At 54.7% G+C, this 130,733-nt stretch overlaps 4 protein-coding genes and 2 non-coding genes across 12 annotated transcripts; 4 read left to right on the top strand and 2 right to left on the bottom strand.

Annotated features, from left to right (window-relative positions):
* The first annotated feature begins 56,696 nt into the window (after nt 1-56,696).
* On the top strand, nt 56,697-60,428 carry LRRN2 (leucine rich repeat neuronal 2). The gene has a single exon (XM_075174269.1). It carries the CDS (start codon nt 56,724-56,726, stop codon nt 58,866-58,868), a length of 2,145 nt encoding a protein of 714 aa, XP_075030370.1. The 5' UTR covers nt 56,697-56,723; the 3' UTR covers nt 58,869-60,428.
* Nucleotides 60,429-69,988: 9,560 nt separating this feature from the next.
* MDM4 (MDM4 regulator of p53) lies at nt 69,989-95,162 on the bottom strand. Of its 5 annotated transcripts, XM_075174272.1 has the most exons (12): nt 94,970-95,162; nt 90,908-90,985; nt 88,887-88,993; nt 86,056-86,130; nt 84,483-84,616; nt 83,968-84,017; nt 80,987-81,048; nt 80,126-80,222; nt 78,584-78,744; nt 77,907-78,041; nt 77,100-77,180; nt 69,989-75,354 (listed from the first exon to the last, which is right to left on the bottom strand). In XM_075174272.1, the coding sequence occupies exons 3-12, from the start codon at nt 88,959-88,961 to the stop codon at nt 74,800-74,802; spliced, it is 1,425 nt and encodes a 474-aa protein (XP_075030373.1). In that variant the 5' UTR covers nt 88,962-88,993; nt 90,908-90,985; nt 94,970-95,162; the 3' UTR covers nt 69,989-74,799. The 5 variants fall into 5 exon arrangements, with proteins under 5 accessions (XP_075030373.1, XP_075030371.1, XP_075030372.1 ...); XM_075174270.1 differs by lacking the exon at nt 90,908-90,985; XM_075174271.1 differs by lacking the exon at nt 94,970-95,162 and having other exon boundaries at nt 90,904-93,403.
* Nucleotides 95,163-95,577: 415 nt separating this feature from the next.
* Nucleotides 95,578-95,650, top strand: TRNAK-UUU (transfer RNA lysine (anticodon UUU)). Its single transcript has one exon. It is a non-coding gene; the product is annotated as a tRNA-Lys (tRNA).
* A 180-nt stretch (nt 95,651-95,830) lies between these two features.
* TRNAK-UUU (transfer RNA lysine (anticodon UUU)) lies at nt 95,831-95,903 on the bottom strand. Its single transcript has one exon. It is a non-coding gene; the product is annotated as a tRNA-Lys (tRNA).
* Nucleotides 95,904-100,211: 4,308 nt separating this feature from the next.
* PIK3C2B (phosphatidylinositol-4-phosphate 3-kinase catalytic subunit type 2 beta) lies at nt 100,212-122,064 on the top strand. Its single transcript, XM_075173946.1, has 33 exons — nt 100,212-100,433; nt 105,915-107,004; nt 108,729-108,829; nt 108,985-109,139; nt 109,298-109,418; nt 111,669-111,780; nt 111,888-111,967; nt 112,048-112,111; nt 112,352-112,498; nt 112,802-112,835; nt 113,172-113,367; nt 114,329-114,451; nt 115,332-115,499; nt 115,682-115,793; nt 115,868-116,010; nt 116,620-116,808; nt 116,949-117,042; nt 117,237-117,331; nt 117,409-117,589; nt 117,708-117,815; nt 117,902-117,994; nt 118,117-118,246; nt 118,526-118,662; nt 118,790-118,959; nt 119,134-119,290; nt 119,385-119,494; nt 119,619-119,820; nt 119,953-120,077; nt 120,155-120,272; nt 120,482-120,563; nt 120,661-120,767; nt 120,852-120,980; nt 121,058-122,064. Exons 2-33 carry the CDS (start codon nt 106,093-106,095, stop codon nt 121,244-121,246), a joined length of 4,884 nt encoding a protein of 1,627 aa, XP_075030047.1. The 5' UTR covers nt 100,212-100,433; nt 105,915-106,092; the 3' UTR covers nt 121,247-122,064.
* Nucleotides 122,065-122,722: 658 nt separating this feature from the next.
* Nucleotides 122,723-130,476, top strand: PPP1R15B (protein phosphatase 1 regulatory subunit 15B). 3 transcript variants are annotated; one of them, XR_012677374.1, is made up of 3 exons: nt 122,733-124,513; nt 127,475-127,890; nt 129,756-130,476. XR_012677374.1 is itself a non-coding variant. In XM_075174363.1 (2 exons), the coding sequence occupies exons 1-2, from the start codon at nt 122,945-122,947 to the stop codon at nt 127,685-127,687; spliced, it is 1,782 nt and encodes a 593-aa protein (XP_075030464.1). In that variant the 5' UTR covers nt 122,723-122,944; the 3' UTR covers nt 127,688-130,476. The 3 variants fall into 3 exon arrangements, 1 of the variants encoding a protein (XP_075030464.1); XR_012677373.1 differs by having other exon boundaries at nt 127,475-128,931; XM_075174363.1 differs by having other exon boundaries at nt 122,723-124,513; nt 127,475-130,476.
* The last annotated feature ends 257 nt before the right edge of the window (nt 130,477-130,733 follow it).

Raw genomic sequence — 130,733 nt, 5'->3', positions numbered from 1 at the left:
TTATCTGGTAAGTTTGCTGGGGCAGTCAGAAACAGCTGATTAGCACCAGGAGAGAGCTGTCACCTCACCAGAGAAATTACAAGGAACACAAGAGATAAGCAAGGACCCTGGGTACACAAGATAACACAGGTCTCTGTTTCACTGCACTCGCCCTGCCTAGGTAGCACAGATGTGAGCAGACACCCTCACATGGGAACATCAGCATGTTCACCAGAACCTGAAGATATGTATTTATCCTGACAGATGAATACATAAGATTCAGTGGAAGAAGCAATGTCAGTCAGCAATGCTTTCTCCTCCACAAATTACAAGAGACAGGGAAGTCTAAAAATAATACCCCTTTAAACTCCCTAGGAGGCACCTAGGTGAGACCCTTAGCTACATCAGAGGTGACTACCCACCTCAGAGGCACTCCAGGGAGCCCCGACACCCCAGGTCAGACCTCCTGCACGAGGAAAGAGCAACTGGATTTTACTTGCTGAGCGTGGTGGACCTGCTGGCACCCCCAAAAGCTGAGGAACCGTGGGGACACCTCCGTTTGTGCCCAGTAGACCTGGTGCATACAGCACCCAGTGCTGGATGAAGCCCTCTCCAGAGGGGGCAAGACTTAGTGCCTGCATGCCATGTGCTGATTCATTTGTGCTGCAGGGAGATACGGAGCTTGACTGATCCATGGCTTCGGCTGCTGCAGCAAATTCTAAACCCGAGGACCACAAGACAAATCTGAGGCTCTCAGGCTGTAGAGTTTTGTGGCTGTAGTTAATGCGCTTCCCTATCCGCGTGCAAGAATGGCTCAGACAAAGGCATAGAAATGACAAATTACACACGCTCTTGCAATTATGGTCACAACACGTAGGATGTATTTTTGACCTGGCAGCTCTAGCAAGGCCCCCTTTGAACGCATAAAAGTCTTTCTCTTTGTTTATTATGCGACATGCCTGATGACACCACACACATCAGAGTGGCTAATTGCCTGGAGTATTCCAATGGGTGCTACTCGGCCGATCATAAACTGTCGGTGAAGGAAAATTACTGATAAACACACTATCTTGCCTCATCGTATAAATAATTGGTAGTATTATGAATGCATGAGCCAGCACAATTAGGACCTGAAGGTTGTGCCATATGTCACAGCAAAGCTAATTTCTCCTAGATTTGCAATGAGGCTTATTACTCAATGTCACAAGCTTGTTTAGAAGTGGATCCTGGCTTGATGTAAATCTGTATAACTATGTTAGAGAATGATTTATGCCAGGTGATGAACTAGTCCATAATGTCCATATGGGTCTATAACCATCCATATGGACACAGATACGGACATTCTGCACAAAACCACTACTGTGCCTGTTGCAGTTACGATTCAAGATAATAAAAAAGGCTAATGATGTGTTATATGCCCATCAAAAGTCCCAGGCTAGCAGGACAGTAAAATTTTCCAATTGCTACAGGCCTTAAGTAGACAAAATAATGTTCATTTTGTCTTGTAGATTGGTTGAAGCTGAATTAGTGAGCGAGATTAACTTAATAAATACAACACTCCAACACTGGAAATGTCACATACTGACAGCAGATATGGACACCTTAAGGTTAGAACAGGCATTGCAAAGCATGGCTTTACTGCGCAGGAAATGTGTGGCAGAGCAAGAGACCCAAATCCAGACCTCCCAAAAGCTACTCCAGTGCCTGGACCAGCTTTTCACCAGTGCTGCAAACCACTCATCTCCAGGAGGTGGGAGGGGGCATACGAGCGAGGGGGAGGATGGCAGGAGATGACTCAGCCTCCTCCATACTTCAGCAGAGACACAGCATGAGCAAGCAGAGGATGTTGTGCCTACCTGCGCGTTTGCAGCCTCCTCAGAGGAAATCCTGGGGAGCGCAGGATGCCAAGAACGAGCACACACACACACTGATTCAAGTGTAAACCTCCAGAAATCCCAGGGCTCAGACTATATGGAGTAGGTTCAAGACAGGTTTACAGTAAACTCTAAGCACAGAGAGCCTGATAGGGACGGGGCACGTCTGTATGGTGTAGATCAGCAAGCAAAGGAGCTGTGCTGGGCTTGATCTACTCGGGGATCCCACCACTCAGCTGTGATGCTCCCATCCCTGCTGCTCACAGGGCTTTGCAAGACTCTCGGACCTGGTTATCCTCCACCCATCCGACAGCAGCCTCCCACCCGGCAGGGGAGCAGAGCATCACTGACAGGTTTGTATGGCAGGAATTTTAATCTCAAGCCCGAGGACTACTTGCTTTAGCCAACAAGGCAGCCCTCCCCGGTCAGCGACTGCCCTGGGCAGCAGCAAGAGCAGGAGGACCACAGAGGTCATCCTGTCCCTTGCTCTAGACTCAGCAAGGGGCTGTCAGCCTCTGCCGAGGCTGCAGAAAGCCATGCCAGGGACTGTTCCCCGCACCCTTACAGAGGCAGGGCCTGGCTCACGGCTTCTGGAGCAGGACACTTGCCAAATTTCATCGGAGACACAAAATGGAATCTGGAGTATTCCTGAGGATGGATCTTCCTACAGGAGCGAGCTTATTAAAATAGTAGCAGCCCACCTACTTTGCTGGCAGCCTTTTCGCGCACGCAGCGCTCCAGACATCCCCACGGTGGGCTCTGCCCAGCATCATTCTCCAGCCCCTCTCGAGCCCAGGGGAGCATTTGTGCTCACCCCAGGTCTGACCGCTGGAGGTGATGAACAGAGGGGTGCCTGTTACAGCTGATTTATCACATCGCATTGTGTCTTGAGATTCTTGATGGCTCGCAGGCTGTGCCATAGAAACAGGGCTCTTTTCCTGCCTCTTCTAAAGCCATGTGAACCACCAAGAGGACCGGATAGCTTATTTTATTCAGAACAGGATAGCAGAGCTAATAAGCACCAGCAAAGCAAGCATTAATAAGGTACTATAAATATCAGTGTCCCTCTCAGAAGCAGCGAGGGGGGCTCAGCTTTCAGTTATATGCCTTGCAGCAAACCTAAGGCTTGAACCTACACAGAAATCCCCTCTGATCAGTTATGGGCTCACATTATCCACAGCACTAGCTCTTTTAATTTGACATTTTCCTCCAGCTTTCTCAGCCTGATTCAAACTCCAGCCACCGAAAGAGAGAATTTACATTTCCAATTCATAGGCAATACAGTCCATTAGGTTTAACAAGTGAATGAACTTCACATGTAACCTACAGCAAGCATCAGCTCTGTGGCTATTCATTTTAACTGATTACCTCGGTTGCTATATCTAGGAGCCCCTGGCGTGGCCATGGCAACTGGTTTTGCTTAAATGCAGCTGAACAGTGAAGTTAATTTTAGATTAGGTGAGGAGGAAGCTGGTGCACCGAGGGAAGCTCAGTGCTAGATTTCTCTTCTCCGCTTCTCTAATGGAAATGACTCTGCCTGCCGGGTCCTTTGCAGTTGGCTCTACCCGTGCAGTCATGCACCAGGCTCCCAGCGCTTGCACATCCCCGCTGGGGGTGCCAGGCTTCAGGCATCCCTGCACCAGACCAACCACATGCAAGTTCATTAGTCATCCACAAGCCCCCCAAGCCACCAGCATGTCTGCTTAGACTCTGCTGGTGGGATCCCTCTCCCGCAGCCCTCTTCAGAGCTGCTCCGCTCAGCTTCGTATACAGTCAGTGGAGAAAAGCAGATGGTGTTGTTTCTCACATCCCAGGGTAGGTCTCTAACCCAGGTGGGCTGCTTGCCCTCTCCCTTCCACTACTGCATGTATCACCGAGATGATTTCCTCTTGGTATATTACAATGGTGTCAAAAATGCCTTTAAAAACCCAGGCCTGGGGATAGTCATATCCCCGCTCAGTACGCTCGTCTATATATATTGATGTGAATATTCATACCTTAGCCAGAAAAACCCATAAATAAGCTAGAAGTGACCTTAAACATAATTAGTACTTTGGACCTAAGAGGTATATTTTGGTTGTTCTCATGAGAATGTGAAGTAGGTGGTAAATGGGCATTTCTTTGAAGCAAACCTGCTTATTACTCAGGTCCTTCCTCCAGGACTGCGGGAAGCAAGCAGTGCAAGGCAGCTGCAGCGCCCAGTTTCCCAAGTCTTATTCCAGCCAACGCTCATCCTGGAAAGCTTTCTAGGGCCAGGTTAGCAGGGCTTCCTTTGCTCTTTTGGGTTTTCTGCCTTCTTCACTGCCTGCTCCTGTGATGTTTCTGGCTCCCTGTGCTCACCCAGACTGTGCCACCCAAGGAGCCCCCGTTCAACACTGGGACCCTGTGGCATACACATCTCTTCCCTGCCAGCTTGGGCTGCTCCTTTCATCATTTCAGCTATTTTACCCCAGCTGGAGCTTAACCACCTTTTACACGTAACCTGAAGGAAGGGAGCTACTGCAGGCACCAGACTGCGTTCAATCCCAGCACAGCAGCATGCTCTGAACTCGGACACCACCCGATACACGTGGGCACCCGCTCCACAGCCTGGCTTACTGATAAAGAGCAAGTTAACTCCCCGGCAAGCACACTGCAAATCCACAGGTGGGCAAATGGGTCAAACAGACCTGCCTCAACCCAGTGGCATGCAGTGTATAGCTAAACATGCAATACGTGCATACATATAGTCATGTGGTAGCATTTTTGTTGTATGTCCATATGCTGTATGCAAACCATCACTGACTATTAATACATATATACATATGCTCGCATAAGAAAGCAATACTGAAATAAAAACAAGACCAAAGCATGCCTTGCTTTGGCTCCAAACTGTTGCCTAGCATAAAAAAATATGCCTGCCTACATTTAAAATGTATGCTTACTTATAAAATTTTGTATTTACTTGGGCTTCAGCTCTGCTAGTTCACTGCAACCCCGAGTCCCTCCAATGCCCATTGCCCACCATGGCCGTGCTGCCCAGCTCGGCCCAAGGGTGCTGGGGGCTTTGGTTTTGGTGCACAGCCTTTCCCAGCTCCAGGGCTCTGGGCTGAACCAAGCCCTGGTTCTCGCTGCTTGCACAAGGCTTGGTGCTAAGATGAACACGTTACATTTATTTATTTCTTTTTGGTTTCTATGCAGGCCTCTATCCATCCAACCCAGGACTTCAGAAGAGACAAAAATAACCAAGGTCTCTCTAGCAATTCCAGCTAATGCCAAAAACTAGGAGAAGAAAAGCATTAGCTGCTACAGTCTTTTCCAGGAGACAGTTAAAAAAACTTTATACAAAGAAACCGATTGAGATTGATTAACCAACATTGTGATTTGTAATTTTGCTTAATGCTATTAAAGAAAAGCATTGACCATTTGTTCAAGAGAAAGACTGGCGGGGCGCCAAGTTTTTGCATAATGAATTCAGAGGATTAATCCTATTAGTCTTCCTCCCTTCCCCCAGCCCCTTAACTTCTCTGAAGATGAATCGCAGAAGCAAAAACCAACCAAACAGCCAGATATTGGCTGAGCTGCATCTGATATCTCCGAGACCTTTGTGCTTGCCCTGCAAGATAGCAGAATGACTCAGAGGAGCAGCAGTAGGTGAGGAGAACAATGGTGATGTTATCAGAGAGGCTGGGAGACTGTTTCAAAGCCTCCAGCAGCTGAAATACGCAGAACAATAGAAAAGAAAAAGAAAAAAAAATGTGTGGTTGAGGAGTAGGCACAGGGATATTATTAGCAAGTTACAAGCGGCATGTGTGAGGGGGGCTGCGTGGGAGAGGGGCTGCACCCCATTGCACGACACGGTAGCACCCTTGATGGCTCACACGTCGCTGTGGTCCAGGGGTTCAGCCTCATTGCAGAGGGGCACCTGCAGCCCAGTGCCTTCTGTGAGGGGTGTCATTGTCCAGAGGTCACCCTACCCCCCGAGTCAGGCGTGCAAGTACTAACGACAGGGGATGGGCAAGAGGAGGGCTGGAGGGCCACCTTGGCCCTTCTCACCTGACCCCCACCTCCAAGATACCAGCATGGAGCAGGGTGCGACAGCCCCAGCTCCCCCCATACCTCCACAGGCTGGGATGGTAACGGCTCTGGACAGGAGACCTTTCTGCTGCCACCAAGCCAGCAGTGGCCCAGAGCTGCTGCTGGGGGACAAGCCTGGAGAGCCCCCGAGCAGTGCCCAGGGGTGCCCCCCTCCCACTCACAGGGCAGGCGTGCTCAGAGCTGCTGCCGCCCTGGTCCTGCAGCAATTTCACATCAACTCCCATCTTAGAGCCATCAGAAAGGCTAAACTAATTTTCTGAGCTTCCCCTCCCTTATCTTTAAGCATCATGTTGGGGAGGAAATCACTCTTCCACAACCCAGTTCCCTGGTCCTCTAGCTACATGTAAAGCATTGCTAATGCACTTTCCCCGGGAGCCGAGGAGGATATTAGCTGCTTTCCTTTGGTGCAGCATGTCACCTATAGACAACATCACGTTAGCTTCACGTCATTACATGTGACAAACCTCTGCATTAGGAGCCATAAATATTTATATAGCATGAACGCAGACAACAGAGCCGACACCTCGCACTGCGAAGGGATTCAAGCGTGGAAGATTATTTACAACTTCTTCAGTAACACTTGAGTGTCACCCGTTCAGTGCCTCCCTCCCCGCTCTGCGTTATTCCTTCCAGGAAAGGAGGAATATACATCTCCAGGCACTGAGGGTTTTGCCTGTGACATTTCTCAGCTAGAACTGACTGTACAGTCTTTCTCCACCGAGGACATCCCACGCAGTCAGCCACCAGCTCTAACCAAGTGATCAAAGAGAGCTGAGGAAAGCAGGGCTACCCACTACAGAGACACACAGCGAAACCCAGCCGCACCAGTGCGCTGCCAGGCAGGCATTGATTTGCTGGCTGGGTTTAACCACCATGATAATCCGCTCATTGCTTCCCTTTCCTTAGGAGCCTCTCAATACCAGACCTGATGACACCAAACTCCGCCAGTCAGTACTTTCCATTTTGGGGAGGGTTCAGCAGGTTAAATCATTTCAGCAGTACCTGATGGCTGCCGTGCCCTCCCAAACCCAGCGACTCCCTACAAGCTGGTCACTCGTGAGATGAACGCTTTGGGAGCTGCTCCTCCCCAAAAGCTCCTGCTTGCCCATGGGCAATGGCACCACACCCCTTCCTCCCACCCAAAAAGCTTCCTTCCTTACCTTGTCACACATGCCCACGGGGCAGCCCAGGATCACCCCCGCACCTCCTTAGTCTTCTGCAGGAGCTGGGAGCAAGTAACACTAAGAGATTCTGGTTGCAGCCGTATCTCCTAGCAGCCATGGCCACCTCAGCTGGCACCAAGGCTTTCCCATCAGCTATGGCACACTCCAGAGGAGGGACATGCCACCCAAACACATCACCAGTGCTCATCAAGGCTCTGCAGGTCCAGCAGCAACACCAGGGGAAGCAGCCCCTCCCCTTTAGCAGTTTTATTTGCAGAGCAGCTCTTACACAGGTGCTCAGTGTCTTGAATTTCCAACACTTTTCAGGTGTTGGACATCAATCTTGATGAAAGCAGCCAACTGCCAAGTGTCTCCTTTGTGAGCTCGTTGACGAGCACTCAGACTTTGTGTTCTTTGCCATTAATAGTTTACTAATGAATTTCTTGGCACATGTGTTTGAGCAAACAGCCAAATTCAAAGCAACTTTTAGAGATATTTCCAGAAAGTGCATTCAGAACTCACTACCACAAGCGTTCAAAGAGCCATCCTGCTGTGGAGCAGAGTCACGGGGGGAATAACTGATCCAGAGCTCACCGAGGCAGTTCATACTGAAAATCTCCTGTCTGCTGCTTGTGCATTAGCCACCGTTTGAGCAGCTGGTGCAGAAGCTATTCCACGATTGATTTTTAAAAGAAGATCTGGCCAGGAAACTCATAAGCTGCTCACAAGCAAGTTTCAAGCCAAGATTTGTCCAGACAATTATTTTCTGGGAGGCATTTACTCAGTTCTAGCCTTGCCCTAACAAATCCGATACGGTGCCCATGCCATTCCAGCCCAAAAAGGCTGTTGCAGTCACCAGCCTGTGCTCCAGCATCACACTGTGAAATTCCTGCATCTTACGCTTATGGTTTGTGACTGAACTGGAGCATCTCCCCGAACCTCCTGCACGGAGAGGAGCGGAGGGAATGTGGGACACCTCATGGGCCCCGTCCACGAGTCCAGAGCTGCCCGGACACCCCGGCGCAGCGTTGCACACGCGGGGTTGTCTCCTCGCAAGCAGTGCTCTGCCGAGTTAGCTCTCATTAATCCTCATACACTGCCAGTTGACCGCAACATTAAATTAGCATCTGGTTAAGCATGCACAGGAGCTGCAGGAGATCCATCAGCGGGAATGAGTCTCCGGTGGCCATAGATCAGCTGCAGAGTACTGGGGACACCGGCTGAGCAGGGAGGACCCACCACTGCAGCAAGGACATCCACGGGGCAATGCCTGGCTGCCCCTCCACGGGGGACATGCAGGAGTGTGGCAGGGGGTCCCAATGCTGGTGGGACCTCACAGGCACCCAGCAGTCATGTGCCCAAGTTTCCCAGAGGGTTGAGAGGAATCGAGCAGCTTAGTCCCACTGGAGGTACAGGGCTCAAGGAGGACCTGCCACCCCACATCTTACAGGGGTGGCTCCCCAGGGTGGTGACAGCCAGGAGCCACTCGAGGTGGGACAATCCTGTGAAAGGCAGAATGAGATGGACCTGAGATAGTCCTGATAAGTCCTACGTGTGTCACCTGCCAGGATATTTAGCAGTGACCAAGCCACGGATGACCCACAGCAACGCACTAGTCCAGGCAGTGGTCACTGCAAGGGGAAGACCAGACTGTGCCCTTGTCTACGCTCCTGCTCCAGAAACCTGCCCTGGACAGGTCTACAGAACCATACATTCAACCAGAAACCCCATCAGATCCACCTCTGCAGCTGCAGGGCAGGGGGGCACCTGGATGCTGCTGGCAGCTAATGCGCAGCACTGATATTCATTGGGGTTTCTGGTTGCAAAAGAAACACCCTAGAAAATTGTTCCTGTCTTGTTTCCTCAAAATGTTTTGTAACGATGCTTGCAAGCCATAAAATTTTCACTACTATGACGGTTTTGCCCTCTCATTTCAAGCAGTGTGTCTCTAAGAATTAGCTGCCTGAATACCTAAAGACAGTCTGTGCTATGAGAGGCTTATGAATGCATGGCAGGGCATCCTTTGGGTGCTCTGGGCTCCTGCAGGCTGCTGCCCAAAGTCTGCACCCAGGGCCTCTCAGCTGCTTCCCAGGATTATACAGGAGCAAACATCAGGCCCTTCCCTCCAACCTTCCCAGCTTCTTCATGACGAAACCTGAAGCCGCAGCCTTGGCTTCTAGCGATGGCAGGTTTCAACATTTGCTTTCTGGAAGAATTTGCACTGGGACTTTAGCAGGAGCGGTGCAAACCCGGCTGGGATCCTGCAGAAGGAGCGCTCCCCACCGCAGGCAGCCTGGGCTGGCTGACGTCCTCCAGCCTGCACGGCTCGGCATTGATCTGCTGTGTCCTTTTGTCCCAGCTCCCGCTCATCCCCCCGGCACGGGAGGGCAGAGCACTGGGGGGACGATGGTTTGCGGTGCCCGGGGAGCCCTTGACACCGGTCCATCCTGCCACCAAGCCGTGGCGGCTGCCGAGGCATCTGGGGAAGCGAGCGAGCAGTCAGCATGTTAAGCAATGAACATTGTGTCTTATGCCTGCCTGAAGGCTATTTACACAGTTCCAATTGATTTGTTGTAACCTGTAATTATTTTAGTTGATTTTTTTTTATTTCATGCTCTGTTTGTTTTCACTCTCAGGGAGATGAACAATATTTCTCACTGCTGAAGTGATGCTCAATAGGCTGGGGTGGGCGGGGGTCTAGCAGAACAGCAGATCACAGAAATGATGGTCACTCACATGCTTTCCAGCCACCCCGCGAGCAACGGCTGCTCACTCCCCTGCCCTTCAAGCGGGGTAGCAGAAGCGTGGCTTCAATAGCTAGCCTGATTCCTTCCTCCTATTTATCTCACACCTATTTTTATTCTGTTGATTTTTTATTTTTCTCCTTTCTTCCACGACACCCTTACAACAATAACATGGCATCTTTGCGTGGGAAACCAGTGCTTTCTGCCCGTACCAGAAAAGAGATCATGTAAAGCCAGTACAGCCCAGAGCAAGCCCCACACTCTGGAGGATGGAGGCTGAATGCATCCTCACGAGCAGTCCCAGTTGTTTATTGTTCAAGCTCCATTAGCTGCTAGAGACAATTCTGTGCTCGCACAGCCCGTGCTGGAGCCGTTCGCTCTCACCTGAGAGCTGTGGGGAAATCCTGGCCGGGACTGATCTTCTCGTGCTGGTTTGGGGATAGGTAAACATCAGATTTATTCATTTCCCTGATCCATTTAGTGGGTCACCTTTCTCATTTACCTCGCCTTTTACCTCTTGGTTTCCTGGGAATGCTCTGCTGGTATTGCAAAGGAAAGGAATTATTATTCAGAAAAGAAGTAGGAGAGATGCTATAAATGTAAAGTGCAAGAGCAACCCTTAATCATCCTCATCATTAGTTAATTGCCGTAGCCTGAGTCCATTCCAAGGAGAACACAGAGTGTTAAATATAGATGTAGAAATTGGATCTATTTTTGTGATTTTGTGCTCTCTTTGAAACGGATTCTGCCTGCTGCTCTTCTAAGGATGTCAACACCGGGGACTGTCAGAAGAGCGTCAGCCTCGCAGTCAGTGGGACGTGGGCTCCTACCCAGAGCGTTTGGGAATCTGTTTAGCTAGAGCGATGTCTGACAAACGAATGCAATTAGGATCCTGCTACATTTTGCACTTGGCTTTTGGGGAAAACCTCTTAAATACCTGGTTCCACCAGTGTCTTGTCCAAAGTCACATCAGGAAATCGGTGGCAGAGCTAGGAGCCGAGTCAAGATCAGCTGAATCCTGCCCAATGCTTCAACCATGAGGCAGTTGGTTTCCTCCACACAAGGAACCGTTTGCATCTACCTCTTGGGCCTTAGACTAGCAGAAGCCCTTGCTCTCCCCATTGCATGCTTCCCATTTCCAGAGTCCTTTTTTTCTCCTGTGGTACCTTTGTTCCGTGTCCTCTCTGCATTTTCTCTCTCCCTCCCTCCTTCCTCCCATTCAATCCACTCCACTAAACATTTCCTTCTCAATTAGGGTCGTGGCACCCATGGAGAGCAGCTGGCCATGGAGCAGAGAAGGTTTGAAACACGTGGAGTGGCTCTGTCCTCAATTACCTGTCCAGACATTTCTCCAGTCCAGCACTCGTAAAAACGCTTTGCAGTTAACTCCTCCTTTGCAGGGGGCTTTGCAGCAGCGCTGAGGATGGAGCAAGATGCTTTTGCTCCAGTCCAGGCGCAAGGCGGGGGAGAGCAGAGACCCGTGCCACCCTCCAGCCGCCCAGATTAGAGGAGGCTGCCGGAGCTAAATCCCTTGGCAGCGCTGGCCGCGGGGACGGTGGCTCCGAGAGATAAAGCCCCAGTTAATGCTTTTTCCCATGGCTGGCAGGGAGGCGGATGCCAGGCTCCCCGCGTCTCATCGCCTTAGAGATGGCAGCGTTACCCTTCCCTTGCCATCCTGCTCGGCTCTGAGCCTTGGATGCTTCGGCATTTGGCCACATTCGGGGACAGAGTTGGGACAGAACAGCAAGCGCTGCCTGCTTCTCAGTGTAAGGGAGTGGGGAGACGTGCCTGTCCCTGGGTGGGACCCTCTGCGGGGTCCTTGGGGCCCAGGGTGGGTGCGCGAGTCCCCGAGCATCCAGACATGCCCCAGCGCTGTTTGAACCCGTGTGCTCATCCCGGTTATAAAGCACGTGTGACCGATGCGTGTCCACATGGCACTGCCTGCACGTCACAGCGGGTGACACAGGCCACGATCACACTGCGGCGTAGCTGGAGCCAGGGGACGTGCGCGCTTTGTCCCCGTGCAAACGTGCTGCCGAGCGGGACTGTCTGGGTGAGCATGAGTGTGCAATTGTGGGGGGGCGTCTGAGCATGTCCAAGCACGCGTGTCCTTGAGCAGAGGCTCGGGAAAGGAGGATTAAATGCCAAGTGCTCTGCGGAGCTCTGCTGAGGGCTAATGCCTGATGTATTGAACCTGCTGGCCTGTTGACAGATACCTGGGCTTAGGGGCTTTTCTGCTCTCTAGCAACACTCGTACAGCGTCTCATTACTAAAAATTTTGCTGCGCTGAGCTTAATTGTGTTCCGGGGCTGAGACCGCAGGGCCGCTGTGTGTGCACGTGTGTGCTCCTGTGTGCCTGCTGCCCGTGCAGTCGAGTCTGCACACACGTGTTCATGCGTGTGCAGTCAGGTGCATCTCCCTGGTGCGGGTGTGTGCACACCTGGGTGCTGGAGACTGCCGATGCTGCTCCTGGGGCATATAGTTACATCATATATGTGTGTGGTTCACCCTCTGCAAGGCCCTCGTGTATGTGTGTGGCCCAAATGAAGGAGAATTAGGGGCTTGATTACCTACCTATCTCCTGGTCCACAGGACTGGTACGAATGTGACCCCCCGGCAGACATTCAGGCTGAGCTTCAGCAGCAGAGGCTGGGGCTGATCTCCAACCTGGGGGCTGATCTCCAACCTGATCTCCAACCCTGGGGCCCCCGTTGTCCTCCCTGCTCCTCTGTCCAGGGGCTGTGCATCACTTCAAGCCACCCGTAAGAGCAGCCGTTCCACCCACGTGTCATAATTTCGCCGGGTCCCCCTGCAGCAGGGGCTGTGTCAGCGCATGCTCTTGCAGCCCATCTCCAAAGGGCAGCTACCCATTCCAGGAGGATATTTTCTGCTTTTTATGGTACGGATTAACGGATTCACTTGGGTTTGGTTCCTCTGCTCTGCACCCTTCTTGATCCCAGGTGTTGGGGAAAGGTGATTTTCTCCAGCGTTGTCCTTCACCCTGCCATCTCCACCAGCAAAGCAGGAGAGGAAGAGGCAGAGGAGCTCCCACAGGGCTGGGGGAAGCAGAGACGAGGAGCAAGCATGGCATTGCCACCAGCAGCACCTCACCAAGATGTGGGGCTGCGGTCGCTCCATCCCCTCTCAGCTAGCCGTTCCCCACTGTAATCCATGTGTTCCCTTTTTTTAGGAGACAGGGGCTCCGTCACCTGCAGGCAGGAGCCGTGCCGTCCCTCTGCTTCTCTCAGCTGGATCTGGTCCTTCGCAGAAAGGAGGGGAACCGTCCCCACACCTCCTGGCAAAGCCTCGGTCCCTTCGTTTGGATGCCGATGCTCCCAGAAAAACGTCTGGCAGCGGGGGGGAGGTTGGGCAGAGGATCTCGAAGGGGATAGAAAGGGAAAGTCAAAACTTAATAAGACATTAAGACAACAGATTCATTAAAAAGTCATTAGTCTCTGTCAGGAGTGGCTTTAATTAACAAATGCCAGGAACTGCAGTACTGTCTTGTTGCTGCCACTGTGCCTCAACAGTATTGTGACCACCTGAATGCTGCTAATTAAATGCCATTTAAAGCTCCCCCAAACCTGGCAGCAAATTTTCAACACTCTGCCAATTTTTCTCCGCAGCCTCCAAATTCACCTCGTTTGTCATTGTCCTCCCCACGCGGGGGGTGGCGTTTCTTGGAAAACCTTCCCTCCCCTCCTCCCCTCCCAAGAAGTGCTTTGTAAAGGTTGTTTCCATCTTCCAGTCATTTAGCCAAATCCCACACTTCTGTATTTTTTAAGCTGTGGGAGCATTGACACTGCTGTGTGGCAACTTGGAGAGCTGAGCTTTCTATGAAACATGGACCTGCCGGCTCCTGGACAAGGTCTAGTTGAAGATGTGCCTGCTCATTGCAGGGAGGTTGGACTAGATGACCTTTAAAGGTCCCTTCCAACCCAAACCATTCTATGATTCTAGGAAGGTGTTCCTCATCTAAGGCTCCTTCAGCATCATCAGCTCATACCCATACCCATCCTTAGCAAGGGAAGGTCCTCGTTCCTCCTCCCACCCGTGGGTGACAGCTCCAGCTGGGACCCTTGCTCCTGTGCATGCCCCAACACCAGGCAGCCCAGAGCCTGCAGATGCTCCTTGGCCATCTCAAGGCATCTGTTGATAAGGGATGGGGTTGCTGCTTGGGGCGAAGCTCTGTCAGCTTAATTTATTCCTCTGCATTGCACTTTTACAGAGGCTTCACTCTCAGAGCCGCATCAGTGGAAAATAAACCGAGGTGCCCGTCTGCCAGCCGCCCCCCACCCCAGCGCCTTTTGTAGACGGGCTCTGAGTGCAGCTGCTTCCATTTCGAGCAGAGGCCCCGGGGGGCTGTCAGCCGTGGGCAGGGGAAGTCCAGTCAAGCTGATAACCTGAAATAGCTGAGCGGGTCACCATCTGGAGCAGCACGGCTCGCCCAGGAATACCCAGGAAAACAAAAGCTGCTCGAAGCAATAAAAGAAGGGCAGCAAAGCCCTTTGGAGATGGGGTCAAAGCAGGAGAACTTGTGTCCAAGAGCTAGGGAAGGGGGTCTGCATCCAGATGTCCTCTCCTCCCTTTCCCTGTAACCAGCTGCATGCAAACCCCAGCTCTCCTCTCCCTCTTGTCCCTGGGAAGCTCTGGGGCTGGGGAGAAGGAAGGCGTCGCCATGGCCCTTTCTTGGCTTCTCATCGTCCGGTGAGACCGGTGCTGGTCTGACCGTGAGCCGCCTCGCAGGAGATATGGGGCCCCTTTGAGCAAAGCACTGCTCAGGCTCCCAGCTCTACCAGCTTGGAGTTTGTACCCAGAACATTTCCATTTATAAGTACAAGAGCTCCTCCTAAACCACCTGGAGCTCCTTGGCTCTGGCCACCTTTCCCTCGCTCGCTCCCTCCCATCATTTCCTCCCTGTTCCGTCTGTTCCTTGAGTAATGGGATTTCTTTGTACAATTTCAGGAGCCTTAATACTTCATACTGACCTCTATTGGCAAAAGCAAATCAAATCAAATCAATTTAACCACAGGCTCCTGATTTCCTTGAGCTTTTCTTTGCTCGTATTGTCCTTAACGTTTCCCGTGATTCTTTGATCCAGCAATCAAAGGGATCCCTTTAGCTGCACACACACTCGGGGACGTCGGCAAACACGCGATCCATAAAACATACAGCATCCTTTGGGATTTACATAACAGTGACACTGAAGGCATCAAAAAGAATCGGTTATTACTTAGGAGCAATTACGGCAATGGCTCCTATAGCGGGGGAGGAGGCTGGCAGCTGACAGCGGGTGACACGGGCTGGTAAACACTCGGGTCTCTCCCAGCTCTAGAAGTGACACTCGTTCTGTTTTACACCTCGCCAAGAACTTCCCAGCTACCGGCAACTCCAAACCTCCCCACGGTCCCCTTGTTTTCCACAGCTTGAGTGACAGCAGATTTGCAGAGAGACATCTGGAACGAGCTCGGCTCCGCATCAAGCATCTTTAATTTCTGCGAGCGCCGTCAGCCCGGCGCTGAGCCCCAGAGGCAGAGGACACCGACCGAGTCTTTGTGAAGGGGCTTGCAGCTGGATGCGGCTCAAAGCGTGTGCGATGCTCTGATGCTCCAGCAAGGGAGCGAGGGAGGTGGCGTGAAATACCATAAATCAGAGTATCATTCAATCACCTCTCTTGGATTTGGGAAATGGCTTTGGAAAGCGTTCCTAGCAGACAGCCATCCAGCAGCAACTCGGGCCCCGCAGGCAAATCTAGGGCCCAATCCAAATCTATCCAGACATCAAAATTAACTAGTTAAAGAAGCCTAAACCTGTATTGCATGTGCCAGCTTTAGCAACGTGGCCTCGTGGTGCCAGAGAGTTGTAGATCTGTGGGAGATTTGGGGCTACAGGGTATCTGAGAAGGCAAATGGCAAATAAACCAGTCAAAACTCAACATTTTTTGTTAGAGTTCACGCCTCTGAACTCTTTTCTTTGGTAAAGATCTCCTTTCCAGAGCTAGGCAGGTGACTTACAAACATGCCTTTAATTTTATGCCTTATCTTCCGTGATGTGCGTTCCCATGCCACCGAGCGCGGGGCTGAGCTCCCACACTCGTTTCCCTTGTGCCCACAGCCCGCTGATCGCCCTTAGCCCAGAAGCAAGGCTCACTTTCACCCAGCCAAAACAAAACCGAAGATAAATAATCCAAGAATTTGTAGATGCTTGATTGTCATGGCAACCCCGCAGCCCTCCTCCTCCCGAGCTGCCTGCCAGGTCGGGGAGCTGGCTGCAGCTCCAGCGGGGAGCATTTCCCCCAGCTCCCATCTGCTTCACAGGGCTGCAATCCCACCCGTTTCCCTGGATCAGCCCTGGCTCCGTGTCCAGCTCACACTGCCGCTGGGGTTTGTCCCTGTTGGCACTGCCATGCCCAAGCCTGATGGCACTAGAGCAGCCCTGGGGTGGCTTTAAGGCAGCTGTGACTGTCACCAGCACCCCACGCTCTGCCTTGTGCTCAGCCCAGCTGCCTCCATTGCCAGGAGCTGGGAGCAGAGCGAGGGAAAAGGGCTCATCCTGCCCGACCTGGGGAGATATCAGCCCCCCTGAGATATGTCAAAGCAGCATGAATATGTTTTCGTGCACCAAAAAAAACAGGTCCCAGGTTTTCTCTTCCTGCTTTGCACATGCAGAATGTGCATTATCCTCCCTGCTCGGTCCTCTTAATTCTGATGGGTTTTGCCTTCCAGCATTGCAGCGCTTAAGCCGGCTCACAACAGGCAGGGAGAGCGATTGCAGTTCACTGGCATTAATGGGAATTGAGATCAAAGAAACTGGTGAGCCCTGGTCCTGGGGGAGCTGGGGTGCAGCTCAGAGGTGATGCAGGGGTCCAATCCTGTCTCCAGCAAAGGTATCCAGGGCTGTGCCCAGCTGAAGCAGGGTCAGGCCCTGCTAAGTGCTCCTGCTCCTCCGTGAGGGTCTGAGCCAGCTGCGGCTTTGCTGTGGCATCGCCGCCTCCGGGAAGAGATGCTTCGAAGCCCTCCTCTAACGCAGCGCTGGCGCTCGGGGATTTAATTGCACGCTTGGTATTCTGTTCAGTTTGAGACCAGGTATTATTTATAAAAATAGAAAGCAGGAGAAACAGGAAGGGAAGAAAAATATGAAAGGGCTCTTGAATTTTCATGCTGCGTGTGAGCAAGCGGCATTTTGGATCAGATCACAGCCCGGTGCTCCTGGGAGGGCACTGCTGCAGGGAGCTGAGCCCCACGGGCACTGCACTAATGGGGGTCCACGGGCCAAATCCTGTGCACAGAGCAGCCCAGGCTCTTCAGCAGGACTCATTGCACTTTGCAAAGCAGCTGAGGCTTAAACTTCGCCCCGAGTCCCTGCACGCAGGGCTGCAGCCGGCAAGCTGGGGGGAGAGGGGCTGAGCGCTGGCTGCCGCCGCGGGGAGAAGGGACAACGTGGTGGCTTTCAGCTGTGCTGCCGGGTGCCTGCTCGCGTGGCCATTCTGGGTAGCCTCATCCTGCGAGGACTCAGCCCCTGGGGTGCTGCAGGAGCCGGCAGGGCAGGCAGGGCTCACTGCCTGCCCACGCTGCTCCCTTGCATGCCGGAGACGGGGCCGCAGCGAGGCAGAGGACGAGGGCTGCTCATAGATGAGTCATTTGCAGTGATTAAAAAGGGCTCTTCTTTTTTTTTGTAAAGGAGCCGTGGAAGGATGCCAGTGAACATAACCTCTGTGACTGCTGGAGGAATCATTCTGGGGAGGAATTAGCAGCACAATATTAGTTGCAGGCAAAGAACTTAATTAGCAGATTCAGTAGAGATTCCAATTAAAAAAAATAAAATGGAAAGAAAGCCCTGCGCTTGCCTCCGGCTCTTCTGGGGACGAGGCGGTGCGGAGGGGGACAGCACCCCTGCACCGGCTCCTGGAACGCCTCTGATAAGGGGCCCCGGAGGAGCTGGGAGGGAGAGGCTGACGGGATTAGGGAGGCTGGGGAGCCGTGACCGGAGCCCGTGGCGATGGCTAATGAGGGATCTGTTTCGGTGAAGGAGGCAGCGCTGCGGGGTCACAACGCGGCAAGGCGGGGGCAGCCCGGCGAGCTCTCTTTGCTGGCACGGCAGCCGGCGCAGGGTCTGCCGGGGGTCCTGCCTGCGAGGGCACAGGCGATGGGATTTCCAGCCCCAGCACCCAGCATCTCCCAGCTTTAACATCCTCACCCGTGCTGGGCTCTTCGGAGGTACCCCCAGCTCCCCTCGCACCTCCCGCACCCCTCGGCTCGGCATCGCTGCCCCACTTCTCCCTCCTGCCTTGGCTCTTACAGCAGCAAACCCAGGGGACCAAATCTTCATCTCCCGCCACGCGCCGCTCGCCCCAGCGCGACGCCGGCCCCAGCCGGAGCTACCCCAAATAATTAGTTCCTTTGTTGGAAGCTGCGCTGGGGAAAAAAAGGATGATTTTTTTTTTTTTTTTGTGAAATGCCGGTAATGAGCCATTCTCTGGTGACCTGGGGCGGGGACAGCCCCGGCGGGCATCCCACCAGCAGCGACACAGAGTGCGTGTGCGAACGGTCCGACACCAGAGAAACAAATAACCGCTACATCTCCTAACCGCAGCCTTCGCCTCTGTAGTTTTATTTTGTCAGCGCAGACGCCCGCAGCAGCCTGCTGTTAGTGCTGGTTAGGAGCAGGGAAAGCCGGGAGGGCTGCGGAACCGGCCCTCGGATGGGAAGAGGAGGCGAAGGGAGAGGGAGAAAAGCTCTGTGTGTGCGCGCTCGTGTGCGTGCAGCTGAGTGTGCGTGTGTGCACGTGCATGTGAGTGTGCGTGTGTGTGCACGTGCATGTGAGTGTGCATGTGTGTGCACGTGCAGCTGAGTGTGCGTCTGTGCACGTGCATGTGAGTGTGCGTGTGTGTGCACGTGCAGCTGAGTGTGCGTGTGTGCACGTGCATGTGAGTGTGCGTGTGTGCACGTGCAGCTGAGTGTGCGTGTGTGTGCACGTGCAGCTGAGTGTGCGTGTGTGCACGTGCATGTGAGTGTGCGTGTGTGCACGTGCAGCTGAGTGTGCGTGTCTACACGTGCATGAGTACGTGCGTGTGCACGTGCATGTGAGTGGGCGTGCGTGTGCACGTGCATGTGCATGCAGGCGTGTGAGTGCATGAGCACACGTGTGTGCAGGTGAGCACACGTGTGTGCGTGTGTGCTGACGGGTGTGCGTGCCCGTGCGCCCGCCCGCGAGCCTGTGCGTGCGGCTGCAGCGGCAGCGTGCCTGCGCATGTGCGTGTGCGCGCACAAGGGGAGAGAAGGTGGCTCACGTTGCCATGGGAACGCTGACAAATACAAATCCGCCGGTACACACCGCCGGCTCTGCCGCACACCCAAATTCTCTCTGAGCAGCAGCTCCGAGGCAAAGGGCATCAAAACGCGCCCGGGGTCCCCTGCGACAGTGACATCCCGCGGTCCCCTGCCTGGCCTCGATGCCCACGTGCCTTTCTCGCCCCTCTTGCTCGCTGCCAGGCCGAGCTGGGGTGGAGGGTGCTGGAGGACCCCAGCCGGGGGAGGCAGCGGGACACGGGTGCAGCAGTTGCCCCATTGCCCCAAGCTCTGGCAGGGGACACCCATGCGCCAGCACTGCAGGCTGTCCCTTTTGTTCTTCCCTCTTGCTCATCTCCTCACGTTCCTGCCGGGGTTCTCTCCTCTGTGTGCGATTTGTCGCCAGGTCGGGCTGGTGTCCCCGAGCGGGGTCCCCGAGGGGGTGGCAGCATGAGCCTGTGCGGGGCAGGAGCCCGGGGATGGGGAAGGGGCAGGCAGTCCCCCCTCGGGATCCCCACTTTTATATCCCTGCATAATCTTGGGAAAACAAAATAAAAGCACACGGTTAATTTTTCAGTCCAGAAGACTGAAGGAAGGAAGCAGCGCCCTCAAGCCTACGCGGCACCATTTTCCCGGTACGTCCCTGCACGACTGGTTATATATCTGCGAGGAGGCAGTAGAAGAGATAACTGGTCCTGGGAGATTAAAAGACCCAGACACAAAAGGTGTTAATGGTCCTGTCTGCTAACAAATGCAACGAGTTCAGTTGCAACTGGCTGACGCTGCAGCCTTTTAATTACATTTTTGTCTGGCAATAAAAGAAACAAATTTGACTCTTAAAGCAGCACGTAACACATGAGGCATCATTACCATTTTCTTCACTGGTTTTTCCTTTCTTTATCAGCGAACGCTGTGCTCTTTAGGAAGTTTATTTCCCCCTGGACCAATCTCCTGCCTGTAAATTTGAGAGTGGGTGGGGGCGAAGACAGCAAGAGAGAGAGGAAGAGAGAGTAATAGAAAATTTCTGCAATGCAAAGCGCATTCCACAAAAAAAGGCCACATTATTCAGCACGCCTTGCCGGCGTGTTTGTATAATGGGGGACTCCATCAGGTTCTCTTCACCCCTCTAACTTGCTTCCCAGGGTGGCTGTAAAGACGACTGGGAGGGGGAAAGAGAAACCAAGCTGCTCCTCCTGCATTTCTGGGGCTGGCAGAGGGAATCAGTCTCTTTTGGGCTCTAACTACAGTTGTTCCTGCATTTTATAGTATCGCCCCTGATTTATTATCAGGTTTTATAGTAGCTGTAAACCAGCCCCAAAGCAGAGAAATAAAATAACCAGAAGAACATTTCCCCTTCCCACCCAACGTGGTCTGTGCAGCAGTGCCGGAGCGGGGGCAGATGCCGGGACCAGCCGCCCCCGGCGCAGCCCGGCGTGCAGCCCGTGGTGCCTCCATCGCTGCCGCAGCAGCCAAGCGGGCAAGCGAGAGATGGCAATTCGGGGATGTTGCTTTGATCTGAAACGGCGCGAGCGGGGTTAATCAGGGCTCCACGCTCCTGTCTGTATGAAAAGCCAGGGTTTGGTATTGATCTCTTGAAGGTGGTGTGAGGCTGGGGGGAAGCGTTCTTTAATCAGCTTGAAATTAGCTCCTGTGGGTAGGGAGGACAGCCCCATAATTCAGGACAGTCGCTTCTGACTCGGGAAGGAGTCCTGAGTCCAATTCCCTTCGCTGCTACAGGCTTCTGGTGTGACCTTGGCTCGGCCGTATAGACCCAGCACTCCAAATGTATTTAAATACCAAAATCAATGAGGGCTCGGAAGTGGATGCTTAAATGTCTTTATTGATCTGACCCTTAGCCTCGCTGTGCCTCATTTCCTTAGCTCTAGTACAAGCTCGGACTCGTGTCCAAGGCTGAGCTGTGCAGGGCTTTGCTGTACCCCAGAGCCAGCACCCCGACACTGACTGCTTCCATGGGCTTTGGCTTGTCACCTCGCCCTGCTGCATCTCTGCTCCCCCTTTTCGGGAGGGGACGGGGAGTGTCTCTGGGCAGCATTTCACATGCCTGGGCTGATGCTGAGGGATTTGGAAATTATCCCAAAACAAGTACTAAAAGAGACTATAAAAATATATAAAAATATGATTATGAACATCATAATAACAGCATGTTAATAGTGCCCGATACCTACAGTGAAAGCGAGGATTTACTGATAACGCTGAAAAAGCTTGGTGTCAGTACACAACAGCTTCAGACGATACAAAGCCTCCTCAAGACTCCTGCCTCCTAAACTTGAATGTAAGTTACTCCTCCAAAATGGCAATTATTCAAACATTCGTCCTAGGTGCAAAACCTGTGTCACAGCCAACTCCGGGGCCCGACGCCGTGCAAATCCTCCCCCTGGGTTTGCAGCCGCAGCCCCCGGGCTCTGCGCTGCTCGGCGGAGGAGTCACGGATCCGGATCAAGGCTGGAGGAAGCACAGGGTAAGCGATGTCGGTGTTTACCTTTGCAGCAGAGAGAGGGAAAGAGGGAGTAGGAGGAAAACACACAGTAGATCCTTGAAAATCTCTTTTTCTAAGGCAGCTCAGGGAAGCTTTGGGGCTCGGGCTGTGCTATCTGGCTTGTGTTTTACCCAGCTTGTTTTTCTTGGCGTTACTGCTGAAGGAATGCTTATTGATCCCTGCTTCCAGCGATGCACAACGGGAGAGCCCTGGGTGCCGAGGGTAACGTATGGCTGCCCTGCCACAGGCAGCAGAGATGCCGTAACTCAGGAGCAGGCGGAGCCCGCCTGAGTTACGGCTCTGTCCTGCACCAGCGATAGACCTGCAATAATTTACTGCCTGCTGCTAGGATGTGATTTGGTTTATTCTGCACAGGGGAGATGCGGGAGGGGAAAAGGTGTCTCCTTGTTGGCTCTGGAGAAAGGGCTGCAGGTGGCTTTTCCGAACACCTCCGGGGTTTATGACTCCATCATGCTGCCTAAGGGAACTGCTGTTATGTCCTTAAATCATTAAAGAATAATAATAATCGTGACACCAAAAACAATTCCCATATATGAATAATGCCGATGCGAGTCTCCGGGAGGTGTGGGTACTTCTTGCCCAGCAGTTCCCGTCCCCGCTGGGAGGTAGCGAAGTCAGGCTTGGCTCAGCCGATGCCTGGGAGGAAGGAGAGGAGGAAACTGCTGCTGGGAATGGATCCCATCTAAAGCAACCCTGCCATCATGCACCAGGGACTGAGGGCATCACCTCCTGCCCTGCAAGCATTCCCAGCGGCTGTAGGATCTGCCTGACCCTGGCACGGTGGGGCGTGGAGAGGCTGGGATGCTGCCTTTGGCCCTGGGAGATGCTGCGGATGGGAAACCTCATCCCTCCTTAGCCCGGCTCATTGCTCCAGGTGCAGGGCATGAGAGCTGGAGGGGTGGGATGAGAGCAACCCAACCAGGTGGGCTTCAGCTGGGGGAAAAAACAGGCAATGCTCCCTGGTTTTAAAGGTCCCGAAGAGGCAATGAGAGAGATGCTGTGGTGCCTGGGTGTGCAGGAGCAGGCTGGGCTCTGAGGAAGGGGGTAAACACCCTCCCCCAAGGAGCTGCAGTGGTGCCTGGGCAGTGGGGGGTCTGTGGGGACCTGATGCTGGGGTGCTGCTGCACAAGCCCGTGCGGGCAGAAGAGCATTGTTACACAAGGAGCTACGGTCAGTGTGATGTTTCTTGCTTTATTTTAGTTATTCTTTATGCTGGTGAGTTCCTGATCAGGTCTTGTGGGCTCTCTGTCCCCTATGGATGGAAAATTGAAGTCTGGTGGTGTGATGTTTCACCCTGATGGCATAGGTGGCAAGGAAAGGCACCTAGTGTGTGTTGTTCTCATGTGGGTTTCTTGTGGCATCTACCCCTTGCTGGAATGGGAGGTATAGTGAAGCAGTGCCATGCGCTTTGTGCTCCCAAATGGTTGCAGAGTCTTTGCAAGGAGTGTCCTCCATGAATGAAGCTTGGCAAGTTTGAGCTGATCCAGAGGGGAAGCAGAGGCACCAGGGCCCTTGTTCGTTCAGGTCTGTCAGAGCTAAGCCCAGGCTTAGCCCTCCAAATCTACTGCTTCTCTGTAAGACTGCCTTAGTGCTGCTCCCCAAGGAGCTCATGTTGTGTCTCAAGGGATAAGAAGGGGGACATGAAGCTCCTTACAACCCTACATGTGTAACTGACTGTAGGTAAAAAATCATCCTGAGACTGCAAGCTGCTTCTCCAGCAAGAGAAGTTTTTAACCCCTTGCACCAGGGGAATATGTTCCAGGTGACTTCAAGTGCAGAAGAGGCACGAGAACTGCTGAAGCAGCAGAGAAAATAAATTAGTGCCATCTCGGCTAAAATCCCACACAATTAAAACCTGGATCAGGCTGTACTCATCTGCCTGAAGATAGCATCTTGAGTGACATGCATTAGTCATCATCTGCAGCAAGCTGGCTTCGCGCACGGGAGGAGCCTGTTTACGAGCAAGGTGTTAGACGGAGAGGGCTCCAGGCCACCCGGGGCCAGCTTCTCCCTCCCCGGCAGCGTGCCGCCTGTGTCTGGAGCAGGGGGGAATGCCTGTCTCCATCTCCTTCCCCCGCTTGCAGTGGAGGCAGCTCAGGCTGACTGTAAATGTGTTTACAGAAATACTTCTCCTCCTGCACCTAAAACCATGTGGGGGAACGCTGCCAACATGGGCCAGCATCTTTCCCCTCTGCAAGGCAGTAAATGTCCTGTGTCACCAGGAATGAGGTGACGCTAGTGTCCCCATCCAGCAAATGGGAACGGGGTCATTGAGTAAGGGACCTGCCTGAGGCTGCGCAGGGAGCCTACAGCAGATGAGGAGAAACTCAATTAGTCTTAAGACCAAACAAGCACCTTTGAACCCCCCCCCCGTACTTGGAATGAGAAGTGATTAAATGACCTGGGCTTAATGGTGCTATACAAGCTTCCACCAAGCCTTGGATGAAAGCCCTGTGCAGTTCAGCTCTTTCTATGGAGTTCGCCTGTCGGTCCAGCCCCCAGCGAGGTCTCTGCAGCGCTGGCTGCTCCCATCGATGGTGCTTTGGCAGCTGGCGAGAGAGCTGCTGTCACCCCGCCTCCCCCAGGCCCATGTTTTGGGGCAGTGGGTGCCCTGAAAACAATCCCCAGGAGCTGCGGGGTGTTGCAAAGGGACCCAGCCAAGCGCAGGAGCATCCACCCACAGCCACATGGCCAGGGCAGGCAAAGCTTTCCTTGTCCTTCCCTGAGCTGAAGCCAGCCTCTCCGGCAGCGCTGCGTGGCCGAGCCACGAGATTGAGCCCTGGGGCAGACAGGTCAGGAGCCACCGGTAAGTACTGAGTGATTACCTGTGCCCTTGGGAGCTGTGAACTGCTCCGTGCAGCAGCCTGGGGTGGGCTTGAGACATTTCCTGCACCACAGAAAACACAAGGCAGCTCTTCCCCCTTGCAATCCGTGCATGCTATGCTGCATGCACACAAGGATGCAGCACTGGGGATGGGCACTGAACGGGGTGGCGGTGGCTTGGGGTGGCCGGCTGCCTGCTCAGCGCCTGTGCGTTGAGTTCAGTGGGAGGGGAGGGTGTGAGGCGTTTGCCCTGCCAGCCCCACGGCACAGGGGGGGTTGCAAACCAGAAGCAATCCCAGCCTTTGTTCTCTTTAAGTACCCAAGGTCCTGGTAGCAGGAGGTGGGCACCGGCACAAATACCATCTGGAAGGGCTTCTCCAGCTGACTGGGAGCTCCACAGTCTCATGAGAGAAGTGGCATTCATAGGATGCTTATAGGGTTTTTGCAAAATAAAGGGGCATGCCCCACAGCCTGACATTTCACCCCTTGCTATTTGAAAAGCCATGAGGAGATTTTCCAGCTGAGACCCCTTTTTGACTCTCATTTTATGCTGCAAAGTATTTAAGTGAGGCTAACATTAAGCATGTGTTCCCATTAAGTATCTGCATAAATGCTTCGCTGAATGGGGGCCAACATGCCAGAACAAAACCCATTTGGTTTGGGCACATGGGCAGGGATTTTATGTTATTGAAGTCCTGCCAATTAAATCAGGTCACTCCAATCTCTCCTCTTCTGCCTCTCTGGCTTTCTCGCCTGTGTGCACGTCTGTTCTCCATCCCTGCAGTCCAGCCCACCGCTCCAGGCAAATGCTCTGGGAATGAGCCAGACCCCCAGCTCTGCTCATGCTCCTGAGCATGAAATGGGGATTCAATGGCCACTGTCACTCCCGGGGCGTGTGGCATCCGCAGGGCTCTGACAGCCCCTGGATGGGGCTGGGAAAAGCATTTCTGGGGAGCGACTGCTGGAAAGCAAACAAAAGCTGGGGTTGCTCTGCTGCACCCACCCCGAATCCTGCCTTTGTCAGAGCCCTACAACTGTGCCTGAGACACTTCTCCCTGCATCGCGTCGGGTGCGAAGGTGGATGGGGTCTCCAATCCTCACTTCTTACGATGGGTGACAGGCAACTGGGACTGCAGCTCTCTCCATCTGAGACATAGCAAAGCAGAAGGCAGCTTTTCCCCAGTGTTTTTCAAGGTTAAGAGTCTCCGAGCATCCCTTTCCAGGGGAGGTGAGTCATGGGCAGTGTGTCCTGCTTGGGAACTCAGCCACCGCCTAGCCAGAGGGGCAGGGGAAGGTGCTGCAGAACCCCACGGGGCATCTGCAGTGTCACCCTGGGCACACTGGGATGGGGAAGGTGCGTGGGGCTCCCAGGACCACAGTGCAGCCAGATCTTCCCAAAAGCAAATAAAGCCCTTTGCGTGCCGGTGGGCAGGAGGGGGTTTGGGCCACAAGTCAACTCTGTTGAGTCTCCTGCTTCCCTCCTAATGTGGGGCCATGCAGCACCATAGGAGAAACCCACCACCCACCCCCGGGCTCGGTGACCCCAGTGTCCAGCCCATGGGGAGGGGACCCCGGTGTCACAGCGGGCTCAGCTGCAGCGGGAGCAGGATACGCTGCGGCTGCCGAGGGGTGCGAGCAGCCGGCTCAGCCTTTGCAGGAGCTTTTTATATCTGGTCCTCAGGAGCATGGCCCCAAGGGGTGGGGGTGCCGGGGCTGAGGGTGCCAGGGCTGCCCCTCGGGTGCTCACCAGAGCTGCAGGAGTTAAGCGCGCAGCCGGCAGGAGCTGATTCAGGTGGGTGGCACGTCGTGGTGACAAGACTCGAGTGAGGAGGAGGAGGATGGGGAAAGGGAGGGGAGAAGAGAGGAGGAGGAGAAGGGGGGAGCGTTTGCAGGCAGCAGGGAGCGGCGGGTGTGCGGCTGCAAAGGAGCCGTGCGAGGGAAGGATGAAGGTCTCTCCCCGCTGCCTCCAGACCGGGCGCTGAGGGTGAGCGTGGGGGTGGCCTGCTGTCCCTGTCCCCCCAGCCCCAAAGGGACGAGGACGGACCCCCCAGCTTTGGCAGGTCCAACACAACCCCGGCCCTTTGTCTGCCGGCGGGGGCTCTGCCCGAGCCAGATGTGCGGACAGCTGTGGCAGGGAGCAGGCAGGCAGATGACAGCGACGCTGGGAGACGGGAGGAGAGTCCAAGGGTGAGTTGGGCTCCAGCCCCGTTAACCGTGTTGTCGGTCGGTTGTGGTTTTTGGAGGGGGGGTCCTGTGCCTGGGGACTCTGCAACACAGAGCTGGCTGCTTGGCAGTTTGTTTGGGGTGGTTTTTTCCCTTCCTTCCTGAGCTTCGCTTTCGTTGATCTCTGGCATGGAGATCATGGCATGGATAAAAGGTGTATTTGAAAATAAAAGAAGGAAAAGCTGGTGAAAATAGGAAATGCACACAGCATCGGTGCCTCACTGGTGCGTGGTCCAGGAGTGGGTAAGGGGTGCGTGAGGCAGCCGAGGGAAAGGAGGTTTCCCTCGGCACTGATGTTGGGAGCTGGATTCCCGGTCCCGGAAACTCCTCTGGGATTGAGTCGATCCTCACTCAGGCACCGATGGGAACGTGGGGTAACCGTGGCGAACCCCATGGCTACGCGCTGGGGCTGGTGCTGCTGAGACTGAAATCCAGCCTTGCCCAGGGATGCTGGCAGGAGGCGATCCAGCCAGGAGCAGCGCTTTCAATGCATTAACCCCTCTGTGCCTGAACTCCATGGGAAATGTTAAAGGGGTGAAGTTAAGTGTAGAAAAGAGGCTGCGTTAAATAAACCAGCCTGGTCCTTTGGTCTCCCTCCTTCGCAACCCACCTTTGCCTGCCGACGCCAGGCTCAGCCCACCCAAGGGAGAGGACAGACTGCTCACGGGGTGGCAGGTAAAAGGTGATGGCAAAGCAAACCTTGGGAGCAGCCGCCCTGGGCCCGTGGTGTCATTTTAATGGTTTCTGTGCTGGTTCTGTGTTTACCTCTACCCTTCCTAACCCTGCTCCTCTATGGATGCGCTTCCCCGACGCAGCCACGCAGGAGGCACGCACCCACCCGCAATCTCCGTGCTTGTACCTCTGTGCAAAGCAGCCGTCCCCTCCCGCAGCTGTGGCGTGCGGGGCTGTGCCCTGCCAGCCTGGGGAGCCATGGGGACCAGGGCTCCCGGGCGTCTGTGTGCAGGGGGGGGACCCTTGCACCCACCTGTGCTGACCCAGTCCGAGAAGGGTGCTCGGGACTGGGAGGGACCCCATGGCTCCGTGTGTGGCTGAGGCATCGGCTGTCCTTGCCTCTCCCCCATGCTCAGGGAGGCACCGGGCCCTCCTCATCTCCTCCTCCTCTTGCTTCCTGCTGGACCCTGAAAAAAGGGATTTGAGAGATCTCAGCAATGCCCCTCTCTTCCATGAGTGAGGAGGGGGCGATGCCCTTTGCTCCCCTGGGCTTGTCCCAGCCCTGCAGTGGGTCCCCAGAGGGGAGGAGGGGGTGCTCAGGGCTGGGCACTGCGGGGTGGGAAAAGGAGCCTTCGAGCAGTGTTCCCAGGGAGGCTTTTGCTGGAAGTTGCAGGTAGGTGCTGCCATCACCGCTGGGCATGAGGATCTGGTTCCTCAAGCCATGATCTAGCAAGGCTGGGAGGTCAGAAGCTACGCACGGATGCTGCCTGCCTCGCCCCCCTCGGGTTGCTGTGCCGGTGCTGAGCCAGGACGCAGCCCCTGCCGTTGCTTTGAGGCTGAGCGGCCCCGATCCCGCAGCCTGGATGCAGGCAGAACTCGTAGCAAGGCTGGGAAGCAAATGTCTCATTTCTGTCTCTCAAAGCCTGAGCGCGGTGCAGCCGTGGGGATGTGGCTCGCGCAAGTTTCCCAGAGCGTTGACTGCTCCCTGCCATGGGGCTTCTCTTGTGGGTGTCCGTCGGTCCCCGGTGCTCACACCTGGGACATGGGGCACCATCATCCAGCTCCCATCCTGGCTCCCCGTGGCAGAGGACCCTGGTCCTGCTGGCCCAGCCTCTTTGCTAGGGACACGGCTCTTCCCAGCGCTCCTGGCTCTCCTTTCCCCGGTGCAGAGCCAGCGCTGCACCCACCCCAGCACCCTGGGTCCTCTCTGTGGGCAGTGGGGGCTGCTTTGGCACCCAGTTGGTGCTGGCATAAGTGGCTGTGCAGAGCAGGGCTGAGGGCCAAATCTGGGGATGAGTCTCTGCTCCTCAGCCATTTTAAACCCCTTCCTTTGGGTGGTACCTTTTTGATCTTCTGCAATGTAAAACAAGAAGCTCAGCATCAGCTGCCGGGGCTGAGCTGTGCCAACACCCATCGCAGAGCCTGCAAAATCCCTCTGGTGCAGGGGGGAGGGAGTGGTGAGTTAGGCAGGAGCCCAACCTAAACCCATCCCACCTTGCTAGGGGTGTCGGAGCATCAGGAAAGCTCTTTCCCCACAGCACTGTACATTAAGCTGCATAATTGCCTCCCGAGGGAGCCGGAGCAGCCCCTCTGCTCAGTGCTTCAAAGGAGGTGCCGTGGAGGCTCCGATTCCCGACGCGGAGCAGAGCCTCGGCTGCCCTAACCAGACGCGGCTCCTTCTGCTTCGAAGAGCCGTGCTGGCTCACGGCAGCAGAGGGTTTGTCCCTGCTCCTCGCTGTAGCTGAGCCCTGATGTTTAGGGATGTGATTCCAAATTTCCCGGCTAGGACAGGATGGAGGATGCTAGGAAGGTCCGGAGCTCAGTCCAGGTGGGCACCTGAAAGGCTGGGAACTTCACCACACTACCGGCACCTCTCCAAATGCAGGGCAGTCCGAACACAGGGCTCTCTCCCTTTCTTGATTCCCAGCAGACGATGTATCTCCTAAATCACCTTCAGGGTAGACCCTGGTCACTAATGCCTCTTCCCTTCTGCCCTAAAAGCTACCCATGGGGTAGCGTTCCTGTTGGCACATGGCTGACCTCCTAAAGAGCAGAAATGCCAGGCCAGGGCTGGTGTGATCCCCTCCTTGCACGCAGAAACTCGCCACCACCCTCCCTTCTTGCTCTCGCATCCTTTTTGCCAGGAAACACGCCAAGGGGCTGTTTCGCCGCCCTCCACCCAAGATGAGGTGCGAGGCCCCCGGCACTGGCTGGTGGTCGCTCTTCCTCTGCTTGGCAGGCGTGGGAGGGACCCGTGGCTTGGGTTCTCCTCCTGGAAACGAAACTGTTCTCGGGGGAAATGCCCTCTCCTGTGCTCTGCGTCGAAAGCTGCAGCTCTGCCCAGCCCTGGCTGGGGAAAACCACAAGAAGGAGAATTACAGCCGCTGCCAAGCACAGAGTGCTGTCTGCTGCTTGCTGGGAGTGCATCAGGAAAAACATTAAAATTAGATGAGTTTAAAACTTCTCCTTAAGAAGGGAGATGGTCTCTGTTGATCAGGCTCTGCACTGGACTTTGGCTTTGAGTTTAGGGTTTGGTTATTGATGCTCGAGCTCCTCATGGAGCCCAGGGCATCCCCCCTTGCCCTCCTGCTGTGCCAGCCCACGGCCATGCCCTGGCCACCCTGGACTTTTGCACAGGGGTCCCCACGCGTGTCCCTTCCAGCATCCCTCCAGTGCTGGACCGGGGCAGCTGCTGAAACGCCCGACACCCTTCCAGGACGTCAGCCAGCTCCTAGGCGGTGAAATATATGTGCAGGTTTAGCAGTTGTTGATGGCAGAGAGTATTTTGTGATAAATATATTTATAGCGGGTTTTGTAAAAGGCTGTTCCAATGGGTGGGTTTTAGGAAGGCAATAAATGACTGAGAAAATTGCTCCGGTTGTACCTCGGAGCAGGGGGATGGCACCCCCAGCACCCTTTGCCTTCCCCCCTCCATACCCCGGTGGTGGTGAGCACTTGGGGCTCCTTGATGTGGGAAATGGGGTCCCACAAATTACACCATCCCAGTCAGGGAGGGATGGGGGCCTGAGTAACCCCCGTGCCCCCTCGGAATGGCTGGAGTCCTCGCGGTGAGTGCTCCCCGGGAACTGTTTGCAAACACGCTGCAGAGCAGGAATTATGTGTCGGCTCTGTTTGGCGTGTAATTCTGAATAACAAATAAATATGGGAAAATTGGGATCTGTTCCCAGACAATTCACAAAGGGCTTAATTGGGACTTAAGTGGTGCCTAAGTCTTGTGCTGGCTTTCTGCACCAGGGTGCTTTTCACCCAGACAGGGAAAAGAGACAAACTTAGTCAATAAATTACTTGTGATAAATTATTCACCAACTCTTCTCAGAATTAATGCCAGCTTCCCCCTCCAGCAGCTTATAAATGCTCTGATATCTCCTGACCCTATCCAGGCTCTAGAGCGACCCATCAGCTTTAAAAGCCTATCCTAGGCACTATTATAAAATCATATTTTGTGGCATTTATAACCAGTCATAAAAAAATCACTCCAAGATTAAATTTGCCGTGTGAGGTCGGAGCGTGACCGGCTTTGTCCTTCCTGTTGACCAAAGCTGAGTCGAGTCTGTTTTCAGGTTCAAGCTGAGAAAATTGTTTTGTATGAAGACAGGCCACTGTGCTTCTGTGAGACTTAATAACGCTTGCTTTGAATTTAAAAGCCTTCATCAGTGAGGAATTTGTAATCAGCATAAAAGGGGTTTTGCATTTTAACCAGCATTTCCCAAAGGCAGACATGAACTAACTCCAGCTCTCTCCTTTGGGGGAAAAAACATCTTTGCGCCAAAGCCCTGGGAAGCTCCTCTCCCTGCTCTGTCCTGTGTCCCAGCACAACCATGTGGATAGAGATCAACAGCCTGGAAAAATAGAGAAGAAAACAAACAAACAAACAAACAAACAAACAAACATCTGGTTACCCGAAAAGAAAAAAAATTGTTTTTTTCTTATTTGTGAAACATTAAAAAAATGAACCAATTCGGTTTGTGGTGGAATAAGCATTTCAGTTGGGTGTCTGTCACTCGTTCGCAGTATGATTATTAAATTTAATTCAATGGTTTGGTTGTTCAAACCACTGTTTGGCAATGCATAATCAAAGCCGCTCGCTTGACTTGAAAAGCCCATTTGGACTTTAGGCATGTTGGCCCCAAAAAGGGTCTGCAGCTTTTGATCCGAATTTGCAAATTGCTGCGGTTGATCAGGAGCTGCTTTTTTCAGCGAAAGCTTTTATTCCCATGGAAAATTCTGCCGAGTCCTATTTCTGAGTCACTTTTCCTAACTCCTACGTGTTGCCGCTGCCGCTCGAAGCCAGCGATGGAGCCGGGCGGGCTGTCCCAAAGCCCGGGCGGGCTGTCCCAAAGCCTGGCTCCGTGCAGTGCTGCGCAGCTCCAGCCCTCCAGCAGCAAAATGCAGCTCACGCAGTCGATGAATCCTCTGGTTCCCGATGCACAGCAGGATTCGTCCCTGCATCGAGCCTTTGAAAGGCCTGAGGAGCAGGGCCAGGCTCGGCTCCGGCGCGATGCTGCTGGGTTTGAGGGCTGCCCCGACGCCCATCGCTTGTGCCGAGTCCTGTTCTGTGCTGAAATCGCCCGTTGTTCTTTCCTTTTCATGAACCTATCGTTAAGTAAGATAAAAGGGATTTCAGTGACACTCTCCAGCTAGTTTTATGGCTTTTTAATATTTTGTTGACTCCCACTTTGCTGGTTAAACCCTCCTGGGAAGCTGCAGACGTACCCCCTTGTCCCCGCTTCCTTGGCCACGGTGTCCTCCCTGGCTTGGCACACACATGCATTTCCCCGTTTTACTCAGGTTTTAAGGGAAATTAAGTGAACAGGGCTGTTTACGTCTGAAAGCCATCACTTATCATGCCGAAATCTCTGCTCGCAGGCTGGCAGCAGCAGGACTGCTGCAGCTCTGCAGCGCGGGGGCTGCAAGGAGCCGGGGGCTTCACCGCGAAGCAGAGCAGCCTGATGTTGCATTTTGCTTTGGTTTATGTTTTTAAGGGTGCGGAGTGGGGATGGGGGGAAGAGAGCAGCGTGCTGCCAAAGTCATTTTCTCCTGGGAAATTGCGGGTGCGCTGGAAGGGGCGATGTGCTACGGCCTCATGGAGCAGCCGTTCCCGGTGCACGGAATCCGTCTCCCGCTCAGCCGGGGCGGCTGGATCCCGGCCCCGCTCCGACGGGGGCTGCTGCAGGGCAGAGCTGGGTGCAGCTCCATCCGCCCTGCATAGGGCTTGGTGCCATCTTATTTTTCCTGGTGTCCTTGGTGCAGATGGTCTCCTTGGGCAGCGCCTGTAAATAATGGAGTTGCGGAACTGAGCGGGTTTAAAAACCACAGCGCAGGGAAGGGGAAGTTTGCAGCCAGAGGCAATAGAGAGGGTTGATGTGGCTTCTGCCTCCCCAGGGCTGAATCCTCCCTCTGCACCGGCTGCAGAGGGGGTGAAGGCAGGGGGTCACCCCACTGCGCTGGGGGCCAGGCAGCCCCTCGCCCCCCCCTCGCCCCCCCGTGCTGCTGCAGGATTGCCCCGCGGTGCAGCTCCCCGATCTCCGCAGCAGCCCAGGATGACTAAGAGGCAATGAGCCACTCATGGAAACTCAGAAGAGATGTAATTCTGTGAATAAACCGGAAAAAAGAAAAAAGATCCCCCGGGGGAGACAATGTTTGTGAATTAAAGACAAAGTGGGTGACATTTCCGCCAGCCATGTGCAGCTGCAGCGCAGGGAGGGGGGACGTGCGTGGGGCCACCGAGGGCTGTAATTCCCAGGGACGATGGAGAGCGGCAACTTCTCACGCTCTGCCCGCGCTCGGCGGGCTGGCACCGGGTGATGCAGTGGCTCAGCGACTGCGGAGAACCTCGTTCCATCGGGTGACAGCCAGCTCTCGGTGTGATGGGGACAGGAATGAGGTTTTCCTCTTGCAGATGCTGGGGAAGGCAGGTCTCCAGGGAAGGGTGGCACCGGTGGGGGCAGAAACCCGAGCACCCAGCAGGATGCTGTGGGTGGAGGGAGGTGGCAGGAAAGAAAGGTGGGGAGAAAGGGAATGGGGAGAGGTTGCATTTTTCTAAAGCATCTGTCAAAATGAGCTGCGGAAAACGAGCAGCGCGGGAGGCCAGGCACTGCCAGGCACCGGGCTCCTCCGGGTGGCGGGGAGAAACGTTCCATCAGCCTCGATGGGTGGGAGAGCATCACCACCCCAGCGTGGCCTTTCCCCAGGGTCTCCCCAGCTCCAGCCTGAGTGCTCTGGGGCTGGGGGGGGCACGGCAGCCCTGGAAACCAGGGGCTTTGCAATTAGCACGAGGGGGACGAGTGAAGGAGCAGCTGGGATGCACCTTGGATCCTTAACGCTCTTCCTTCCTGCAGCCCCTACACGACACGTGGGACTTCAGGGTCGCTTCTCGGCTCAAAGCCTCCGGCTCCAGCCCAGCATCCTCCAAACTCAGTAATGCCAGCGGCCGGGTCACCCTGGCTCATTGATTTTCTCTCTGTGCTGAATTTCACCGAGGAACTATGGGCTAATTCCCTCTCTGCTAGCAATTCCCTTCTCCCCTCCTCTGCCCCCAGGCTCCCAGTGGTCAGTTAGATGATTTTATTTAAAATAAACTGGAAGTGGTTTTGCCAAGAACAAGCACAATTCCTCACCCGTGAAGGGTTATTCAATCCCCTTCAGCTTGGGGAGGGACCTTTATCAGCCACCGAGTGTCCCAAGGTTTGGCCACGGGCAGGGCAGTGCCCGCCGGCATGAGGGGCACGGACCCCAGGGCAGAAAACGTGGAGATTTGAGGACTGGGTGTTGGTTCCTCCCCGGCGGGTGGGTGCAGGGGGGGACGTGTAACCCCCCTGGCTCGTGATGGCAGAGTCAGCCCTGTGGTTTTTGAAGGACCAAGCAATCCCCATCCCATTGGAAAGCATCTCTGGGGTCTCTGCTGGTGACAAAACCCCGCTGCTCCCTGGGGAGGGGTTCAGCACCCCCAAACCCTCTATGGGCGATGCCAGTACAGCCACCCCCAACTCGCCGAGCCCTTCCCGGCTGCGGTGGTTTCTCAGAGCACAGCACAGGGCTTTGCCTCCATCCCCACCGAGCTGCTCCGCGCCTGAGGAGGGGGTGAAGCAGCCCCAAAGCCGTGCCTGGCAGTTGCTACGGCAACCGAACATTTTTCTTATGATTCCTAATGACTTATTGGCATTTGCACTAATCTATGGCTTTTTTGGCTGCCGAAGGTTGACTCGTTTCCCCTCAGCCCCTAAGAGCAGGCACATCCCGTGCAGTGCCGGAGCTCGGGTCGGGCTGGGGGGGCTGCCCTAGTGCTGCCCCCTGCTCCGGGCACAGCATCTCCGGTGCTTCCCGGGGAGCAGCAGGGACTGGAGCCACCGGCCAGCCCTTTGCAAGAGGCAGGTGTTAAATCACAGCTTGTTTTTTTCCCCAGCAAGGCTGAGAGAAGGCGAGGAGGGCCACGGGGTTTGGAGAGGAATGGCTTTCACTGGGCGGGAGCCAGCCGGAGTGGAGAACAACAGCCCCGTGAGAAGCAAGAGGGGTCCTGGGCTGTGCGAACCCCCAAATTAGTGCAGGGTTTGACGGGGTCTGAGGTGCGACTTCAGTGTCTTATTTCCAGCCATGCTGGTAGGACATCCGAGCTTTTCCTCGGTGAAATTCAGCAGAGAGAAAATCAATGCACTCTTTTTTAAATCCATGTTTAATACCAAAAGTAATACCTTGCCCAGATTTATTCGAGTGGATTACTTCTTAGCCGCTCATGAACATCACTGAGCAGTTTGCGAGGCTGGAGCAACGCCCCGGGCAGGGCTGCCCGGCTCCCTCCGGCTGAAATCAGGGCTTGGACCTGGGCACGGCGGGGGCCAGCTTTGCAAACATTTGGAGGCTTTTTCAGAGATTTGGTGATGCTTTTTGCCCTCACCTGGGGGCCCGTTTCTGGCTGCTGAACCTGTACTTGGGCCCTGAGAGCAGCGCAGGGCTTTCAGCCCAGTTCTCAGCAGGTGAGCGTGTGGCTCTGAGCTCTTCTGCCTAATTCCTTCAGAAGCACAAGCCATGCAAGCCACCCGCCTTGGGTTTTTCCTGCAGAGAGGCTGCCGTGCCTGTTGCACATGGGAAACAGCATGGAGAGCAAGCAGAGACCGGGGGGACAGTTACCGGCGTGGCTGGGAACGGCTTCACGTCCAACCCTTTAATGTCACCGATGCGCTCTTTCTGGCTGTCACGTCCTAATAAGCTGCTGAAACATTGGGTTTGCAATTACTGGCCGAAATGTTTAACCCTGAGCAGGAATCTGCGTGCACTGAAACTCAGATAAAATCATAGTAGGAAGGCTTGGGGGATTTTAGAGTCAGTGACAAGTTGTTGCAGCACAGGGGCAGGGGGTTGTTCCCCTTGTTTGATGGGTTGTCACCAGCCTGGATCTGCTCTTGTCCTTGCTTTTTATTGCTGGAGCTTCCCTCCTCTTCGCCCTGTCCTGTGGGGACGGAGCCCGGCTGTTGGATGCAGCGGGGCTGCTGCTGGCCGGCAGCACGGGGAAGGGAGAACCGAGCTACCCCTCACTGCTGGCTGAGCGTCTGCCACAGGCACGAGTGGGTTTGGGAGGACCTCGTGTCCTCATGGCATCTCCAGGGGCATCGTGGCAATAGAGCAGCAGCTCAGCAGGGTGGGGTCTATGGTGGGAAGCAGCGGGGGAGTCCAGGCCTCCGCAGGGCAGGCTCAGCCCCGCCGGGAGCATCTCGCATCCCCGCAGACACTGCTGGGATGCTCTTTTCTGTCACTCCGTGGGGTCATCAAGCCCTCAGGAGGTGCTTTGTAACTCCAGCCCTTTATCGCAGTCAGACAGCCCAAGGAGGCCAGAATGTGCCAGGCAGATAACAGGGAGAGGCTTCCCCATAATTAGAAATTAGCCTGATTTCACGGCACTTACAAGCGGCCGCATTGCCATCCTGACCTTTCTTCTGCTGAAGATCAAAGGGAGCAGGGCTGGGCTCCAGCCGCGGCTGCTCTCGCCCCGCTCTGCATGGGTGATGCGACCCTGCTCCGCTGCCCGTCCACTGATGCTGGACTCAGCTGCCCATCGGTTTGCTGGCACCGAGCCCTGCCTGTGCCCCTGCCCGAGCCAGCCCCCGCGGCGTGGGTGGCCAGCTGTGCCTGCGAGCTGCGGGCTCCCTTCGCTCCTGGAAGAGCAGTTCAATCCATGAATGAAGAGACAAATAAGATGGAGATGGCAAGGGACCAGCTGAGCCCCCGGTACAAGGAGCGAGGTCCCCAGTCCCCTGGCCCTCGCCTCTTCTCTTGGCATCGCCTGGGCAACATTCCCTGCCCGCAGCAATACTGCTTAGCTGAAGAAATATTGTTTCCAACAACAGACACCTCTAGAGAAATAACAGGAGACATCCCATCATGGTTTAGATTTTAATTACACTCAGGAATTCTTTCCTTTTTTTAAGCTTTGTTTAATAAGCTGTTCCTCCCCACCCGCCCCTCCCCTCATGTAGAAAGTTTAAAGGGCCTCGATTTATCCCTCTGAAGGACTGACATCAAAACACTGCGGTAGCAGAACATTTCTTCCTGAAATATCCCAGGGGGACAGGCTGGAGCAGCCCCTGGCTGTTCCCGGGCTCTGGACCGGGACAGGACCACCACGGCTGGGGGTCTGCACCCGATCCAGCACCCCGGGCTGCCGTGAGCCACCTTCACCAGTGTTTTCACTCTCTCACTGGGAGTCAATACCTTATTCCAGGGACCTGGGTTTTTTTGGCCCAACAGACAGACGTGGATGTGCCCTCCCCAGGCAACACCCCTGGTCTCTGTCCCCTTTGGAGCCCAAAGCTCAGATTAGCTTCATGGCCGGTTTGCGGAGCACCACGTGGGTAGCAGAGCTCAAAAACCTTTGACATTGCCTGGAGCATCCCTTCTCCAAAGGATGCTGCCCTTGGCCTTGGTGTGGGTAGAGGAAAGGGGGGGAGCTTTGAGGGGGCTGCTCTGCAAATAAGCCAGCCTTAACAGCCCCCCCCCCCACCCCAGCGCCCAGGCTGTGCCGAGGGGTATCGAGGGATTTGCAAGCCGATCTGCTCGGCTGATGCAGCGCTGGCAGCATCTGCAGTCGTGCTGCCAGGACAGCGGTTACCCTGGCCATCGGTCTGCCCGTCTTAGGGCCCGAGATGCCCGCAGGCTGAGACGGGGACCAAACCTTTGTGCTTGGGTGGGATGGGGACCCTGGGCTGTCCGAGCAGCCAGGAGCAACACAGAGAGATGGACACTTTCCTCTGGGCTTTAACATCTCTGGAGAGGAAGGTTCAAACAGCCTCTGCCTGTCCGCTGCCGCTCCAGGCATGCTACTTGTTTGTTTGATTAGAGAGATGAAGAAATAAATGGAAGAGATATGAGCATCCCCCTTCACTCCCGGCTCCTATGCAGTACTGGCTTGATTTTTCAAAAGGACTCAGTGTCCAGAGCTTCAGAGCTGTCTGCACCATTTAGACAGCCGCATGGGAGATGAGCCCTTTGAAAATCTTGTCCCAAATGGTTAACAAGGAGCTGTTCTTCCCCCCAGGCTGGCAGCATTTCCTCCCACTATAACGATCTGTGGGGTCTTTCCCTGTATCTGCAACGTACAACAGAGGGAAATGAGATGTCACGGAAATATATATCATAATTTCCTGGCGTGCACCTGTCTCTCCAGCAGCCACACTGCTGCAAGGCACAAACACACACTTGTGCGGATTATGAGCTACTATTGCTGTCATGTTGTCGCAGCTCAACAGGCGTGTACAGCCACAGGAGTTATCCCAGTGCCCGGCTGCTGTCAGCCCCTGGCAGCCGCCACGCTCCTCGCTCCGTGCCGACAGCCTCCCCCGGGCTGCGGGAGCTGCGGGAGCTGTTTGTGTCTCAAAGCTGCGTGGGGGAAAGGACCCCCCACGGCTCGCAGGGACCCAGCGCAGAGCCTCTTTGCAGGGAGAGGAGCTGCAGTCTGTGGAAGATGCTTTAGACTTGCATTGCCGGTCGTGATGGGGTGGCACTAGGCTTGCAGAGATGCCAGGCTGCCTGCTGCTCTCCCTGCCTGGCCCTTCAGCCTGCCTGCTGCTGAGAGAGTGCGGGCAGCAGCAGGGCTGTGACGGTGGTAACACGGGAGGGAAATCAAGCTGAGCCTGGGGAGATGGAGAGGGAAAAGGTCCCTCGGCCGGGCACTGCCTGATGGAGAGGGGATTGCAAAGGGCCCGGCTGCACATCGCAACAGATGCCTTCCCGAGGGAAACCCCTCGCCATGCTCCAGCCTGCATCCCCCAGGACACGGGGCTGATGTGAGCCCGGGCTCTGCAGCCCCCGGCAGAGTTGGCTCCCACGCAGCGAGCGTCGTGGCCGGGGAGCCTGCCAGAAACCCAGGAGGTGGGAGAGCCGGAGCGAAGGCAGAAGCTGGAGGTCTCCATTTCCGCTGAAATCTGGCACCCTCCCCCTCTCTGGCAGCCCCATTAGAAGCTATAATTATATCTGAGTGTTTGCAACACCCTTTCCCGAGCACCCTGGGGATAAAAATCAAGAAGGATGCTCTGAAGGGGTAGGCTTGATTGATGGGAGCTGGGCTTGACACACCACGCTCGGCACTGGATGGGTGACGGAGCAGCGATGGCTGCAGCGCTCACAAGCCCCAGCGGGAAGGGAGCTCTCCCCGGATGGGTGGGCAGGGAGGGAGGTTTGCAGGCAAGTCCGCTGTGCCACCGCCCAGGGCGAGGACGGTGGGTGCTCCCGTTGTGGAGGCAGCAGGTCCCAGCGCTACCATCCCATACGGCCAGGCGCTCGGGTCCTTAGCATAGGAGTGGCTCTATGGGTGCTCTGTTCTGCTCCGGGCGCTAAAGCCAGAGGGAGTGAGGGTCTTTGGGGGTCTGCCAGCCCCCTGGGGCTCCGCAGCCTGGCTGGAGAGCCCCGGGGATGCAGCCTGCAGGACATCGTCCCCGGGGCTGGCTGGAGAGCAGGCAGCATCGCCCGCAGGAGCTCCACTTCTTCGGCAGGGTTCAAAGCCAACTCACCTGGGACTGCGAACAATTAATTTTCCCAATCTGCACAACGATCAGCTTCTGAGGCGAACAATTAGCCGGTCACAAATTGTAATTGTCATCTCACTTCTGATTTTAATTTGGCCTAATGAAGGCTAAGTGATTCCGTCTCGCTCCTCCTCCCCTGGCCCCACGGCCCTCCGGCATCCCCGGCTGCAGCGGGGCCACCCAGGGAGGCAGCGCCCGGCCCGTAGCCGTGGCCCTCCCCGGGATGGAGGGTGCTGGGGAAGGCCAGGGAAAACCATTAATCCCTATTGCGGGCTGCTTGTTTTCAGATATCATGGCCAATAAAAGTTTTATTTAAGGGAATTGGCTGCCTGTGTCCATGCATTCTGGTTTGTCACAGCCTGTTAGCCTCTTGCGCTTGCCCTTTGAAGCAGGGGCTGTCATTTAATCTTCATCTAAAATAATGCACTGATTTTTTCCCCTTTCTGATTTTAACTCACTGCTGCTCGTACGTCTCTGTCTGCACCCTGCTCCCCCCGCCCCATCCCCACCTCCCCGATGCGTTGTCATCTGCAGCACCTTTTGGATCTAGCTATGTTTTCTAATGAATTCATGGTCTCACTGAATTGCCTTTCACTTTAATACTTAATTTAGATGGAAGAAGGTGGTTGCTGGGTCTCGAATACCAAGTGAGTCTCTGGTGTAGCTTTGGCTGGAAGTTGTGTCATGCCCAGTGGGGTCGGGATGAGCAAAGCCGTCCGAGTTTGGTGAACTTTGCATAACCACCCTGCTACTTTCTGAGCCTTGCAGCCTCCCTTCTCCTCAGCACGAAGCAGATGAGTTGTCATCGGGATACGGCAGCCCTAGGCGCTGGATCTGTTCACACATCACATCATCCTTCTCCGAGAAGCCTGGCCCCAGCCCCCTCCTGCTCTGCAGCTTCTGTGCATCAGTTAACGCAGGGCAAAGTGACAGCAAAATGCTCCCGAGCCAGGGAGCAGGCGCTTTGCCACACGCCGAGTCTGCACAGCTTTCCCTCCTCCCCAGCCCCAAGTGTCTGATAATTTTAACACAAGCACCGAGGAGAGGGCTCCTTCATCCTGATAGAGAGACTGAGACTCTTCTGGGGTGAAGCATTGCAGCTCTTTAACAGCACTAATTAAAACTGCAGAGGGAATGAGGCGTTGGCAGGCAGTAATCGCCCAGACTGGAATATGGCCTGAGCGTGAGTTTTAATAGCTTTGCTTTAAAGGGAAAACATACTTTCTGTGACCCTTGGGTGAACAGAAACCTGGTTTCAGAGCTTATCCAAAACCTGCGAGGTGGAGCATCAGCATGAGCTGGAGCCCCATGCGGGGACACTGCTGCTCTGCTGCACCCAGCAGCCCCGCTGCCTTCTGCTATTAAAAGCAGCAGGCAGCGAGTCGTGAGAAGGAGCAGGGTGAAGGGAAGAGGAGAAATGAGTATATTAGCGAGATGGAGTTTAAATGACAGCTACATAAGCCGATCTCTCAGGGAAAAGTGTCATCTCCAGTTCAGGGCACAGGGGCAGGTCACAACGAACTTGTGATGAAGATGAAATGTCTTTCAGGGCCAGCTAAAGTAAGTGAAATCGTTCCCTGCTCACCCCCTCTCTGCAGCCCAGCGTGCCGCCAGCAGCAGCATCCCGCGACCTAACCCGCAGGCACCCTTGCCAACTTGCGAGCTCGCGCGGCAGCCCGGCCAGCCCGGCCAGCCCCGGCACTGCCACCAGCTCAGTTTGCTTCCCCGTTTTCTCGTGCCGCCTGGGGAGGATCCGGAGGCGACCCTGCCCCAGCTGTGCCCCCCGACTCGCTCCGCAGCCCTCGCCCGGAGTTACGACTGCTGTGCCCTGCAGACGTCGTGGGCTCTGTTAGGGCTGACTCGGTTAGCTGTTTGCACAATTGAGGTCAAAGCCCATCTTGTCTGAAGCTAAAAACAATTAAAATCACTCCTGGAAGGCCCTAAGCACGGACCCAGCTGCCTGCAGCGCCGCATCCCTTCAGCTGCAGCCGGCAGCTCCCTCCTCCCTCCTTGCCCCGCACAGCGCATCCCGCTGCACCCTGTCAGGGTTGCAACTTGCAGGATGCCCATTCACCCGCTCAGCCCCGAGCGTCCGAGCCCCTTGCTCCAGCGAGCTCCATTACAGCTGCCCACACCGGCAGCGTGCGCAGGATCCGGCCCTCCTTGCACGCTCAGCCGGACCGGCCCGACTTCAGGGATCACAAAGTTTCCCCTAAGCTGAGCAAACCGGCGTTGCAGCGGTGCCCACCCAGCCCCGGCGCAGCCGTCTCGGTGTCACCAGCACCGGCTGCTGCTGTCACCGGGATGGCACTCACCGCCGCACCAGGCGCGGGAGCCTTCAGCTGGGGTTGGCAGCAATCACGTAACGATGGGACCTCGTTAGGGCCGGGGAGGACCTCGTTAGGGCCAGGGAGGACCCCGTTAGAGCCATCCTGGAGCTGCCAATTTAATTGGGCTGAGCGATGCTGCTTTGCTGGGGAGGTTGGAGATCCAGAAGTTGGACTCTGTGCTCATTAACTCCTGGTCCTAAGGGGCTCATCACAGATATTTTGCAGCCAGCGGGAGGATCTCGGGTGTGGATGAGCAGCGTCTTTTCTGTGTGGTTTCTAGAGCGTTTCCCTGTGGTGGTTTGATTTCTGAGAGCCTCAGGGCTGTAGGTCTGCACCCTGTGCACCTTTGGAGAAGCCTGGCCCAAAATTTGGTCCCTCGATGGTGTGTTTGAGCTCTTCCCTCCTCTCCCTGCTGTGGTTGGTGTAAATACCTTGGAGGTGGCTGAGAGGAGGCATTGGAAAGGTAAAGTCCTTTATTTCGTTCTGCATTTTGAGGAAGAACAACTTAGCACGTTGCTTCTGTGCATGTTGCAAACGCTGTAGGTTTTTGCTTCGGGGTGGCTCTTGAATTTCTCTTTGCTCTTACTACACATACGGATGCACACACATGCCTACATCCCACGTCAGGCTTATCTTTTTTTACAGTCCTTTTAAACTCATAATGACACATCTGAAAGTTCCTCCAAAAACAGCCCCTCTCCCTCCTTCTGCGACACGAATGGATAAAGATCTGCTCAGAGCTCAGTCACGCGGAGAGTAGCTTCCGTGGTTTTTTGAAAACAATATTTTGTCAGTTCCTCCCAAGACAAGTCGGTGGTGTGCTGTCTCTCCCCCCACGCCTCCCCACGCAGCTCCCGGGTGCTCTGGCTGCAGCAGCACCCACCCGGGGGATGCACCCACCCCGGGGATGCACCCACCGGCTGCAGACGTGCTCCCAGGGACCCTGTGGCCCTGCTCTTGCTGGCTGCAAGGGGACGGGGCTGACTGGGAGCGGGCTGGCAGCCCTGCCCCATGCTCTGGCATGGGGGTGCTGCGTATCCAGGCTCTCCGTGCCAGGGCTGCAAGCTGCCCCACCGCTCTCCCTGCGGTGAGGGACCACCTCCAGCCCTGGGCAGCTCTCACCTTCACCCCCTGCACAGCTCCGAGGAACCACGGGTGCAGGATTGGCTCCACGGGCTCCCGGGCATGCAGAGCCTGTCCTGCGGGCAGGGCTTCATCGGCCAGCGCAATATTGCTGCTGCCATTCAACAGAGCCCCAGGTTTTCAAGAGGGACTCTGTATCCCTTGCAAATTTTCCTTTCCAGAAGAGCAATAATACACTGCAATATTATTTTATTTAGGTAATTCAAGTGTATGCACAGTGCCTAGAGGAAAAGGCAAGGAGACACAGCAACACGCTCCCCAAGGGTAACTCCACGAAGCGTGACCAGCTCTGCCTGTTCAGTGCCCTGTGCTGCAGGCTCTGCCCAGGAGCTGCTCGAGCGTGGCAGCGGCGGCACAGACCCGGGCACAGACTGCGGTGGTCTGGTGCGACGTCTGCACGGAGATCTCCGGTGTTCGGGTGGACAACACCGTGCCGTGAGCATCGGAGCGGCTGTAGCTGGGTGTCCCACCGACACGCGTTTGGATGCTGAGCAGCTCTGGCACCCCGAAGGTGTGCAGGCAGGGCTGCTCTCCTCCATCCCTCCAGTGCCTGGCGGGGTTAAACACCCGCCGAAGCCCTCCCCAGCTGCCTATTTTCGCAAAACTTGTAGCTGCCTCATTATCTTTGGAATTGGAGAGTTTAAAAGCCATTTGAGGGAAAGGACATGGGAGCATGTGCCGCCACATGCCGGCTGCATGACCCCCCTCCATTAGCAAGGCAGCCGGGGCGGCCGCATCCTGCCCTGCTGCGTGGACAAGGGTGCCGGGGCTGTCTGTCCCTCTGCACCCTGGCTATGGGTTGGATCTGGAAGGGAAATTTTGGGCTGTAGCTGTGCCTTAACAAAGGCTCTGTGCACGTCCCTCCCGACCCGCCGATGTTGTACGTCAGATTGTCCTGCTGCCGAGCTGGGAACCCTTAAATAGGTGGGACAGAGGTGGGAAATGTTTTCCATTTCTCTTCCTGTTCCTATCTGGGTTTTTTATTATTATTATTATTTTATTTTAGATGCCCTTTGAATGACAACTCTATCAAAACAGCTCATTTGGAAATGTCAGGTCCATTCTTGATAAGTCATCAGTCATGGTGATTGGTGCTGACGGACGCCCTGCAACACTGCTGTGGTATCTAATATACTGTGCTGCAGGCTTTTGTAATATCACATTATTTTATTTATTCAGCATGGCATGAAATGTCTCCGTTAGGAAAGGGAAAAGGAGGGCGGGAATTAACCCTTCTAGCAATGCTTCCCTTTCTGGATAGTCCACAGGGGAAGCAGCAGAAATCAGGCTTTAACGTGGCATTTGCCTAGTTTGAAGCTCCTAATGCCACTGGAGTTGAAGCAGGATCCTGAATCGTAGTCTACTTCTGGTGGTACTGGCTCGATGAGAGCCGACACTGGATTTCACAGCGCTGAGACACGTGTCCTGCGTGGGTGCAGCCCTCAGGGCGCACAGCACCCTTCTCCCCGCCTCACCCACGGGGAGGGCCGGGACACATCGGTTCCAGTGCCGCCGTTTGCTCCGTCAGGGCGATGGCGGGAGCTGCTGCATCCCACCTGGCTTGTGGCCGTACCTGCTGCCCACGAGTGGGACAGCCATGTGCTTTATCCCCTTGGCCAGCAGCGAGCACCCCGGGCAGCTCTGCTGCCCGCCGGCTCTCCCTCTGCACTTGAAATATATGGCAGGAGCGGGGGCAGTGATTTAGGCTCCCCCTTCACCCCTTCTCCTTCCCTTGTATTTATGCGGTGCTCGGCTGCATGAGAAATACGGCTCCTTGGCGTCCTGCCTCCTCTTGCTCTTGGGGGAGCGGCTGCAGCACCGCGCTGATCCCTTCCCCAGCCCCTGGGATGGTTTTGGGAGCTCCAGCCTGCCCGACTCCCTCCCCAGCACCCAGTCAGAGCGGCCAGGGGGGGATGAGGGAGGGCTGAGCCCCACGGTGCTACCCTCTGAGCAGCGTTTCAGCCTGGTGGAGCTGCCGGAGGGCAGAGTCCGGCCGCGGTCCCCGGGATGCTCCCGGGGTGTCCCCCAGGAGCAGGATGGCAAAACCGCCGGCTGGGCTGGCTGCGACCAGCGGTTCCCGTCCTGGGAGCTGCTTTCCTGCATCCCCTAATCTGCATCGTGGAGCCTTTGTTTGCTCTCATTAACGTGTCTGCGAAGTGCCTGATGTGTGAAATATCCTTTTTATTAGCTGGAATTGGCGGGGCCGTCTGGGACTCGCGTCTGCTCTGCTTGCAAGGCCAGGACTCTCCAGACAAGCCCGTCTTGGTCTTGCTCAGTTTCTGGCTTGCAGCGGGCAAAGGGCTCAGGCTCAGCTCGCAGACGTGCTCCTCCACCCAGCAACCACGAGTGGGACAAGCCGCGGTGTCACCTGTGGGTGCACCCACCCGTGAGGTCCTGCTGTAAACAGGACAAGAGCAAAGCAGGCAGAATGGTCTGCTAGAGCAGAGCTGGGGCTGATGTCTCCAGAGTTGGGGATCCCCTGGATTTTCCTGCCTTCAGGGATTAATCTGGTTTTCCTACAGCCCCTTCGGACTATTGGGACTTTCCTCAGAGGAGCTCAGCAGCTGTGGGAAATTCCCCTCGAGATGAAATTTGGGTGGGAATTCGGGCAGCGAGAGCAGCGCAGCGCAGTGCCGCAGCCCACGGGGATCTCTCCATCTCCCTCTTTGTCCCATCAGTTTCTTCCCACGTGCATTTTCACCCTCTGTCCCTCCCGTAGCCCCAAAGCAGCAGCACAAAACGCCGTTGACAGGCAGCAGGCTTTGTTATCGCAGGCTTAACCCCCTTGCAGGAGGTTGCCAAGCAAACATTAAACCTTAGATTTGTAGCCAGCCTCAGGGAGACTGAATCCTCCCTCCTGGACACGCTCCCTCCCAGGAAGATGCATGTGTTGGTTCGTGTCCCCACCACCCACCCTGCTCCTCCTTCCTCCTCCTCCTCCTCCTCCTGTCCCCAGTGCTCCCATCGCAGCAGCCGTGTCTGTCATCGGATCCTGCCACTGAGAACCAGAAAACGACAGGCAAGAGGGGGACAAGGGCCCTGCTAATGGCATGAGTGCCATTACTGTGTGATCCCTCAGCGGGCGGCGGGGCTGCATCCGCAGTGCCCTGCTCCTACCCCCCCGCCGGGCTGGGGGACCCAGCCGGACTCTGCCCCGTGCTCCGCGGGGCTTGGCACAAGGGAAAGGGGACACTGGAGAGGGAAAATGAGAGGTGCAGGGCTTGATCTGAGGCTTTCTGGCACTGCTGCAGCTCTCCGGAGCTGTTGCTGCTTGCGGGGTCCGGTGCGGTTCCCCCCAGCCACCCGTGCCGCGAGGCTTTGGGGGTGGGAGGGATGCTAGAGGGAGGCTGTGCCCTGCTCCACCCGCGAGCTCCATGCCACATGCAGAACCCGGGCTTGGGCCATGCTGAACGGATTTGGCTTTGAAAGCAGGAGCCCCTGTGGGGGAGTTTGCTCCAGGTTTTGTTCTCTGTTGCATTGATGATTTCTGCCTCGTTTGAATCTGCCTGGCTTTGGCACTGCTGCATCGTGGTCCTGCTGCCTGCACCGATGCGGCTCCTGGTCTGCTTTGCACCAGCCGGGACATGGCCCGGCCACCTCGCTCCTGCTGCAAGATGCTCATGGTGCTGCGTGGGTGGCCCAGGAATTTGGGGACCCGCCAGCCAGCCATGCCACTGTGTTTGGGGGCATGGTGGTGGCCGGTGCTTGCTTGGTGTCTGCCTGTTGGCGGAGGGACTGGCTCTCCCCGCTCCTCTAGCCTTGGACGGCAGGTCCGTAGCGAGCTCATTAGGAAAGTCCTGGAGGTGTTTTCCAGGCAGTTCAGGAGCTCGCCTGAATTATTTAACATGCCGCTCCGCAGTACAGCGGGGAGGAGGAACTGGGGGAGCTCATTACCAGGCTGGAGCTGTTTGTCTTTCGGCCACGGCACGGCGGTGCCAGAGACAGGCTGCGCCTGCGGCACGGCTCCCTGCCGCCGGGCAGTGCTCGCCGCTGCCGTGCACGCCAGTTCGGGGAAGGGAGCCGCATGTTCTGCCCCTGACCCAGGCGGGCTGGAGCTGTGCCTTGCCAGGAAGGTCCTGGAGCAGGGATGTGGTGCCTGCGAGCTGGGGGTCACTGCGGAAGGTGGGAATTGAGCAGAGCAGAAGGGAAGGTGAGGGTTTCGAATGGGCTCGGGATGCTCGGGGCATCCTGGCATGCTGGGTGCTGTCTGTGGGTGCTGGGGTTGGGGCACGCAGCTCCCCACGTGCCGGTAACTCGCAGCTTTGTTGATCACAGATAGCATTTTCTAAAGCCTCTGGGTGATTAAGGAGGCAAATGACATTTGAAATCCAGCGCTAGGCTCTCAGAGGCTCAGCAATGGCTTTTAGAGGCTGAAGGGCTCTAAATTAGCTATTGCCACTCAGGAAGAAGATCCTAGAGATAGCTCTGGAAACAGTGACACAGTGCAGCAACAGTCAGAAAGGGCAAATGGCAGGCAGGGGATTATTAAGGAATAAATAAAGCAGCAGACCAAAGCCAGTGATACGCCTGCCATCTGAGCAGCGTCTGCAGGCTCTCCTGGCCGGACGGGAATGTTCTGGGCAGGGAAACGGCGATGGCTGGAGCTGTGAAACAGGCCCCATATGAAAAGCAAAATGGGCCAGGGCTCTTCAGATTGCAAAAGAGACGGTGACAGGGGGATGAGATAGCTGCCTGCAAAACCAAGCGTGGCAGCCCTCCTGCTTTCACCGAGCTCACCGGCACCGGCCCTGCCTGACGCCTCTCCCCCCCCTTCTCCATCCCCTTTCTGCCCGCGGTGTTCTTGACTTTGACATTCAAACAGGGACTGCAAGGGTGCTGGGGAGGGGGATCTGCAGGCGCAGAGTCTGCCCACGCGCAGCTGGAGTTCAGCTCCTGCTGCAGCCTGGAGACGATGCCAGTCATTAGAGATGCTTCCAAAAATGCAGCGAGCTGCAGTCCGATGCAGCACGAGTTCTGTTAAATGACGCAAATTTTACAGAGTACAGGACAATTCAGCTGTGAGCCAAGACCGAGACTCCATCTTCCCAGCCTCTTATTTCTTCAGGCAATCCGGAGCGGAGATCAGCCAGCTTTTCCAGTTGGCTTTTGCAAGGCATTTACAAATGCACCAGTTAACCCCACAGCCTGGAGACCAGCCCTTCGATTCTTGGGGATAAAATGAGTCGGCCCCAGGGCTGCCCAGCCCAAAAGTAATGGATTTGCGGCTTCCCACAGACCGAGCATGCCGCATGCAGGACACGGGAGAAAACCTGCTGCCTTTAGAACTCGTGCCACCAGGCTGGCACCTCCAAAGCTGCCTTCCCAAGCAGGCAGGGCAGCACAGATGGATTTAACTCCTGGCCCCGCTAAGGAGCCCAGCCGTGGCTCTGGGTGTCGCAGGGAGAGCCGGGTGCCATCTCAGCATCCATCCCCGACGCTGTGCACGGCCACCCAGCCCCAGCGCGGCTCCCCAACAAGGTCTCATGGTCTCAGCTTTTGCAATCAAAGAGGATGAGGGAGATGAGGGGCAGGGAAGGGCCCTGGTGACTATCTCCAAGAGGAATAAACCTTTGGAAAGCTTGAACGCCGCTGAGCCATGTTTTGGAGAAGCTGCTCTACAGGGACCCGCAGCCCAAGGACCCCAGCTCCTCCCTGAGCATCCCCCCGGCCACCGAGGCACCCGGTCTCTCGGCATCCCAGTGGCATGGGCCCGTGCTTATCCCCAGGCAATGAGTGTGGGACCAAAAGCAGCTCTGGGATGTGCTCAGCGCTGCATGGGCAGTTCGTGGCTGAGCAGGGCCAAATCCTGCATGCTCCAGGCTGGAGGCTGTGCCTGAAGCTGCCAGCAGCATCTCCGGGAAGCCACAGGGACCTGTGGGAGCATTTTGGAGGCAAGCAAAGCCACTGCAACCCTTCCAGAGCCCGAAAGCAAAAGAAGAAGAACAACAGGCTTATTTCCCAGCCCTCCTCATTAAAAAACATCCAAAGTGGAGGGAGAGAAGCATCCAGATAAGAAGCAGGCACCGCTCCTGCCCGCCAGCTCCTGGCAGATCGGCGCAATAGCGAGGTGCAGGCAGCCGAGCGGTTTGCTTTGCGTGCTCCCGGCAGCTTTTTATCTCCTGGCTTCCTCCTAGACAAGCAGAAATAATGCTGTCGCCCTCCCCGCCAGGACAGCTGCAGGAGGAGGCCCACAAACAAAATGCCTGGGTCTCTCTGCACAAAACAAGGCTTAACCGAGGAAAGAAACCACCAGAAAAGCTGGCAGAGCAGCAGCCCGGTGCTTCTGGTTTTGGAGAGGTCTGTTCCCTGTCTTGTGTAAATGCTTTTCGGGGGATAACGACCCAAAATTGCAGCTCGGGGCCAGAGCGTGGCTTTGCTGCCCTGGCCCCATGCGTGGGTGCAGAGAACACAGGAGGTGGGATGCAGGGACCCGTGCGGGGGTTCCCCGTGCTCCATGCCATGCCACCCCGCACGCCTTGGGTTGGTTTGTTTGCTCTAGCCGGGGGTGAAGCTGCAGAAAGGCTGGGGCGGGAGCATCCTCCCATCCCTCAAACCAGACAGCGAAGACGCAGAGCTGCATGATACACGGGAATTTAATAAAACGCCTCAAACAGACAAAGTTTTTCCTTTTGCCAGCTGCTTAATTAAATTGCCTAATGCTGTTTGCGATCGCAGCACAAACTCCTGTGTTTAAAGACCACGGTGTTGCCATGGTGCTCACCCGGCGGATGGTGCGGGGCTGTGACGGAGCATACAGATGAGGGAGGCTGCCGTGGATGCGGGGGGAGCGGTTGCCACGATACGGGGGGAGATTCGGTGTCTTTTCTTTCTTTATTTATTTGTTTGTTTTCTGACGTGGCGGTAAACTCCCTGCCAAGGTTTGTGTTGGGATCTTTGCTCTGAACAGTGCAGCTGCTTTTCCACCCCAGGGCTTTGGAGTCGCTTGCTCGGAGATATGACTGAAACATCCCAGCCCCCTTTTACCAGCGGGAGGGAGGGGATGTATTTGGCTTCCAAAGATACCGAGCACTTGCTTTGCCATTGCCTTGCACGCCGGGCAGAGCAAGCCTGAACTGTTTTGCCACAGTCCCAGCGTGGGTCTGAGATGGGGACTGAGCCCAGAAATCCTGACCCATGGCACTGGGGGTTACCTTGTACATGTCTTTGCATGAATTAATTTCCCATCAGCACCAGGAGCAAATTAAAGCCCAGGACACAGGAGACCTGAGCTGAGCTGAGGCTCCACCAAGGTTTCCAGCTGCATTGAACCCCCTGGTGCTCCGTTCCCCGTGTGTGAAGTTTTCCGTCTCACGTTGTGCATCTCGCCAGTGCCGGCTGGTGCAACCGCTGCGACACGTTGGAGGTCCAGGAAGGAAAGTCACACCTGGCCAAGGGCTTTGGGCGCCGTGGCCGTGGCTGAGGCGAGGAGACCTGCCGGCCAAGGACGGCTGGTTTGGAGAAACTGTTGCTTCCCACAACAAAGTGAAGCTTTGGGTGGATGCTGGGCCATGGTGCTTGAAGGGGTTTCTTCGCTCAAGCATCAGGTATCTCACACAGCAAATTCTGCCATTTTCTATCCCTGTATCAGCTGCAGCGAACTCAAGATGCCTGCAGAGGCATCCCTCCGGCTGCCTGGCTAGTTCTCACCTACCGTTTCCTCCCCTTGATGGTCAAATGGAGAAAATCCCTAGAAACCCATGAGGAACGGGGGTGACACTCCGCAGGGACAGGGAGTCCCCCCAGGCAGGTGGGGTGCTCAGCCAGGGCTCATCCCACAGCCTGGAGCCGCCTCATCGCTGCATCCCCCGCAGCGCCCAGGGGCACCGGCTGGTCCCTGGGACAGAAAACCCCTTCGAGAGCCTATATCACACTAGAAGGATGTATTTCCTTTTCCTGATATCCAGAGTTCCGTCTCTGCATCATCCCTGCCACCATTAGCCCCAGACGATGACTTGACCTCTGCAGCTTAACTGAGATTTAATACGTCAGTTATTGTATGTTAAACAGTGGATCATTAAAAACATTATTCAAGATTAACAGCTATCTAATAGATACCATTAGTATCACAGTTGTATAAGTGGCTAATCCAGGAATGCGTGTGATTTAATGATCCCTTGGGATGTATTTGCCATACTGTAACTGTACTTTTAGATCTAGATCAGGCTGGCCTGATCCTGCGCTCCGTGGTGGGGGCAGGCACTGATGGGGCAGTGGACAAGGTCCATGGGCAGAGCTGCCCCGCGCGAGCGGCTGGCCTGGGGTGGACGCATCTGCAAAGTGCCTGCGCCGGCATCGTTTGTGCTCCCTTCCCAGAAGGCAGGAGTTACCCAGGGGGAGGAAAGGGCTTGGTTTGCATTCGCACTAAAGCTTTTACTGCTATAAAAATGTCATAAATAAGTCACGCTCCCAGCTGGCATCGTGACGGCAGCAGGGGCAGGGTTGGTCTGTCGGGAGCCCGGAGTCCACGCAGTTCCCTCTCCTCTCTCGCCCCAGCCTGGATTTTGACGTGTGAACCGCACACAGCTGCCTCCAGCTGCCAGGCACACTGTGGGTGCTCAGCGCCGCTGAAAATAGGAGGTCGCTGAAAATAGAAGGTCCTGAGGAGTTTCTATCCGGCGGGGGCGGTGGTTCGGAGGAGATGTGCCGGCTGCTCGGGGGCAGGGGATGGTGACGGCCCTGGAGACAGCAAGACCCCAGAGCCAACCTCATAAAACTGGCCATTACAGCAAAGCCCTGCAGGATTTAATACAACATCTCCTTCCAGATAAAAAAAGTGATATAGGAGTGTTCCGGATAACAGCAGAGTACCCTATTTCCAAGTTTTACAAGTAATTGATACAGAATCCTATTTAATTCTGGTTGGTTTTATCACAAATGAAAGCAAAGCTTTTACACAGAGGTTTAAAAGGGGGAGATGTGACCTCAGCCTGAGGGGACAAACTTCGCTGGGTGCCCCCATGGAAAATCTTGAGCCCAGAGCAGCTGGGGCTGAGAGCTGGGCGAGGTGATGTGCCAAAAAAATCCCTTTTCTGGGCTACAGTGGGGCTGTGCAGCCTGGCCCAGCCCTGTCTCGGTTCGCAGAGAGGCTGGCCCAGGCTGGCCCAGCAGCGTGTGCACGTCCCCGGCTGCAGACCCAGCGAAGGGTCATTCCCATCCTCCCGCCGCCGCGTCTTCTCCCGAGGGCTGGCTGCAGATTTGAATCGCACCGTCGAAAAGAGCAAAAGGCGGCGGGGATGGCGGGGGGGGGAGGATTTTCCCACAGGATCCGACTGCCACTTCTCATCTGCCTCCACTGGGAGCTGGCAGGGCCGGTGACGGGGACGTGAAGGCTTAGCGGCCACCGAAGTGCGGCAGCGCTGGAAAGCTTCGAGAGCGATGGCCGTGTCGCAGGCTGCTGTGTGCGCTGCTTGCTTAAAGCCGTCGCCCAGAAAAGGCAGGGGCTTGGCAGGAGCTCACAGCCCCCGGAGAGATGCGACGTGAGCTGGGCTGTCTGCTACCCCTTGGGGACATCGCTGCGGGAGAGCTGCTGCCTGCGGAGGGGAGCCGCGGGCTGAGTCCCGCTCCCGGCTTTCCCCAGCCGAGGGACCCCGGGGTGCTCCCCGTCCCCTGCGGGGTGTAGGGGCTGTCCATCGCCTCCCGCCCAGCAGCGCGCCGGGGGAAGCATCGGGCCCTTCTGGCTGCAGTAAGGGAGAAGGAAGGACAGGGGAGCCCGGGGCTCAGCTGCAGCCATTTATCTCCCGAAGCCGGGCTATTAGACAGATGACAGAGGGAGAGAGGCAGCCGGTGCAAGCACTGAGACCAAGGCTCCTTCCACTGGGTGATTTATCTCCTGGCTTCATCCAGCAAACTTGCTGATGAAAAGACTCTTCCCTTCTCTGTGCCTCATCAATTCTCATTCTCATTGCTTTTCTACTCTTTTTTTTTTTTCCCTCCCTGGGTTTCTGCCGCCTGTTCATGCAGCCGCGCTCCCCTCTCCTCGTCTCTCCTGCGCTCCCCGTCTTGTCTCCCTCTCCTGACCTCATTCTCTGATGGTGTCTTTGTCCCTTTCTCTCTCCTTTTCACCTCTGGTCCTCCTTCTTTGTCTTCTTGAGGCGCTTTCATTCCCCCTTATTCCTTCTCCTTCCGTATTTCTCTGCTGTATCCCCCTCTCCGTCCCTGAGCACGCCTGGCTGGGGTGGAAAGAGATTCCGTGAGCAAGTGACACCGCAGACGGTGTCGTGGGCTTGTGGCAAATTCAGGCTGGTACCATTCGGGGCAGTGCCACGGACCCCTGCCTGGCCCTGGCACTTTGTGTCTCGTGTCCTTGGGGACCGCCTCCGGATAAAATCCTTGCCAAAACCGTACCAGGGCTCCAGCTTCTTTGCAATCACGCTTTGCAGTGAGCTGTGTGGGAAAGGAGATGGGCATTTGTACCTGGGAGAAATCCAGCCTTGAAGGCAGAAGTCACAGAAATGCCTTAGGGAGACCAAGGAATTGGGTAAATGCTGGGAAACTATGGCAGAGACAAGAGGCATCCCTGGTGGGGACCGGGCTTGGGTCCTGCTGGGGCAAAAAAGGAAACTAGGGGTATTTTCTATTTCCCAGTGTTCAGGGCACTGCAGCAAATGTTCAGCCCCCTGGCTCTACATTTTTGGAAAAAAATAAACTCCGAGCAGAAACGTCACCCGGTTCCCTGCTGTCACTCTCGCCGCGCCACAGCCCACGCCGAGGAAGAGCCTGAAATAGCAGCTGGGGGACGCCGGAGGGGAATGGGGACCTCGCCGGAGCCCAGCCTGGCCGCAGCGGGGGTCCCGGTCCCCAGCAGACCCTCCAGCAATCCACGTCCCTGCTCCTCCTTGCTGTCCCCCTTCCTCTCTCTGGTTTTACCAAGGCTCCCGTTATCCGAGGCAGCGTCTTCCCACCGCCTGCAAAGGAGCAAATCAGTCTGTCTTGGAGAGGAGATGAAATCTGGGCTCCCTGGGAGACACCACTTAGCCTCCCAACCTCAGCCACGTCTCAAGCCTGATCTCTCTATTTGTTAGCCTCAAATCCTGGTCCCTCCGCTTTTCTGTCTTGTTCTGCGCCCTGAGTCTGTTCGGGGGGAAAACAAGGGCTTTCGGGGCACGGTGGGTGCTTTGGTGCTGCTGGGGAGTTGCGGATGGACGGGGCGGGTGGGAGTTCAGGGTACGTGTGTGCATGTGCCTGTGTGCACGTGAATCGCTGCAAAGTTGCACACGGGGAATCGACGCCGCCGTTCCCCTGCGTGAGCCCCTCGAGGTCCGGGTGTCCCCTGGGCCAGCTCTCTCCCGGGACCCCCGTCCCTCACCCTCGCCAGCCCTGGCTCCCGCACCCCGGGCTGGCGGGGCTGCAGCTCCGCGGGGGGAGGCTTTCGAACCCAAATGGTGAACCGATAGAAGTAAACCCGTGGCCGTGGGAGCCGTGGGACTGCCTGGTCCATCCCACCTGCCTGTGGTGCAGCGCAATAAAAGGCTAAATGAGTTTGCGTGCAACCTGCAGGCTTCTTTGGTGCCTAATTAAGAAATAATGAGCCTGACTTCACTGGGTAATGGATAAAAGACAACCGGCAGGCTCCTGCCCTCTCCTTCCCCATCTCCCCACCACCCCATGGCTGAACTGCAGGAATTGATGGTGCAGGTCCCTGGGGTGTCACTCCTGTCACCCGGGAGCAGGGCTGCCATGGCAGAGGGGGGTCAACTCTGTCCCTTGCAAGGACTGTCCTCCCCGGGGTTTGTACCCCGTAGCGGGGACCACACGCTGCCGATGCCCTCCCTGTTCCGTTTGCTTCATGCCATTTAAAACCACGAAGTGTGAAGTTTAGTACCCAGAGTTTCCAAAAAATGACATTTTTCTGCAAGCTCTGATCCTATTACTTATACAAACACCTGGACTGTTACAGCATCATCTTGTATGCAGGACTTTCCACTGCCATCAGTGCTGCAACCCCATCCCGTGCTGGGCAAAAGTCATAAAACCCGGTCACAGGCACAAACCCTGTAGAGACATCACCCAGCTGCAGAGCTGGGGAGTCTTCTCTGTAAAGTGGAGTTTGAAACAAGGTGCTGCTTCTGGGCTCTTCTTCACAGCCTTAAGGAAATAAAAAAACCCTATTCCTCTGTATTATGTTTTTAAGGAGAAAAAATTCTATAATATTTTAATGGCTGGAGAGATTTATAGTCACAGAAATGCCTGTGCACTTAAAAAGAAAGATGAGGGTCCATCAGAAGGATGCAGAAATCAATACAGCCTTCCTCTTCTTTAATGCTGTTTCTCCAGGAGATGGTTTAAAAGCCAATGCCCTCGCAGCAGGCAAGAAGGGAAGTGCGCGGGATCAATTCTGGAGTAAGGCTTGGATGAGTCGATGCTGAATAAACTTTGGTTGGAAGCCCTTTACAGGAAGAACAAGGGGTGATAAAATAGAGCTGCTTGGAGAGAAACCTTCTTTTCCCACTCTGGCTGCTTTTTAATGTTTTTCCTGCTGCGTGAGAGTCTTTTAAGATGGGAGAAGCTTTGGGGGTTGGTTTGATTTGTGTCAGCGTGGGTCAGGAGAGCTGTAGCAAATCAAAAAATCAAAGGTGGGGTGGTGGCCGGCTCTGGCTCCTCCGAACCCCGCGGTCGGATGGGGAGAGGGGCAGGGACGTGCCAGGGGGCTCGCGCCCACCCCAGCCCCTCGCCGAACGCCCCACCGAGGAACCCCTCTTCCCCAGAAAGGGTGCAAGGTGAGGGGCCGAGGCCAGGGTCGCACCCAGCATGGAGGGGGTTAAGGGGCTTCTGCATTCCCCCAGGAGCTTCTAATGAGCCCAATCAGGGTTTCCTGCTCCCAGGAAATTGCCCCCACCCCCGGCCAGTGCTTTAAAAGGAGCTGAGGGGGCTTTGCTGTGTGGTGGGGGGTTTGTGCAGGGGTCTATGTGGCTGCTCTGGGTGCTGCAGCCCCATCGTGCAGGGGACTGTGCTTGCTCGTGTCTTGCTCTTTCCCTAAAAGCTTGGCTTTCTGCTCAGCACCAGCCCTCTGGGACACCAGCCCCCCAGTATTGGCCACTTTAAGCCTTGAGGTTCAAGTTTGTGTGCAGGTAGGTGTGCTCACTGCTTTGCTAGTGTAGAAATAAAGGGGATGAGGTGGGTCTGGGATAACCTGTTCCAGTGCAAAGTGAACTCAGCTCTGAGCCTGTGGTCCCTGTGTTGCTGTAGGGCTTCTGCAAGAGATGCCAAAACCAGGTCTGTGCTCAGGGACATGTTTCTTCCATAAGGCCAACTGGGGACAAACACAGTAGGGGTCTTCAAATAGGGCTGGGAGCTCCTGGATGGGGGTACTTGGTGCTGGGCAGACAGCAGAGTCCTGAGAGCCCAGGGGAAAGTTACCTCCTGGAGACTTTCTCTTCCCAGCATCTACAGCTCCAGCTCTGCTCATGGGAAAGCCTTTGAGCCAGGTTGGCCCAAGGTCCATGGGCTGCTGGTGGCCCTGGGCAGAGCATCTGTGGGCTAATTACATTCAAAACCTTTTGGGCTGGGAGGGAACTGTTAACGCTGTGGATATAAAACACATTAAACTCTGGCACGCTTGTTTGCCAGATGCATGAGGTCCCCTTCTAACACAACTTGTTGTCTGGCCTCTTTTAGGAATGACCTTGAGGAGAAATCCGGAAGATGCAGCCGAGTGCAAAAATGAATCATTTGGGGAGGAAGAAAAGGCGAAGCTCTGACTGAAGGCACCAGCCCTGGTTGCGGGTGTTATGTGCTCTCGGCGGGGGGGGCCAGGCAGGGCAGCCGGCAGCAGGGGCTGATCGGTGCCAGGGGCTCGCATGGAGCATCTTCTCCCGTGGATGCTGTCCCCACCCGGCTGTTGCCCCATGCCCTGCTCCGGATGCGCCCCATGAGCCTTTCCTGCCTGGGTGGAAGCCGGTCCCACCAGCCAAAAATGAGACGCTTCCAAACCAGCTCGCTTCTGCTCTGCGTGGTGGCCGCCACCGCCATCCCCATCGTGCCCTGGAAGGTCAAATGCCCACCGCAGTGCGTCTGCCAGATCAGGCCGTGGTACACCCCCCGCTCGGTGTACCGGGAGGCTGCCACGGTGGACTGCAATGACTTGTTCATCTCTGCCGTGCCAGAAGACCTGCCGGAGGGGACCCAGACCCTGCTCTTGCAAAGCAACAATATCGCCAGGCTTGAGCAGAGTGAGCTGGACTATCTCAGAAACCTCTCGGAGCTGGACCTGTCGCAGAACAGCTTCTCTGATGTCTGGGACTTTGGCCTGAGGAGCATGCCCCAGCTGCTCAGCCTGCACCTGGAGGAGAACCAGCTGGCCGAGCTGCCTGATGGCAGCTTTCCCGGGCTGGGCAACCTGCAGGAGCTCTACCTGAACCACAACCAGCTCTGCAGGATCGCTCCCCGCGCCTTCTCTGGCCTCGGCAGCCTGCTGCGCCTCCACCTCAACTCCAACCTGCTGAGGACAGTTGACAGCCGCTGGTTCCAGATGCTCCCCAGCCTGGAGATCCTCATGATCGGAGGCAACAGGGTGGATGCGATCTTGGATATGAACTTCAGGCCCCTGTCAAACCTGCGGAGTTTGGTTTTGGCTGGGATGAACTTGAGGGAGATCTCGGACTATGCGCTGGAAGGGCTGCGGAGCCTGGAGAGCCTCTCTTTCTATGACAACAAGCTTGTGAATGTCCCCAAGCGGGCGCTGCAGCAAGTTCCTGGTCTCAAGTTCCTGGATCTGAACAAAAACCCATTGCAGAGGGTCAAGCAAAGCGACTTCACGAACATGCTGCACCTCAAAGAGCTGGGGCTCAACAACATGGAGGAGCTGGTGTCCATAGACCAGTTTGCCTTGATCAACCTCCCCGAGTTGACCAAGCTAGATGTGACCAACAACCCCAAGCTGTCCTTTATCCACCCCAATGCATTCCACCACCTTCCCCAACTGGAAACCCTCATGCTCAACAACAACGCCCTAAGTGCCTTGCATAAGCAGACGGTGGAGTCCCTGCCCAACCTGCAGGAGATCAGCATCCACAGCAACCCCATCCGCTGTGACTGCGTCATCCGCTGGGTCAACAGCACGGAAAACCACATCCGCTTCATTGAACCCCAGTCCACGCTGTGCGCCGAGCCCCCCGATCTCAAGAGGAGGCACATTCGGGATGTCCCCTTCCGGGAGATGACGGACCGATGCCTGCCTCTCATCTCCACCAAGAGCTTCCCCTCCCACTTAGAGGTGGCAGATGGTGACAATGTCTCCTTGCACTGCCGAGCTCTGGCAGAGCCAGACCCGGAGATCTACTGGGTCACCCCTTCGGGGATGAAGCTGATCCCCTACGTGGAAGATGGGCGTTACAAGGTGCACCCTGAAGGGACGCTGGAGATTCACGGGATCTCAGCTCGGGAGGCTGGGCTGTACACCTGCGTGGCTCACAACCTCCTCGGGGCAGACACCAAGAGCGTCAGCATGATGGTCAACCACTCCTTCCCGCTCAGCGAGGACAGCCTGGAGCTGGTGGTGGCGGATGTCCAGACCTACCACATCCTGGTTGCCTGGAAGCCGCATCTCAACACCATCTCCTCCAACCTCACCTGGTCCAGCTTCTTGCTTAGCTCCAACTTGGACATGACCAACGTGGCCCGGATCCCCATGGGGACCCACACGTACAACATTACCCGGCTCCACCAGGACACGGAGTACTGGGCTTGCCTCCACGTGGCCTTTGTAGACTTGCAGGCCAAGGTGGCTTGTGTGAACGCCAGGACTAAAGAGGCTACCCACCGCTACCGGCTCCTGGAGGGCTGGCAGAGCCTTCTGATGGTGCTAGTCCTCTGTCTCCTGCTCCTTGCCACCAGCCTCGTAGCTCGCTATGGCATCGGGGCAGAGCCCAGGAGGGCCAGGGAGCTGCTCCGGGGTGCCACGGCTGTGCGTGTGGTCTATCCCCCCCTTGCCCAGCCCTGGGCTCGGGGGCAGCGTGGGGGGCAGCTCCTGGCCGTGGAGGTGCAAGCAGCCCCCCTGGACTGCTGAAGGCTGACGCACTGGTGGGGCTGACTGCGGGGTGGTTTGGGGTGGGGAGGGAGAAACTATTTTTTACCAAAAAAAAAAGAACTAAACTACAAAACTGAACAAAAAAAAAAAGGGAATTTCATGGACTTGACCAAGAGTCGAAGCGGCGTGGCAGATGGAAAGGAGCAGAGCTGCCCACGGGGCTTGCAGAGCCTCTTCGTGGTCCTGGCAGGGTCTGGATCCACGTGTAGGGTCTGGATCTGTGCATGGCTCCCAAAAGCACCCGCTGGGCAGCCAGGAGGGCTCAGAGGGGCCCGAGCCCAAGGGGGACGATGCCTGGAGCGGTCGAAGAGCCATACAGATGATCAGCAGATCACCCTTCCCCATGTCCCCCTGGCACCATGAAACACCCCAGCGGTGTCAGCTCCTTCTCTGGACAGTCCCTGTTTTGGAAATACAAAAAAGGCCTTTCCCTTTGGGATACATGTTCTGGTTTTGGGGTGTTTTCTTTTTCTCTTTTTTCTTTTTCTTTTTTTTTTTTTTTTTGAGCACTCGGAAAATCAGCCACAAACCCACCCCCAGCACCTTCCCACTGCCCTGTCGTTTGCTCGCTGCCGTTGGCTGGAGGGAAGCAGAGGGGAAAGGAGGGGACTTTGGGGGGGAAAAAGAAATAGAAATGATGATGGTGACACATCTCTTAATTGGCATCCCTGCGGGGCTGGCCGGCTTCTGCCAGAATTGATTGGATCCTGTATCCCGCAAGCTTAATCTCAAGGCTATTTTGTAAACTTTTGTGGTTAATGTTAAAAAAGAAAAAAAGAGGAAAAATGGAAAGAAAAGGGAGGGGAGGAAGTTCTTGCTTTTCTGTTTTTGTATAAAAAAAAAAAGGAAAACCTTTGTATACTGGTGTGCAGCTGGAGGGCTTCATGGTAGGAACCCTGGCCCCAGCTGCTGGGGGGGCTCTGCAGGACAGTCCCTGCATGCAGCGGGAGGTGAAGGGGGGGATGCAAGACCTGCTCCCCTGGGCTGTTGCTGCTTCCTTCTCTGAGAAGCAATTAAAATTGCAAATGAAAGGGAGTGAGGGGCAGCACCAGTCCCCTCCCTGGGCTGTGCCAAACCAAGGGACATGGCAAATCCAAATCAGTGAGGCTTGAGGGAGCCCTTCCCCTCCCGCTCCACGGGCACTGGTGCTGCTGGTGATGTTCCCCTCCCCGGTTAACCTGAACAAGCCACCCCTTTGCTTGGGCCTAAACTTAAGCCCTGCTTGTTAGAGGTAAGGACTTTGGGGTCGGTTTAACTGCAACCCTAAATAAAACGTGCCTTTACCAACACATGCAGCCCCAAGAGACCCCGGTGCAGCCTGTGGTGTGGGCACGGGTGCATCCAGAGCCTGGCCAACCCCTCGCTTGGGGGTCCTTCCACGGGAAAGACCAAGAAAAAACATCCCAGCCAGACCTGGGGGGCTGATGGGGTGCAGGGACCCCAGGAGGTTGTGGCTCCGTGCGGACGCGGTGCCCTCTCGGACGAAGCCGGTTGTGCCGGCGCAATTGCTGCGTGCACGGGGCTTTGAAGGGACCAGAAAACCTTGACACAGTAAAAAGCTCTTTGAACTTCTCATTCATCTTCCAGCCAAGGCGAGATGGTTCCCCGCTGGATAAGCTCCTTGCTCAGCCAGGCAAGCGAAACGGCTTCTGCGCCTTCGCCGGGTAATTATTTCGGAGGGTAATGGCTCTCCCCGGTCCCCGCTCAGCACACCATCGCTGCTCACCAAAGCACTTCAGCATGTGTTCAGGACCCAGCGAGATCTCCAGGGGCCCTAAGCACAAGCTGAAAGTTAAGTGCAGGCTTAAATACTTTGCTGAATTAGAGTCATGATCTGCTTTGAATATTCGGCTGCGGAGCCCCAGCCCCGCCGGCTCCGCTCAGGTGTGCAGCCGTCAGTGTTTGCAGACTCAGGGCCTGAAACAGCCTTTCTCCTCTGCCTTTTGTACAGCGGGGAAACTTAAATGCAAAATATATTCCCTGTGGTTCAGCTAAATTGGTGCTGGAACATGTGGAAATAGTTGCTGAGAAATTTCCCCGGTGTAAACACGGCCCTGATTTAATCCTACTCGTCCCCGCGACGCACGGGCTGAGCCCCAGGCAGCCGGGCAGCGCCTGCATCTCCCGGCCCCTCCGCCATCCCACTCCCTGCAAAAAACATCATCGGTTCCCTAACAAAGCGAGGACCGAGCCCCTTAAAGGCTGTAATTTTGTAGGTGTAGAGAAAAAGCCTCTTTGATCACAGTTATCGTGGCTGCTGCCGCCACGCTGGGACGGGAGGTGAGGGTTCAGCCGCCGCCTGAGTTGTCTGCTCTCACCTAAAGGCAATGCCTGCAAACCGGAGATTAAAATGCAAGATACACGCAATTAATTTGATTTCCTTTGAAACCGGAGCGGCCCGAGGAGCTCTGTGCAGTGCATTCGGAGAGCAGCACCCACCACTGCAGGACTCGTTTCCCAGTGGGTCCCCTGCACTGAGTGTCCCCGGGTGGGTGGGTGAGTGGGTGGGTGCCCCAGCCCAGGCTCCTCACAGGAGGGCGGTGGCCAAATCACCCCCCCAATGCCCCAAAACAGGAGCTTTGCTGTGAACCGCTCCTATCCCCTCCCTTCCTCCGAGGACATCAGCTGAGAGCACCGTGGGTGCCTCATACACTATTTATTGTTGCTGTTATTTATTATTAAAGCACCAACCAGCTTTTCCTGGGCACCGTGCTGGAGGAAACGCTCCATAAACCGTTCCCTGTCCCCCGTGCCCAAGCCTGGATGTGGCACGTGGAGCTGGAGCAGCTGCAGGCAGAGCCTCACCAGCCCCGTCCCCTGTCATCCAGGGGGACAAGGTCCCGTCTGCTCGGAGACCCTTCCTCCTGCGGAGGCCACAACCGAGTGCATCCAAGGCGGCTGCATTAAAGCCAGCCCTCGCTGCAGGAGGCAGGGGAGAGCCAAGCATCTCACACCGGCCCCGCAGCACGTTTCACCCTCCGCATCTTGCAGCTTCCAGCACGGTTTGCTGGGGGAGCAGCCCCGGCACCGAGCCCGCCGCACAGGGGAGGGATGCTCACGCTCCTCATCAGGAGGTATCTGGCCAAAAATGAACCTCACCGGGTGAATTATAGCGGCTGCAAAGTTTTACAGGGCTCATGATCAGGACGTACAGCTCGTCCTCTGCCTGGAGGCTGGATTCTGCACCTGGGGAGGCTTTGCTAGTGCACACGAGCGTTATTTTGCGGTGCCAGGCAGGCGGAGCAGCGCTTCTTAGGCACAGCAAAATCTAATTGCATCTTAAGTTCCCTTCAAGGGGGAGCAGCCCCCCTGGTGGGCTCACTCTGCGGGGTCTCATCGCCCAGCCCAGAGAGCAAGGATGCAGCAGGAACCAGAGATGCTTCGGAAGGGGGGAAAATAGCGTCTGACCCAGGATGCTCTCGACTAGAGGGCTCTTTAATCTGCCCCCCAAAGGCTCGGCAAGAGCCAGGGCAACTCAAATTAGAAACAAGATGTTGGGGGGGGGGGTTTAAGCAGCAGAAGGAATCAACCACTGAAGCAGCTTCACCAGTAGCAGGGGACAGCAGTCTCCATTTCCGAGCACCACGCAGGGATGCAGCTCTCAAAGAGATGCTCTAGTGAAGAGGCTCCCGAATTTCTCAAGCCCAAGAGACTGTCACCACCACCTGACATCCCACCCTGCTGCCCAGGGGTGCTGGGGGGCCCAACGAGGCAGGGGAGGCGAGCAGGGGTGGCCTCCATTACCTCCCGGTCCTCCCCCTCCATCCATCTGGGATGTCAAAGGCTTGTTTGGGAAATGCTTCTCCTCCAGCCTGTCCCATCAGGTCTCATCCCCGGGCACTGGTTTCTCTCCCATAAACCACTCTTTCTTAGCTGTTCGTCAGGTTTAATTTCTCCTTTTTTTTTTTTTTTTAAATTTTTTCTTATTACCTTCACTTTGAGGATAGCAGTAAAAGTCCTCATTTCTGCTTCTTCTGCCCTCTACCCCTCCTCCTCCTCCTCTTTCTCAGCACAAACAGCATCATGGATCTCATATGCAACAGAGCTTCTCTCGACAAAGCCAACCGAGAACATTGCGTGCCAGGCTCTATTTTAAGCACCTAATAAAACTGATTTTTGGAGTGGCTCCATCATCGTGTCCTTCTTTCACAGCGCCCTTGCACCTGCCGAGGGCCCCGCGGTGGAGATGCCCCGTTCCCAGCGCCCATGCGGGGCTGCCTGCCTGCCTGTCTCCCTGCCTGCACCAAAGGCTTTCAGGCTCTGGGAGGAGAGCGACAGGCACATACTTATTAGTTCGTTAGAGAATCAAAGCAGGCCTCTCCTCCTCTCTCCGGCACTTCCTCAAAAATGATTTAAATTAAAACACCCGACCTCCCTGGGAAATGTCAGCGGTGTTATCCATATGCATGATGCCATTACGATGAGGCAGGTGCAGCTTTCAAAACCTTTAGGAAAATCTACCTGTCAATCTCCACAGCGAGCAGCTCTCCTTCCAAATGCTTCACCACTTCTCCCCCTCCCTTCTTTACCACTGATCTACAGGTGGGGAAACTGAGGCAGGGAGCCGCTTAGTGACTTATGGTCCTTGGTCCCTTTTCCCCTTCCAAGCACCTGCTGGGGTCAGGAGACAAGCGCTTCTTTGGCCTTGCCATCCAGAAATCACCGAAGAAAGGAAGAAGAAGCAAAGGCAGGAGTCACGGAGGAGGAATGATCGCAGCCCATTTATTTCCCATTGCCTTTTCCAGCCTTTCAGAGCTGAAGCAGCTCCTGCCCCCTGCTAGAGCAGCCCGGCCAGCCCGAGTAAATGGATTCAGCTGCATTGAAGTGAGCAATTGAGGCTAAAATCAGGCTGATGGAAGGCAGCGGGGCAGGAGAGGTGGCACAGGGTCAGTTTGGAGCTGTCTGAGGCTAGAAAAGTGCTGACCTCTCCGGGGCTGGTTTGCAATCAGCTGCTCTGCCAGCCCCGGCTGGCTGCACGCAGCTCTCGCCCTCCCTCTCCGCCGGGCAGTATTTTGGGAAGCCCAGCTCCCTTCCCAGCGTCGGCTCCTCTGCCGATGGCTGAGCCATCTGCAGGGGATGCTGTTGTGGATGAGGCTGCCGCTTGAATTTGTCCCACGGTGCAGGGGGCGTCCAGAGGAGCGAGGACCTGGGGATGCGCAGCAGCAGTGTCACAGGAGACATCGATGGACCAGGGAAGCTGCGGGTCCTGGTGAGAGACGGGTGCTTGCTGCTGGCCACCGGGTCTGCTCGTGCTGCCTGTGCCAGACAGGCTGAAATCATTAATTAAGAAACTGCTGTGCACCTGGGTGGCACTTTGGGGTGTTTGGGGTCCGACCCCACAGCAAGCGAGGGTGCGGGAGGCTGTGGCCCCCCCAGGGCAAGCAGCAGCAAGGGGCAGAGCACCCTGCTCCCATCCCGGGGTCCGCTCCCAGCGGGATGCGTGAGGCAACCCTGGTACCCTCACTGTTCCCGAGTTGTCCTGAAACCTTAAATCTTAATTAGGTGGGGAAAGGGGAAGAATTAATTTTGGATTTGCATGTGGCTACATGAGAAGAGAGCCGGGAGGTGGGAAAGACAGGCAGGGCTCGTGCTGATGAGGAATGAATATTAATAGGGAATAACAAGCCAGAGCCCAGCTCCATGGTGGTAGGAGCCAGCAGCGAGTGCAGGAACCAGTGAGGCTGTCACGGGGCGAGCAGGGCCCTTCCAAAAGCGGCTCGTGGCCGGGGGCTCTGCCCAGGGCTGGATGAGGCCCCGAGGAACGTAAAGCTTTGAGAGGGACTCAGCTGTGTCAGCAAGATATGGGGCGATACGGGGGGGGGGGGGGGCAAAAGCTCCCCCCTCTGCAAAGTGTGGCTTTGCAATGAGAGCCAGCAAAAATGGTTAAAAGCAACAGCAAAAATAATTAAATATAAAGGGGGGGTCGGCACCGTCACCCGTGTATCGGGGTCCTGCAGAAAACCTTCAGGGAGCTGGTGATTTCTAGTGTGAATACCAAACAACTTTGATCTCTGCCAATCCTTTCTAAATCTTCAGCAGCGTCTTGTAAATCTTTAATTACAAGAAAATTGCAACCTTAACAGTGAACACACAAACTGCATTGATAAATATTTAAAATTGCCAGAGCGACAGATCTAAGGGGATTAAGAAAAGATATATTGGAGTGACAGTTATTAAACACTAGATCCCAGTAAATGTTACCGAGCAGATAAATAATGCAGGTCCCTGACAGCCGCTTGGCTGCTGACAAGGGGCAGGGAAATGGCTGCTTCGGAGGCAGGGGGAGGCTGGCGATGCCGAGCCCTGGGCTCTTCCCAAAAAGCCAGGGTGATGGGGGGGAAAAGTATGTGTGGGGGGGTAAAAGCGCTTTCTCTCCTGCTTAGAAATAAAATGCAGCGCGCACTGCAGCGGTGCCCAGCAACTGAGGAAGGGCCAGGAGCTGATGGTGTCTCTCGACCCCTCGTCTCAACAGCTCGCCTGGAAATCCGGCCGTTTTCTCGCTCTCTGCCAAACCGTTGCGTGACCGTGGGGTGCTGAGCAGGGCGCGTGCGTGGGGCTGCAGGTCCTCCGGCTCCTTCCCCTGCATCGCTGCATCCCTCCGGCATCCCTGCTGCCTGCTGTGCCACCGAGCTCCTGCTGCCGCTTTGTTCCTACTGCGTGGCCCCGTCTGCTTCCCTCACCTTTTTCTGTGAGGTTTGAGGTCACCGACTAAATTTCCATTATTAAATTTCCAGCTAGCATTAAAAATGTATTAGTTCACTAAACGTAACTAGCAAAAAGTTCATTATTCCTAATAGCCCAGGCTTCACTCACAGGGAGGGAAGATGCTCAAAGTGTGGATTACCCCAGCAACCTTCCCAATAAAATATTGATCTAAAAAGTTGGTTAATTATAAATATTTCAGCAGAGTGATGAGAAAGTCCCCCGTTTCTGCCTATTTTTGCAGGAAGCTGCCCTCTCTTAACGTGGCCTGAGGACGGGTACTGGGTCTGCCTGGCAGACCGCTGTCCTCCACCCCTCAGACCAGAGCTGTGCTGGGAGCGGTGCCTGACCCAGCCCTGCCCAGCGCAGCCCAGCATCGCCGTGTCCCTGCCGCAGGGCTGTCCCCAGCCCCATCCACCCCACCCTGGGGGAAGCCAGAGGCCCCTCCAGAGACGCAGGTTCGCCCCTCCTGCTCCTCAAACCCTGCTGCTTTTGGGCTCAGCCTTGCACGGATGAAGCCAGGCGCTGCGGGGTGAGTGTGTGCGTGCTGGTGTGTTTTAGATCTAATTTATGATGCGCTCTGCTGAACTATGATAACGAAGCACTTAAAAATCTAACGAGGGGGGCTGGTTTGTTGGCCTTGTGGAAGTGCTGATGCCCACCTAGTAAATCTTTAATTGAAAGTGGAAGGGAACTGGGAGGCTCACCAGTACAGAGAAAATAGTAAATATTTAATTTGGGCACAGTGATTACACGAACAAGGTTAAGGGAAAGCAGGGAGAAGACAGAGAAAAGTGGCACCTATAGAACATTAAATCCAGATAAAGTCACCAAGGAGATAAATAAAACATCCTCTTCCAGCAAAGGCAGGAATAAACTGCTTCCTCCAGGCAGCCGAGCACAGCTTGCGGGGAGCACTGGGAGAGCAGCCGGGGGGCAGGCACCCGCCTTCTGCCCCGGCATCCATGGACCTCCTCGGGCTGCCTTGGGACTCCTGCAGGGGGTGGGAGTGAGCAAAAAAAAGGGAACCCCAAAAAAGAGTTTGCAGCCGGGGGTTCAGCTCAGCACATGTGGGGGGAAAAGCCCCTCGCAGAGCCTGGTGAAGCTCTGTGGGGCTGGAGGCCGGAGAGGGTGAGCAATGCTGCGCCCATCCCTCCAACAAGGACAGCGGGCACCCAGTGGGAGCCCCCCCCCCCACGCTTCCCAGCAGCTCCCCACGCTTGCCAGATAAAGCCCCACTTTGGGACAAAACCCAAAGCACCTACCCAAGCCCTTGGGGAGCAAGTGGGACTTGAAAGCACGTGCAGAATCAGGGCCGCAGAGGCTACCCGAACGTTTCCACCATTAAGCCCAGTTCGGGTCACCAAGTGTCAGCAACCCCCGGCTCCGTTCACCGAGCGCAGCAGCGCAGGGTTAACAGCGAGGGACAGAGCCTGCTCTGCCCGCACAAGGAACAGCCCAGCCCACAGCTGATTGATGGCAAAACGTTTCTGGACTTGTGTTTTCAGCCAGAGCAATGTATTCTCTGTGCATTCCGTTGTTTTGTGTTTGTTTTTTTAATAGTTTAAAGGCCTGACTGCAACATGTTGTATTTCTAGGTATGAGCAGAAAACAGAGTTTTGCAAGCAAGGGTCAGAGGTAAGGGTGCGCTCTCATGATGAAGTAAGCGATGCTTTAAACCAAATGAGAATAACACCCAGAGCTCGAAGGGCTGCCTCGGCTGCGTTACAATCCTCTCTGCTAATGGCAATAATAAGAGTATTGTAGCAAGTTAACTAGCTTGCTCACGCGTTCTTTGTGATATTGATTTTAAGGAGAACATGGTTTCCAAAGGAAAGTAACAACAGCTAGCACTTGTAAAGCTGTTCCCATGCTCAAAGCAATATGCAAACATTTACATGCCATTTAAAGCAGCTCACTAAATCACTCTGGTAAATAATCCTTCCCAATTTACCGCTGGCTAAACTAGAGGATGCTGCGGTGTGGGGATGTCTCTGGTGCTGTGCAGGGAAAGCGCAAGTCCTCGGTGGGCACCAGGGCTCTGCTCCTCTCTGAGGCAGAGCACCGCCGCCTCGTTAACACAGCTACGCAGGCAAAGCGCGGAGGGGCTGCTCCGGCTTTCCAGAAACAAAAAGGTATGTGCGGACCTAAAAGCCCCCCCTCCTTTGCGCAGCAGACGGCTCAGCCCCCGCAGCGCTTCCCTCCGCTTCCCCAGACCTCATCGTCTCGGGGTCTCACGCTGGTTCCTTTTAATCCCCGTTCAGACCTGCCGCTGGGACTGTGATGCCAGTTTCCAATTGTGTGGCCATTTCAATCTTCAAGTTAATGAGGCTTTAGCTGCTAAAAGAAAAAGCTGCATTTTTTTCTTAAATCCACCCTGGTTTTTGTGCACTGGCAGCTCACACCTGCGGTGCTGAGTCCGCTTTGCTGGCGAGGTTTCGCACCGCCTGCCTCCTCGCCCCAGTAAGCTCCAGATGGAGACCCCAAAGAGACTTTCGGGGGGTCTCCCAGCCTGCGCTGGTGGCTGGGACAGCAGCGGTGTGGCTCACAGCAGAACGATTGGGTTTCAGAGAGCTTTTATTTTTCCCGATGCAGACATTTGGGTCACTGACAATTCTGGGGAAGGTGTTTGGATGAAGCGAGACTGTTTATTTTCCATGGGCTGGATTCTGCTGTCTGTTACCCCGAGGCAGAGGAGGAAGAAGTGCCGCTGGCTCTCAGCAATAGACTGAAGAGCAGAGGTTTTAGAGGGTGCTCCTGCACAGACCTGCAACTGCTTAAGGGAGTTTGGGAGTGCCACGAACGCTGCCCCAAAATCATCACTTTCCTAGAGAAGATGAGAGAAAAGAGGCACAGTGAGGTGGAGGGACTGCAGAGGGCAGAAGCTGAGCAGGGTTGGAGTACCAAGCTCTGGCTACTTGACAGTCTACAGCAAAAAAGGATCATTTATTTTCTAAGATACAGAACAGTATTTCTTCCCGACAGAAAAACACCTGCGAGGAAGATGAAATGCTGTTGTTTCCCGTGTGAGATGAACAGCCACCTCCTTTCAGCATGCATCTGGCTCTGTTAAGAAGTCAAATTCAGAGGTGAGCAACTCCACCTTGCTGCAATACCTTTTCTGTTAAAGCTGGGAGGATTCATTTTGCCTGCTGCTGGCAGAGAGCTGCTGTTCGCCCAGGGCGGGCAGAGCGAGGGTGGGGGATCTCACCAGCACAACACAGCCCCTGGCAAACAGGACAGACGCAGATGCTCTACTTCATGCAGCTCCTGTGCTTTGGAGCACGTCGGGACAGGTTGGTTTTGTTGGCAGGGTGCAAGGAAAGGTTACACAGAGGCTGTGGGGGCAGAGCCAGAAACTTCCCTGCAGGCTTCAGACTGGCAGAGGTTACCAGCCAGTCTAATTGCTGCTCTTAGAGCTGCTGGGTGCAACCCAGCTGTCTGCCAACAGGAGATCCTGGACACCAGCCCGACCTAAAGCTGCTCGTAGAAGCACAGGCAGGCAATAAGCAGGGGCAGCTGCGCAGGACCATAAATACCACCAACTCTGCCCTCTGCCAGCAGGTATCCTCCTGGCAGGGATGGGGGAACCAGCTCTGGTTCTCCTGTTCTGACACCACAGGTGGAGTTTTATTGTTTTTCCTACAAAGCAATCAAGATGCTCTTCATTATGAAGCAGCATCTCCTCCTTCGCAAGCAATTGGTGATAAATCACTGCTGGGCGTGCGTGGGGCTAGTTTACAATACAAAAGAGCAGAGTGTGCTCATCTGTCCTCCTCCCGACTACCTGCAGCCTGCTGGTCTCCAACCAGCACCGTAAACCAAGAGGCAAATAAGGAAAGCCAAACCCCAACCATGAGCCTCGTGTCCCTCAGGGCAACCGTAAAGGTTCAGTGTGTCCAGGCTGGAGGCAAGGAGACGAGAGCTGCAAGGAAACTGCCGGCATCCCGCTCCACGCCATGCACGGCCGGCGGGTGCCCTCTAGTGAGCTCCTGCCCGGGGAGCTCCGCACGCCGGGGTGCAGCGGCTGCACGCTGCCTTCACCAGGCTGCTTCCATCCCACAGGCAAAGCAAACAGCATTAAAAACAGCTGGAGAAAGGCTAAGTAACCTCCTGGCACGACCACAAGTAAATGATGTGGTAGCTGCCCCGCCTGGGAACCTGGGGTGGCTACAGCTGTTGGTGGCAACGGGACCGGGGAACCAGCTTAAAAACATAGCAACTTCTTCTTCAAGCTGGCTCAGGAGATGAAGCCTAAACCGTTCCCCTGCTGCCGTTCCTGCTGGCTTTTGCAAACACGTACATTCCTGCCACAGCCTCCCCTCCCCACTGCACGGCAGACGCATCCTGGGAGGGATGGGAGCACTGGAAACGGACACAGGACCATCACAGGCTGCTTAACTGGTAACAGGCTTTTACTTAAAGGTTTTCCCCGAAACGCAGTACAAATGAAAAAATAAACCTACGTTATCATAGAACGTGCTCAATGTAATCAATGTCGTCATATCCAGGACACAAAAACATGTCATCAGTTTTGCAATTTGTCTCTCTCTTTAAGTAGTGCAAACACATAGCTGTCGTTTAGCAAGCGCTCCTGCTTGTTACTGCAGTGACTGTGTGGGCGTATATTGAGATGTGGCGTTTTTCTAAACAAGAAGAATGTAACTGGGAACAATGGACTGCAGGGAAGGGTGCTGGGGATATCCAGTAGGAAATCACTCTTTCCAGAACAGCAAGTCTTTATCTTTGCCAGAGGTACATGTTCCTGCATTCCCCATGTATCTTCTCAGACTGATGTGGTTCTGCCTTCTAGGACTCGGAGACCCTGAAGGTAACTGCTGAGTTCTGTGGGGCTGCATCTTCTCGAAGCACCTACTCCGCGTGGCAGGCATGGGGTGTCCCCACAGATGCGTGGGTAGCAAGTGCACATTACCAGAGTAAAACAGCACAGAAAAACAGGACTGCAATCGCAACAGCTGCCTGTATTAATCACAATTAAGGTGCAGAGAGCAAGTTGATGGGATGCGTAACCCAGCTTGTGGCAGCTGACCTTTCTGGTGGCCAGGCCCTACCATGTAGTCACAAGCAGGGTCTCACTTGTTTTCAAAGGAGCAAGGAAAATTCCAGCCATTGTGGACAGATAACCGACGAAGGATTTCCAGAGCTGTTCCAAACACAGTTTATCACCCCCATATAATTTGTGGGTCTCATTCTTGCTCTTGATAGAGGAGCCTCGCAGTACCTCCTTCTCAAGGACCCTGACGCTGCCTGCCGATGTCCGGGTGCATGCACACGACTGAGTTCCTTGCTCATCTTATGGACAAAGACAGAATGGAGACCAGTGCCCTGGCTCTTTCTTCAACTGCTTAATCATGGCATCTTCCAAACGGTCAGCCTTCGTTGAAGGCCTCTAATGAGAGCATTTTGCTTTTTCTTCCAGGACTGGAAGGTGAAGCTCAGAACAGGCAGAGTGTGAGCAGGCAAAAGCAAGCTACCCCGATGGGTTTTGAGACACTCAGTTTCTACTCCATTTCCACTTCCATTTGTCCAACAGCCACTTTTTCTCTGCAAGGACAGCTTCTCAGTAGCAGATAGTATCTACGTTGGATGCAGAAGGATGGAGCAGACCCTGGCAAGCTACATTATGGTTTCCATCACAGTCATACGTCGTAACAAATATGTAACACAGGCAGAAAGTTCATAACTGTCCTTGTGGAAACACCCACCATTCAGAAGAAATAAGCACTCTGGGGGGCTGCTCCAAAGGATCTTTGTAATTCATGTAGCGGCTTTGTTTAGGCTAAATTGGCTTGATAATACATCTCAGCAGAGGAGGGACGCCGAGATTTTTGAAGAGAGCTCAAGAAAAGGCTGATGTGCTGTGCATGTCAGTAAACAAGAGTCACTGAGAGTAACTGAGAAGAGGCACTTAAACTGGAAAAATAAGGAGTAAATGCAAGGTGTGTACCTCTGGCTGCTGATTCAGAGAGTTTACAGACAATACAGAGTATGGTTTCACACCGCAGGGCACTATAATGTGCTGAACGGCACTATACAGTTGCGAGCCTCGTGGCTCCCATACTATATTTAAATACCCACCAAAGAAAGAAATCTGCGGCTGCTGGGGATAACTGGTGCCAAAACTTCCGCCTGAAAAGCTGAGGAATCTAGTAAATGAAACCTAACCTACAGGTACACTTGTGCTAGTGAGACTTCAGCAGGTTCCTGAGGAACAGCAACCAATGTCACCGAAGAAAAAAGCAGTGAAAGAGATAAACCTTTCTAACCTGGGCATTGAAAGACAGCTGCGCGCAACACTTCTCCTAACAGACGTGCAACAACGACCGCTAAAGACTACCAAGGATCTCTTCTTTCATATTGCACTTCATAGTAACACCACCGTAGTAGAGAATTGTCACCTGCTACGTGACACCAATGGCGTTTTCAGAGAACCCGAGCTTACCCCCATCTCAGGTAAATGCTCAGCTCCTCCAAAAAATGGGTTTCTGAATTAGGACTCCACGTTAACTGCCGCGTCTGTAGAAAAGGAAAGTAATAGCACCGCCTGGCCAATGTGTCACTGCGCTGCAATGTAGGTATTGTAGCTGAGTGCTTTGAGCTAATTCTTCAGCCCATGCCTCAAGTCTGCACTTCCTAAAAAGTGTCAGAAGACCAGCTCTCGGTAAATTGCTACTTATTTAGACATAGACTGAAGTTAAAGCAATAAAACATTCTTCTCTCCTTTTCCTGACCCCCCCCTCCAAGCCCCAGCCACAACCCGGGCAGAGCTACACACAATGATGTGCTTGCGCTGCGATAGCTTATTCTTCTATAGGAAGGAAAATCAACTGTTACATTGCAATATCTTACATCCACTACTTCAGTTAAAAAGAATTAAGAACTTGGCAAATGATCTCGTAAACACCGTGGGTATTCTGAACAAGAAGTCACAGATATAAAGATCATTACACTGAAAGTTATCCTGCAGATTTGCTTTTTATCACAAACGGCCACACTGACAACAGTTTTCACTTAATAATGGAAGCTGCATACAGGTCTCTGGAGGATTTTGGCAGGGATATTCAACCCTGTTACTGGAACTTAAACTCTCCTGAATTTTTTTTTTTTTTTTTTGTGTCAACACAAGTTACATGCTTTTCAGTGCGGCCAGATCTGAACAGATCAGTAAAACTGCTTTTAGCAAAACATTTAGTTCTCAGAAGCGATCGGAGCGAGGGGGAATTCACAGTATTCAGAAGCGCCACAACGCGCCCTGCTGAGCCCAAGACCCTAAAAAGGGAAGAAACTACCTGGCAGGAACTCCCTTCTGTGATTCCAGGCGGTAACGCTGCTTAGCATGATTAAAGTGCATCGCCAGCAATTTAACAGCCCTTTAGTTAAGGGAGCGGTAAGTCAGCTTTTCCGTGTGGATTGATTTCCATGGACTTAAAGATAGTGCACCAAAACACCAGGCGGTTATCCTGATTTTTAAAATACAACTGCAAATAACAGCCAACAATAATAGTCTAAATTATAGTCATCGTAGAAATAATCACAATACTATGCAAAATATTAAGTGGATCCGACTTTTGGCAGTGATTGCGTATAGCACCTACTCCGGTATCTTTGCAGAGAAACAACAGCTTTGACATCGCGGTTTGCTGGGACCTTCTGCTGGACAGGTTCTGGGGCTTTTCACCGCATGCCTGACCTGCTAGGGCTGGACCAGCACAAGGAGTGTGGAAAACAAGGGGGAAACAGCCTAGAGAAGCACCGAGGTATGAGCACTCTCTTCTTTTTTTTTTTCTGTCTTCAGGTGTACTTCCTAGATCAGAGAGGGAATTATAGAGAAGATGACAAAAGAGGGTTTATTCTACGCACTGTACTGGATTCAAATGCCTGTATCCCTGAAAGGTGAAGGCACTATTGCTACTGCTGCACGACGCAGGCCCTCCAAAGCCCTGGAGAACAGGGAGGCTGAGGAAGATCTGAGCACAGATATGATCTCAGAAAAGGGTTAGACATTTTCAAACTGCGACTTGTAGCTGAGTTTTAACAGCCAGTAGAGCAACCATGCATAGCTCTGAAGGACAATGTAAATGCTGCAAACAGATTTGAAGCGTTAAATCACAGGGAAAGAAAATCAGTGGAGAAAATGAAAAAAACTAACACCAAGCACAGCCCATAGATTAACCAGCTGCAATTGGTGCTTTACAGGAATTTTTTTTTCGCTCGAAGGCCCATATCCTGTCTTTAAAGCACTCTAAAGTGAGCATCTTCTCTCTAGACTGGCCTGATGCGATGAGGCAGGCAAAAGTTGCAATGGTGCTGTAAGCGCAGAGCTATGAGAACATACCAAAATATGCACAAAGCTGTTATAATTTAATCCAGCTGGCAGACCAGATTCTGAGCTAACAGAATGGACAGGCTTCGTCAAAGCTATGCAAGATGACATAGAACTGTATTTAAATGAAAAAGAGAATCAATAGAAACGAAAAGATCCAATAACAAAGCCAAGTATAACATCCCGCTCTTTTGCCATCTGATATGTGACCTGAGATAGCTATGGAATAGAAGTTTGGAGGACTTATTTCAAGTCTGGGAGCAAGAGGACCTTCACTTTACCCAACAAACGTACATTAAACAAACAAACAAAAAAATTCAGAAACCAGGTTATTGACTTCTCACTGACCTCAGGAGAACTGATCCTTGGCGACATGGCTTATCTAAATTGCAAACATCTTGGTCTACCCTTCCCTCCCGCTCTCCTTCCCACCCCTGCCCACCCCTGCATATATGTATCTCATATGCAGACTGTTCCCTTAGAAGGCATTGCACAGGGTTTGACTTACTGGAGAACACCACTCCAACAGCCAAACTCTTTCCAAAACTTGTTTTCTGCAACAACCAGTTGTCAGAACAGAGAATCCTAGTGACATCACTGAGCTGAAATGAGAGGATTTAGAAAAATTCAAAGCTAGGGCATTGATACCAACGTGCTGGTCACTCCCTGCTCTCTACGGGCTTTAATTTAAATGGACATCAAAAAGTGGATGCTGCTTCATTTAATGCAAAAGATTCCTCAGTGTTCTTGGTCAGATCTTACTTCTCTTTGGTATTCATCGGCTGAGCTCTGAAGTCGGGGTTTGTGTGAGTGCAAGAAAACCTGTGTGCTATCTTTTGGTGGCGGCGGCCTGAACGGGCACAACTACCCCATAAAGATCCTGATCACCATCTCAATCTCTTTCCTGCACACTGGGCAAGGTGATCTCTTTTTCTTCAGCATCTTTGCACACTTGAAACAGGCCACAAGGTGAGCAGTCCTTCCATGGACAATATTGCCATCCCGTGGTCTGTGATGACACAAGAAGCAAGGATTCAGTAATTTTTTTATACTCTCTAAAGACTGTATTTCTTCCTCCTTTTTATGCTCAGTGAAATGCAACAGAGACTCCTTGCTTTCACATTCTCGTGCCAAATCCAAAGACTCAATAGAGCTGCAGGGATCTACACGTGATTTGTTTTCTACCATGTACAGGTCTTTGGGTTGGCCAACTGGAGCAGAAATAGTCCTTCGGCAGTCCGGGACATCTATCCCTTCATCATCATTTTTGTTTTGCATAGCATCAATGTTGGACAGAGAAAGAGAATGAGCCAGTTTGGGACAATCTGAGTACCAGTCTTTCCTTAAGGCCCAGCAGCGGTAACAGTACCGTTTGCCTGGAGAGTTAAATTTCTTGCATTTGGTACATTGCCAGCAGTCCTGAGGAATGATTGAGGCAGACAAAAACAGCAGCAAGTTAGTGCATTCTTGCGTACGACTCGTTTCCTCTACATAGGAAAAGCAGCAAAGAAGCTTCATCAAAAAAGGACATTTATTACCGAGTATAAGCTTGCAAATGCATGATTGCACCTCAAAAAGCCTAAGGAGAATGTGACTACCCCTGTGCATTCTACAGATGCAGATCTCTTCTTAAGCATTAAAATCTGTCCTTCCTTCCTTCCTCCCAGCCTCTGGAAGAATACAATGTTCTCAAGCTGTGCAGTTTATTGAATTTTCAGTATCTCACTCTAAATTCAAGGGTAGAGCTCCTGGAATCAGTCAGGAATATATTTCCCAGACTCACTAATCACTTAGTATCTGTTGAATCTGCACAACTAATAGCAGCTTACTTGATTACCCCACATAGCAAGAGCAAGAGCTGCCCAAGTTCAGAGCTATGATTCAGTTGTCCAATGCCAGGGACATCCCAATCTGTCAAGCATGCACAGTCTAGAAAATTAAGCTAAAAAATTCTGGTGCCATCAGCTGCAAGAGTATCACGATACACTTTTGCTGACTTACAACACAACCTCAAAAGGCAGCCTGCAGGACTGGGAGAAAAAAAGGACAGATGAGAGAACACAAATTTGATGTTCCTCAATATCTTTCATGAGGGAATTCAGAAGAGGAATGGGGTAGTGAGGAGGGGTGACAATCCAGTAATTACTGCTTATTCTCTCTTTCCACCTTATTTTTTCATTTGAACAGGGAAAAGAGTTGTGGTCTGTCCTTAGAGACGCACTGCAAGGGCAAAGACGTTACACCAGCAGGTATGCAGGCTCTCCTCCTGACAAAGGCCATATAAGTACCTCAGAAAAATGGGGTGAGATGGGAAGTCCCAGGGACTACCACAAAACAACTGACAGCTTCACAGCTGGCCTGGACACCCAGGACTCAGTGGAACCCTGATCCTTACACAGAAATTTCCACTAACAAGTTTTTTTTTAATATGAGCACTTCACTTCAGTGATTACGAAGTGCCTACTTTAGATTTCCGAGTTTCTGCCAAGGACTATACTCCAGATTTCCTTTCAGAGGACAATACAGAATTAACTTTATTAAAACATGGGTGGATGTTGTTAATGCTCACTTCATATAGCATTAGACTGACTATGCTGGAAACTGAGGGCCTAATACTCATTCACTTCCTGGGTGTGTGAAGGGACAAGTTAAATCATGAGTAAAAAGCTGGTGGCTGCCCATGCTGACACTACATTACCCTGCACAAAAGGGACGAACAATGTAGAAACAAGGACCCTAATCTCCTAGTCAAAAACCCCTCCTAGCTAGAGCACGTATAAATTCTCTCACATTGCCACAGAAAGTGGCCGAAATCACATAAGTTCCAGGACTGCTCTGTAGCCAGGAGAGACACTTGGTGTCTTTGCTCTGGGTGGGTCAGAGCATTCATGGGCTGCCAGTGCTCAATGCCCATCCAGTTTAGAATTTAACAGAGCCCTATCCAAAACAAACCAGACCAGGTCAGGCCTACTTCTCTACATTCCTTCACATAGGTTACAAAAAAGCTTTTTTGGCTTGATTTTTTCTTTCTTTGGCCTTTGAAACCCATACAAGAATCAGCTTCTCCTACCACAACCAGTAGTAGCTGTAGGATGCGTTCTTCCAACTACAGCTAGGACTGCAGCACTCTCCAAGCAAGGACCGCTGACCTAGAGGATGCCTACCTCAGAAGCGGCTTCTGTATCTGTGTCATCACTTAAGCATTGAGAATCCTCAAAGTCATGCACACATGCATCCTCGGTCACCTGGAAAGAGTGGATGCGCTGTTAGAGGGGCACAATAATCTGTATTTACGATGTGCCTGGCACTGTACACCAAAACTAAAATGACTACATCACCGCCATGAGAATTAAGGCATTTCTAGAAGTGCATGAAAAGCCATTTCATGTACTGTATCTATTCCAGAATGTTGATAACTGTTGCTGGGCTGATTTACAGTCATATTTGCCTGCAGTCAACTCACATCTCTCTCTGCTGCACACAAGAATCATACAAATATAAACACATACACAGCTGAGCAGTTCTACTATTTTCCATGGAAGAAATCATGAACTCAATCCTTTTAACACAGATTTGATTAATTACTCGTGACCAATCTTACTACCACCTCAGATAGCAGACTCAGGCCAGCCCATCTTACGCTGAATGCTAACACAACGTAAACTGAGATTTTCCTCTTCGAGTCTTTTCATTTATTAGTCCTGCAGATATTGGCTAGAAATATAGTAAAGTTGCTGCTGGAGTTTTAACTAATTTTAAGCCTTGAAAATACACTAACTTAAACCAAAACCCAAGTAGATTGACTACACAGGAAAGCGATCACCCCATGTATGGAACGGTGACAGTCTTTTCTAAACACAGTTTAAACTCTGGATGGTTATAGATCTAGCTCCTCCAAAACCAGCACCATGAGATCAATTAAACAAGGCCAACCTGTGGAACACACGCACTGTAGCTGTTTGAAGAGGTACCTTTTTGTCACCTTCTTTCACTTCCTCGCAGTCAACCGTTTCCACCTTGACTGCAGCACTGCTCTGATCTGACGGGCATTCGTTGAGGAACCACAAGTCATCAGTAGTATCCGAAACAACGGCGGTGTCTATGTCCTGTTGGAAAAGAAACAGGAGAGACCACTTAGAGCTCAGGGTATCAGCAGCAGAAGTACCAGCACTGCAGCCATGGCCACAGCGAATGCCTCTCCCCTCTTCCTCACTAACAGCCTTCTCACCCCCGGGAGAGAAAGGGGCAGCTCCCTACTCTCACAAAGACACCCCTTTTTGCACGCAGCGCTATGCTCGTTCCCCTCGCTAGCCGGCCACACCGCAGCTGGCCACCACGCTACAGCCATCCGCACCGCGTAACAACTTTCAACCCAGAAGAGGGGCAACTCCTGAAATACAACCAATGCTCTGGAGTGCAGAAGGACCTCCAACGGCTGAACACCGCCTTCAGAGAGCGCCTAGTTTATTTAAGAACGCTAAAGGTAACCAACCACCTGATGTGAAAGGCTGGGACAGGAACACACAAGGGAGAGGCTGAAAATCCTGGAGTGGGAAGGGGAAAGAAAGAACAAAAATATTTTATTTACTCGGAACCCAAGAGAGGAGAGGAAGAGAATACAGCGCACCTATTTAAAATGTCTACACACCTGGTTAGTCTGAATATCTGTTGATCCATTACTTCTGGACTTGTAATTGCTTCTGAGGTTGCCTAAAAACCACCATGGAAGACCAGCTACATCCCATTCCTCAAACACTAGGTCCAGTTTAGGCTTCTTGCTTTTAGAGAGGTTTTCTATTAAGTCTTTGTCTGTAAGAGCCAAGTAGAATCTAAGTCATGCCACACCTACATTATTTAAGAGACTAGCAGAGAAAAATTTGGCCCCATCTGATTTTAGAAACCTTTCTTGCTCCTTCTTACAGCCAGTTACTGCTAAGAGCGTCGGCGTTTGTATGAGTGTACTGGGATGTTAGATCTGCCGCACATCAGTACTCGTGTACCTAACCAGGTGAACCTGGCAAAATAGTCACTGCACAGCCATCAGAGGTCAGACAGGCATCCCAGTGCTCCCAGTGTCTCTATAACGGTACAGGTTCTCTTTAGCTTTACCTTACTTTTAAGACTCAATACAGAAACACAAACACTTCTTTCAGAACTCTAACGAAGTCAACACTGAGTAGATTTCGTGAGTGGCTTAAGATGCAGAAAGAACTGGTTTGAATTTAGTTCAAATTTCCAGTGATGGGAGCTCCTGAATTCCCAAAGCAGGCTCAAAGTAGGAAGCAGGAAGGTAAGAATCCATCCTCCATAACCCCATGCTTCAGCCTCCTTTTTAGCCCGTGCAGTTTAGTCTGTGATCCTAAACTCAGTGGTTTGAATTTCCAGATAACCTTGAACCCCTCCCTCTTCAGTGCCAAGAGTTTCAAAGGCACAGCCAAGGACTGTTTCTACCTCTTCTCTACATGCAGGAAAATATCTACCACTCTCATTTCATCTGGAAATACCCCCACTTGCAAAGAAGATTTGGTTTTACAAATTAGGTTCCTTGATATGAGAATGACGTGAGAATAGAAAGTAGAAAAACAGGAAAATTACTTCCGTAACATCAGAAATCCATGAGTGAACCAGCAGGAAACCCCCAGACATTAAAACAAAGGAAATGTCTAAATATGAAGGAGCTGTATTACATTTAAGCTGGATAGAAAAAAAATTCCATTGTTATTCAGTTCCCTGATTGCTTTGCAGGTAATGACCGCAGACGGCTCAGCCTGTGTCCTATGTAATCAGAGGAGAGAGTCCCTTGGGAAGATAAATAGATACAAGTATAATTTCAGCATTTAAAATACCCTTCAGCAAGGTCTGTAAGATTTTTCATGGCATTGTTTAGTGACAGATGTGCTTTTGGGGCTTAACCTGCCATTTTATTCAAAGTGTTTGTTTATTTATGAGACCAAATATCCAAGCTAGAAAACACGTCTATCATAAAATACCTTTGGCGAACATTTGCAGTTCTCTCACTCTTTAGCATAAAACGTTGATTTTTAAAGATTATATTCCACAACAGGTTTTTATTAGTCTCCCAACACCCTCCTCCAGCATTTTGCTGATGCAGAGATCAACGTGTCACACTGGAGAAGGAGCAGAAGAGCTTGTACACGTTGTGTTACTGTGCAGAAAAGCTGGCACTCACCTTCGTAATTCTCACATTTTTGCTCTGAGGTAGACAAAGCAGAAGCATTGCTTTCACCCTCCATGATGCCGGTGTCAGAACCTTCCTGCCGGCTAAACTGCATGAAGGAAGGAAAAAACAGATGTTAGTCCACCAGAGCTTATAGGGACAAGGGGATGTAGCACTTCCGTTCCGAGTCACCAGCTGCAGTACAAGACCAAGAAGTTATGAAGAGAAATAAAAGCTTCTGAACCAAAACTACACACTATTAACCCTTAAAGAAGGCTAATGCATCTGTAATCAGCACAAACAATATACTTGCAACCTAGGAAAAATCTTAAGATTGGCGAAAGTCCAAAAGTTGCCATCTTTAATGCAGTAATACTGTGATCTTTGCGACTCTGGCCCCCAATGCGAACAGACACCTCCCGGATCAGACTGCCTTAATCCCAAAATATACCTGGAAACAAGTTTCAATGTGCAAAGATTTTTCCTAGGTTTCAGATTCTGCCTGAAAGCTTCTGAAAACAATCCTACTAAACACAAAACTTGTTCACACATTTTAGAAAGCTTAATTATTTGGCAATTCCTACTCAGAGAAGGGATGGGAAAGAGGGGGGAAAGACATGAAAATAGAGAGCACGCTGGAGGAACTGAGGACTAGAAGTGCTACACCCCAGAGAAACGCGCTCAGAGACTGGTACTCTGTTATGAAGAGAACAGAGAAGGGTCACTCTGTCCCTGCTTTGTGGACTCCAAGAACTTTTCAGGAAGGTGAGGACCTGGCAGCCAAGCAGCACAAAGTTCTGGCAGTCCACCATGCACAGGTACAGAGAAGGGGCACTCTGTACAACAAAAGAAACCACCAGGCAGTGGGTTTACCTTCAGCTGGTCTTGGCTTGGCTTATCGACGCTCTGTTCCTTTGCGAGATTCTGTGCGGCATCTAGATGGCAGGTAAAACAAAAGAAAAAACCTTCCCTGGTAATAACCATTCTCACAACACAGAGGGTCTTCAGCAAGCAACCAACGAGCCAGGCTTGGCAGACCTCTAAGTAACCCTTTAAGAGAAACAGAGCCCTTTCTTCCTTATAAAGCTGGCCATTTCCTAGAGGCAATACTCCAGTATTCCCTAGGCTTTGCGAGGTACATATAGAGGCATTAGCCTATGGAATACAGAGTCTGTGCCTCCTCAGAGATGAAGCTTGATGAAACCTCACAGCATGTAAGAACCTTCTTCCCAATGTGAAAAACTATTCTTTTTCCTACAGGTTGTCCAGCTATCGCAAGTTTTAGGTCCTTTACACACGAGGTCCGCACGGAGGCAGAAACCCAGAGCAATAGCAGAGGGTGGGGACTCTCATTGGAAGGCTGGATCAGATCCATGCTGAAGAAGGTGAACAGAGAAGAGTAAGATATTTATAAATATCTGAGGACACCATCTCTTTCAACTTAGGCTGAGACAGGAAAAACGCCTTTCTTAAAGGGTGTGGGCATGAAGAACAATGACTAGACTAAAGAAGGGAAAATTCCATGCACAGCAAGCTCTTTCCCGGATAACTGTGTACACATCCATAACACAATTTAATCCAGACAATTATGCTGGCTCCAAGAGTTAATTAAAAGGCCAACCTAAATAGCAAGATCAATCAAATTAACAGAAATCTTTCTACGTAATAGGAGAGCTGCACTTAGGAAGTCTACCCTTTAAACAGACTTGCTAGAGAACAAAAGATGCAAGGATGGCTCCTGCTTGCTCCCTTTTCAATTCAGCAGAGAAATTCCCCGCTGAATGCCAGGGAGACATGAACAGTCCAACTCACACCATGAATCATGGCACTGACAGGAAGATACTGCTGCTGCTATAGGCAGAAAAGTGGACCACAAAGTGGTCCATAAAATGGACCAAAACACAGGACCACAAAATGACATGGCTCTGTCCCACATTCTTTGCCCTCCATGCATTAGTTCAGCTTTCTTTTCTTCCCTTTTATCACCCTACAGCTTCTGCAGTCACTCATTTTTTAATACCTGAAGGAAAACAGAAGCCAATTGGCTCATCCACAATTGTTTTGGCTCTGCAGGGACATTAGAAGAGGTAAAGACTTACTCTTCTAACACTTTATAAATAATGCAAACTAGCCTTAAAAACTGTGTGAAAAGACACTCCACTTACTGGAAGGCTTCCTTTTTCCAGGCCAACATATACTAGGAACTGAACACAAAATGTTCCTGAAGTGAGGTATTCCTAAATACACCTCATACTTAGCGTGAAAGCTAGCCAAGTAAGGACACCATCTGATAAAGAGCATTATGTAAGAGCTTAGTCTTTATTACCGAGATGCACTGCAGTCACTTTTCTTTCTACAAGTGTACTTTAAAGAAGCGGCTGAGATAATCTGCAAAATGATGTGCTGATAAGCACTGATTTGGCTAATGAATACGAGCGGCTATTACAAAACATGAAACATGAAGACCTCTTTAAGCCCTATGGCACTTCTAGTTATTCCTATGTTGCAATGAAGGAAAAACAATACCTAGAGTCATCCTTACTATGTAGTCGTCAAAGGTGTGGTCTGCCAAGCTTGTTTCGTTTTATAGCCACACATACACGCATGCAGACACGGTGGTATAACTCAGTGATCGTCTCCCTAAAGGAAGAGTATTTCCTTTGGCAGGTTTAAAAACAGTTACACCATGACTGGCCCACACACGCACACCCAGGCACACGCACACACCACAGGCACGCACCAAGTAGAGGGGACAGGGCAGCACAGGAGCGTTCCTCTGGGATCCTCTGCTCTCCACATACACTGCCTATTAGGAAGAGGCCAGGCCATCACCAGCGAGGGAAACAGCACTCACACAGTTATTCTGTAGGTAACGTGTTTAGACGAGAGTCCGCTTAGGAGGATTCTTGAATATAAATAGAGAAAGGAGTGGGACCTCAGAGGCACTAATACATGGCTCAAAGCAGAGAATTAAGCAGTTTAGGGCCATGTTTTCTCAAATAGTTTCTAAATTTGCACAAGCTTTTACGTATGTGTGCAAAAATAGACTAAGCCTTTATGAAGAACTAAGTCCATATTATTTGCTTAGAGACCCCAGGAAGTACGGCACAAGACTCCACAACTCTCCCGGTGCAGCTCCCGCATGATTTGCACACTTGCAGTTTTATCAGAAGCTTTTTTTCAAATGAAGATTACCAGCCGTACAATGGAAACTGGCTGCAAGGAAGCCATCAGTTGAGGTTAATTTAAGAAAAAAGTTTAATTTATGACTGAAGGACTTTTTATGTAGATAGATTTGATTTCTCTTATGAGCTGGGAAAGTAACAATGACCTTTAAAGGTTCAAGTGTTTGATTAAAGTCCAGACCTCTTTGGCTTGCAAAACTAGGCTGGGTTTTGAGCACTCTTATATTCAGTCTCAAGACTATAAAAGTATAAAGCGAGGTGAAATTTTATTCAACGAGAGTATTTTATGCAATGAGAAGTTGCAGCATGCTATAAAACTCTGAAAAGACTGAGAAATCAATAATGATTTGGATGGGATACTTCAGCCACATTGATTTGTACATCCACAGTATTTAGCTCTGTCAGCGTGCTTCCAGAGTGTCTGCTGCTCTGAGGGTTGGCCATTGGTTATAGGCAGCCACGTTACTCAAACAGCTAACTGATTTCATATCACAGCTACTGGTGGTGGACACACAGAGAAGACACATACTCAAAGAGATTGTCTTGTCAAAGCCTTCATTAGCAGTTTGTTCCAACTTCAGAAACATTTCTCTCTTCTGAATATCATTACTTACCAAAGTTACATCAACACTATATTGAATATACTTGCCCGTACTGTGACAAACCTACCTGCCATTGCAGCAGAAGTCAGGTTCCGTTTCAACATGTCATAGACTGGGCTGTGGGAAAGGAGGCGACAGTTGAGTACACTCACGAAACCAAACAGCATTACCCTTTTAAACCAGGGACAGAAATTTTCTTTTATTATCCAGAGAGACACTGGAAACTGCAGTGGGTTTTTCTTGCCACTCCTAAATGCTTGCTACAGAGAAGTCCAGCTCAGAACTTAACTGAAGGATGCAGATTTTGCTTAAGTGTGAGCTCAAGGGCCTGAGAAGATGCAGAAATAAAAGAGGGAAAAGATGTCACCTCAAGCAGCTCACTGCCCGGACCATTCAGAACTGGCTCTTCAGAACAAAGGAGCTAAACTCAAACTTGTTAAATGCATTACCAATAAGCCACGGAACAGGGCACTTGGTATTCCCGGAGGTTTATGTGACAGCGAACAGAAACAGTGACACCAAGAGTCTCCTGTCTCGGCAACCTCTACAATACCACGTATGTTAAAGGTCACTTTTTCCTACCTTGGATCTTTTACAGAGAAGCTCTCCAGTCCCAGCAGTTCTCCTAGCTGATCTCCTCCACAATAGACCATGTGCTGCTGTCTTTTGTCATATAGCTGCCTCACCATTATATATTGTCCTAGGTAATGCATAACCTGTGGATACATAACATAACATTAGCCATATCTGCAGTTGAAACCAAACCACCAAAAACCCTGGAAATTTGCTTTAATTTATGATACTTGCCTCTTGCCACCCTATACAGTGCGAGTCAAATAGTACCTGCTTATTATGCACATCTGCAATTCATCGGTGCCTCCCAACCAAGGGAGAGTTACGCTTCACCATACTGCTATAAGGTTTGTAATTATTGGCCCTTGACAAGAAGGAAAACTGAGTCGAAGATGGATAAACAGAAGTCACTCTGCTACCTCACATGAAAATGAAACACGACATGGGTGATAACACTTTTATCTGGGCAGTCTCCCTCAGTGAGGGCTGCAGATGGAGACTGCTGCTGTTCAACTCAGAGTAAAGATGAGAAGGAAATGGGTGGGGAGGAGGCAGAAGGTATCCCCAGCTAAAAGAACAAGCTATTACTAAAGGATGACCACAAGTTACAGTGCTGTCCCTCAGGAGACAGTTTGCAAGATGCAAAAATAAGTGCATTAGTATCACAAAGAAGGATGGAGAGGAAACACCCTCTGAGAGCTAGCGGACACTGCCAGCTACAGTGGGGAATCCAGAGTACAAGAGGAGAAAGCGAAGTGTGTTAAGCGTAACACAGGTAGGTTCCACCCCCCATTACCCACCAAAGTGACCCTCCTGAATGATAAGTGTCACCAAGAAGTTGCTAACAGTACTCCATTCACTGCAGAAAAAACTGACTTAACTGAGTTAAAATGCTAATCTATACAAGTAACCCACATTTACTACTCAACTCCCCCCATTTAAACCATTCAATTTGTTTTCGCAAAAATTTTTAGAAGCTAAATAAGTTATTTAAATGCATAAGTGTTTAAAATAAGTCACAGGGCTCTGCAGGAATATTTGACACATTCATAATGAAAAACCACTGCATTTAATTCTTTGCAGACAGGATACTCTTGTAAATCACAGTCAGTGTCATTTTTTTAATCTTGTACACATACTGCATTTTAATCTTAAAATAAATTAATTCACAGGGTCTCTTAGGTTTAGCTGACAAGCCATTTCAAAGGAAAGTTAAAGAAAAATATCGACTAGAATTCAATTTTTAAGGCTTTCATGCACTGAGCAGAGAGCAAGACAATTGAAAGAATCTCCTACACGCTCTCAGGAATGTGGCTATCCCATCTCTCCTTTCTCTAGAGAGGTTTCTGACTTTCCAGGATAAATAATTTTCTTTAATATTTCACACTCCTATTCCAATTCCTCTGGGGGCTCTCAAGACAATTTATGATCAACCAAATCACAACAGCCCTACAGGTAAGGTATCCCTATTTTGCAGGCTTCAAAGTACAGAAAAATTAATGGCCCACCCCTTCCCCACAAAGAGCCGTCTCCGAAACAACCAGGGACAGGCACAGATTCAGCGCCTAGAAACTGAGCCCACCTCCTTCAGTGTGAAGGTTTCACCTTGGGCGCCTGCAGCTTGCAGAATCTTCAGAAGCGGCAGTTTGGGTCGCACCTAAAACACAAAGCACGGAGTTTTGTTTGAATGACACGAAGCAGTGCCCCGCTGAGAGAAAGCAGGTCACCCTGGCCCGCGTGCCTGCAGATCACAGCTAACAGACCCAAGTTGCCCAAGTCAACCTGTGTAAGACTGTCACACCAAGCAGAGGGCTGACAACCGTGGTGTGAGTTGGAGGTCCTGGGGAAACGCTGCTTGCCTCAGGCTAACCTGCTGAAGGCTGGTATTTCTTTTTTACAAGTAATCTGCATGGACAAATGCTTAAAAAGAAGTTAGAAGGACTGAAAATCAGCACAATCATTCTGACCCAAGTGCAAGACAAAAAAAGCCAAGGAATTTGGGCAGCCAGCTCTGAAGGCTTTAATCACTCACATTGTCCCATTAACTTTGATGTCATTCATCCTGTGAGGGAAGACTGGAAACTCAGACCCTTGGTATGGAGTCCTAGGCAGTGACTAACCAAATGTACTGAGTCATATATTTAGGAGCAATGATGGTGCAGTCTGATCACCACTTCAAGAGCAGCATGCCTGAATTTTCTCAATTAGTGCAGTGAACAAATCGGGTCTGCTCTGTACAGACCTTAGGAGTACGTATTTATTAGGATCCATGAACAGGCACATCATAATAAGACTGCATTAAACACAAGGTGTGGTTAATTAACACCAAGGAGCAGAACCTGTATTTTCTGTTGGTCTCTCTCATCAACCAAAACCTTTATTATATAAAGCACCCTGGGAACGATGCAACTGCTCCACAACCCCTTTAGGTTTCACCCACACACCCAAGCAGCTTTGAGTAGCTGATGAGACAGATGATGCTATATAAAAGAGCAGCAAGTTTTAAATAGCCACTTCCCCCCTATGTTGCTATTTCATCTACTTCACAACAATTTTAACAATTCCTAGGAGAGTGCCACCACGTGATCTGATGCCTTGTGTTGCCTAAAAATGTCAGAAAGCCCTCACTGTTCTCTAAATGCTACACCATTGTGTACAATATTGTATACTAATGCACGTTTCCAGCTCTAAATCTCTTCCTCTGTTCTCCTTGTCTATCAGATGCTACTATGGCAAGATATTTCAATCTGCCACAGGACAGAAAGTCCAGTCCTCAGCACACGATGTTCATTGCTGTTTCCCCTTTGACAAGGCTTATGCTTTCTCAAGGCATGTAATCCAGGCTAGGTAGTAAAGGCCCCTACCTATCAATGTTAGGTGGGTTCACCTGTGTCTCATACCCACCCCTCCTTTCTGCCTATATAAATGCAATTGCAATCCCCACTTCCTTCCCCAAGGAGGAGAGCCTGCTTGCAACCCTGCAACATCTTCTCAAGAGACAGCCAGAGCTGCAGCACCATTTTCCTGCACAAGGTAAGAGCAGGTTTTGGTTGCTCGTCACGAATGTAATTTGTCACGCAGCTATCTGACAGTATCTTGGCAAGGTATTTGTTCCACTGTTTTCTAATATTGTAAAAAAAAAAAATATCTCCTCTGTGAATGTGTCTGGTCTGCCTGTTTTCTCATTATTATTTTCATTAAATGCATTTTCAAGCTCCAACAGAACAGCTTGTGTCCAGCCCCAAGTCTCTTTCTCAAGAACAGCTTTTCCACTAGGAAAAAGCTCAGCACAACTGAAATAAGTGCTTGTATCAGCACATGTTTTTTTTAATAAGATGAAATTATGTGTTTACATTCATTCATTTCTCTAATGACCGCTCTCAAATGGATTTTGAAGTAACTTCTTATACATCTCTTTCTGATTAAAGAAGTAACCTAGTTAACTTGATCACTTTAAAATGGGCCCTTAGCTACTACTGTACAGCCAAAATGGAAGTGTTTATTCTGCACTGCCTAGAACACTGCGTGTTGACAATCAATATTTTGCTACTAATATCAGAGCCTATTTACTTATTCTATTTACTTATTTTTTCATGCAGAATGAGTTGGATAAATAAGCATATACATCAACTCTGCATAGGACTTGGCTACATTTCAAAGCTTCTAAATTAAGCCTCAAATGGGTTCTAAATTAAGCCTTAAATGGGAGGATCTTTCAACTTCCCATCAGCTTATTTCCACTCCTACCAATCCCCTCATATTGTGGAGACACTTTTTCCAATTAGTAGGCTCAGGAAGGTTGGATGCCTGTCTTGGAGAAACGTTTCTGACTTTTAGACTGGATTTCGACTGTTACTGTTTGCAAATTTCTCTTCTCTGACTGGCTGTCAACATCGTGTTGAGCCATACTCAAACCACACACCTGCCACGTTGGCCTTGGCTCGCAGCTACAACTACTTTTTGTTCCAGGGATGCTCTAGGAATAGTCAATAACAGGAGCACTACATGTTCAATACTTACCTAAGTTGACTCCAAAAAAGGCATGGGGCTGCACTGCAGGCTAGACAAAGTTCAGCATACAAGGTTACAAAGCTTCAATACAACTGTCACAAATAGTCCAGCACTAGGAGGAATGCTGTGTGAAATACTTCAAGTACAGGTCCAGCACAAAAATATGCATTATACAATTTCTTGTATGGCCAGTTTTAACTGCTTTTTCCCCTCCTCACCCTTTAAAATGTTCATAAATCATTGATCTGATAATGAAAGCTAACACAACTCCTCAGGATGAAAGCCCTACTCCATTAGGCTAAATTCTTCTTACTTAAATGTACTTGGAGAGCTTTGATTTGGTGGAAGAAAACACTGCTTTGTGAGGAGAAAGCAGTGAAGGTAAGTGGGAGAGATAATTACCTGGTTAACTTGTCCGAGTGTGATTCTGCGGGCATTCTCAGCTGCTGGATGCTGGGCAGAGGCTGAAGATGTCATTGTGGCAGTGATTAGCTGTTTAGAGCACAAACCTATAAATGAGAAAGTTCATGTACCAGTTAAGCTGAGAAACCTGCTCTTGAGTTTAACCACTTCCACTTCTTGGAAGCTTCAGGAAACCAGTATTTAAAATCAGCTCTGCATGCATATCTTAAAGGACTGCTCTATAATGCCAATGTCACTGTGCCCCTCACCTGCTCTGTCCAAACTGATCTGCTTTGTCCTACCCGAGCTGCATCGAGCTGCCCAGTGCCTGACAAACAGCCATGTGAGAACAACTGGGACAGATCTGCTGTGGCACTGGGGATGCTTTGACTCTGTCCGTCTCTAGGACTGGCACAACATGATGAGGAACTTGGGGACCTGCCAGCTCAAGGGAACTGCCAGCCTCCATCAGGCCATTGGCAAACTCTTAACATGGTGAAATCCTTGAGTCAGAGGTGGGGAAATAGAAATTGAGTCACAATCAACCACAATGAAAATCTTCACAAGACAGCAACCCCCTGATTGCCCAAAAGGAGGAGCAGTCGGTGCTGATGGCAGTGATTAACACATTCCCTGCCTGCTCTTCCAAGAGCTGAAAACCTGCTAAAGCTGCTGCAGCCTTCATCCCAGATGACTAGATGCAGGCTATAAATTAACAGTTTTAACAGCGTTGGTGGGTGAGCAGGTGAAATGATCCTTTCCTGGAAAGGAACAAAAGGGGAAGTCCTGCAGCTATTTGAATTTGTCAAGCCCTATCAGTTTCAGTACCCACCCAGAGAGCACAGCTTCATACGCAGAATGATCTGTAATGACTCATGTTCACAGCACAATCCAGTTTAATCTACCCCACACAACAGGTTTGAAAACTTCTTTATATTTAAAGAGAAAGGATGGTGTAAATTAACTAGCCACTGAAAAAAAGTAACTTGAACCTGCTGGAGAAGGAACTTAAGTCTTGACCTCTTAGTTTCAGCACTAAAGCTCCGACCAATGTACCTGTAAAACTGCTGTGTCTCCCTGGACCTACTTACAATAAAATCTCCATTTCAACATGAATCTGGTTGCACTTCTGCAGGCAATACTGAAACAAGCCCTGCAACTGCCATTTTGGTAAACTTAAGCCTAGAGCATGAGATGAACTAAAAAGACTGGCTCCTGAATTTGCCTACATAGATGCAACTTTGGGAAAGTCTTTACTGTGTGGAATCTGGAAGAAGTGTCAACTTTTAATCCATGCAGTATTTTAAATTAGATTTGAAAATGTGAAGCCAAAAACTTTCAAAGTAATACCTAAATTGTCTTCCACAGAATTTTCCAGATATAGTAAATTAATTTGTTATTACTACCTCAGTTATAAAGAATGTGAGCCAGTATCATTAGTTACGTTAAAAAGGGAATGCTAGCAAAATAACCAGACTTATGCCTGAGGAATGTAACCAAACATTTTAGATGTAGACAAAACAGGCTGAACATCTATCTAGCAGGCAGTGCAGAAACCTCAGTAATGACAAAAACCTGAGCTTCAGCACCAATTCAAGTTACTGACCACTGGTAACCATTCAACTCCTATCCCTCCCCTGCCCCATCTATTAAAAAGGACTTATAATGACTTTGTTAGAGGCTTCTGATAGTTCTTATAGCATTACCTTTATCTGAAGTAAGGTACTATCAGGAATAAAATCCTTCCCAAAGATCAAACATATCTCTAAATATTTAGGAAGGCTTGATTAAAGCATATCAAATATTCAAGTTTGGTGAGTAACATTGATAGTGAGAAGATCTAGGCAGTAACTCAAAATAAGTGACTTATAACAGCTAAAACCACTTCCATGTTATCAGTGTCTTAAATTTTAACTAAGGTTTCTACTTGATAATGCCAAGCACATTGCAACACAAACTGCCCACAGGATTCTTTACAAGCTGAGCTGTACTTTGTACTAGCTGCAGACTAACTTACCAACCTTGAACTTCTCTGCTATAGGGCGTATCACTAGGATGGGCCAGCCGCTGCCTCAGTTTCCCAGGCAGTCCCTCTGCTCCTGCCAAGAAGAGTCGCAGGTCCTTGTGCAGGAGAGCGATTCCAGCAGCCCTGGAGGGTGCTCAGTGAAGCCTCCCCAGGAGCTCTGCCACGCCTGGCTGGGCTCCTGCTGATGCTCTGAGCTCTGAGTCGCTCTTTCGAAAACCGCTCCTGCCTCCAACTCATCTAGTCAGGAAAGCGAGTCACCAAATACATCAGCTTCTGATAAGAGCTTGAGTTGGTGTGAAAAACGGGCAAAAGGGGAGAAAGGCAGTTCCGCCCTGCACTCCTGGAAAGGGGCTCTGCTGCCCCGAGTTAAGGGAGTCAACTAAAGATCACTTTAACTGTTTCAATACTGGTTTTATTAGAGAAAGGCAGGCAAGTTAGTGCCTGGCTTCCAATCTTTACAGATAAATTGTATTTTTAGTAAGTTTGATCTTAGCAATACTAACTTCCTTTAATTAGAAACTAATCTTGGGATTACTGAATGCTATCTTCCCAAGCATGCAAGCTCTAAAACATGCCTAGGCTGCAGATACCCACAAGATTTATGGAGGCAGCCACCAGTCACTGCCTTGCCAAGACAGAAAAATCTCACTTATGTTACCACCCTCTGTATGCAGGCTGGCCAGAAACACAAATGGTGGAAATGCCCAGAGAACTGAGAAGCTCCTTGCTCAGTGAGCCCTATTTAACCTTCCCCTGCAACTCTATTTTCCCCACCTATTTTATGCCGAATATTTTACCTTGCAACCCTGGAAGTGTCTAAACTAACTTGCAGACAACTGAACGAAGCACCAGTGAACTTACTGCTGTTCCCCTCTATACCTTTGGAGCTACATATATGAGAAAATGACACCGGACCAGAGTAATGACTTGGAGGAAACCATGAATCACAAAGGAGTAATGAACTAACCATTTTTTCCACTTGAACACTTTATATGGTCAGGCACACTACAGGAACAAGTCATCTTTGTGAGTAAAAGTTCCTTCTCTTAAGAGATCAAAACCCCACTAGACCACACTTTTGATGCTTGCAAAAGGAAAGGCTTGAGACAAAAGATCTTAACAGACCCAGAAGAGAGTGCAAGCATAGGGTATGTGGACTTTTCTTGATGGCAGTGTCTGAAAAGTTGAAGCTAAACTTCTAATTCAAGTTCAGTTTTTGTTTTAAAGTCTCCTTTTAAGGAAAGAATGCAGTTTCTACCTTCTGTGCAAAGTGAAAACACAGCAAGGAGCGTAAACTAGACATTATCGTTCGGTGTACTGTGGACTCTGTAATGGCTCACTTCAACAGTGGGTTAAGGTCTGACGTTTAAGTCTTGCCCTCAGTTAGCATCATCCTTTTTTATGCTTTCAAATAAAGCAAAATTTCCACTGAAAACAAACTTGCAGTCTCATGTAGAGAGCAGCCCTGGAGGGGAGGCTTTAAACAAGCACTAATCTGACAATTGAGTCAGAGCTAATTAGGTTTGTCCCCATCAGCGTGAGTCCCTGTGAGTTTTCATGCCTGCAGGTCCTTCTGCCCACCTATCTCATCTGGCTTGCGACAGAAACACCATTACTCCTCCCTGTAAACCATGCCTTACTACGTCCTTAGCTCCATCAATGCTGTCACAGTGCTGCTACCTTTCTCTGGGCCATACATTTCACCTGATGGCAGCACTGTGTTCCCAACAAGTTCATATGTGTCCTTTGGGAGCTGCGCGATGCCAGCCAAGGAAATGTCGAAATTGCCCTTCCACTGCCACCTCCCAACAAGTGCTGCCTTGTCATGATTTTACTCCATAAGACCTTGCAAGTATTGGCTGGTTATCTGGGGGCTTCTAGCTGGGAAGTGGCAGCAGGAGGAGAGAAAACTGGGCTGTGAATTACATGATTTAACAGATTTCACACTGTATAGACTGCTTGACTTCATTTTTTGCTGTGCTATGCTCAGTTAAGTGCTCTAATTAGTTCCTTTGATATTGGTGTGGCATTCGATCAGGAAAAATATCCTCTGCTAGGAAAAGTATCCAGAGAACAGCCCAATTTTGCTACGGAGAAGTCCTTTAATGCGTTACTTATGGCAACAAAAGGCAGGGCTACTGAAATCAGCTGAAACACTGATTTTAAAATTCCTTTTTGGCAACTGCTCAGGAGTAAAATCCAGATCTTCTAATACAAAAAACATTTTAATTTTGAATTTCACCTGACATGAGTTTTGTTGCTGACATGATGCATCTGCCATGGAAACTGTGTGCTGCTCCCCAAAGGTCTGCCAATAATGCACCAAAATTAGCCAGTCTTTGATAAATGTTCGTAGTTAACGAATACAAATGTTATGCAACACTTTTTATTGCAAAACATGTTAAGTAGGAGGAAAACCAAAACTGATCGTTTTGATTGTGTGCCTAAAAAAGGCACACTGGCAAATTGCTCTGCAAATCTCCCTAAATCAGCTGCTTGTGTGACGTTTTCACTTGCGAGTCTGCGTATTGCTGAATATCTAGGTGCGTTTGCTCTAGTCCTAACAGGTGCTAAATATATAGGCATTCACTCAAAGTCCTATTACACTGTTTGCCATGCAAAGTCCACAGTACCCTTCTGAAGAAGCAGGCACTTGGGATATGAATTTTAACCCTTCTTGATCAGCGTGTTTCCCGTGCAGTCTCCTAGCAATAGCTTTAATGCAGGGCGGTGCTTGGCACCTCACCTACCTGGCAGAAACAGTCGACACCGCCCTGCTTGGAGCAGGGCCACCTACTACGCTGGCAATGCAGTAACTTGGAGCTGCTGGAGAGCATTAAATGAACAGATGCCAGAGCAGAAAGAAGTCCAAGTTCTTGTAACAGCCCTCAATTCTGCACTAGCCCAGGCAGAATGTGTCAGAACCGATCAGCCTAGAAATAGGGGTCATCTTTTAAAGTCCCCCTGTTTAGTAAGTTTGAAATGTTACACATCTGATCTTTGAGTTATTAATCCCTCCCTGAAAACACTTCTTTGTTGGTAATACTGCAGAGCAGCTACTTCCAACTGTTAAACTGCACAGCCTCTGGCAGTGTTTTGCCCTGGAAAAGCATGGCAGTGTTTAAGGTTAAAATCACGGTGTGAAAGGTGACACATGGCAACAAACAGTCCCAGTCAGCGCTCTGCTGTAGTCTGGTCATACCACATTTCTCTGAAACTTTTACTCTAAATGCTGGCAAAGTTTTCAGTGCTGCAGATAACCATTAGGTATGCAAAAGATTAGAAAGCAAGAAGTGTGCTCTGGAAAAGATGCAATAATGCAGAAACACTTGTCGCGTCTCCTTTTATTACTGGAACAGATGGTATAAGCATCAGCTAACTGCAAACCATAAGCTGTCAGACAACAGAAAGAAGTCCTTGAAAGTGGTCAGCAGAAAATGTAATTAGAATAATACTTAAAGTTTGGAAGCACGTTTCTGAATGGCAGCGGCACAGCTCTCGGAGCATATCTTCGTGAAGACAGAGCCCTTGCTGTGCTTCCAGCACAAGTAAGCGAATGGTGCAGAGCACTGCTGCAGTCAGCGGGATGATGCTACTGAAACACGAGTTCTTCAGCCAAACGGGAAAGTTTGGAACTTGGTTTTGACACTCGATTTTTTTTTCTTTTCTGCCCATGAAGATAATTTTCAAGCAGAAATGCTTTCAAGGTAAGACGCAATCACCGTTCCTCTGGCTGTAAATGCACACGCACAGCCCCTCGGTGTCAGAAGCCAGCGGCGAGGCTCCCGCTCCCCCAGGCCCCTTCCCACCGGCACCGCGGGCCCAGCCGCGCACCGATTCCGCGGCGGGGGGGGGGGGGTTGGGCAGCTTTCTGCCGAACCCCCCAGACCTGCGCCCCCGGGACCTCCGGATCCCCCACCGCACCTCGCCCTTGGCTCATCAGCCGCCTTCACCCCGGCCCCCGCCGCCCTCCCCGCTCCCCTGGCCCGGCCTGGCCTGGCCTCCTCGGCACCGGAGCACTGCGCCCCCGAGCCCCGGCCTCCCGCGGCGGGCTCACCCTATAGCTGCTCCATGGGCCCCAGGTCGCCCCGCAGCCCGGGTTCGGGGGGGTGGGGTTCGGGGGGGGGACCCCTACGCCCCCCGAGGGCTCCTCTCCACCATCTTAGCGGGGCTCCGGGCCGCCACTTCCCCTCGCAGGCAACATGGCTGCGCGGGCGCTTCCGCGGGGGCGCCCGGCCCGGCGGGGCCGCGCCATAGAGCGCCCCGGAAGCTGCCCCTAGAGAGGACAGGATCCCCGCTCGGGGTGCGCGCCCGCCCCCCGCGGTGGAGGACCAAGCCGTAAGGCGGACCACGTGTCCTCCCAGCCCCATGCACCCCCGGGCCCGGTGCAACCCCCCCCCACCTCAGCCCGGTGCAAGCCCCCCACGCCGGAACCGCTTCATAAGGTACAGAGCTGCACTCCCCCCTCCTCCAGCCCAACGCAAGCCCTCCCATGCCTCCCTCTGCCCGGCCGGTACAGGGTTGCGCCCCCTCCCTGGCCCTGTACAAGCCCCCCCGGTGCCGCCCCCCAGCTCGGTGCGAGCCCCCCGCCCCATGACCCCCGTACAGCGCTCCCCCCACGGCGGCGCGCAGTGATAGCAACGTCCCGGTAGCAGTGCTGACAGAGCCCGGATAGCTCAGTCGGTAGAGCATCAGACTTTTAATCTGAGGGTCCAGGGTTCAAGTCCCTGTTCGGGCGAAATCGTCTTTTTGTCTCCAATCCTCTGTTCGTGTGTGCGGTTTTTTTATTTCCCTGCCAGGGTTGTCCGGGGGCGCAGCGGGGACCCCCTCGGCGGGAAGCGCCGCTGCTGCCGCGCGTGTGAAAGGCTTTTAAGGGGGCGGGAAAAATAGTCAGGAGAAAGGGGGGGGAAAAATTTGTCGCCCGAACAGGGACTTGAACCCTGGACCCTCAGATTAAAAGTCTGATGCTCTACCGACTGAGCTATCCGGGCTCTGACAGCGCTGCCTGCTCTGCCTGTACATCGCGCTCTCCCCGAGCTGCGCAGCTGCCTGCACCCTGCTGCCTGCCCCCTCCTGCCTGCCCCTCACCACAGCCCACACCCCCACGGACACTCGGCAGCCAGCCGGTTAATGCCACGGTTATTTCACAGCTCGGGGTACAAATAAACCAGCGCGGGCTGATCCTGCACATTATTCTTGCCGTAGGTGCAGGGTGGGCTGTTGGGCAGGGGGTGCCGTGTGGAGGAGCAGGGGGTTCCCCCACTGTGGGACCTGGGGGGTCCACCCACCTCTTCCCCCCCCGCAGCAAAGCTCAATACGCAGGATGGGGCTGGGAGGGCAGCGCTGGAGAAACCTGGGGTGTTTCAAAGGGGGTTAGGCAAAGTGCGAAGGGAAGAAGCGCAGGGAATAATCTATCGCAGAACAGGGGATACCGGGGTGTGTTTAATTAGTGGGATTTCTCCAGCCAACCCGCAGGCCTGCTTGCAGCTTGTCCCCACACCCTGGGTGACGATTCCCGTCAGAGGGTGGGCGCAGCCCGTGGGGTTTTGCAGATGGATGCAGTGCTGGTTGGGGCCATTTTTCTACCAGGGCCTGGTGGGAGATGGAACCTGGCGGTGCCCAGCTGCACCAGGGAACCCTCGAGCCCTGGCTTCCCCCCGCACGGCGTGGTGAATCCTGCAGCAACCTTCATCCTCCCGTCTCTTGGGGATCTTCAAGGAAGCAGGGAGGTTGGGATAATACTGTGTCACCACTAAACCCAAACCACAGGCGCGGCGGTCGGCTGGGCTGTGACCCGCAGCCCTCCCAGTGCGGCTCGCCGCTCTCCAGCACGGCGCTGGGGTTTCAGAGGTGAATATTACCCCCATCTGCGGGAGGCTGGCAGGGCCAGCTGCCGGCAAAAACAAATTACAGCTACCGCTGCGATGGCTCCAGCACATCTGTTGCCCACAATGTGCTTGTGCAGCCGCTTCTGCCCCTGCTCTCCCCCGAGCCCGGGGGCTGGCTGCTGCAGGTGGGAGCGTGTCCCCACCAACCTGGGGGCTCTGGGGACCTGTAAGAGCCACCCACCCCGGCTTCAGTGGGGTGCTGTGGGGTGTCTCGGCATCCTCCTGCAGCTCCCCGCAGGGGTACAGAGGAGGACCCGCACCCCTGGAGGTACTAGCCCAGTGGGAAGCAGCGGGAGGTGGGTGCCGATGGGGACCCCAGCGCTGCCCCCGAGGACGGGGCTGCAGCGTTTTGGGGAGGTGGAGGGGGCCGGTGCTGCGGCCAGGGCGGAGGAGCAGGAGCGGCTCATCCCCCACCGACCGTCCCGCCGGCAGCGGGGCGGGGGCGATGCGGGATGGGGGCGATGCGGGGGGCATCCCGGGGAGCATCCCGGGGGAAGCCGGGGGGGAACACCGGGGCTTGGCGGAGGCAGCGCGGGGGCCAGCCCCGCCTCGCCCCCGGCCCCCGGCGCCGTGCAATGCGGCGGGCCGCCGGGAGATGGCCCCGCGCCGCGCTGCGCCCCTCCATTGTCCGCCGCCGCCGCCGCCGCCGCGGCCGTGCTCGCTCCCTCCCTCCCCCCCTCCCTCCCTCCCCCTCCCGCCGCCGCCGCCGCGGCGCGGCCCCGCCGCCGCCCGGCCCCAGCCCGGCCCGGCCCGCCGCCGCCGCCGCAGCCCGCTCGGAGCAGGTAGGGCTGCGCCCCGGGGGGAGCGGGGGAGCCACAGCGGGTGCGGGGGGGGGGGGGGACGGGTGGTGGGAGCAGGCCGGCTCCTCCAATGAGCGGCTCGTTCCGGGTTTTTCCCCTTAAAAAAAAAATAATTTATATATATACACATATATAAATCATTTCACCTCCTGGGAGGAGATGTGGGAGCTCCATCCGGGGGCTGCTGTGAGTCGCTTCCCCAGCGCTGCCCGAAAGCTCCAGCCCAGCCTTGTGTTTTTCCAGGACTGAAAACCCCAAAAGCCCCGGGGCGGCGGGGGGGGTCCCGGGCGCTGCACGCCCAGGGCGCGGTGCGGGGTCTGGGCTCTTGAAATGCACCGTCGGGCGGGGGTGGGGGGGGGGGGGGCGGAAAGTTGGGTTGTTTTTATGAGCAGAACAATGAAACGGTCCCCGTCAAATTGCAAAGTTGCCCGTCAGCAAAGTAGAGAGGCAGGGCTGGGGTTTCTGCTCTTTCTCATCATGTCAGAGTCCCCCCACCGGGACAGGGACAGGGACAGGGACAGGGACAGGGACGGGGACAAGCCAGCGCTCGTGCGCGGCCGGGAAGGGTCTGCTCATCCCACCAAAGCCACGGTGCAGGCGTGGGCTCTAGGTACGGTGCGTGGGGGCAGAAAGCACTTCTGAGGATGCTGGGCATGCTGCGGCGAGCTGCGATGCTCCCTTTGCTCCTGCGGTACGGTGCTCTGGATCCTGAACTTGCAGAAATGCTCATGCGTGTATTTAACAGTAAACTCCAGAGATATGCGAGCTATTACCCCTGAGCAAAGGAGATGTATTGACTTAACCACAGCTATTCATGTGTATAAGGCCAAGCACGAATGTAATTGTTCACAGGATCTGGGCCAGGGTGAACTAGCACCAGTGTGATCAAGAAAAATCAATCTTTTCCTCCCAAAGCGGGAGGGACGGGGTAGCAGGGAGCTGTGGGGTGAGGGAAACCTGCCTGGCAAACAGGGCACCCGGCTCTCCCGGGCTAACCGCCTCGGCAAGGCGCCTGCCCCACCTCGCCTTGGGAGCACCCTCCTAAATACCAAGTGAAGCGAGGTCGGGGAGAGGATCCATGCTGCTGCCGGGAGCTGAACGGAGCTGCCTTTCCAGCCCAGCAGCCATGCAGCCGCGCACCAGTCCTCCTTGCGTGCTGCAGTGTAAGTAGGTGCTCCGTGTGTGTGTGCAGGCGTTGCCTGGGTGCACATTAGGGATGTGTGCGCAGCCGGTGCACGCCAGCACCCCGGGCTGCGGGGCAAGGGACATGTGTGCGAGGCCGGGGTGCTGACGAGGCCAGGGCTTCCGCGGTCCTGAGCCGTGGGGAGGGACCACCGGGGTTGTAGCAGCAGCAGCACCCACGGCCCCGTCCTGAGTGAGGTGTTTCCCTGCGTGTCGGGTGCTCTGGAGGAGCCGCGTGTGTCTGGCCTGTGTCTGTGGTGTGTCCTTGGGCTGCGGCTCTCTCCTACGGCATGGAAATCCTGCGGGCAGAGCAGGGCTGAGCAGCCGAAGGAGCTGGTTCCCATTGCAGACCAGGCTGGGTCTGGCATGCAGTGTGGGGCCAGCCAGACCCCCTGCACCCCAACAGGGTGCTGTGGGCAGGAGGGTGCACCCCGGTTGCTGCATGTCCTCAGTGCACCCCGCCAGTTCAGCTGCGAGCGCATGTGGGTCAGGGAGAGCCCCGTGGAGCCCTGCAGAGCGTGCGGCATGGATACAGCTGCAATCACAGCAGCAGGATCCGGCCCCTGGGGCTCACCCAGACCGCTGGGCTGTGGGGCAGAGGGCAGCGCGGGCAGGGAGGGCGGCACGCTGCCGCTTGCCAGCCCGTCCCAGCTCTGCCGTGCAGGCAGGACTCTTTCCCTGGGTGCTGGTGCAGCGGCATGCGCCGAGGCCAGGGAGGTGCCATGCTTTACATTGCTCAGCTGTCCTGAGCGTATATGGGGCTCCTTGCCTACCTGAGCTCCCGTGCAGGCTGTGCACGCAGGATCGCTGCCAGCAGGCCGGTGTGCAGCTGGGTGCACGTACACCCGCGCTATCGCAGAGCTAGCCACGCCGCGCCGGGTGCTCACCGCGGAGGAAGCCAAGATTTGCATAGGAGCCGAGTGCCAGAGCTGCCGCGCCGGGGAGAGCCCGACTGCCAGCATCCCCCAGGGACGCCGAGCACCGCAAAAACCCGGCCCTGGGGGTGGGCGCTGGGCGCTGGAGCAGCAAGGGTTGAGTAATTTGGAAAGTCCGACCACGGGTGTGCCCCGGGGCCAGGGAGCGGCGGAGGCACGCGTGTCTTGGCCCCGTCATCGGGGCGGCTGTGGGGCCCGGAGCTGCCGCCTGGGAACACCGGGGAGGATGCAGCGGTGGGTGGCTTTGCGGAAAGGTCCCACCCTCGCTCCTCCCCGTGCCCCCATCGCTTCGCAGATGCTGGGTGAGGTTCAGCATCTCTGTGCAGCCGAGCATGAGGCTGTCGTGCCTCTGACATCCCCCCACCCACGCCGTCTCCTGCCCCACACCTGGCTGGGACACCCCATTGTCCCCTCCATTGTCCCCACTGCAGACTCGGCTCCCACCGCGCGGGGCTCTGGGTGGTTCCTCTGCAGAGCTCCCTCCTTCGGCTGCCCCGGATCGGGGGCTTTCCCATCCCAAATCCGACCTATCTTCCCGGGGCAGGATTTCCTCCCGAGGGTGGAAATACGTAGAAAAATGATGGAAGAGCCTTTGGCATCGGCCAGCTTCACATCCTGCCTCCTCCGGAGAGCTTGGACCAGACTGGACTTTGCTGTGCTATTAATAGGAGACGAATCGGCTTGAAGAGGAAGAAACTCCTGCCGTAAGGCAACAGGTTGGAAGCGAGTGGCACTGGCTGTTTTCAAGGTGTTTGCTCAGCCTGGCGTGGGCGGGACGGCAGCTGCCTTGTTTTATTTTGCTGCATGTGATGAACTGGCTGGACCCTGCAGGTCTCCACGTTGCAGTGGCGAGTGCTGCAGATCTGTCCCGGGGATGGGAGGCTTCGGGGTGCGTGGAAGGAGCCGTGTCCTTCGTGCCCAGCCCGCGGTGAGGGTGGCTCCTGGGGAGTGAAGCAGGGCTGGAGCCCAGTGCAGGGACCCCGGCCGTGGGACTGGATCCTGCGGGACAGGGATGAGCTCCGGGCCCTTCCTACCGCCCTGCCGAGAAATGCTGGTGACAGCTCCTGGTGAGGGGAGCCAGCTCCAACCCCCCTCAGGAAACCAGCTGGTTGGGTCCCGGGAGCGCGGCCCCGCGGCTTTTGGAGTTTGGCTTTTTGTCTGCAAACTGGGGAAAACAAATAGGGTTGCTTGAAAATGTCTGTCAGGTTTGGTTTTGGGGGGGAATCATGCTGGTTTTGCTGTGAGCACTTCTGGAGTGCTGGTTTTGCTGGGTTTTGGGTGGTGTTTCAGCAGCACTGAGTGTTGCTCCAGGAATGAAACGCTCTGGGTTTTGGTTTTGTTTTTCAATGACCTTTGAGACCAGGTTTCCTTTCTGGTTCCAAACTGGGGTGAAAATCCTGCATTTTGCCTGTGTCGAAACACCACCTGGAGACCCACCCAAAGGGCTTTCCTTGGTCATGACGTTCCCCGGGAGGTCCCAAAAGGCCCCATTTCCCCCCCATTTTGGAGGGGAAGAGGAGAATTGAGACCAGAGAGTTTCTTCTGGAGCGGGGGGAGCTGAGTCCCACCTGCTCTGGGGGTGCTGGAGCTGGGAGGGGGCCCTGGGAAGCTGCCCCCCGCCATGCCACGAGCTGCATGGGGCGAGGGGCCGGCTCTGCCTCGCAGATGTAGGAGCATCCCCGCTGCCGGAGCACGGCCCCGGGGTCCAGTGTGTCCAGGCAGCTTTGTCACCCCAGGATGTGCTGTGACTCGCAGCGGGAGCGATGGCATGTGGCTGGGGACGCAGCCAGGAGCAGGCTCCGTGTCCCCGAGGCAGGGAAGCCCTCGCCATCCTCCTGGCCGGGCAGGGGCTGCTCCGGTGGCTGGGAACGCAGCGGCTCGCCCTGTTCAGCCGGAGCGGCAGGATGGATGGATGGACCCGCAGCCCCAGAGGTGAAGGCTGGTGCTTTATCCTTCTCACGGCCGCTCCTCCCTCCGCTGGATTATAAATGGGTGTGAATTGTCTCCCCTGATAGGCATAACCTCCATCCCCGGCTCCCACACCCCGGGGAGGTGCCCCTCCGGGGCTTGCTTTGCTTCCTCGCCCTCAGATGTTTGATGTCTTCCCAGATGCTTCGGACGTTTCTATCTGCTCCCAACGCAGCTGCCTGCGAGGGGGAAGGGAGGGAGGGAGGGACGGGGAGAGCCGGGGGTGCGCAGCGAGCCCCCGCCAGCCACAGCAGCTCTGCCCGGGCTCCCGTCCCCGGGCACGGGGAGGCAGGGCTGGCTGCGGCGTTTGCTCCGCCGTGGGATCCCGTAGGACAATTTTCTGCTCGGCTTCCCTCGTCCCTCCCCGCGCCGAGCAGGTGCTGCTCAGCTGCCAGGAGCAGGGGTGGGCGCGGGGTGGCTGCAGGCTGTGCCGAGCTCCCCCCGGGTCCCCCCCAGCCTGCCCCAGTCCTCCTCACCTTCCTCCCAACCTGATGCTCAGCTCTTTGCACGAGGGCTGAGATCTGTCCCACCGATGCTGGGTGTGGGGACAGGGAGAGCCCTACGGGGAGCCCGTGCATCCTCCGCCCCAAAGCCCTGCAGAACGTCTGGCCCCGAGAGCCACCGCAGAGCAGGACCGGCTGGTGGGGAGGGATTTTGAGGGGCTAACAGAGCCCTGAGCCCTCGAGGGGGGGGACCTGACCACTGCCGTCAGGCTGGGCTGCTCCTGGGTGGGTCCGACCATTTTGGTATTTGAAAAATAAACTCTGCGGATCTGCCGGCATGCAGGCGTGAAAGCCTCACCCCAAGCCTCCCTTTCCCTCCCGTCCCAGGAGGGTGCCCCAGGGCGTGTGGAGCTTGGGGGGGTGTTGGCCAGGCTGGCAGGCAGGGTGCTGATGCTGGGAGCTGGACAAGGGGCCATGCTGCAACTAGCAGATGCTCTGACATCATGTTTAAAACCGCAAGAGGTTCCCGAAAGAGGATTTGGAGCTTTAGTCTCAGCACTGATGTTCTCGAGGGCTGTCCCGGAGGGGAGGTTGGCTTCATGCACCTGGGCAGTGCATCGATGGGGAAACGTCCCTCCGCTCTGCTGCTGTGGCCACGCAGAGCAGAGCGGCGGTTGCTGGTGGGTTGCATGAGGGATGTGGTGCCTGTGCCTGGCTCCCTGCAAGGCTGCAGTCTCCCTTACGGGGCCATGCTGGTGCAAACTGTGAAGAAAATTGTGTTAAACCATAATTCGGGGCTTAGGGCAAAGGGTTTCCAGTGGACAAGTGGTTTACCCTCCTGTGTGCCTCCAGCCGAGCCGTGTGCTGCAGCCGCAGTAACTCAGCACAGCGAAGCATTTCTCCGCAAGGTGGGATCCCAAGCTGGATGGGTCTCCTGAGGCTGACGTGACCGTGGCAAATGCCAGGAAATTTAAAGTCAGAAAATTATCCCTATGTTATTAGTAGTAGTATTTTAAAGAGGAAAAAATCTGCTTGTCTCTGCTCCTCTGGAATTCGGCTCCCGCCTTGGGAGCTCCCATGCTGAGACCTAACCCACGGCTCGCAGTCCCGGGTAGTTTTTGTAACAGGCTGCTGGGAGGAGAGGGGCATTCGGTGGAAACGCAGGTGGCCGCGTACCAAACCCCCAGGAGCAGGAGCCTGCAGCCGGCGGTGCTGGTTGAGCATCGGTCCTGCCGATGGCCGAGGACTTGGAGGGCAACCGGGAGAGTCTGGGGCTCTTCCACGTGGGTTTGCATCGCCTCGGTCCGGCTGCCACGCCGGCTCAGGAGGGAAGGGGCTGAGTCGCTTGCTCGGGGATGCTCATGGTGTCCCCAGCTGAGCTGACGTCCCCTGGCTTGCATGCAGCCCCCTCCTGCGTGGCTTTTTTCTGGCTGGTATTGGCACCACGGGGTTGCTGTGCCCAGCACAGGCTGAGCCTGCCTTCCCCGTGGGAGGCATCCCCGTGTCCCGGCTGCTCCAACGGTGCCGGCAGAGGCAGGACCAGGTTTGCTGTTGCTGCCCCGGTGCGGGTCTGGCTGCATCCCACCGGCACACGCGGGAGCTTCAGCTCGACCAGGCGGAAGCGTTTCTCTGCTCAAAACGTCAGGAAGATGCAGATGCTTCTCTTGGAGATGAGAATGGGTTTGTGGCTTTGTCAGCCACAAAAATCAGTTTGACTTTATTGCTTTTGGGTTAAAAGCAGATTTTCTTTGTTCAGCTTCCAGGAGCCCAGGACTGCCAGCTTTTGGGATTTCTATTTTTCCAGGAAAAGCCCACGGTTGCCGGCAGGGACCGAAATGCTGGGGAAGGGAACATTTCCAGCCAGCCGTGCCCCCCCGAAGCCATTTTTCCAGTTAGAAAGCACAAAAAAGCTGGTTGAGTGAGGTGCCTGGCCAGCCTGGCGTTGGGGGTCCAAGAGGGGACCCGTGCCGGCGAGGGGGTCAAACCCAGCTCGCTTGCAGGAAATGTGTTTGCAGAAGGCGAAGCCTGGGCCGGGCTAATTAGCAGCCATCTGGTCCTGCACGGCCCCAGGGTCAGGAGGGGCTGCTTGCGGGTGGGGAGGCGGTGATGAGTCTGGGGGGGCTGCCGCGGGTGATAATCAGCAATGGGCTGGGAGGGAACGGTGGGGACCAGCCTGGTGACGATGATGATGCTCCCCTCGGTGCTGTGTGCTGAAGGAGGGTGGTCACTGGCATAGCCCAGGTGGTTGCCCAGTGCCATGGGGTGGGATGTGGGGGGCACGTGTCGTGCCAGATGGGCTCCTCCATCGCTGGGGGTCAGAGCAGGCAGCGGCGGGGTCCTCTCCCCACTCCTGCACCTCGTGATTAAGGGATTTCCTGCTCCGCAAGTGCGGGCTCCCCCCGCCGTGGGCACTGAGGGAAGGTCCTCAGGTTCAGCGATGCCCGCAGCCCCCAGCAGCGCTTTCCAGCAACGCTTGCAATCACCGGGAAGGGGCTGTGTTGCACCCTTTCGCCCTAAATCAGAGCATCAACCAGAGCCCTGCGCAGTGCAGAGCGAGCGGTGCGGGGCAGAGGAGAGCCCGGGGCGGCAGAGGTCCCGTGTCCTCCCCGTGCTGAGGCTCCTGAGCCAGCCCTGGCCAGAGCCCGAAAACACTCAGCTGCCTCTCGGCCGTCTCCAAGGGCTTCGGGTTCGCTCCGCTCTTCTGTTTAACATCCACTTCGTGATTTATTTTGCTAGGAAGGGAAGAGGAGGTGAAACATCCTTCCCCGGAGAGCGTGGTGCTGGCCGGGCAGAGCAGAGCCCCCCCTGCGGTCACCGCCCTCCGCGGGGTTTGGTCGGGGGCCAGGGAGCGGTTTCCAGCCCGGCTGTTTTGCCTCTCTGCTCAGGCAGCTGAATGCGGCGTAAAGCTGGGTTTGGAGGCTGTGCAGCGCCGGGCGCTGCGGAGAGGCTCGGAGGGACCCGTGGGTCCATTCGAGGGGGCTGGGGCTGCCGGTGGTTTTTAGAGCAGAGCGTGATGCCCGGGTCCCCATCACCGTGCCCCGTTTCTTGCTCGCTGAAGCAGCCCGGGCTGGTCGGTGCTGGGGAATGGCAACGGGAGCCGGTGAGCAGCGGGCGCTCCCAGCTATCCCGGGCCATGCTTGGTTCCCTCTGCTGAAACGGGGTTTGGGGACGGGATGCTGCAGCCCTCAGACAGGGACAGAGCAGCCGGGTGAAACCCTCAGGACCAGCCATGGGGGGTTGGTGCCTCACTGCCCGGGCTGCTGCAAACTCAGCATCCTCTTCCCCTGCGCACGCGGTGGGGACGAGGGGGGCAGCACCCTGTCTTGTCCCTTCCTTGCCCTTCTCTCTCATCTTTTCCTTTCTGCTTCGAAAAGGCCTAGTTTTGCTGGCGGAGGCTGTCTTTTTCTCAAAGCTGCGGTGGTCCCGAGACGAGCAAGGCAGCCCAGAGCCATGTCCTAGGCACGCCGCTGGAGCATCGGCACCACTGCGACGCCCGTTCTGGGGCAGGCTCCCTGCGGCAGCGGGGTTGCAAGTTGAGTCAGCCCCAGCTGCAGGCGCTGGCCCCACTGCCCTCCCCGCTCTGCGTCTTATTTTGTCCTCGGGGAAATACGTCGGGCTCCAGCAATAGCCCCAGCAGCTGCTGCGGGGTGAACCAGCCCTGCCTGCCCTGCCTGCGCTGCCTGACTGGTGACCGTGGGGTCCTGGCGGGGCGGGGGGGAGCAGCAAAATCTTTATTTAACCCGTCGCATTGCTGAGCCCCTAAACGTTTCCTTTTTTCCATCGCAGAGAGGAAGGGCTGTACCACTGCCTGCTGCCAGCCGGACCCTCCTTAGCCAGCCTGCCTTATCGCAGCCTGCCCAGCCGTTAACCCTCGCCTCTCCCCTCCGCCCCGGCGGCCGGCGGTGCAGCATGCCTTTCTCCTGACCCCTGAGCCCGGGAGGAAGAGGTCCTGGTCCCCAGAGAGATGTCCGCCACGCGCGGCAATGGGGAGCACTGGAAATCCCTGGAGTCGGTGGGCATCAGTCGGAAGGAGCTGGCGCTGGCGGAGGCGCTGCAGATGGAGTACGACGCGCTCTCCCGCCTGCGGCAGGACAAGGAGGAGAGCCGCGCCAAGCAGCGGGGAGACCGGCCCCTCATCTCCTGGGACGACCCCGCCGAGAGGAATGGCTGCGACGGCATCAAAGCGGCACGTGGCCTCTCCGGCTCCGACCCCACGCTCAGCTACAACGTCCCAGTGGCGCCCGAGGGTCCCCCTGCACCCGGACCTCCCCCCGGCCCCAGTCCCCCCCAGCCGGACCCCCAGCCCTGGCTGAAGGGACCCCTGGCTGGCGACTACCTGTACATCTTCGAGGGGTCGGGGGGGGACTTCCTCAGGGAACCGCTCAATGGCACCTTGCCCCACGACGGCGGGGGCGGCTCCCCCAAAAAGCTCTCGCCACCCCCGCTGCCCCCCCGGCACCCTCTCTGGAGCTCCCCCGAGGGGAGCCAGCACTCGGGGAAGGGATCCCCCCCATCCTCCAAAGGACCCCAACCCAGGGACATCAACATGTTCTCGGTGGCCCACGAGCGGGCTCATGGCAAGCTGCTCGGCCGCCGCATCTCCGAGGAGGACCCCTACGGCATCGCCGACTACGGCGGCATCAACGACGCCATCACCTGCCTCAACCTGAAGTCCACCTACGAGTCGGAGGTGCTGCGGGAAGCTGCCCGCGGCTGGAAGGAGGGCAGGAGCATCTTCGAGAAGGAATCAAGCGGCAAGCCAGTGGCTCGGAGCAAGACCATGCCCCCCCAGGTCCCCCCGCGGACATACGTCTCCCGCTTCGGCAACCGGAAGAATCTGGCACCGAACAAGAACCGCAGGATCTCCATCGATCCGGTAAGAGGCTTTTCTCTCCCTGCCTTGGAAATGGGGCTGGGATGGAGCCGAGGTGCTGGGGAGAGCTGGAAACCCAGCGCTGGGGTGCGAACGGGGCCCTGGGCGCCTGCGGCTTTGCTGCGTTTGCTTTGCTCCGGGTTGGTTTCATTTGTCCCATCTCGGGACTCCTCAGAGTCTTGTTTGTGCATCACAGTCGGAGGCATCTGCACCCTGAGACGCCGTCCCTGGGGGTTAATAAGACCTTTCCAGATTGTGCATCTCCCCGAGGGGTGTGGGATCACGTAGTCATCGCCAGAACCCTTCAGGGCGGGTGAACCGGGGCTGGGAAGCCAAGCAGAAGGGCAAGTCCCACCTGGTCAGCATCCCGCTGCCGCCGAGCAGGCGGGATGCTCCGTGCGCAGCCATCCCGAGCGCTGCCTCCTCTCCGCACCCTCGTGCCCAGACACCGCAGGGGCTGCCCGCAGCCTCGGAGGGCAACCTGGCCATCGCTGTCATCCCCCAGGTAGTGCCCGGCCCCGCGGCTGGCTCGGCACAGGAGCACCCCGGAGCTGCCGCGCCGGGGATGCAAGCGTTGCCATCTCCGGCAGCCACACTGCAGGTGGTTTGCAGCGGGCTCGTGTCCCGCCAGCTCATGAAATGTCACAAGATCCTCCGGAAAGAGTCGGGAGTCTCCTCCCGAGAGCCGGGCGATCGCTTTCCTGTTCAGCTCGCAACGTCCTTTCCGATCCCAGCTCCCTTCTTCCCTCCCTCGAGCAGCGAGTGGGATATTTCCCCTCTGCTCACGGGGGCATCGGGGGCTGCTGGCGCTGCCGCCATCTCTCTCCCGGGGCTGCCAGGTCCCTTGTCCCCGCCGGGGTGCCCATTGCAGGGGCAGAGCCCTGGCTCTGGTGCAGCTCATCCCGTCTCCAGCAAGAGGAGGAGATAAATAACCGGAGAAGTCTCCTTCCTCATGGGGTACCCCCTCCCCAGGGAGCGAGGGATGCAGCCGGGGACCGCCGGCGGGGGCTACGTAAGCCACTCTCAGCTTTCTTGGTGCCAGAAACTAATTATAAAAGAGCATTAAAATTGTCTTTAGCGGCTGCTGTGTTCTCTGCCTTTCTCTGCCTCCCGTTAGCTGTTGGCTGGGTTAATTGCTCTGACAGTGGGGCCATTGTTCGCTGCAAAAGAGCAATGGAGGCCCGGGGACCCCCACGCGCGGGGGGAGCCTGGCACGGCGGTGCCGCCTGCCCCGGCACCGCGGCAGGAGAGCAGCGTGCGGGGCCGGGCACGGGCAGGGCTCTGCTGCAGCACCCCGTGGCCTGGGGACGGTCCCTGCCCGTCCTGCGGCGTCCTCGGGTCCATCTCTGCCCATCCTTTGTCTCCGCTGGGGAATCTCCTTGCTGGGGCCTTTGGAAACCACCTGGAAATGGCCAGTTTTGTGGGCAGGGGGCTGGGGGCAGAGAGACCTCGGGTGTCCCTTCCCTTAGCCTTGGGGAAGTTGTCGGTGCAGACGTGGGTGATGTGCGCTGCGGCTGGTGCCCAAACCCCTCCTCTGCTGGGCACGTCCCCCCCGCGCTGCTGCAGAGCTGCCTCTCCCCCGGCCGCAGCAACGCCGGGGCGAGCAAAGGCTCTCGGTGCCCGGTGCTCTAACAGGGGGATCCGGCAAACCCCGTCCCGGGCGGGCCATGGGCTGCAGCCCCCGGGGACGCTGCAGCCGGCTGATGGGCTCGTGCTCTGCCCCGTAGGTTGCCCCCCGGCCGCACTCCTTCACCAACGGCTACGAGCTCTTCGAAGTCTCTGAGGAGCGGGATGAGGAGGTGGCTGCTTTCTGCCACATGCTGGATGTGTGAGTACCCGGCTGTGCCCGAGCCCTTCCCGGGGCTCTCGGTGCACCCCGAGCCTGGAGCATCCCACTCCAAAATGCCCCAAAACAGGCATTTTTTGCGGGTGGGGCAAAACCCAAAGCAGGGCAGCATCTCTGACCTGTCCCTGCCTCCGCAGGCTGCGGTCCGGCTACAGCACCAAGGACTATTCCCTCACCGGCTTGGTGTGGAGCGCCGTCAACCTCAGCCCCGAGCAGCTGGGCCACGGCGTCAGTCTGAAGGTGACGGTGGTGTGTGACAGCCTGCGGGAGCCCCTCACCTTCACCTGCGACTGTAAGCGTCCCGTGCCGCGCAGCCACTTGCGTGTCCCCCCCTTGCAGGGACTCGGGGGTGATGTGAAGCAGGGACAGACCCCAGCAACACCTGGGTGGAGGATCTGGGGGGGGTCCCACCATCCCCGGGGCTCAGGGTGCTGCTCCCTCTCCCCACAGGCTCCTCCACCGTGGATCTGCTCATCTACCAGGCGCTGTGCTACACGCACGACGAGCTGCACACCATCGACGTGGAGGACTTTGTGCTCAAGATCTGCGGCTTGGAGGAGTTCCTGCAGAAGTGAGTGTCGTGGGGGGGGTGACATGACACAACCCAGACATCCTGGGGTTCAGATGCTCGGCCGTGCTCGCCCCGTGCGTGGCCTCGGCCGGGTGTGATGGATGGTCAGGGCTGATCCCGGCGTGCCTCTCCGCTCCGTTTCCTGCCTCCTGAGCCGCGGCGATGCTCTTGCCAAAAGCAGCATGTTGGGAGCATCTTTCCCGGTGGCGGGGGTATCCGTCACGCTGACCCCTGCGCGCCTGGAGAAAGGTCTGAAAACCAGGGAGCTGCCAAAAAAGCTCTTTGGAGGAGTATTAATAACAGCCGTGTCGCTGAGCGGAGCGGCAGAGCCCGGGGGCTCCCAGCCTGCTGTTTAAATTGCAGGAGAAGGTAGAAAAGGGACGTGTTGCGGGGGGAGCGGGTGTGGGGGGCACGGGAGCATCAGGGCTGCGATGGGCTCCCTCGGCTGCAGACCCAGGGATGCATGATGGGGACTGAGACCTGCATAGGTCCCTCCTGCCCTCCCTGCCTTGCTGCCTTTCCTGGAGGGTTTTGGGGTCTGACGGCTCGGGAGGGCTCTGCAGAGGAAGATGCAGCAGCCACGCATGCACAGGCACACACCGTCCTTCCCGGCGGCTCGGTGCAGCGAGCCAGCTCCCGCTGCTGGAGAGATGCCGTGGGCCTGGCCCTGCCACGGGAAATCTGCGGGAGCTTTGCCATGGCCTCCAGGAGCTGCTGGTTTAGGCCCTAAAGGGGCGGCTGGGAATTGCTCGGCCCGGGAGAGCCTGCGCGGCACCCGTGCGGAGGGCGAGCGGAGCCCAGCCTCTGCTCCTGGCTGCCCGGCACGGCCACCTGAAGGGGTTGTTCCCATCGGTGCTGAGCTCTCCTGCTGTGAGCAGCCCAGTGCACGTGTGCGCACGTGTGTGTGCGTGTGTGTGCATGTGTGCTTGCACGCAGCAGGGGTGCAAGCTGTTAACTAGCCATGGGTACAGCAACCTTCCCATACATCTGACCTAGAGAGCAAACCTCTGCTGTGGGTGGCTCAGGGCTGCCGGGGAGCACCCAGCTATAGGATGGATCCAGCCAGCTTGGAGGACATTTCCCAAAGGGATGAACCTCCTCCTTTTTTGGCAGGGAATGGCATCCTGGAGCGGGACAGCCCGTCCCCGGCGAGCGTTTCCCCGGGAGCCGGTGCCGGCAGGCGCTGCCATATCTCCTGGGGCCCTCAAAGGACCTTTGAGAAAGCCCTGGGACATAAAGCCCTTTTGTCGCCGATCTTTTCTTTCCATGTCTTCCCCCGGCAGAGGAGATGCTGGAAGTGCCAAAACCCTCTGTGCGGAGCCGGTCGGGCCCTTGAGCTCTGCAAACCAGCCTGAGCTGCTGTCACTTGCTGCCCGTTTGCTTTTGCAAGGCACAGGGAGGGGAGGCAGGACCAGGCAGGGGTGCACGGGATGCCGGCCCCGTGGGCACGTTGCTGCCTGTGCAGCTGGCTGCGGGCAAGGCTTCCTGCAGCGCCTTCCCCACGCACCTCCTCCCTGTCCTCCTGGCCACGGGGCAGGACACGGCACCGGTGGCCACGTGCCGATCGGACTCCGTGTCCCCGTCCCCTGCAGCCCCAGGACCCCCTGGGGGTGCCTCTCCCAACCCCCCCGCCGCATCCTGCCGTTGCAGCTCCATCCTGCCTGGAGCCTCCCGCACCGCCTCGGCACCGTGCCCATGGCTCTGCCATGCCGGCCAGGGCTGAATCAGTTCATTTTCCCCCGCAACTGGCAAAGAAAATGGGTTTGGACGGCGAGCTCTGTGGGTCCCGCTCCAGGGGGGCTGTCCGTGGCAGTGGGCACGGTGGGACCAGGCTGTCCCCCCCTGCTCCAGGGCTTGCCCCAGTCCTGCTGGCAGCTGGAGCATCCTCCGGCTCCTCGGGTCCCCCGAGCTTCCCACGGGGGACCTGCTTCCCACGCATCAGCGGGCAGGTCCCGGCACGACGGGCTCCTCCGCGCCCGCTCCTGGCTCCGTCGCGCCGGCTGGGCCGGGCACGGCTTTTTGGAGGGCAGCAGGGGAAGGAGAGAAAACAATAGCTTATTCTTCAGGTTTCCTAGCGCAAGCAACCCGGTGCCATGAACGTCCGTTTGCAGGCGAGGCAGCCACGGCCGAGCCCCAGCCAACGCTGCCTGGCCGCGGGGCGTGGGGATGTGGCATCCCGGGTTGAATTTTGTGGTATCGCATGGGATGGAGGGGGGCCGCAGGCTCAGCACGCCGTTTCTGTCCCCGCAGCAAGCACGCGCTGGGCAGCCACGAGTACATCCAGCACTGCAGGAAGTTTGACATCGACATCCGCCTGCAGCTGATGAAGAGGAAGGGGGTGCGCAGCGACCTGGCCCGGACGGTGGGTGCCCGGGTGCGGAGGGCAGCGCGGGGATGCCCGTGCCACCTCCCTGCTGCGGGAGCACCCGTGCGCGGCCGAGCTACAGCACAGCATCTCTCCATCTCCAGGCAAACGATGACCAGAGCCCCTCCACCCTCAACCACTACATCCACCTGCAGGAGAGACCCATCAAGCAGACCATCAGCAGGTAGGGGGGACACAGCGGGACCGGCCCCCCGTGCCGGGTGCCCGCCTGGCCAGGGCTGAGCTCTGCTCTCTGTCCCCTAGGCAGGCTCTGAGTCTCCTCTTTGACACCTTCCACAACGAGGTGGATGCTTTCCTGGCAGCCGAGGTGAGCACCAGGGATGGAGGGGGCATTTTTGGGGCCACCTTGTCTTATTTGCTGCAGACTTTTTCCCTTTTTCGTTATGGGGCTTTAAGGATGCATCAGAGAAGGGGAAAGGCTGTGAAAGTAGGGGAAACTGAGGCACGGGCTGGTGCACCTCCCCGTGCATGGTGTGTGGGCTGCGGGGAGCAGCCCCTGCCCCTTGGCTGCCTGGGGGTCCCACGTCAGCCCCCCTCTGCCCTCCAGGGAGACTTCCCGCTGAAGGCGGAGCGGGTGATCCAGTCGGTCATGGCCATCTGCAATGCCCTGGCTGCCGTGGAGTCCCAGGAGATCACGGCAGCCCTCAACCAGATGCCCCCCTGCCCCTCCCGCATGCAGCCCAAAATCCAGAAGGTAAGTGATGGGCGCAGGGGGGCTGGTCCCTGGGGGGTGCGGGACCAGGGGGCTCGGCCGGGAGGTGCAGAAGGGAAGCACATTTTCACATCCAACTTCTTTCCCTCCCTCCTCCCGCTGTACCACGTGGAAAATTCCTCAATAGCTGGGAGCAGGCAGCTGCCTGGCCATGCTGCCTGCTCCGGCAGCCGAGGAGCCCGGGCCGGTTACGTAAAGCGGCTGCCTTGGTGAGCTGCTCCCCGCCGGCAGCACGGAGCTGATTTTGATGTTGTTCTTGTGGTTTCTTTTTTTTTTCCTCAACAGGATCCAAATGTTCTGGCCAAGAGGGAAAATCGAGGTATTTCTGTTCTCCTCCTCCCCTTCTGGGCTCAACTTCTTGGTGCTTTTAATTCTCAAACCCCTCCTCCTCAATTATTAAGGCCAAAAATGTGTTTGAAACCGTTCTGGTTAAGAAAAGAGGGTTTCTGGAGGTGATGGCTGTTGTTCCTCCCCATGAACTCAGCAAAATGGGAAGCCTGATACTCTCCCTCTCACCCGCTTTGTCCCGGGGAAGACCTGCGGCGGTCCAGCCCGGGGGTCCCTCCAGCATCCCGACCCCAGCCCAGAGGGACGCCGGGGGGGGCAGCGGGGCCGGCAGCCGCCCCGTCTCACCCCTCTCCCACCTCCCCTTCAGAGAGGATCGTGGAGAGCCTGACGGCCGCCATCCTCAACCTGGTTGAGCTCTACTGCAGCACCTTCAACGCCGACTTCCAGACGGCCGTGCACGGGAGCCGGGAGCACGGCGTGGCGCAGGAGGCTCGCCTGCTCTCCTGCCCGCTCACCTTCACCGTCTACGCCACCCACCGCATCCCCATCACCTGGGCTGCCAGGTAAGGGCAGCTGCCTGGACCTTGCTCAGCCTCTGCCTGCCCGTCCTGGGGCCCATGCCCGTGTTAAATACACCGTAGCAGGGGTGTCCCTCTCCCGGGTGGCTGAGGAGTGTGTCCCTGTCCCAGATATTCAGCAGGCGGGGAGGGAATAAGAGCTAACCCACCCCAAGCCTCCGAAAGGGCAGGAATTTGGGGATGCTGGTGCTCGACGGGCGGTGAGGGATGCTCAGAGCCAGCTGATGCCAGAGCCTCTGGGTGCGAGCGGGTGGGATGAGCTCTGCCGTGCTCTCCCATCCCAACCCTACGATCCCCGGGGCTGCAGCATCGCTCCCGGGCTCGCCGTCGCCCTGGGGATGTGACAGATGGCCCCGATGCAGCGGGGCCGGGCTGCCCTCGCCCCACATCGGCAGCGTGCTCCTTTGTTAGGTGCCTCGGTGCCCGTACCCGCTTTTGGCCCCGCGCGGGGGGACGGTGGGGGTCCGGGCGGGCGGCAGGAGCCCGCCGCGGGGAGGGCATGTGAGGCAGCGGCGCCAGCAGCAGCCGCCCCGCCGGGGACCCCTCGCCTTTGTCCTGTCCTTAATGTATTCCCCCTGGTGACTGGCTCCGAACAAAGCGGGTAGCCTGGGAAATGCCAGCATCCCCTGACCTCCGGCACCCCGCAGCCCTCCCCGGATTGTCGCTCGGCACCTGCCACATGGCAGGGCCCCCCCGGCAGCCCCCCGTGTGATGGTATGCATGGTGGCATATGGTGATGGGGATGAGGGCTCCCGGCTCTGCGCCCCCTCCCCAGTGCAGCCCCCTTCCCAAGCCCAGCCTGGGGAAGGCACAGAGGGGCAGCGCATTCATCCACCCACCCCGCTGGCGTGGGGTTTGCCCCATGGTGGGGTGAACCCCTCGGTGCCGGTCCCCCTGCCCCAGGCAAAGCCCCCCCAGCTCACGAATCCCTCTGCTCCCCGTGCAGCTACGAAGATTTCTACCTCTCCTGCTCCCTCAGCCATGGCGGCAAGGAGCTGTGCAGCCCCCTGCTCACCAGGAAGGCCCACGTCTACAAATACCTCTTCCACCTCATCATATGGGACCAGCAGTAAGGCAGCACCCCGGCCATGGGGTGGGCAGGGGGTGCCCGGTGCCATTCCCTGCCTCCTCCTCCTCTTCCTCTTCTTCCTCCTCCCCTGCTCCAGCGGCTCCTCTCTGCGCCTCTCCCCGGTTTTTGGGTGTTGGAAGCTCTTGTGTCATCCCCGGGAATAGCTCCGGCCCCAGCGCCAGCCCTGCCCTCCCCGGACCTGCGTGTTTGCACCCGGGAAAGGGGATCTGCTCCAAAAATAGCCCCGGGAGCAGGCAGGGAGGCTGTGCCCAGCCCTCGCCACGCCTGGCATTCGCAGCGGCCCGGGGAGGTGGGGATGGGAAGAGGATAATTTTAGAAGGTGCCGGTGCCCCCCAAGGACAGGCGCCGAGGGGACGGCAGGGAGCAGAGTCGTGCCGATCCCCGGCGCGGGGCAATCCCCTGCCCTTGCCCACCCATGGGTGGGATGTAGCTGCCGCCCTGGGCTCCCCGGGAGCGTCGGAGAGGAGCCTCAGCCCTGGGGTCCCGCGCAGCCCCCCCCCAGCCACGGGACGAGGTCAGTGTGCGGTGGGGGTCCCCCATGGTGGCCCCCCTGCCCCGCGGTCACCTTCCCGGGACACAGAGCAGCAGGGCTCCCCGATGCCTGTAGAGGATGGGGGTACATGAGCAGCCGGCTCTCCCCAAACCCAGCTGCCTCCCAAGGGGTGTCTGCCCGTGACGTGGAACCTCCGTCCCGTGCCAGGGGGCACGTGGCACCCCCGGTGCCAGCAGCAAAGGCGTTTGTTGGGCTGGGCTGTCCCAGGGCATGCTTGGCATCCCAAGGCGGGGGGCTGGCTGGTGCCACAGGGCGGTGGCAGTGCCCGTCCCCGGCATGGCTGAGCCGCTGGCTGCTCTCTTGCAGGATCTGCTTCCCCGTCCAGGTGAACCGTCTGCCGCGGGAGACGCTGCTCAGCGTCACGCTCTTCGCCGTGCCCGTCCCGCCCCCGGGGAGCTCCTCCGACGCCAACAAGCAGCGGCGGGTCCCTGAGGCCCTGGGCTGGGTGACCACCCCCCTCTTCAACTTCAGGCAGTACGTGGGGTGTCCTGCCGCGATGGGCACGGCGAGGGACCATGCCAGCGTCCCCAGAGTGGGGCAGGAGGGTCCCCAGCGCCTTGGCTCAGCATGGGGACAGCATCACTGCAGCGGTGCCACCCTCCTGCCCCATCAGAGCAGCCCCCAGCGCCGGGCTCTCACCCCGCCTTCTCCTCCAGGGTCCTGACCTGCGGACGAAAGCTCCTGGGCTTGTGGCCGGCGACGCAGGACAACTCCAGAGCCAGGTCGAGTGCCCCCAACTTCAACCAGCCTGACAGCGTCATCCTGCAGGTGCGTCCCGGCGGCGGGGGGTCCCGGGGACACACACACACGTGGCCCCCGCTTACCCTCTGCCTCTGCCCCAGATCGACTTCCCCACCTCCGCCTTCGAGGTGAAGTTCACCAGCCCGCCGGCGGCCGAATTCAGCCCCAAGTACGAGTTCGGCAGCCTGGGGGAGGAGGACCAGCGCAGGCTGCGGGAGGTGATGCAAAAGAAATCGCTCTACTGGTAAGCAGCCCAAGGAGGCAGACAGCATCACCCTGTGGAGGCATGCACGGGGGGAACTGGGGGTCTGATCCTGCCTCTGGCTGCCGGCGGCTGGGGATGAGGCTGGAGCCTGGTGTTTGGCAGAGCTGCCTGTCGTCGGTCCTCCTGTGCTCTGCCCTCCCCGGCTGCCCCACTCTGGGGAGGGTCTCTCCAGCCACGTCCCCCGCAGCGGGGACAGCTGCCCAGCCCCTCGTCCAGCCCAGCACGGCCGAGCCGGCCGGAGTCCTCCGGCGCTGGCTATAAACGGGAGGATCAGGTGTCGGCAGCTGTGCCGGGATCTGCTGCGCAGGATGGTGCTGACGCTCCTTGCAAAATGCCTGGGGTGCACGGCCAGCCTGGCGGTCCCTGGGCAGGGGGACAGCCAGAGCCGTCCCTGCAGGAGCTCAGTCACCCCTGTGCATGGGTGCTTGGGTCCTGGCTGTCCCTTGTAGGGACGGGGTGCAGCATAGGGACGGGGTGCAGCATAGGGACAGGATGCCCCGTCCCCAACCTGCCAGCCCTATCCCATCCATGCCATCCCCTCCCTTGCCCCGAGCCTGAGCCGTGCCCCCCGTCCCCCCGCTGCCGTAGGCTGATGGACGCCGACCGCAAGCAGCTGTGGGAGAAGCGCTACTACTGCCACGCGGCGCCCGGCGCGCTGCCCATGCTGCTGGCTAGCGCGCCCAGCTGGGAGTGGGCCTGCCTGCCCGACATCTACGCCCTGCTCAGCCAGTGGACCTACATGAGCCACCAGGACGCCCTGGGGCTCCTGCACGCCACGTAAGCCACCGGTGGGCTGTGGGTGCCAGAGGGATGCATGCTTGGGCACCGCTGCCCTCCCCGTGCAGGCAGGGAGAGGGCAGTGGTGGGAATGGGGAGGGGGGATGCTGAGGATGCTGTCCCCATGACGCCGGCTGCAGGTTCCCGGACCAGGAGGTGAGGAGGACGGCCGTGCAGTGGATCGACTCCATCTCCGACACTGAGCTGCTGGACTACCTGCCCCAGCTGGTCCAGGTGTGTGGTGGGACCGGGATGTGGCATGGGGTGCATGCCGGGACCGGGACGTGGCATGGGGTGCATGCCAGGACTGGGATGTGGCATGGGGTGGATGCCGGGACTGGGACGTGGCATGGGGTGCATGCCGGGACCAGGACGTGGCATGGGGTGCATGCCGGTCCCGCTACGCCCCAAAACTCTCCCCGCTCCAGGCCCTGAAGTACGAGTGCTACCTGGACAGCCCGCTGGTGCGCTTCCTCATGAAGCGAGCGATCTGCGACCTGAAGATCACCCACTACTTCTTCTGGTGGGTTTGGGGGGGCCGGGAGCGGCGAGGGGGGACCCTGGGGCTCACCTGACCCCGTGTGCCCCTGCTCCGAGCAGGCTGCTGAAGGACGGTCTCAAGGACTCCCAGTTCAGCATCCGCTACCAGTACCTGCTGGCAGCTCTGCTCTGCTGCTGTGGGAAGGGGCTGCGGGAGGAGTTTGACCGGCAGTGCCTGCTCGTCAGCACGCTGGCCAGGCTGGCCCAGCAAGTGCGGGATGCCGCCCCGTCCGCACGCCAGGTGGGTGCCGGGGTGGTGGGAGGGGGTGCAGGGAGGTGCCGGGAGGGGGTGCAGGGGGCTGCTGGGCTGTGTCTCAGCCCCCGTCCCATGCCCACCCCATCCCATGCCCGCCCCGCAGGGCATCCTCCGCGAGGGGCTGGAGGACGTGAAGCAGTTCTTCAAGGCAAACGGGTCGTGCCGGCTGCCGCTTAGCCCCAGCTTGCTGGTGAAGGGGATCGTGCCCCGGGTGAGTGCCAGAGCCAGGGGTGTCGGGGGGCTCCTCTGCCAGCACCCGGCTCGTCCTGATGGTCTGCGCCTTCCTCCCCGCGGCAGGACTGCTCCTATTTCAACTCCAACGCCGTCCCCCTGAAGCTCTCCTTCCAGAATGTTGATCCCCTTGGGGAAAACATCCGAGTCATCTTCAAGGTGAGCCCGTCCTCCCAGCAATGCCCAAACCCCCGGCACGGCTGCCCCAGCCCACCTGGAGCTGGCTCGCCTTTGCCCCCGCCGCCCCCCGGCTCTGATGGCTCTCCCGCTGCGGCTCGCAGTGCGGCGACGACCTGCGGCAAGACATGCTGACGCTGCAGATGATCCGGATCATGAACAAGATCTGGGTGCAGGAGGGGCTGGACATGCGCATGGTCATCTTCCGCTGCTTCTCCACCGGCCGTGGACGAGGTAACCCAGCGTCGGGGTGTCCCCCTGCGGCGTCGGGCCCCAGGTCGCAATGCTTTCGGGCTGGCGACGGCACAGGGGGTCCTGGGGCTCTGCTAGAGAGGAGCTGCTGCGAGTAGCTGTGATCCACCTTTGGGTCCCATCCCACCAGCCCATCTGTAGGAACGTGGTTTTGTAGGCTTCACTCAACAGTGATGGCTGGGGAGCGGCTGGGTTGGTGGCAAAGGGGGGCTGGGGTCTCGGTGGGATGGATGTGTCTCACCCTGCTGTCCCGGCTGCCAGGCATGGTGGAGATGATCCCCAACGCCGAGACCCTACGCAAAATCCAGGTGGAACACGGCGTGACGGGCTCCTTCAAAGACCGGCCGCTGGCAGACTGGCTGCAGAAACACAACCCCGAGGAGGACGAATACGAGAAGGTGAGGAAGAGCCTGGCAGGGTCCCCACTCCTCGTGCCACCCTCTTCAGGGACGAGATCTGTCATTTCCCAACATGTCCAGCCTTTCTCCATGCCTGGTGGCTCCATCCTTCCCTCCCTCCTCCCAGGCCGTGGAGAACTTCATCTACTCCTGCGCCGGCTGCTGCGTGGCCACCTACGTGCTGGGGATCTGCGACCGGCACAATGACAACATCATGCTGAAGACCACTGGTCACATGTTTCACATCGATTTCGGCAGGTTCCTGGGCCACGCGCAGATGTTCGGCAACATCAAGAGGTGAGAAACGCCTGCAGCATTCCCTTCCCCCTCGCCTGGGCTCATCCCTGCGGGGCTGCGGCTCTTTAGCATTGGGGTTCACCCCAATTTCATGGGATGAAATCTCGTGCTGTGGTCCCGGTGGTGGGTGACCCCCAGCCACGCTCACTTTTTGTCCCCGCTTCCCCGGTGTAGGGACCGGGCACCCTTTGTCTTCACTTCGGACATGGCGTACGTCATCAACGGGGGGGACAAGCCCTCCAGCCGCTTCCACGACTTCGTCGACCTGTGCTGCCAGGCCTACAACCTGATCCGCAAGCACACCCACCTCTTCCTCAACCTGCTGGGGCTGGTGAGAGCTGGAGGGGCCACATGCCCGTCCCCCCAGGCACAGCAGAGGGGTCCTCCTGCCACCGCCTGCCCTCACCCCCTGCCTTGCCTCCCAGATGCTGTCCTGTGGCATCCCCGAGCTCTCCGACCTGGAGGACCTCAAGTACGTCTACGATGCCCTGAGGCCGCAGGACTCTGATGCCGACGCCACCACCTACTTCACCAGGTAGAGGACATGGGTGGGTGACAGGGCAGGAGAGGATGGAGGGAGCCCATGGAGGGAGACACGGTCGCCAGCTTGGCACGCTGTTGGGCTCCTCTGTGCTGAAGACAAGGTGGCCTCGTTGCAGGTTGATCGAGTCCAGCCTGGGCAGCGTGGCCACCAAGCTCAACTTCTTCATTCACAACCTGGCGCAGATGAAGTTCACGGGCTCCGACGCCCGCCCGACCCTCTCCTTCGCCCCCCGCACGCACACCATCAAGACGTCCGGCCGGATCCGCGATGTCTTCCTCTGCCGCCACGAGAGGGTCTTCAACCCCAGCAAGGGCTACGTGAGTGGGGACAGTTGGGGACAGGCAAAGGGACGACTCGGGTGGTTCTGTCCCAGTGCTCCTTCCCGGCCCCATACGGGCTCGGGGCACCCCGCGGTCCCCATCCCACATCGCAGCCCCATCTCCCCACAGACCTATGTGGTGAAGGTGCAGCGGGAGAGCCCGGGGGAGGTGACCTTCGTGCAGCGCACCTTCGAGGAGTTCCAGGAGCTGCACAACAAGCTGCGCCTCCTCTTCCCCTCCTCGCTGCTGCCCAGGTACCTCCGCAGACCCCCGGCAGAGCCCCGGGGCTCCCCGCCACCCCCTGGGCTTTGCTCAGTGTCCGTCCCCACAGCTTCCCCAGCAGGTTCGTCATCGGGCGGTCGCGGGGCGAAGCGGTGGCCGAGCGGCGGAAGGAGGAGTTGAACGGCTACATCTGGCACCTCATCCACGCGGCCCCCGAGGTGGCGGAGGTGCGGAGCTGGGGGGGGTCCCAGCAGGGTGGAGGGGGGCTGCTGCTTCCCGAGAGGTGGGGATGGTGCCAGCGATGCTGGCGAGGTGGGAAAGTGCTTGGGGGCCAATGCACTATGTAAAGCATCGGTGCATGCACTGTGCATCGGTCCCAAATGGCGGGGGACGTGGTCACCACCGTCACCACTAATGTCACCTCCTCACCCCACAGTGTGACCTCATCTACACCTTCTTCCACCCCCTGCCACGGGATGAGAAGGCAGCTGGCACCAACCCGACCCCAAAGCCGGCAGGTAGGAGGGCTGGCGGCTGTGCCGGCAGCCGGCTGGCACCGCGCGGGGCAATGGCGAGGGGCTCCCGTCCCACCCGCGCCCCTCTTCTCCTCTTCAGACGCCACGTGGGCTCGGCCCCTGGGGAAGGTCGGAGGGGAGGTGAAGCTCTCCATCTCCTACAAGAACAACAAGCTCTTCATCATGGTGATGCACATCCGGGGGCTGGTAGGTGCGCGGCACCCGGTAGCAGTGGGCTGGGGGTCTGCCCCACTGCCGGGCTCATGGGGTCCCCCCTGCTCTGCCCCACAGCCACCACTGCAGGATGGCAATGACCCTGACCCCTACGTCAAGACTTACCTGCTGCCCGACCCCCAAAAAACCACCAAGAGGAAAACCAAAGTGGCCCGAAAAACCTGCAACCCCACCTACAACGAGATGGTACGTGGGATGGGGCTGGGGCTGGGGGGGTCCGGCGGGGGGCCATGGCTGAGGGTCTGCTCCGTTCTGCCCCGCAGCTGGTCTACGACGGGATCCCCAGGGGGGACCTGCAGCAGCGGGAGCTGCGCCTGAGCGTGCTGAGCGAGGAAGGCTTCTGGGAGAACATCCTCCTCGGGGAGGTCGGCATCCGCCTGCGGGACCTCGACCTGGCCCAGGAGAAGATGGGCTGGTTCGCCCTGGGATCCCGCGGCCACGGCACCCTCTGAGGTCCCACCGCCGGGGCTGGGGACCCACGGCACCGCCGCCACGGCTCTGCTCACCCTGGGATGTGCCCGTAGGGACCGGGCGTCGATCGGCGCTGCTGCAGGCGTCTTCTTTTTTAAGTTTACCTTGTGTCAAGGGAGCAACGTGGGGAGGGAGGGGTAGGGAGGACCGGTGGGGCGCTTCGGGGGGGTATTTCTTCCTTTGGGATATCTGTATTTTAATTTTTTTTAATAATGAGTAGCGTGCGGCCAGGCACCGGGGTGGAGAGGAGAGGGGAGGCATCGCGGAGGTTCGCTTTGGGCTGGGGGTGTGTGTACCCCCAGAGCCCTGGGTACATCTCCAGCCAGGAGCTGCCTGCCCAGATCCAGGCGATTCCCATGCCGGGGAATTCGCTCCCAAAGGAGAGCCGTGTGGTGGGGCTGTGCATGGAGCCGGTCCCATGTGGCTGATCCCCCCCAACGCCACGGGAAGGGGACCGCCGGCCACCCTTCCCGTCCCCGTGCCGGCGGGGACATCCATCTCCTCATCTGCCATCCAGCCCCGGAGCCGGGGACGCCTGCGCCGGGGTGCGGGCTTGGTGCCTGTGGTGCTTTGTTTACAGCGAGAGCTCCGTAAACGGACGAAATGTTTCTCAGGATCGAGAATAATGAACTTAACCTTTATATTAAAAGTTTTAAATATTGTATCTAGTGGGAGGTGGAGGGCGGGGGGAGCAGCCTGGCCCCGCCGGCGGCTGGGGCTGCTGGAGCTGGCACCCTCCTGCGGTCGGGACCCTCCTGCCTGTAACACGGTGGCGTGAAAATAAAGGCGATGAAACGCACGGGGTGGTGTGTGGGCCCTGCCCGCACCTCTGCCCGCACCTCTGCCCGCACCTCTGCCCGCCACAGGACCCAGGAGTCAGAGTCCTGGGGGGACGGGGGCTTGGCTCCCTCGGTCCCCAGGCACTCGCAGGGACCCTGGCCCCCTCCAGCTCGTCTCCCCAGTAATTATCCCTCGGCCACCGTTATCCCGGTGACGGCCACCGTTATCCCGTGGACTGACGAAACGCACCCACAAATGGCTGATTAACACCGACGGGGAGTGGGCAGCCGGGTGGAGCAGCCCCGCGGCCCCAAGAAGCCGCTCGCTAGCGGGCTCCGGGGCGCCGGGCAGCTGCCCCGTGCCGCGCTGCCCCGGCTCACCGCGGCCGCGGCCTCGCCCGCTGCCGGGGCCGGGGCCGGGGCCGGGGCCCCCCCAGCGTCGGGGCCGCCCCGCTGCGCCCCGCCGCGCCGCCGGAGGGGGCGCTGCCGCGCGGCGCCCGCCGCCCTCCGGCTGATGCAATCCCCACGCGGAGGGAGGGGCGGGGCCTCCACTCTGGCGACGGCCCCCCGGGGGGCGGGGACCTAGTGACGCCGCGCCGGTGCCCAATGGGCAGCGGCGGCGCGCTGTGACGGTAAGGAGGCGGACAAGCGCCTGCGCGTTGAGGTGCGCCCCGCCCCTCGGGGCTCGCGTCGGCCGCGGGCGGGTTGAGGCGCTGCGCTCGCCCCCGCGCCGCCATTTTGTGCCGCCGCCCGCAGCAGGATGGAGTCGAGTACCCGAGGGAAGCCGCCCCCCGCCTGCCGCGCCCGCCGCCCCGCAGCCCCTCGACGGAGCGCCGCTCCGCAGGTCCGACCGCACCGCTGGGAACGCTGAAGAGTCTCCTCTGCCCGCCGCCGCCGCTCATGGAGCCGAGCGGCCGGGAACGCGCCGGCCCCGGCTTGGGGCGGGCCTGGCTGGGCTTCGCCGCGACCTGGCCGAAGCTGGCCGGGCCCAGCGCGGCCCCCGCCAGCGCCTCGCCTCAGACGAGCCCGCCGTTCTCTTGGCTGCGGCTGATGTCGCAGCTCCTCTCCCCGCTGCCCGCTTTGCTGCAGCGGCTGCTGCCCGGCCCCGCGCTGAGCAGTGCCCTCTGCCCCGCCGCCGGGCAGCCGCCCGCCAAGGGCCCCCAGCCGTCGCCGCTGCTGCTGCTGTCGGAGCCAGCCGCCTCCCTGGACTGGGCCGAGGAGACGTTGCCGTGGCCGGAGGAGCCCCAGGAGAAGGGGGGAGAGGGCGGCACGGAGCCGCCGCCGGGCCTCTGGGGAACCGGGCTGGTGCGGAGCAGCCTGGTGTCCTTCCCCGTACCGCGTGTGGACTTGTACGTGCTGGGCCCGGAGCAGGGCCAGGCCTGCTGCTCCGGCAAGAACCATCTGCCCCAGCCCCTGCGAGCCGAGGTCCCCGCAGAGACCTGTCGAGGCTGCCCCGCGCGGGGCGGCTTGCCGGAGGTTGAGTTCCTTCGCAGCAAGCGCTTGGCGTTTCTCCAGCGGTGGCATTTGGCGAGCGGTGGCCTGGCCGTGCCAGACCCGGACTACGGCTATCACAGCCTGGAGGAGGAGCAGCAGCAGCAGCACAGGGGTGTTTGTCAAGAAGAGGCAGGGCGACGGCGGGAGCAGCGGTGCGATGCCGGGGAGTTGAAGCGGCCCGAGGAGCCGAGCGACGCGGGGAGCCAACCTGGAGGTGGTCCCTTGGAGCAGGAGGGGCTAAGAGGTTCAGCTGAGAAGGGGGCACTTGAGGGGGAAGCCTTGACTGAAGAGGATGACGAGGACTCCGAAATAGAGCAACACCTTCCAGTTTCAGCCAGGCCTGCCTGTGCGAATAAATTAATAGACTATATCATAGGGGGAGTTTCCAGTGGGGAGGAGAGCGCGGATGATGAGGAAGACTGGGATGATGATGACGATGGGTTTGATAGCGAGGGGCTCCCCTCGGATTCAGACGCCGGTAGCCAGGACGGGGAAAGGCTTCATCTTTGGAATTCCTTCTACAGTTTGGATCCGTACAACCCTCAGAACTTCACAGCCACCATTCAGACATCTTCCAGCGATCCGGGAAAGGATATGTCGGATGTGGAGGAGGAGGAGGAGGAAGATTCTTCGTGGGCAGAGGAGTCTTCAGGCTCTCCTCACCCTAGTTCTGAAGAGGAGGACGAGTGGGACTGTAGCAGTGTGGATGAGGCAGAAAACTTGAAACTTTGGAACTCGTTCTGTACTTCAGATGATCCATATAATCCGTTAAATTTCAAGGCAGCCTTTCAAACAGCAGAAAAAAAAGGGACGCCTGGTTTAAAAGGAGCAGAGAAGCCGAGTTTGGTCGCTTCTGAGCGTAGTCACTTAACTGTCTGTCGGGTGCAGTTGGAAAAACATAACTGTGGGGTCACTGACTTTGTGCAGCATGACATTCTTTCTGGTGAGAAATGTAGAAGTACCAAGCGGAAAAAGGTATATACTTCATTTATGGTTTTGTGTTTTGGGGATGCTTTTAAAAAAAAAAAATACCAACAACAAACCCACATTGCGCAAAGTGGGACGTGAGTGGGTGAGGTCACTTGTGCCAGGATTCCAGCCACGGCGGTGGGTAGATCATGCGCCCGTGAGCTTATAGTCTAATTATTTGACTGAAATGAGCGTGCCTCATCCTTTACACGTGATGATAGATTTCATAATTCAGTGGCTCAGGGCAGATAATTTCTTTTAATTTCTTTTCTAGACTTGAAGTTAAATTTTTCTTCTAAGACGCAGTTTTCATTCTGTATTTGTGTTGTAATGTAGTTTTCATCATCGGAGAAACAGATTTTCCTCTGGAAAGTACCCGTTTCTGTTATGAATAATGTTGATAAGCTGTTTTAGGACCTTTGTGTGCACATAGTGTAATCAAGATTTACAGCATTGTAAACATTGTAGGACAAACGTCTTTTGGAGTAGAAAGAACTCTTCTGTTGTGGGTTAACACATGCTATAGTAAGCCACTGAAGTTTCAATAGAGATTATAGTAATACTCCCGTTTCCATTTAAGAGACTTATAATTCAGCAATCATTTACTAAAAGGATGTAATCTGGAATTGGGCTTTTGAGCACAAACTGGAAGTGTAATGTGTTTATGAGGAGTTAGTGTATTAAAAAATTTTTTAATATGTGTGCTAGGATTCAGATAAATAGTAATAAACAAATTCGTCTTACGAGTTTTATGATGCTACAGATGTACAAGATGGCTTTTCAGGCGTAATGTCTTGCCTGATACTTCAAACATTTGTATGAGTTGTGATACCAAGTCCCAGGGTAATGCAGTAGTGTGACAAGTTATCAAAATAGAAAAGTTGTAGAATGCTTGCTTTAGCATTCTTACAGTGGAGAGATTTGTTTGCTCCTTTAATTGAGAGCCTGACTTGGAGGTAACTTCATACCTGTTTTTGCTAGGGCAAGTGGCATTTAATGGTTCACACAGGATAAACTATTGTATTTTAATCTAAATGGAAAATACTCAAACAGTTTCTGCAAGAGGTCCTTTGTAACTGACAGCATCTGTCTGAAATGCTGCAAGGTAGCACTGATAGGCCCTGCTATAAGTTCATACTGCTGTGACCTAAAAATCTTGTTGCGTGTCAGGGATGTGGACTTAACAGTTGCAATTTTGTGACTAATTTGTTGTTTGACTCTGTGTAATCCATTGACATGGTGAAAGAACAATGATCTAGGTGCAATATTTAGCATGATGTTACAAAATCCAGTAATTGTGCCCAAGGGTGTCTTAGACTGATGTAAAAAGGATGTAAGGTAGGAACTCGCAAAGGGATAGGCTGATGTAACAAGTCCGTGTGCTTGAAAGCAGATGCTTAATTAGGCCTGAGTGCAAAACAGAGCAGAGATTGCCGAGCAGCGACCAAGGTGTTCCCAGGAAATCTTCAAGTCGTTCATGCTGCTCAAGGCTATTTCCTATCTGGCATCCTGCAGTCAAACAGCAGCAATATTCATGTTTGTAAAGTCATAAAACCTGGGAGTGTTTTTTTCACTTACAACTTAGCAGCGCATTGACACTGAGCGAGGACATGTGGAGTCTGATGCTCCTGCTTTCACAGACAACTCGGCAGTAATTTGGGATCACTCCACTAGAATTAGATGACTTCTGGAGGTTGGTTTCACACAGTCTCTTGTGGCTCTGTATCCTCAACAGCTGAATATTCCTGTAGGTCATCTCTTCCGTAACTGTTACCTTCGTGTTTTCTGCGAGGGTTGGAAGATGGCTCTACCACAAGAAGCAGTCTCACTCTACACTCATTGTGTTAGCATGACCTGGGTGTGGAACTAGGGTTCTGTGTTAATAAAACATAGGAATGGAGCAGTAAGTTTTTTGTACCTCCCCACATTTTTGCTGACCTTCCAGAAGTAGCTGTCCTGCAGCAAATTCAGTGGAGTCGTCTGTAACAACAGTGTTTGGCTTGTCTTCAGGAATCAGTTGTAGTCTGAGAGTTGATGGATGGTGACAGCTAGTTAGTTTGTCCTTCAGTTTTGTGGCTTTTGTCTAGCTAAATGAAAAGCAATACAGAATTCAGTAGGAGCCTGAAATAGTCTGGCTTTTGCTTATCGCTCGAGAACAGAAAGACTTAAATCCTTAGTATGGTAATAGTCTAAATACTGTCAAGTTTAGATCCTGAGCCTATAAGTTTGTTTTCTTAAAATAGCTTAATAGTTCTTAAAATAGCGAAGAGTGAAAGTTGTCGTACGCATTTTAAATTGCCATGACTTTGACTTCATTTCGTTGCGTGAACTTAAATACACTGGAATTTGATACCAGCTCTAAATAGATGGGTTTGTTCCATTCACGTAGTGATGAGTGTTGCTTCCTTATATGTAGCGTAGTGCGATTTCTTTTCCTGGTGCTGAAGTACAAGCTGACTCACATACCTACTTACTCTACAGAACAATGATTCTTCCTCTTTTTTATTATGTAAGCTTCAGTAATCGGAGGAGTTTGCCGGTAGCATATTTCTAGCCTTAAGTGAGTGTCCTGGCATGTCCTCCTGAGTAACCTGCTTGAACTGTATCTGTGTAAGGTTATAACCCAGCACTAATGTCGGGGGGGTGTTATTTCACAGGGAACATTGTGTGATCTGCCTAAAGAGGCTTCTTACGCCGCAGTTTAGAAACTCTGTAGTAGTTTGAGCACTACTTTTGGTAGAGGGAGAAGTCAGCAACTGGTTGCTTTTAAAGCGGAGAGGTGAAATATACTCTGGCCTAGGTGGTGCAGAGACCTAGCATGAACTGGTAGCGTATCTGAGGCTTTTTGCTATTTTAGGCATTTAATAACTTCTGTTTAAAAAAAAAAATCGTATGTGCAAATAAATGTTAAGCTCCATTTGCATGAGTGTTTGGTTAATGCTTTAGTAAATTACTTGTCTTTTCCAGGTAACCTTCCTTGAAAAAGTTACTGAGTATTACATAAGCAGTGAGGAGGATCGTAAAGGACCCTGGGAAGAGCTTGCACGAGATGGATGCAGGTTCCAGAAACGTATCCAAGAAACAGAAGAAGCCATAGGATACTGCTTCACAACAGAGCATCGACAGAGAGTATTTAAGAGACTCCAAGAAACCTACTACAAGAGGGTTGATCTCTTCTAGCACCTTAAAAGATCTGGTAGTTGTGTGACCCTAAGCACTCACAAACATCTTCAAAACAAGAAGTGGCAGCTGCATGTGCTATTTTGAAATGGGGAGAGAAGTGGGATTTTAACACTTTTTTCCCAGTTCAATATTCAGCCAACGAATATACTTGTGTTGTCCCATTTTGATATCCAGACAAAACCTTTTGAGTATCATCAAGGGTAAGGGTGGTATAATTGCATTCCTTTTAAGTAACACTTGAGAAACAGACTGCTTTAGGTTAAATTCCTTCCAAAAATGCCTTGTCTGACGTATGTTGAGAAGTGGTGACTATTAAGTTGGATTTTTGCACTTTGAAAAAGCAAAACCTATTTTGAAGGAAATATTTATGGGGCTCAGAACCTAGTTATTGCAGTTTTGATTTAAAGTTTCTAGAGGTATGTGCTACTTTCTTGTGGTTCTCCATTTTCTCTAACTTGTACAAAAGTCTCGAATTTTGTTAGCTAATAACGTTAACTTTACTGTGCAAAGCAGATAGGTTATTTCTGCAAGATCCCAGTTTTGCATGTAATCTAGTGAGTGTTTATGTAATGCTTTGATGTCTTAATATTTCAGTCTAGCACACTGGGGGATTCAGGGGAACTCTGGTGCACTACAAGCCCTTTGGTTTGTCTTTATTTAAATAATACCTTTACCCAGTACTGTTCCAAAGGGTGTTGGCTGCTTGTGCACCAAACCTCTTTGCTTTCAGGGCAATGAAAGGCCTCATCCTGATCAATAATTAAAGCTTCAAGGGTATGTATCAAGGCTATGGCTGATAGTTTGCATTTAGGTAGCCACGTAAAGGGAACTAGGCCCTAGTTCTTTAGTTAATCTTAGAGTAACTTTGCTGTAATTGATTCTGCTTTCTGAAGATGGATTGAAGTGGAGGATTCTTCATACTTCTTGTATCCAATGTGCTTGTTCTGGTACTTCTAAGGAGAATTATCTTTGACTTATGGAAATGTAAGGGTACAAATTGCTGTGTTCTTTACCAAAAGCCAGTATTAATACCTCTCTGCGTCTGCACTTTTGTTCATCTGGTACCAAAATAACATTTCACGTTTGGGGTCTGAAAGTTGAGGTCCTCAGTGGAAGGAAAACACTCCTTATTTATGTTCCTAACTTAAAATGTTCAATTGTTTCAGTCGAAAATAAAAAAGCAGCACCATTTGGATGTGTGTTTGGAGCTGAAGGATGTTGTGTGGCTGTTAACCAAGCAGGTGTGAGGTCATGCAATGGAATAAATACCAAACATCAAAGAATTCATACCTGCTTGCACGAAGTTGCATGAATAAATTATTTGCTATTTGTTTCATTCAGCTGATTAGAATTGTTTCCCTTTTTTAAGGGAGAATCCTAAAAACACGTCAGATTTGTCATCTCATTAATCACTTCAATTTTTAATTCAAAAGAAAATTAGAGATACAGAAGAGCTTCACAGAGCTTTACTGAATTATCTGCTTTATCGGGCCATCTTTTTGGCCATTACTTTTAATTCAGTCTCAAAAATTTCAGAGGTTTTGGGTTTATACTTTATTCTTATTGCATGAAGTATGTTCTTTGAATTTAAAAATTCCCTTTCTCTGCTACAAGTTAGAAGTGTTACAATTACGAAATTCAGAGGGTTAATGGTGAACTACAGTAGAGTTGTTATGTAAACTTAAAGTACAGCCAAAACTCAAGCAGTCTTACAGACTGGCTACTTGGAAGCCATGCAGCAATGTTATTTTTCATCCCCATGGCATAAAAAAAAAATTGGATTCTCCTTTCCTACAAAAGATAAATTTTAGTTGTGAAATCATAATTCTAATCATGCTTTAAAATCCTGTGAAACAACTTTTAATTTTTAGGAGTTCATTTCCCTGTATCATATTTGATAACAAGTGTTCTGCTTTTTAGTTTAGGAAAAAGCATGCAGGATGATAAATGTAGAATTACAGTAGAAAACTTGTTGACTTATGGTCCAAGTGTGACTGATAAGTAAAAATGCTGTTCATTGCTCTTGGTAAAATATACTGTAGTCATTTTTCCATGACTCTCCCAGTTTCTTCGATCTTGGAGAACTTGTTGGTGCTTCAGTTACTCTGGATAACTCACTTGGTTTACTGGTGCTTGTAAGAAGCTTTAGAGTGGTGTGAATTAACACCTGCAAATACTGATCCACTGTTTGCAGAGGCTTGGAAAAGGCTACAGTTGGAAACGAACAGAATTGGCAAACTGGATGTAAACTAGATCAAAAACTGCCACTTCCAAAGTGCTTCTAACGTGAGAAATTATTTTTTTCCAACCTGCGGTGCATTAAGCACTCTGTTCTAACACTACTGATGCTCACTGAAACATACCTGCTTGGGTAAGCTTCCCCCCTCTCAAACCTTGTGTTTTCAAAGTATCCAATGTAAGGTGGTAGGAAATTAACACTAAATTCATCACCATTAGAATCATCTTAAAAGCAAGCTAAGCTTGGTTGTCACCATTGTCCCTATAACATATCTTAAAATGGTCATACAGGATGTGTACATGTGTAAGTGCTTTGAGTGAGACAGTAAAAATAACACTTGTTGAACTTTAAATCAAAACTGTAATTATCAGATTTTATTTTTGTATAATTTAGAGAAAGTTAGAAAACCTTCAACATTGGCTTTATACAGATTTTAATTGATTTGTGTCGAGTTTGTTGGGTTTTTATATCTAAAGTTATATTTCTGTACATAATAAAACTATTCAGAACTAATCTGTAAATTGTAATAAAGATATTTGCAAGATAATGCCAATTTGTTTTTCTTTGAAAGAACTTACGGGAGACATCAGGTAACTGTGCAAAAGCACAATTATGTATGTTTAGCTTTGTGAGAATATTAAATTTTTTTTTATCACATTTGGTGTTTCAGAGGAGGTTATGGTAATTTAGAAGCCTGCACTCTCCCCTGTGAATTTCCTTCTGAACGAGTAACTCTGCGTGATCGTAAGGGCTCCGTGCACTGATGAAGCTTTTAAACTAAAATACAAAGGGTGCACGTGCAGT

This window comes from Calonectris borealis, chromosome 26 (genome assembly GCF_964195595.1).
Source record: "Calonectris borealis chromosome 26, bCalBor7.hap1.2, whole genome shotgun sequence".
NCBI lineage: Eukaryota > Metazoa > Chordata > Aves > Procellariiformes > Procellariidae > Calonectris > Calonectris borealis.
This window is presented reverse-complemented; position numbering and strand designations above follow the sequence as displayed.

Excerpts from the sequence above, each read along its gene's own strand:
- LRRN2 (XM_075174269.1), top strand. The coding sequence starts at position 56,724 with ATGCGCCCCATGAGCCTTTCCTGCCTGGGTGGAAGCCGGTCCCACCAG.
- MDM4 (XM_075174272.1), bottom strand. The coding sequence starts at position 88,961 with ATGACATCTTCAGCCTCTGCCCAGCATCCAGCAGCTGAGAATGCCCGC. Across the intron at positions 80,223-80,986 it reads CAAGCCAAGACCAGCTGAAG|TTTAGCCGGCAGGAAGGTTC; the intron begins GTAAACCCACTG and ends TCCTTCATGCAG. Across the intron at positions 77,181-77,906 it reads TGAAAGAAGGTGACAAAAAG|GTGACCGAGGATGCATGTGT; the intron begins GTACCTCTTCAA and ends CACTCTTTCCAG.
- PIK3C2B (XM_075173946.1), top strand. The coding sequence starts at position 106,093 with ATGTCCGCCACGCGCGGCAATGGGGAGCACTGGAAATCCCTGGAGTCG. Across the intron at positions 111,968-112,047 it reads ATCAAGCAGACCATCAGCAG|GCAGGCTCTGAGTCTCCTCT; the intron begins GTAGGGGGGACA and ends TCTGTCCCCTAG. Across the intron at positions 120,273-120,481 it reads CGGCCCCCGAGGTGGCGGAG|TGTGACCTCATCTACACCTT; the intron begins GTGCGGAGCTGG and ends CTCACCCCACAG.
- PPP1R15B (XM_075174363.1), top strand. The coding sequence starts at position 122,945 with ATGGAGCCGAGCGGCCGGGAACGCGCCGGCCCCGGCTTGGGGCGGGCC. Across the intron at positions 124,514-127,474 it reads GAAGTACCAAGCGGAAAAAG|GTAACCTTCCTTGAAAAAGT; the intron begins GTATATACTTCA and ends TGTCTTTTCCAG.